This window comes from Vitis riparia, chromosome 14 (genome assembly GCF_004353265.1).
Source record: "Vitis riparia cultivar Riparia Gloire de Montpellier isolate 1030 chromosome 14, EGFV_Vit.rip_1.0, whole genome shotgun sequence".
NCBI classification, from domain to species: domain Eukaryota; kingdom Viridiplantae; phylum Streptophyta; class Magnoliopsida; order Vitales; family Vitaceae; genus Vitis; species Vitis riparia.
In genome coordinates this window covers 4471928-4576129 of record NC_048444.1, presented here as the reverse complement: position 1 = coordinate 4576129, position 104202 = coordinate 4471928, and the positions used below count along the sequence as shown (strand labels likewise).

The window sequence follows — 104202 nt, the reverse complement described above, 5'->3', positions numbered from 1 at the left end:
TAAAAGTAAATGGGTGGTCAGCAAAACAGAAGGCTTCAAAGGAATTAATTTGGTGGAAGAATTCAAATGGTTTTGTTGTAGTTGTAACTTTTTCAAAGCTACACGGATTTCATTATTCTCCATGCTCTTCAGTCATTTCATTCACACTCTGGCTTTTGGCTTTTGAAATCGCTAACCCAAAAAAAAAGGCTTTCATTTGGAACTAATTTTAGACTAACAACATGTTTCGACCCTCCTTTTCCAAAGTTTCGAGCATCATTATTTTTCATAATCTCTAATCTTTTTATTAGGCTTTTTGGTATGTGTTTTGTCATAACGAAATGATTAAATACTTGGAGCTTTTTCCAAAGTTATAAGCATCATTGTCCTTCACAAACCCCTAATCATTTCATTCAATTTTCTTGGGCTTTTCTTGGGCTTCATAGGATTAATTCTTTTACAATTCTTAATTATGGTAAAAAATAGTTTTATTTATTTATTTATTTATTTTTACAATAAGCAATGATTTTACTTTATAGATAAAAAAAAAAAAAGGGCACTTTACTCAAGCTTTCACTTTAGCTTAGAGAGATTACATTTCTTAAATGGGTTCCCAACCCAAAAAACAAATGATACTTTTATTTTTATATTACATGTCATGTGATGGTGTCCATTGAAACATATATATATTATATATATATATATATATATCATTTCTTGCCTTCCCCTAAGCCTTTTTATACTTTTTGATTGGCAAAAGTATTAAATAAATTGGGTTGAATTTCACTGGGATCTTTCCCTTTTGGACATATGGAAATCAACCAGAACCCCTAAGGCTTGATCTCTTTGCAACCCCCTAAGTGAAAGACAGATGGAAGATTAAGTGGGGAGTTGGGTCTAGCAATGGAACAAGATGAAAGTGTTGAAAACCTAACCATTAACCCAAGAAGATTTGAATCTGAATTTGTTATAGGGACCATCACATCTGTCCTATTCAGATCATACTAATCTACAATATCATAGAGCAGATAAATTAAGAAAAAAGAAAGGGGGGGTGAGGATTAGTTTAATCTGACCAATCAAAGAGAATATGCCACGCCCTAACCCTAGAAAGTGGAAGGGCATTGGATAAGGGGTTTGGTTTATGACAAATCCAAATTTAAAAAAATAAAAAATTCAAAGGTTCTGTGCTGTCTGTCCACTGATTAGTTTGGTGGATTTGCCTTTAAACTTTGTGTTTTTTAATTTTGTGGTATATAAAGTTTCACTGTCACAATCGCGTAGGTTTAGCATTTGTGTTAAAAGTATAAAGAGTATTATTATTAAGGAAGGCAGGGCAGGGCAGGGCATGGGTTGGGCATAAAAACCAAAACTAATCAGCTTTCAGCCCACAGATTGGGGAAAGAGGAGGTTAAGAAAACCTTAAAATCCTAATATAAAATCACCCCACTGATTCTTCTTTTAATTTAGTGTATAGAGAGAGAGAGAGAGAGAGAGAGAACTACACTCCTCAATGAGCATGAAGATTGAAGAGAAGGGAGGAGGGGGGTTTAATTATTAATTAAAGAATTACAGAAACCCAAAACTTTGTTACTTTATTTATTTATTTATTTATTTATTTTTTTATGGGATGCTCCAAAAATGGGGTTATAAAATAAAGAAATGGGCATGCTATTGGAAGGGCTTTTAAGTCATCTAATATCTGCATCTTTCTACATGCATTAAAGGACCACAACTTGACACTTAAGGAGCCACTTTGATGTCCCATCTCTTTGAATTTTGTTGTCAGAACTCAGGACAGTTTTAAGTACACACTCATCCATCCTCTCTCTCTCTCTCTCTCTCTCCATGCTCATTCTCCTCCTCTCATCCCCTTATAAACTGTTTTTGTTTGTTTATTGGGTTGCCATCAACTCCTCTGCAGCCTGCCCCCTTAACTTCATTTTTAGCTTTGGATTGGTCACTTCATCCACTTCTAAATTACCGGAGTTGTAAATGGAACATCACTTTTACTTATTTATTTAGACCTTTTATTTAATCTCACTTTTTGCTGACCTAGTGTTCATTTGAGACTGATTAAAAAAAAGGTCAAAAATATTTCTTAATTTTTTATTTTTAAAAAAATCTTTGATAGATTTTTAAAAACATTAAAAATTGGAGCACTTTGATGGGTAAAAATTACTTTGGTTTAAATAAAATCAAGGTTAAAAATTTTATATTTTTAAATTATTCAATTTTTATATAGGAGAGTTAAAACATATATTTTTAAAAATTTTTTTCTTTTATTTTTTTTACGGAAAGTACTCCTAATGAAAGTATTATCATAAAAGCTTTTCAATCAGAATTATTCCCAAACTGCCCCTAGCTTTATTATATTGATCAAGATAAAAAGGAATGGTATAATGCACATAAATATTTTCTTAGGGTGTAAACGTAATTGGGGGGATGGAAAGTGCTTTTAAGCCTAAATGGGGAATTAGGACTATGATCCCATTTTTGTCGACCAGCGGTGAAGTCTCCAATTACGAAAAGGAAAAGGAAAATGGTGGACCAATGGCGTTGCAGCGGCGGTGCATGCGGCGCACCTGAAGATGGATACACATCGGTAGCCCTCAAATTGTCTACCCTCAAGGGCCTCAACCCCTACGCCCCCAGTCAACTATTCCAATCTACTTACCTTAAATTAATCGATTCTTTCATTCATTATCTTACCCGCTTGTTCCTCTGGATTTTATGAGTATATTTAATGATTCAGCTATCCACTTGTTACCTCTTTAAACACCTGCATGTTTAGATTCAATCTTTAATGTATGATGTATGATGTATCTACTAGCTAAGCTTTATCTGTATCCACATTCTCATTGTATACGTGTACACTCCTCTGGGTTTTTCAACTTGGCCTTTCCTTGTGATGGGCTGGCATCAATGGGCCTGATTATGTCCTTGATCTTATAAGCCCATTGAGGGTAGTTTTCAAATTTCAAAACAGACTACTCCAAACCCAAATGCCCATTAAAGATCATAAATTTATGATTTTTCCATTAAATTATTTGAAAAGTGGTTGAGAAATGTACTAGTTTTCTTTTCAAAATGTGTTCATGTCAAAAGCATTATGGTGGGAGGATTTAATCTCTTTAGTCATAGGAGGCTATTTCAATTAGATGTGACATGGGATTCAATTGAGTTCTTTTAAGTATTAAAATGAGTTGAAAAGAAATGTATTAATTCCACCCTCTAAATTTTGGGTGTTCTTATATACATTAAACCTTTATTTATTTACTTTTATTTTAGTTTTTTTTATTAAAGCAATTAGCCACCACAAGACTAAGGAGGTACCGTTAAGATGTGTAAGTTAGTATATTTTGTTTAATTGACAATTTGTTTCCTTTTATACTAATTAGATGTGATTTACTTCTTTGATTTGATCTATCTGAAAACAACTTCATGCTTGAATTTAGGTTGTTCAAAGACATGTTTAAAGGTAAGTATATATTTATGGTTGGTAAAACTTTTGGAATGATTAATACAAGAAATTATGATGAAAATTATTTTGTGTTTTTCAATTTGATTTTTACTAATATTTTTAGAATCGAATCGATTATTGAATTGAAAGGTTACTTATTTATAATTCAATAGTTGAATAGATAGTCGAATTATAATCAAACTAATGGTTGAACTACGATCAAACTAATGATCGAATCGATGGTGTCATAAATATGCATTTCATATATTATTAAAATTTAAAATATTTATAATTTTTTTTAAATATATAAAAAATTTAAAATCAATAATATTGATTTTTTTCATTTTTAATATTATCAAGTTAATACGTAAATGTATTAATATTCTAAAATTTTGTTAAATAATATATATATATATATATATATATATATATTGAAAGCTAATATTTACATTTTTATTATTATAAAAATTTTGAAAAAATTATTGTTATATAACCTGTTGTTGTGTAAACTTGTGCATTAAACTTAAAGAGCATAATGGTGCTATCCTTTTCCCTTCGATTGGAGGTAGTCAAGTCAAATCCTATGGGTGCATTTATGCTTCATGAATTTTTTCTCATTCCCCCCTTCCATCAATGCCACATCGAAAGCACACAAGAAATACCAAGGATGCATTTATGCTTTATGAATTATTTCACATTCCCCTCTTCCATCAATGCCCACATCGAAAGCACACAAGAAATAAAATGGTTTTATATTGCCCATTAGCCCCTTGGCTTAGGCAGTCTGAAACGACTAAGTGATAGCACAACTGCACGACCATAGCCCATTTTGTCCGATAAGAAAGGGATCCTAGCCCAAACTCGCGGACCGATTCACTGAGTTAGTGATTTGATCTGGGCTGACCGGTTCACGCGCAGTTCGACAGCATTCCCAGCTCGATATACAACCTTGAACCGGATTAGGCTCTGGTCCATGGTTGGACCAATCGAACCAACCAGTCCGATCCAGTTTTTCCTCTTTCCCATCAATGCCATATCAAAAGCACACAAGAAATAAAATGGCTTTATATTACCCATTAGCTCCTTAAACCTCAAATGGCCCAAGTGATCCTAGCTGCACAACAATTCCTAAGCCTATCTTGCCCAATAAGAAAGAAAGGGATCCAAGTCTGAACCGGCAGCTTGATTCCTCGAGTCAGTAGTTTGATTGTTGGGCTGATTGGTTCATGCGTGGTTCGATAGCATCTTCAACTCGATATGTGACCCAAACCGGATCAAGCTATGGTCGAACTTAGTCTGATTTTTAAAACATTGGTTTTTACTATGTTTTAATTTCCAAAATATTTTTTCAAGGATTTTTAGAATATTTTAAAATTAGGAAGCTTTTCATAATTAAATATTGAGGTAAAAATAAAAAAATTAGATGTAAACTTTTTATAAACCCTAAGAAAGTATTGCCATTCATTAAAGATAAGCAGAGAATATTAGAGAGAGATGTAAAGAACAAACAAACATAAAAAAGAAGGTTAGAGGTCATAACTTGAAGTTTAACATAAGAATTGGAAATCATAGTTTAATGCTTTTTGATATATAACTTTGAGGTAAATTTAGGATCACTTTTGATATCATTTTAGGATAAGCCATACATTTTTCAAAGATCAAGAAGTCATAAATTTAAATGCTTCAAACGGTTTGCAAATTGGAAATAAAATGAGAAGGCGATGATTGATTGAAGTCAACTAAATAGAGTTATATTGAATTCAAATGGGAAGTAATGAATTTGAATCCAATTCAAATTTCGCACAAATTTAAATTCATCCACTACCAAAGGGAAGAAACCAACCTCCAATTTGTATTCCATTCATTTGCAGTTCAATTCAAATTGGGTCATTGCCACTTCTGTCCCAAGCCTCCTCCATGCAAGATTTGACATTTTTGACACTCCATCGACCCTTAATGGGCTCGGATTATATATATATATATATATATATATATATATATATATATATATATATATATATATATATATATATATATATATATATATATATTATTTTAGGATATTTTATGTTATTCTTAAAATAAGTGGCTAATTAGAAATTCTTAAAAAACATAGGGAAAGAGATTGATCTTTTATTCTTGAAATTCTTGAATAAAACTTTAGCTTTTCTTTCTTTTACTTTCCACTCTTTTCATTCTATTTTCTTAGCAATCAAACATGAATTGTGAGAAAAAAAAACCTTCACCATGTTTGGCTAACTTGATGGATTTGGAGATTCTAACATGAATGTGAAGAATCCAAAAGAAAAAGCACCAAGAACACGATAAAGTTGTGTGTGTGTTTTTATTTTTTTATTTTATGTTTTTGAGTTTGAATTAGTGAGATTAAATCCTTTGTATCTATATAAGTATAAATAATTTTTACCAAGATACTAGTGTTTCTTAGAAAGACCTTAATAATTTGTTAGCTAAATTTGATCTTATAATTAACAAATCTAATGGTCAAATTTATAAGATGGATGTACGGAATAGAACTAAAAACCAAAATTATGTAATTGATTTAAGAAAATCTTCTTTCAAAAATAAAAATTTAAATGGTTCTAAGATTTAATTTGATCTCGAATTAATTTTGATTCTAAACCTTAGATTTTATAATGCTATCTCTCGAAGATTCAACACAGGACTATGAAACTCTCTAGAACAATTTCCTTTGTTATATTTATTTTATTCGTATTTATTTGTTTCTCATAGTAGGTGAATTATTTAGCAGTTGAGAGATCCTCTGTGATTTTTTACACCTAGTTTGTTACTCGATGGTTTTTCCATATTATACCCTACATATGGCATGAAATTAAATTTATTTATCTATGTATGAGATTTTTGCTCTTACTAAATAATTAATGCACAAAGACAAACAAAAAGTAGTTAATAAAGAATTTAATCTAAAGATTGATTTAGGGAATACCTATTCACCCTTTTTAGATAGTTTCATTTTATCAAAGCTAAACATAAGTTTTGAATATATCTCATATGATGATATGCATATTATATAACTTTTTAATCATATTTGTTTTCATTATTTTGTTGGCAAGTGGAAATTCAAAACCAAATAAGATTTAAAAATTTTCATTTTCAAACAATTTTTAATTTTTTTAATCAAACACATTTTCAAGAATAGAAAAAATAGGAAATAAAACCTATTTTTAGAAATCTTTTTCAAACCAAATGCAACCTAAATTTTTTTTGGTTCTCTTCATAGCATGTTGAATAATTTTTCATGCTATATCATATCAAAATCAATTAATTCTCAACTAATCTTCTAAAAATTATAATTGTAAGAGTGTTTAGGTATTCTAAAAAGTTCTAAAAGTGCTTAATATTGATTTTTTTTAGGAATTTAGTGAATTATTTGAAACTCTTTGTGATTATAGAAAATCTTAGTTTTTGAGACTCTTTGAACTTCCTTACAACCGTAGGGATTTATGGTTTAATTTAAACTTCCTTATAACTAAAGAAATATATTTTAGGATGTTGGGTAGTAGAATTTAGAGTTTGGTTTTTTTTTTTTATGTGTGAGGTCCGAAAAAGAGAGCATTTTTGTTGTTATTTTGATTTTCTTTAGGAACTTTGTTTTCTTCTCCCTTTAAGAGTATTTTATCATTCTTAACTTTCTTATATTTTCCGTTTTTGTGAGGTATATGCGAATAAGAAATTAACATGACTGCATAAGAAGTAGTTTGACTAGGACTAAATTAGGTTTAGTGAGGCTTTTATGAGTTATGCGACCTCTTTGTTTTTCCTCACAAAATTATTAAAGGTCGAGATTGTTAGTGTATTTTGTTATTTTCTTATTAACTAGATGCAAATTATTTCATTGGATTTTATCTCTTTCAAGATAACTTCGAGCTTTATCGTATTCCGAGTTGTATTGCTATAAAATTAAAAATAAGTGTGTATTTATGGTTGGTAAAATTTTTGGATGACTAATACAGGAAATTAGGAGAAAAATTACTTTGCATTTCCTAATCCAATTTTTGTTATATTTTAACTCCATTTTTTTGTTAAGTTTTAAATCATGTTTATGTCTAAAATTAGTGTTTGATTTTAAAAAGCATTTTTTGAAAAGTTAAATATATTACCCAAATTTCTTCTTCTTCTTCTTCTTCTTCTTCTTATAATAATAATAATAATAATAATAATAATAATAATAATAATAATAATAATAGGGTTATAAAATATGAGATTCTGTACTACTATGGTAACTTGTGGATGATCATCTATAAATATATTTTGTAATTCCCTATAAAAGAGAGAAACCCCTAATGAAATTCCATTGAGTTTTCTTATGCATTATATTTTCTCTTTCTTACTTTCTTCTTCACTCACTTTGTTTTATAACACATTATCAGCACGAATAGTCTTTACAAAAGAAATATAAAGATTTTTCTCTATTTAAAGAAATAAGAAAGACGTTCTTATCTTTAGAAAAATAGAAAGACGTTCTTCCATTAAGAGAAATAGAAAGACTTTCTCTCTTCTTTATCATAAAAAGATATGTGATAAATTTATATTATAATTTTCTACTTTATTACCCTTTGATTTTCTATTTTTACTTATTTTATTCGAATGCATAAATATGTACAATCCTTATAACAAGAAGTTATAGAATAAAATGATAAATTATAGGATAAATTCATAACCAGAAGTTATGAAAAATATGTACAATCCCTGTAACCAGAAGTTATGGGATAAATTATAAATTATAGGGTAAACTCATAACCAAAAGTTATGAAAAATATGTGCAATCCTTATAACCAGAAGTTATGAAATATATGTGCAATCCCTAGAATCAAATGTTATGGGGAAAAAAATTATAAAATTACAAATGTATGACCAAAAGTTATGTATATGATTCCTAATTATTTAATTTTAATTATAAGCTAGATATAATTGGAAGTTATACCAAACAATATTATATAGCCAGAAGCTATAAAATAAATAAATAAATAAATAAATGTTCATAACTTGAAGTTATATACAAATTTACATAATGAAAGTTCATAACTCGAAGCTATGAAAAAGAAATATATATATATATATATATATATATATATATATATATATATATATATATATATATATATATATATAATTGATAAATTCTAGGTTATTATATTTTTTAGATATTATTTACTTGAAATATTGTTAAAGCATTTTATTAATAGTTTATTATGATAATTAAAATAATTTTTTTTATTAATATTATTCTATATATATAATTTTTAGATAATGTCAAACCTTGCAAAACTTGAATTTGTTGCTCTCGAGGGCAAAAACTACTTATCTTGTGAATCTTTGAAATACCATTAAAGAAGGAAATGACGCATCCCTACAAGATTGCGCCATAACTTTGATATTTATCCGCTATCACATTAATAAAGGATAAAAGGTGAATACCTTATAGTTAAAGATCCTTTCATCCTTTGGAATAATCTAAGGAAACGATATGACCACCAAAAGATCCTTCCAAAGGCACGCTATGATTGGATGCACTTGAGATTACAAGATTTCAAGTCTGTTAGTGACTACAACTCGACCTTATTCAAAATTAGCTCACAATTAAAATTATGTGGAGAAAAAGTCACTGAAGAAGATATTGCTGCTGCAGGAGCACATTTGAGGCATGAAAAGTCATAAATGTTTTTTTCAAGCATATCATATTTCGTGACTTTTTCTCCACATAATTTTAATTGTGAGCTAATTTTGAATAAGGCCGAGTTGTAGTCACTAACATACTTGAAATCTTGTAATCTCAAGTGCATCCAATCATAGCATGCCTTTGGAAGGATTACGATCTTTTGGTGGTCATATCATTCCCTTAGATTATTCCAAAGGATGAAAGGGTCTTTAACTGTAAAGTATTCACCTTTTAATCCTTCATCAATGTGATGACGAAGGAATATCAAAGCTTTAGCGCGATCCTACAAGGATGCGTCATTTCCTTCATCCAGAACCCAAGATAAGTAGTTTTTGTCCAAAATATCAAGAGCAACAAATTCAAGTTTTGCAAGGTTCAACATTATCTGAAAATCATATATATAGAATAATATTAGTAAAAAAAATATTTCAATTATCATAATAAACTATTAATAAAACACTTTAACAATATTTCAAGTAAATAATATCTAAAAATATAATAACCTAGAATTTATCAATTATAAATATGAAATATGAATTAAAACCTATATATATATATATATATATATATATATATATATATATATATATATTTCTTTTTCATAGCTTCGGGTTATGATTATTTTATCATAACAAAAATGTGCAAATTAATATATAGCTTCAGGCTATGAATTATTTTATGTAAATTTGTCCATAGCTATGAGTCATGAACTTTCATTATATAGATTTGTACATAATTTCAGGTTATGAACATTTATTTATTTATTTATTTTATAGCTTCTGGCTATATAATATTGTTTGGTATAACGGTATAATTAAAAATAAATAATTAGGGATCATATACATAACTTCTAGTCATGCATTTGTAATTTTATAATTTTTTCCATAACTTTTAGTTATATGGATTACACATATTTTTTATAACTTCTGGTTATGAATTTACCCTATAATTTATAATTTATTCTGGTTATAGGGATTGTACATATTTTTCATAATTTTTAGTTATGAATTTACCCAATAATTTATAATTTATCCCATATAACTTCTGGTTATAGGGATTATATATATTTATGCATTCAAAAAAAAAAAAAAAAGTGAAAATAGAGAGTCAAAGGGTAATAAAGTAGAAAATCATGATATAAGTTTATCACATACCTTTTTGTGAAAAAAAAGAGAGAAAATGGAAGAACATCTTTCTATTTCTCTAAAGAGAAGAATATCTTTATTATTTCTTTAAAAAAATAATGTCTTTCTTATTTCTTTGAATAGAGAAAAATCTTTATAATTCTTATTTTACTTTTTATTTTTATTTTTCAAAAATACAAATATCCATTTTTTTTTTCAAATTCAAATTTAAATCTTGTTACTGAAATCTATTAATGGAAAAAATAGTGACTTGATTTAGATAATGATTCTCTTGGAAAAATTCATCACAATTTTAATTTTTGTTCTTAATACATTCAATAAAAAAAATCATTGTTTTGCATTAATATGGTTTCCAAAATCTAAGTTTTAAACAAAAATTTTTCTTGAATGGGTATTCAATTCTTGTGATAATAATTTCAGTTAAAAAATTTATTATTTAGAGATGATATAAGTTTTTCTATATGAAAAAAAATGGATGATAATTTATGTTTTCATTTTTATTAATTTAATTAATAGAAGACTATTAATTCCCCACCTCCAATTTTTGTAGATAGAGATGTCCATGTCATATAAAATTAAGTACTATTTTACAATGTTTTCAGAATCGGATCGATTATTGAATCGGAAACCGTTCACGGTTCACTGGTCAAATCATGATAGAACCGGTGACGTCATAAATATACATTTTATAAATTATTAAATTTTAAAATAATTATAAAAATTAAAATAATAATTTATATATTATTTAAAAATTAAAATTTTATTTGAAAATTAGAAAATTAGTTTCAAATTAGAAATTAAAATTAAAATCATAATTTTAATTTAAAATTTAATATTTATTTTTAAATAAAAAACTTATTTTAAAATAAAAAATTTATTTAAAATTGTAATATTTTTACCATTAAATCATATTTCATACATATAAAAGCCATTTTTTTTAGTTTTTACTGTATCTCCCACCTAGAGTCCCCTTCCTTCCTTCCTCAAATACTCATTTTAAGTGTTTCCATCCTTCTTTATTTACTTCCTAATTTATTTCTCTCAATTTTTAATTTATCTCTTATTACTCATATTCAATTTTTTTTTTCTCTTTGTTTAGGTTTACTCTTTCTTTTTCTAATATCATACTTTTTCTAATTAAATAAAAATTAAGTTCTTGATATATGAATTGGTATAAATAAAACTTAATTATAGTATAGTTTAAATTACCATTATTATTAAAAACTAATTCAAGATTTTTTTAAAACTAATTCAATAAAACTTAATTATGGTATAGTTGAAATTAAAAGAGTGGTTAATTTTACAATTTGATAGAGAATTGGATGTTTAAATTTTGAACATTAGAAAATATAATGACACCACAAACGGGAATGGGTTATAGCTGGCTAGAGGGGGTTTATAGCGGCGATGGGGTGGCTTGTCGGCTTGCAACAATGCGATAGGAAAAAGGTGACTCAAGCGACGGTGTTATGGTTGGTGGAGGGAGATTTTGCATGATGAAACGACCGACGATGGGAGCGGTGTGTTGGGGGCGGGCGTCGACAACTGTGGTTTGGAGAGAGGGGGTTTGGAAGGAGGTTTTATATCCTCCAAAACGGCTTCGTTTTGATGTCAGAAGCATCAAAACAACGTCGTTTTGACGCTAAAAATAAAAAATAAAAAATTAATTAAACCATTCGATTCAACTGGTCTGATTCGGTTCAACCTGTTTTAGGTCTAATTGACCAGACCGGAACCATGACCGGTCGACGATCGGACTGACCCGCTTGGTCCGGTTTTTAAAACCATGCTATTTTATATAAATTAAATATAGATTAAAAAACATTTTGTTCTCCATTTTTAAATGGATTAATTTAAAAATAAATTATTTTTTCCCATTAATAATTAAGAAATAATTTTTTTTAATATAAAATAACTATTGTTCTATATTAAATTCAATAATGATTAAAAAATTGTTTCTTTTAATTTTGAATTTTATAATGAAAATTCATTTATATTTATTAGTTTTAAATTAAGAATTTAATTTAATTTAGGAAAAAATTAAATGTTTTCTCAAAATTTTCTAACAAGTTAAATATAATATAATTTAATTTAAGAAAAAAATTAATATGACATCTCTTCATATTTATGAAATTTGAAATCTATTATCATCTTATAAGATAAATAAAAATTTATTTATTCCCAAGATTTTAAATTGAGTGAAAATAATTATTTTTAGATTAAAAGTAATATTTTTAAAAAGATATTAAGAAGTAATGTTAGAGAGAAATGAACATTTTCCGAAAATTAAAAAATAAACTATAAAAATTAAAAAATTTAGTGTTTATTTAAAAATGAAAAAAGAATAGAAAAGTAATTTATTTTTATTTTTAAAAATTAAAAATAATTTTAAATACTAAATAAGTTATTTATAAAATAATTTAGGTCCAACGGGTCTGACTCGTCTGACTCGTCTGACTCCTCACTCTCCCCTCATAAACAAGGGATAAAGTTCAAACCCAAAAGACCACAAACCTCGTCCATGGCTGCCTCATCATCTTCTTCAATCTCCAACTTCCTCTCCTTCCTCCTTCCCTCTAAACCACCCCTCCCCAAAACCCCGCCTCCCAATTTCATCTCTCCTCCTCCCCACGCTGATCCTCTTCCCACCCTTTCCGTTTCAGCACCGCCCCCCTCCCAATTCGACGCTCGGACACCCAGAGATGGGCTGCTTCAGCGCTCTTCTTCCTCCGATTTGATGGCCGTTGTGTGCCCATCTCTTGCATACTCCAACACCCTTTTCTTCAAGTCGGCCTACAATGTTCAGGTTATTGTGGAAGACAATGAGCCGGAGGAGAAGCTCCTGAACCGGTTCAGGAGAGAGGTGATGAGGGCTGGTGTTATTCAAGAGTGCAAGCGCAGAAGGTTCTTTGAGAATAAGCAGGATGAGAAGAAGCGCAAGACCCGCGAGGCTGCTAAGCGTAATCGAAGAAGGTTTGGGTTCTCTTTCTTTTTGTCTCTCTTTTTCTTTGTTTGGTGGCTGAGAATATCGAGGAAAAGATAATAACTTTTTGAGTGTTAACATGAAACATTCACTTTAACTTAGGCGTATAGTTGTATTAAGATAAGGTTCAATTGACGCTAGGTTTTCGTTTTCTTGAATCCCTTGTAATCGAAATTTAATTGTTCTCCGGACATTATCTCAGCAACCAAATGTTAAACTAGGCCTTTAAGGAAATTGTGCTTTCTGGTTACATTTCATGTTTCTTACCATGTGCTTTCTTCTGATTCTGTATATCTGATTGCAATATCTTTTTCCATGGAAGAATTCTGTTTTTGGGGTACTCTCTTTGGTTGAAGAATTGCTTCCTATTATCACCAGTAGTTTAATCTGGTGATGTTTTGAAGAGTTTGCTTGAACATTGTGGTTTTACTGTTAGGCGATTTTGATTTCACAGCTGTTATCTCTGAAAATTCCCTTCATTTTTTTTCTGAGTATTGAAGATGATGTTGCATGTACCATGAAAATTGAATGGAGCAATTGTGTTTACATTGGGTTGGAGCTAGAATGAGGCCAGAGAGGAAAATTGTAGCAATCTGGATTTGGTGAAATTAACCATTTCAAATTTGCACCTTCACCTGCAATGGGGGCTGCCATTTTCTACCTTGACCTCAATACATTGATGGATTTGTCCATATGATTATGTGTAGGTTAAAGTTTTCCGGGTGACATACCTATATCCAGGCCTTTTAGCTTTTGCTTCCCTGGGTTGCTTGATTAAACTTTTTGTTTCCATATTGGATTCCAATGTAGGTTATTTTGCTCCAATGAGATGAAACAACTAAGTCAGCACTTGGGTTGTGTTTGGTTCCCAGAAAGTTGAGGGAAAATGCAAGAGAAAGAAAATAAAGAGGAAAAGTAGAAAGAAAGAAAAATTGAAGGAAAATAAAAAATAGATTTAAAGTTTATGAATTATTTTCATATCCTATTTCAAACTTATTCAACTTATTTAACCCTTCTATATGAAAATTTAATAATTTAAAAGCATATAAGTTTGTTACTAATTTTAATTATATTTGACTTCAATTCGTATTTTCCATAGTAAGACCAAATATGATAAAATCATTTTCCTTAATATGTTTTTTTTCTTAATATTTTTGGAGAAGCAAATATAGCCTTAGGAAATTCGTTTGTTAGATCAACATTGGCAATGATTATTTACTGCTTGTCTGTTCGACTTTGTCACCAGGCGCCCCCAATCAAGATTTTCAACACAAGATAGCAAGCAAGAAGGCTCCAAGAACAAGAAGGATGATGACGAAGAAGATAACTGGGAAGTTCCTGAAGGAGACCTTCCTTTTTGACCGCCCTTGGCTCTCCTTTTTCCCTTGTTGGTTTCCTTTTTAATTGTGGCTTTGTGACAGGCAGTTGGTTCATGAAAGTGTCATTGGAGACTCATGTTCTTTAATATGCCCAGTAAATGACTCCTTTTTTTCTTTATGCACTGCAAAGTTTGTAGCTTTCATCCAGAATTTGAATGCAAAGCACTTGTACTGCAGGGTAGTTCTGATTTATCTTCCTGAGGTAGAATAAGGCATTTGCTTTTGGAAATAGGGTTGGATGTTTGGGTGGGAGAAATAGTCAATCTCTTCTTGTCCCAATTGGCAAGGGGAACAAGATGGGAAGGCTTTTGTGAATATAAATGGGCCAATGAAGGAAACAATGGGTAACTGAGTTTACCGTTTCACATGAAATGGGATTAAGAAGGGAGCTTTCATAGCAGGTCGCACGGATAAACTGGGAATGATGCCAGGTATTTAGGCCCTATTTGATAATTGAACAATTGAACAATATTTATCATAGGAAGGGAGTGAGTCATCACAAAGAGGCTTTACTCTTATGTGCCATATTCTTGTGTTCTAATTGATGTTCTTTGCAAGCCAAATCTTCCCAGGAAAACACATATGGGTTGAGTTTGGGATAGGGAATTATTCTATTTCTCCTTACATTTGCTTGGAACCCTCCATGAAGAACCCGGAGTCGAAAGACTGGTCATCGAGTTTCTCCAATCATCAAGAACAAGCCTCAGATCATGTACCTTGCTCTCCAAATCCTCACAGCAGTTTGCATGCATGGTATGCACCTGCCTCATATCCTTGTTTGGCTGACAAAAGCCACTGAATTGAACTGTGTCCAGATATTTAATCCGCACTCTCAACCTGAATTGGACAACCTCATCCTCTTTGATCATCTCCAATACGGATTGAGCATCATGGTCGGGATGCAGAACCATTGCCACCTCCCAATATTTCAAAAACTCGACTGAAATATCAGTAGATTTCACAAAAAAGAATCCTCTATCTGCCTTGTTGCTTGTACTTTTTGGGTCACCTGTATAGACCTCACACGCAATCGTGAGGTCTTGAATAGGGTCAACGTACAGAAATGGATTCTTGAGCCACATCACATCCGCATCCTGCAGCCAAAGTTCAATGCAAAACTCACAAATCACCAGTGAGTTGAGATGAGTCCATGAGCAACAAAAGAACTTACCGTGAAAACAAAATTGTAACCCAATTCATCGACTTCACCCAATAATCTGATGGTTCTCCGACCAAACTTAGAGCGATCTGGATGCATCAATGGCTTCCTGGCAACGAAGTCTTCTGGGGTCGGAAGGGGGAAGCAATGGGGATGCATGGCCTTGCAATATTGAAAGGCTTGATCATCAGTAGTGACAATCACTAAGTGATTCAAGAGCTTCTTGGTTCCAACACCAACTTTGAAGCTCTCAAGGAAGAGTTCGAGAACAGAGCCTGGCCTCGCCCAGGCTTGGTCTAGTATGGTCAGTATGACAGTTCTGTCCGGCATTGATGCTTTCCTTAACAATTCAACCAACTTGGGAGGATCTATATTCTGGCAAAACACAATACAAACATCAGTTTTCCTCTGTTGTAAGTTCTATTCACATATTGGGCCTTTAGAATTACTTGTATACAGAGTCGAGTTGATCATCATGTACCAAACAAACAAAGAAAAAAGAGAAAGAAACCCCAAGAAAATCAATAGAAAGACGGATATCTTACAGATTGATCCTTTCCAAGCAAGGATTGCCCATTCCCTGGGGCTGAATTAAAAGAACGAAACAGAATCAGACAAGCAAAGATGACAACCGATAAGAGTAATAGAAGACGTGGGGGATTAAGTTTCTTCATCACTAGCATCTTTCTGGGTCTGTGGATGAACATTGAAAAAGTTTTCCATGGTCTTCATACAAAGATTATATATTAAAACAACATTGAAGCTGTAAATGGTGATATGGATATGGTGTGGCCTTTCTGCCAAACTAGAAATTAATGACAAGAAAGGTAATACAAATGGGAGGGATTTCTTTCGATATCATCTGATCATCATTTGCTAATATATAAAATAATAAAAATAAAATCTATATTTTCTTTTTTTAATAATTTACCAGTACTAAAAATCTTCTTTATTGATTTTAATTACAAAAAGTATAAAATAAAAATATTTTTACCAAAATAATCGAAGTGGGATTTCAAATAAATCAAATATTGAAAATTCAATCTTCAATTCTTTGGTTTTCTCACAGGCTTTAGTCTGAAAAATGTGTCAACCAACAGCTAAATGAAGAAGATCATCTGATATGTTTCTAATTCCTAAGTGATTATCTACTTGCTTTGTTATCTTTTTCCATCTTTGTTTGTTTGCCTGATGAGAAAATTAATAAAACAAACAGTTGGTTTTAAATTCTCAATCAAATGGTTTAATATTATTTGGTTTTCATTTCCAACAAATATAAATTTGGCCTTGGTGTGGCCAAATAGTTGCAACTAATAGGTTGGTGATATAGGTTGTGTTTGGTAGGGGCTTTAGGAAACACTTTTACTTGGAAAAGTGTTTTTGATAAAGAACTAGATGTGTAATAAAATTTAGAAAACATTGAAAGTTTATTTGACAATGATTTTGAGAAACATTTTTAATCTTAAAAGTGTTTTTAAAAAATAGTTAGGTGTCCGACAAAATTTAAAAACCACTTCTTAAAATATGAAAAATCACTTATAATATTTTTTTTTTAAAAATACTTGATATATGATTCTTCTGATAATATTTTTACAAAAAATACTTTGAGTGCAAACACTTCCCACGTAAATGCTTCTTGTTTAATTTTTGCAGGTATATCCATATACTTGTTATTATCCTATAAACTAAGTTTATTATAATTTATAAGAATATTTAATTGATCATAGATTATATGTATCTAATAATATATTAGATCTCTTAAAATTCCCACGTTTCTATTTTTAATATTTTTTTTTCAAATAAAAATTATATTGCTTTTCTATATTTGGTATTATACAAAAGATCTCATTTATTTATCATTATTGAAAATTTGTATGCTAGATGATTGTGATATTTCACATCTATATACTTATCTTAATTATATAAATATATTTTAAAATCATGAGAGTTCTTCGAGTTTAAAGTAGACAATACCTATACAAGTCAGAGTGGGTCAAAGGGTATTATAGTCAATCTCCAACTTCAGTATAAGAATTTGTTTGACCACATAATCCCATAAGATACGTCGATGATATTGTGTCTTTATGGAGGGTGATTGTAATATCTTAAATAGGTGTTGTACATATAGATGCGTTTTAAAGCTATGAAAATCTTTAGAGCCTAAAATGAACAATATTGCTTCCATTTTTTTGGCTCGGGGTTGTAGAAAGTTGTGAAAAGATTAAAATCTGTGGTTTCTTTTCTTGGCCTGACCATGAACAATCATTAAGAGGATTGAACGAAAACATTTAAACATTTTAATTGAAAAATATTAACTAAAAGCAATTTCTTTTAAATACACTTTTAAGTGCTTGATACCCAAAATCTATTTACAGACAATCTCTAAAAAGACCGGTCCTCGGGGGTTCATGAAAACTCTAAAATATTGTAGGCTCACCTAACCTTACTAAGCCACATACAAATATACAAAAATTCTTTACACAATTCTAACTACTCCCATCCAGATTTGGATATGTGAAGATGCATTTGGGTTTCTCGATGGAATCTCCTGTCTTGAGGGTCATTTTCTGCCAGAGTTTGAAAAAGATGAATAGCAAGTCCTTACATCTGGAATTCTTACCTTCATTTCGACAAGAGTATGACACTACACTAAAGAATTGGTTATACACTAAAGAGTTTAAGCTTGTTCCACATCTGAAATTGAGATTCCCTTAGCCTCATGGAGTTGTGGAGAGAAGTGGGGGAGCACCCCCCCACCCAAGGGGCCGATGCCTCCGGGAGGGAGGCGGTTCAGCCTTCATAGGAGAGACTTGCTATATTAAGTAGCTATTAATTTTGTTAGGTCATTTGTTGGTTGGTATTGCATTTCTGGCAGTATCAAGTAGCTAGGCTCTTTCAATTCTAAATGCTCAGCATAACCCCGAAAGCACCAGGAAGTTTCCTATGATATTAATGAAAGTAGTCTCTGTTGGAAGTTAGTGTCTACTTGTAGAATTTTTGTAATGAATCATGGAAATCATTTGTAGAGAAATAAAATGAGAAAACTATTTCTAAGATGTAAAACCTAAAAGTAAGGGCATTTTTGACATTTTTGCTTCACATAAGGCTATTGTTGCTATACTTAGGTGGTATTTGTTTTTTGACTGAATAGAAAAAATTAAAATATTTGATTTTTTCTAATGTAACCTGTTGACATAATCCAATATAATTAAACTAAACCTATTGATAACAAATTTACTTTAATTATGTTGGATGATGTCAATATGTTACTTTTACCTGAATAGAAAAAATCAAATATTTTAACTTTTTTAATTCAGTCAAAAAACAAACACTACTTAATCTTTCTAGCTATTACTTTAGGTTTTATCACTTAAACATAATTTTTCCCAATAAAATTAGAGAATGGTGGTTGAAAAAGGTTGTTGAGCTTACAACTTTTTTTGGCCTTTCACCTTTTTTTTGGTCTCATTTTCTCTTTCTCATGCTTTCAGTGAAACTCCTCATAATCCAAAAATGGAGCGTACTTAGGTTCCTTGCAGCTTTATTTTGTGGAGAGGTAGTAGGTGTCATTCCTGAATTCACTGTGTTTATCAGCTCCAGGATGATATTGGAGGCTCTTGAAAGCAATTGGAGATACTTGGGTTGCTGAGGCCTGAGCCGGTCAGCAAAGGCCAGACGCCGTCACACCAGTAGAGGTGTTCACATTTTCTACTTTCAGCAACAAGAATGTTACATTATGTTTACCTCTGAATCACCTTACGATTTATATATTCAATATTCTTGTTCTCTCTTCTTCTGAAATGGGCTGATAGCAGATTACTTAACCTGAAACAGGAACTTATGGAGAATCTGGCTGGATTGGGCACAAAGGAAATAGAGAGAGTGATGGTACTTGCAGTCACAAACAGGCCTTTTGATCTTGATGAGGCCATTATTAAAAAGTTTCCACACCGGTAAAACTTTCAAATGGCCCTGCTTGATGATATCTTTCCATGACATGAAATTCTAGCAAATACTCAGACCTTTCAGTTTAGCATATGTCTCAGCACTTTAACAATGGTTTATGTTCTGCAGATTGATGGTAGGCTTATCAACACAAAGCAGAGGTAAGACATTAAGAGGCATGCAAAGGGGGCAAAGGAATAATTGTCTCCTGAGTCTGATTTGGTAGAAACTACAAATATGATAGAAGGAGATCCTGGGAGTGATCTCAAGGTTCATATCTGGGTTTCTTATTTATTTGTCTTTTAAATTTGAAGTTTTTATGCCTTCAAATTTGGTGCAGAATCTCTGTGTGGCACTGTGGCTGCTGCTAACTGTCCACTCAGAGAGTCGTTGGAAGAGGAAAAGAAGGTTTGGTTTCCTTTCCTTACTAAAAGAGAAGGGAAAAAGAAGAAGTTCATGCATTTTTGTTTTGAATCTAAATAGACTTTGACTCAACTCAAATTTAATGAAACTTAATCTTATGAGTATTAAGTTGTTTGATTTTATTAATATTTGAATTCTATTGGATGTTAAATTATGTTTTAATGTTATTATATCTTAAATAAATATTTTTTATCCTTGAAAAATAATTATTTTTTCTTCTTATTTTACATAATTAAGATGCGGGCATTTGAAAATTAATAGTTTAAATAAATAAGTAATTTAATATACTTCTAAATATTTTAAAATATCAAAATTTATTATATTATTATTTATATAATTTAGATAAAACATTTATAAACAAAAAAAAAAGTAAGTTAACATATTTATAAATATCTCAAAATACCAAAATGAGTTACAATAACGAAAAGTAATAGAAAGATGAATAATGTAATTAATTAAGAAATTGAAAATTTTGTAGTAAATAATGTTTTGTTAAAATTAATTCATTAATTTTTTAATTTTGAATTTAGAGAATTAAGAACATTCAATTCTAACTTTTATTTTTTAAAAATCAATTAAAAATATTGATTTTAATGGATATTTGGATGAGTGAAATTTGTTTTTTTTTTTGGGGTTTTAATTGGAGAAAATTTATTTGAATTGATGAAAAGAGATGTATTTATTTTTTTTCTTATTATGTTATGATATTTCAAAAATGTAAAAAATAAAAATGATTTTAGTTCCTATCTTTACTATTTGAATGTAATTGTTTTTGTTTTTAAACGAAGAACTTACAAAAATTTATGGAATTTAATTTTATTGAGAGTTAAATTAGTTGATGAGGTAAAAATAATATTTCAAATAAATATATTTATGACTTAATTAACTTATTTATTTAAAAACAAATTTAAAATAAGTTAAATAATTTAAAAATATGATTAAGTTAATAACGAGATTATTAGATTGATGAATTTAAATCAAATTTGAGTTATGTAAGTTGACTAAAAAATTATATATTTATTAAATAATTTATATAAATGAATATGAATTTAATCCAAATCCATTTATATCGGACCTAAATTGATTAAAAGTACATTGGATTCATGTCGTGTCCACGCCACGAAAAAGAAAAGTCAACAGGTAATTGCCACTATAAAAATAGGAGAGAAGTCTTGCTTATATTTTCTTTCTTTCATTTGCTTGAAAAAAAAATGTAATTTTCTTTCACCCTACATGGTAACCGGCCTCTGCAAGCCGGTCAACTGAATCCAAAAACATGGTAAGGCTGCTGCCGTGGAATGATCAGCTCTATGGTGCAGGAGGCAGACTTTGGACTGCTTCTGTTGAAGGCCCTTTGCAATTTGCTCAAGAGGTTCTCTCTACTCTCTTCTTCCTTTCTGCAATTTTCGCTTTCACACTCATCCCACCTCACTCCGAACTCCACCGTTAACTCACTATTATGCGCTGGGGCTGAGCTCCATCCCTGAGCTTTGCCTGCATCCAGAGACAAAACTTGTATTCTTGTATAAGTTGCTTTAGGCCTGCACATTTTTCCTTTCCTTTTTTCTTTTCATAGCCGAATTCCACCTTCACCCACCAATTGTTTGATTATTAGGCAAACCAATAAAATAAAATATATGCCATACATAGCAATAATTACCATCCAATTTCAACACTTGGAAGACTAAAGATTCCAAATCTTCATTCTTTTTTCCTTCAATTTGAATGCCAAGCCCTGCACCAAATGCCCAAAAGAAGCCAACTGCAGCACAACTCATGTGATGTACGTAGCTGTCACCGATTGTATAAAGTGATTAATGACACTGCCTTTATTCTTCCTTCCTTATTATCTTTTATGTGGTGCAGTCAGACATGGTTTTAGGCTTTTAGCTACGTGTCTACAATCTTTGTCGACTGCGAGCGGCGTCTCGAGCCTGCCGGCCCTGCCCCATTATTGGCCGTTGCCTCATAACTCATCAGGACACATCACCACTGTTTAAAACATCATCCCCCTTAGACTTCATATTTTCTTCCGAATTTCGAATATATTTAGAAATATTAGTTGTAATTTTGGTTTAAAATGTTGTGGACAAGGACAGAAGAAAGTAGGAGAGTGCAGACAAATCCCAAGTGGGTAGTCTCAGACAAGCAACAATGTGGGCCGACTTTTATGCCAATCAAAACACTGAAAAATCTAAATGACATCCACATGGATCTTTTATTATAAAAGAAAATATATATAAAAAATAAAATTCAGATCGGGATAAAGTGGCCTTCCAAATGCCTCAAGGGTCATTTTTGTTTCAACCGTCCGATCTGTTCGGCTTCCCCACCCAGATCCTTACACGTATACTCTGTAAAAGGCTGCTATTAGATAGGTGCTGACCTGTGACGATATACCCGGTTATATATATCTCCTTTTCGGAATTTCCCTTATTTCAATCTCTATGATAGGAACGATAATAAATAAAATATTAAATAAATAAATAAATATTAGGTGATGGAATGTGATTGCTTCATAGCCTTCCGGATTATGGGAGATCTCTCAACTCTCCGTCACCTAGACGATACTTTTGAAAAAAAAAAAAAAAAACACAAAAAATTGGACTTTCCACATGGCAGTTTTTTACTGGCTCACCAGTCAGAGCAATGAATTATGTTGAGAAAAACGACAAGAGCAGCTTCCATGATTGTAGCTCTGAAAAGAAACGTTTTTTCCCTTCGGTTTAAAGAAAAGAAGAATCGGCACCCACAAGTAGATTACAGAAAGAAATTGATTGGAAGGTGAAATTTTCACATTTGATTTTTTGTTGTTAAAATAAGAGTTTTATAGTGTGATTTTGAGCAATTTTTTTTTTTTTTTTAATTTGTAAATAAAGGAAAAAATGTGGCCGAAGATAAGATGGTAAACAGTAGTAGTTTAAGAGAGACTAAAGATGTGTATTGTAGTAAGGGAAATGAGCTGTTTGATCCAAGACTTGAAAAAGGAAATAGTTTTGTAGATCATTTATGATCAACCTTCCAAACAGACGTATGGGTTTATTGTATAAATGGACCCCAAGTGAGGAGGACAGGGTTGAGTCTTTTTGGACTGGCTGCGAGGGATGATGCCATTTCACATTCCTTCTTATCAGCCTGCAGAAAGCCTTTCCACCATGGCTGTGTCACTACTTTCACATGCATTGTAAAGGATAGAGTTGCCTATCAATATTATATTATTAACTGAGACAAAAGGGTGCAGGTGTATATATATATGGACTGATGATTCAACTTTCTTAGTTTTTAATTCCAAGACAAGAGGAGCAGGCGGCACCAACTCTGTCACCTCCATCTCCATCTCCATCAGAGCTTCTAGGCTTCTATGTCTCTGCAATTTTCCATTGCCTTGATGGAGGAAGATCCAAGCCAGGTTGCAGAAACAACAACCACCACCACCACCACCACCACCACCACCACCTCAAGCGTGGAGGGAGTAGGAGAGGGGGAAGAGAGGGACCTGGAAAGCAATCCACTGAACCAGCCACTGCTCAAGAGAAGCCGAACACTCTCCTCCAATCCTCTGGCCATAGTTGGGGCCAAGGTCTCTCATATAGAGAGCTTGGACTATGAGTGAGAACAAAAAACCAATCTCCTCTCCTGTTTTTCAATGACAATTCAAATTGCAGGACATTAATTAATGCAGAATTGAACAACTGTGGTGGGTGCAGGATCAATGAGAATGACCTCTTCAAGCATGATTGGAGAAGCAGATCATCAGCCCAAGTGCTGCAGTATATATTCTTGAAATGGTCGCTGGCATTCCTTGTTGGGCTGCTCACTGGCCTGATTGCCACCCTCATCAATCTTGCTGTAGAGAATATCGCCGGTTACAAGCTTCTAGCTGTGTCTGGCTTAGTAGAGAAGAAAAGGTCCTGAATTCTCCCCTGTCATTCATATTACACTCTGCTTCTCAGACTATCTTACATTACAGTTTTTTTTTTTTTTTGTTTTCTGTTCCATTGTGATTGAAGAAATTCTAAAACCCATTTTGGATAGAGGTTTAGAAATGAAAGTTTGTTGTGATGGGTGCAGGTATTTGACAGGATTCATCTATTTGACAACGGCCAATTTCGTATTGACTTTGTTTGCTGCTTTCCTGTGTGTGTGCTTTGCACCTACTGCGGCTGGGCCTGGTATACCAGAGATCAAAGCTTATCTCAATGGAGTAGATACTCCCAACATGTTTGGTGCCTCCACATTGATTGTCAAGGTGAGTTGGCTTTCAAATACAATATGGGTATGCCAATTTTTCAGTCTAGAGCCGAGTTAAAGTTTAGAAACAGAGAGGATTCTCATTTCCTGGAGTTGGGGCATTGCCAAAATTCGATTTTCTTTTCATGGGTTTGGCGAGAAATTGTTGTGAAAGTTGGCTTGATGATCTCCATAATTTGAACCTAATCAGAAACCCCCTTTCCGTGACTTAGACATGTGAAAGGGAAACTTTTAGGATGAACTTTTCCAGATCTGGATATAGGTGGATGATCTAGATCCAAACAGAAGAACCTTATCATAACAAGTTCCTTTATTTTCACTCCTTTTTCAACACACATTTCATATATTCACCTTTCTTTTGTTTACTTTAGCTGAGGTACACCGTACAGGGAGTAATAAAAAGTGTACTCTAGCTGAGGTACAGGAAAAGTTAATAGAACTGGCACGGGCTGCGACTTAAAATGGTGAAACTTGATTGAAGATGAACCAAATGCCATCCACCCTGGTATTGGATTGAAGATCAAGTTGAATTAGGCCAGGGTAGTTGGATTGCTGAATTGGTTATATATATATATATATATATATATATATATATATATATAGCAACTTACATATTCTGTAGTTTTAACACCTTTGATTAATTAAACATACGCGACCATCTTCTATAAAATAATGTATATCCACTATCATGAATTGGAACAAGTTGCAAAAGCAGCATAAAAAACTTGGTGGATATCTAATGGCAATGATTAACAATTTATATGGAGAATTAGGGTTGTCTGACATGTGATGATGAGCTTGTCCTTTTGTTAGGATTTGTCATGGCTTTCTTCTTTCTGCTTTGCATTGATTGGATTGAATTAGGCCTTGTTTGGATTACTTTTTGAGTAGTTAAAAGCTGGTTTTAAGTCCAGTGAAAGTTTCTTTATCTATTTGATTACTTTTTATTGAAGAAACTTTTTGGTTTAAGGAAGAAGCTTAATAAGAAGTTATGAGAAAACTATATTGCTTCTTCATATTATGATTTTAGCTTCAATTTCTATGGCAAAAATTATACATGAAAAAAAGGTTATTCCAAACCAACCTTTAGAAAGAAAAAAAACAAGTCGGGCAATTCAAAGAAAATAACCAATCACCTTCCACAAACATCTTGAATGACATAAAACACATGCATATGGAGTGTTTGCTAAGAGGTCATGAAATCTCCCACAGATATTTGGAAGCATAGGAGCTGTCTCTGCAGGCCTAGATCTGGGGAAAGAAGGGCCTCTAGTGCATATTGGTAGCTGCATTGCTTCCCTACTAGGCCAGGGAGGACCTGAAAATTATCGTATAAAATGGCGCTGGCTCCGCTACTTTAACAATGACCGTGACAGACGTGATCTCATCACATGTGGGGCTTCTTCAGGGGTTTGTGCAGCTTTCCGGGCTCCAGTTGGTGGTGTCCTGTTTTCTCTGGAAGAAGTGGCAACATGGTGGAGGAGTGCCCTCCTCTGGAGAACTTTCTTCAGCACAGCGGTTGTGGCCGTGGTACTTAGAGCTTTCATTGAATATTGTAATTCTGGGAAATGTGGGCTTTTCGGGAGAGGAGGACTCATCATGTTTGATGTGAGCGATGTTACTGTGACATACCATGCCATGGATATCGTCCCTGTTGCATTAATTGGATTAATTGGTGGTGTGTTGGGAGGCCTTTACAATCACCTTCTCCACAAGGTCCTGAGGGTCTACAATCTCATTAATCAGTAAGCAATCTTAACCGAGCTTCATATTTCCATTCAAGCTTCAAACATGAACCAAACCAAAATCAATAAGAATCAATTGGAGACTGATCCAAGCCAAGTCTAGAATTGGTATTTTCATGTGCAAACTGATTCAAGTTGCACATGAGGTTCCATTTTTTGGGATTGTAATTTTTCAATTGTTTGCTATATATATATATATATATATATTTTTTGCAGGAAGGGAAAAATACATAAGGTTCTTCTGAGTCTGAGTGTCTCACTATTCACCTCAATTTGCTTGTATTGCTTGCCTTTCCTTGCCACTTGCTCACCTTGTGATTCCTCAATCACTGAGACCTGCCCCACCAATGGACGGACTGGCAACTTCAAGCAATTCAACTGCCCCGATGGCTACTACAATGACCTAGCCAGTCTCCTCTTCACCACCAATGATGATGCGGTTCGAAACATCTTCTCTACTAACACTGCAACAGAGTTCCACCCCCTTTCCCTCTTAATATTCTTCGGACTCTATTATATTCTGGGCCTGATTACCTTTGGTATTGCTGTACCATCTGGCCTCTTCCTCCCCATCATCTTAATGGGTTCAGCTTATGGCCGCTTGCTTGGCATTACCATGGGCTCCTACACAAAAATTGACCAAGGGCTTTATGCTGTTCTTGGTGCAGCCTCCCTGATGGCTGGTTCAATGAGGATGACGGTTTCCCTCTGTGTCATATTCCTTGAACTCACAAACAATCTGCTCTTACTACCCATAACAATGATTGTCCTCCTAATAGCCAAAAGTGTTGGTGATTGCATCAACCCAAGCATTTATGACATAATACTGCACCTCAAAGGCCTGCCTTTCTTGGATGCGAATCCTGAGCCATGGATGAGAAATATAACTGTTGGGGAGCTTGCAGATGCCAAGCCACCAGTAGTTACCCTTCGTGGAGTGGAAAAGGTAGCCCGCATTGTAGATGTCCTGAGAAATACCACGCACAATGGTTTCCCAGTGGTAGATGAAGGGGTGGTACCGCGGGTTGGCCTGGCCATAGGGGCAACTGAACTGCATGGAATTGTACTAAGAGCACACCTTGTTAAAGTGCTGAAGAAGAAGTGGTTCCTGCAAGAGAGAAGGAGAACAGAGGAGTGGGAAGTGAGAGAGAAATTCACCTGGATTGAACTGGCCGAGAGGGAGGGAAAGTTAGAGGAAGTGGCTGTGACAAATGATGAAATGGAAATGTACGTTGATTTGCATCCTCTGACCAACACAACCCCTTATACAGTGGTGGAAAGCATGTCGGTGGCAAAAGCAATGGTGCTCTTCAGGCAGGTGGGACTCCGGCATATGCTTATTGTACCCAAGTATCAAGCAGCTGGGGTGAGTTTACCACGTCCTAATTCACTTCACCTCCATGCACGCATTTGCTGGTTTATTTATTCAGAATGCTAGTCTTTCTTCCCCCACCCAACACCCTCCCCCCTCTCTCTCTCTCTCTCTTTGTGCATACAATGATAACAATGGCCATCTTGTGAGAGAAACTATTTGAGGTAAGTGTAACTAACCTGATTGTATTCTCCACTTGCAGGTGTCTCCAGTAGTTGGGATCTTGACCAGGCAGGATTTGAGAGCCTACAACATTTTGACAGCCTTTCCCCATCTAGCAAAATCCAAGGAAAGGGAAAAGGGGAACTGAGCAGCTTTTATGGAGCATTATCTTAATTTATTTTTCCATTTTTTCTTGGTTTTGCATTCTTTCACCATATTGTAGAGGCAGCAAATAAGATACCACATTTGTGTAGAATTTTGTTCATTAAAATTAATGTTATTTACAAATCATTCAGTCAGTAATAAACAACAAATTCCTTCTTTCACAACACTAGAAAACACAGAGTGATTCTTTAGTATTTCTTCAGTGGTAAAATATTGAAAGAATCCTTCATTCCTTTTGCTCTGGCACAACCTAAACTCTAGTCCCGTTGCTCATTTTGTTCAACTCCAATGCCACATCAATAACTAAAATATTCCTCACAAGGGTCTCTTCTTCCTCTTTCCTGACTTCTTTTTCTTGAGACCTGCTCCTGGGCCCCTTTTGAACACAGCCAAAACCTCGATGCTGCAATCATAGCCAAACATCATTTATAATAGTTAATAAGCAAACAAAGGAATGAATGTAATGTACATATCATGGCATACACCAGAACTAACATGTCGTATTTACTTTAAGTTGCTTAAGCCAATCAGATAGTTATTTTCCATTAAGAATCAATTATGCCTGTACTGGAACAACAAAAAGTTATGGGATAAAGTTTAAATTGCTTAATGCAATGTTATGCACCTATATGGCATAAATTCAAATTTCTAGTACATATTCCCCTTTACCCTAAATGCAGTGAAATAGATTATTTCTTCTGGAAATTGTTATATGCCAATATATGTTAGGTGACAAACCAGGAAATCATCAATTAATAAAGACATTTAGCTAATCCAAGAAGTTCCCAAGAGAAAATCTCATGGACATTCCACAACTGAAAATATGTTCAAAGCTCCCTTAGTTAAGGAGACAAGCTTGATGCCCACTCATTTGTCAGTTTACAGAAGGTTCTCACATGATCTGGAGATTATGCCCATAAGGTGCAACAGAAGCACTGTAGGTGATCATTTATATTGGTTGAACCTAATCTTTCTTCCTTCCCCACCAAATGTGAAACATATAATTGGTTCCTTAACTGCATTACAAGATACTCTTCTATTGAAGAATAAAGAAAAGCAAACAATTCTTCATTAGAAACTATGCCATAGGTTCAGTGCCTTCAAATATGCAAGGTTACATGGTACTAGATGCTCTAAATAACTACAGAATGATGCCAGTGTTCATTCAAGATGATACTACCAGCTACAAGATGCATCATATGTCTTCTAAAAAGAAAAGAAAAAAGGAAGAATGTATTACCTCTGGGTGCCGGGAAGAAATTAAAACCATGGGCTTTATCCAAATGCCATTCCTTACGGGACAACAATGACTTACAATCCTGTTAAATAGTTGCTGTATTAGAAACTTGAGACAATAATTCGTGTTTTCAAATTTGCCAAAAATCAAAGTAGAATCAGATCTTATTGCAAGGCAATTCTAAGTAGACAACATAGAAACTTAAGACCCAGAAGTACCTCTTTGAAGCTTTCCCATCCACAACTAATATAAATAAGAGTCTTAGGCAGTGATTGACCCTCTTCCGGAGATGTTTTGCTTTCAATCTGAACTGAGGCTTCCTTTGCACGTAAAATCCATGGTCTCTTTTCATTCTTGACCTTTGAAAAAGACCTGAAATAGAGGCACAAAAAATGAATTACTTAAATCTTCAAGCTTTAGAATTGCTGTTTCATACATTTCAGTCACATGGAAATTACAGAAGCACCCATACCTTTCAGTTAACATTGCTCTTTTCTCAGCTAATGATAAAGTCCGTAGAGCATCAACCAGAGATGGATCCAGCCCCTTTCTAGGAGGGTCAACAACAACTACATCTGATCCCACTAGCCAAGAAAGAGGTCCCTGTTCCAGTTTCCAATGAATGAAACTCTAATTGTAGTTTGAAATATTGAGAAGAGAGAGAAGTCAAAATTTAATTTTCAATAATATTGCCAGCTTATCTGACTTTAGTCACTGGTAATGTAAAAACTTAAAAAGTGAGATATCTATATATATGAACTTCAGAGGAAAATTCAGAGGGTTATTTGTGTTTTTGTTTGTATGTGTGTGTGCATGTGTATGTATGAGTGTAAAAGTTGGAGATGATGAACACTAACAATTGAAGTGTCTGCATGATGCCAGCTGATGGTACTATCTATAGACTTTGGTAAGCGGCCAACTGTCTTCTCAAAAGACAGCTTTGCCTCTTTGTTGATCTCAATGCATTTAACAGACCTGGAAAACAAGAATAATTAACTTGGAATTAATATATCATCTAGTTGGACATATGAATGAGACTTCTAGAGAACTTGAACCATCTGAGTTCTTGCCTGCATTTTCTAGTGGCAGCTAATGATAATCCAATTACACCAGCTCCGGCATACAAATCAGCAACTGCTGCTCCATATGGGACATACTTTTGTAACTTGTGAAGCAATGAATCAAAAGCCTGAACAGAAGCAGCAGACCAGCAACATATAAGTAGGATTTCTCTCAAGGAACATAAGATAGAATCAGACATCTTATGTTAGTGAGCTGCAGCAGTGTCCTGTGTGATGCAGGAACACAAAAAGGAACACGGAACTTGGGTGCCCAAACAAGAGGCAAATAAAACTGGAGGCTCCAGCCCCAACAATTCCAGCAATTAATTGTATCAAAAAGGGAATTGTACATTCTCAAGGATTTGACGTCCCTCAGATCCTGAAATGAATTATAATTTAATGATGATTGATAAATAATATAGAATAAAGATATTCCCAGGTAATTAATTAAGATGGTTTTTCTAGATTAGAAATTTTGTCTACCCGTGTATTTGCTTGGCCAAAACTGGATGGAGCCAATGCGATATCAATTCCTCCAACATGCTCCCAAAAGTCTATTTCTCCTAAAAGATGTCTCCACCTATTCCCAAAAATTATCTGCAACAATAGTAATAACATTATTAAGTTCCCAACCTTAATATCATATAAACCTAGATATTAAAATTACATAATGTTGTAAATAATATGAAATACATGAGCTGGTCTGGTATAAACAAGTAAACAGAAATTGATGAAGCTGAAGAAAGTGGATGTTACACCATTCAGATATGAGTTGTGCTTAGGCATACTCCTAAAAGGGTTAGTAAATTTCATTTTCTCCTAAGAAGTTTCCCTCTTAATTTTGCATGGAGCAAGATGCTTTCATTTTGTTCCCAATCCATTGGATGGAAAATCTTCTTTCCATGTGGTATGTTTTATACTTACAATTAAATCTAGAAGACAAATTTCTAATGGTATGAAACACAATGTTTGAAGTAAGAAGAGAACTGACAGAGTGAAGGCATTCCAAATATCTCATATCAGGCACAATAGAAAGTTTAGCTACATAACCTTCCTTACAAGATTTCAATTACTTGATCCTCAACAATCATCTACAATGTCAGGTAGGAATGAAGAAGAGTTCTAATGGATCAATTCAATCAAAGACACTTGTCAACCCATACACTTGCCTCAAACATGGGCCTAATAAGCTCACTCAAAGCCACTTAGGTAAACACAGAAAGCAAACCTTCATAAATAAATATTCAGCATTCGTTATTAACATTATTGCAGCTAATACCACTGTATTTTGACATTTTTTCTTTTTACAGGCAAAGTAGTAGCATATTAAGATGACTAAGAGAAAAGGGGCAAACCTAAGTACATAGGATGTATGCAAAAAATGCCTAAGGCAAACACCAAGAAGGCATTAAACCTCCTACCAAGAAAGTGCAAAAAATAAAAAAGGAAAAATCAAGAATAGAGCTAAAATCACAATTTGAGAGCAAGAGTACAAAGAATTACAAGTGTGGTGTTTTTCACTCCCAAAAGGTAAGTAACTAACCAAAGCAAGTCTCAAAAAAGAAATGCACAAACATGCACACATACACACATATGGTATATATATACACATTCGATGCTAAAAAATAAAAAAGAAATAGAACATAAACAAAATAAATCTCACTCACATTGTTGGTTGAAGTTTGGAAGTTAGCCCACACTGAGTGAATCAAATGGACATTGCTTCTTGGGCCACCATTTCTCCATAGGAACTGCAACCATAATTATCAGGCATCAGCCCAACAAAGCAAAGCAAAACAAGAGAACAAAAGAAAGAAAAGAAAAAAGAAAAGAAAAATGCAATGGGTTTACATTGGCCAAAGCTTTTAGTTTTTCTGAACTAGGTGAATTCTCATTCCTTGAATTCCAAACCAAAGTAACCTGTACTTTACCTGGAATTAAACACAATTTAGTACTGTATACTTTACACAAGCTAGTGAGAACAGTTCAAAGCCAAAAATGGAGCAAAAGCATATAAGGTAATACTAGGATAAGTTAATAACCGTTTCTATATCTTTGTGATGCAGGAAGGGACGTGTTGTTCATGGTCACAGCCATCTGCACCCACAGCATTCATTAGATTCACATAAATTACAAAGCACAACCCCTAAATTCAATTAATTATTAACCTTGACACTCATTTATTTTAAATTCAACCACATTAATCACCTGAACATATCGCAGCTCACCTGTCCCCTGATCTTCATCATAAGGTTCAACCTTCAAATGAGTAATACCTGAAAATATTTTGTAGAACAACACATATAATCAATAAGCATAAAAACAAATCAGAATAAGGACCAAATCAAGACTCAGTAACAAGAATAAACCTTGTTTTAAGAGTTCAACAGCTGCATTGATGCTTGGATGATGAGCTGAATGAAAAAAAGGAAGATCCCAAATTATAAGCATGAAAATGGATAAAAATGACAATAAACTCAAAAGCTATAATTCGCATATAACTGATTGCAATGCAAACCTTTACAGTGGGGAATATCAACTATGTTGTGTGAATTTTCCTGATAGAGCCCAATCAGAGGGCTGTTTGATGAACCCCGAACGGCGAGTTTTGCTCGGCATCTCCACCCCCACTGAGGGCGAAGCATATAATCAAGATGAATACTAGATGAATTAAAATGGAAAAAGAAAATCTGTAAAATTAATAGGGGAAAATCAGATGTACCAGTCTACAGCTATCAAAGGTGAAATCTGAAACGCCGTGGTTGTTGAAGAAGTCGGTGACGTCGTCGAGAATGATCGGACGGTGGAGATTGAGCTCTTGGGTACAACCAGAGCACCTGCAAAATCAAGCATTGTAAAGCAATTTGTACAAGCGAGTAAGTGGAGAAAGAGAGAGAAGAGGGAGTGCGTACGATTGGAAGTGTTGGCATTGGAGGGCGCAGGTTAGGGAAGGAAGTGGAGATAGGCTAAGGTTAGGGTTAGGGTTAGGGTTAGGGTTAGGGCTTGGTTGAAAGGAGGTGGGAAGTGGTGGTGCGGACGGCTGAGCAGAGAGGATCGAGAGCGTCATCATTGTCTGGGTCGATGGCCGTGGCGGGAATGGATAATCTCACAAATATCTCATATCCCTCAGCCCAAAACGCAGCGTTTTATAAGACTACAGCATTTTCATTCATTTCTATCTAAACTCCGACTCCCCAAACGCTGCGTTTTACCACAGCTTTCTTTTTTCGGATCATTAAGTATCCTTAATTTTGACAGTTTAATAAAATTTGAATTTCTATTTTTGTTCAAATCGAACACAATAATAGGAATGGGAACAATTTTCTACTCCGATTCCTGGCAAATTCAGACATTGGAATAGTAATAATTAATTCCAGAGCTATGTATTCTTGGGAAATATATTCCCACTCCTATTCTGCCAACCGAACGAGACGTAGGATTCTGCCAGTAATGAAGCTTTAACTGCGAAATAGGTTCGGCTGATTATTGCTGCTGCTAACACAATATTTAAAAGCAATCAAGATCATAAGAAATAATTCCCAAACATGAATTTATTTGTGCAAATGGCAGGTTTTCAATTTATGAGAACTGAGGGGGTGTTTGGTATGTTGTAATAGGGAATGGAAATAATATTTTATTTCCTTTCCTATTTCTTAGTGGAATGGAATGAATTTGATGATTCCATTTCTAGCATTTGGATGAACTTAGGAATGCAAGATTGGAATGATTATTTGTTTTTTTTCCAATGTTTGATAATAATAGAAATGAAAATGAAAAAAAAATAAATTTACAATAATATCCTTACATATAATTTAAAATATTTTTTTATTTTTACTTTTATTTAAAAAAAATAAAATTTGAGAGGTTTTTTGTTATTAAATAATAAGACTAAAAAATATATATATACTCAATAAATAAAAAATTAACCATAAAAATCGTATAACCCTAATGCACAAATATTCAATTATTATTTTTATTAAAAATTTGAATAATTTTTAACCCGAAAACGCAGTAGATTTTCTACGAGACGGCAGAATCCATAGCTTTAACTAGGAAAGGAAGATGCCGATAATAATAAACAAAGGGGAAAAAAAACCAAAAGTTTTGTTTTTGTTAGTTTTTTTCTTTTTATTTTTTTCCTAACCATTAAAAATTTTCAATATTGTAAACACGTGAAATCGAAAAATCTTTTTCCAACCATTTCAATTTTTCTCTCCAGTTTCTATTAATATAAGATAAAGAAACATCAAAGATTCCAAACATAAATTAATAAAAAAAAAATTAATCGATTTATAGAGAAGAAGAAACACATATAAAGAAGTAGAAGAAGAAAGAGAAAATAAGGTAAACCTGATCAAAGATGTAGAATGGAGTTTTCAGAACCTAGTTGCAGCAAACAATGACGAATCCTAGATCCAACAATCAAAATGAACATCCAAAACCCTATAAATTAGAAATTGATTTTTTTTTTTTTAAATATCATGGAAGGTTTAATTGATTCAATTTGGAAGAATCACTTGTTGCAGAGAATTGGATGATGAATGGGTCTCTAGCTTTGCAAAGAAGATAAGAAGTGGATGATGAATGGATCTCTACCTTTACAAAGAAGATAAACATCGGGTTTGAAGAACAAGATAAGAGGGTAAAATAGTAATTTATGTTATTTTATATTATCAAATAGGTTTAATGAATCAGAATACCACCTACTTTTAATGAATGCAAATCCGACTCATAAGTTGGATTTGATTTCTGCCGGAATAATTTTTTATTTCATTTCCGCCTTCTTAACATTTATCCAAACATAGGAATAAGAGAGAAAAGGAACGAGATGTCTATTCCCATTCCCTATTCCCTATTCCCTAGTACCAAACACCCCTTATGTTTTCAACAAGTATCTCTTCATCTTAAGGCATGTTCTCAGATTTTCTTCAACTGCCATAGTTTTTTTCAAACACCTACACCTTTCTTCTCAGACGGGCAACATTCAGTGCCACAGCCAGAAGGAGCCTATCTTTCATTTTCTCGTCAAAACGAAAATAAGCATACTGCCATGACGTCTTGATTATCAAAGTGCCACAAACTCCCCAGAATCCTATGATGAATCCCAGTCCTATGCTAACAAAGAACCATGGCAATTCAGAGTCATCTCCATCTTCATCATCATTGTCTTCTCCTTTCCCAGTTGGAATTGTTCCATTGTTGTCATGGCACTCTGTTATCAGAGGAAATCCACAAAGTGCGGGGTTGCCCTGGTATGTAGACGGATCAATTAAGGTTTGAAACTGGTTGCCTGTTGGGATTTTCCCTGACAAGTTATTGTGTGACAGATTCAGGTGAAACAAAAAGGTTATGGAAGCCATGCTCATTGGAATTGGACCAGAAAGTTTGTTTCTTGATAGGTCGAGGGTCTCCAACCACTGCAAGTTTCCAATTTTTCTGGTATATTTCCCCCCAAATTATTACTGGACAAATTCAGGGTTCCTAGTTTCAGAAGGCTTGTTAGTTCGATAGGAATCTCCCCTGATAAGCTATTATTGGACAGAACCAGACTATTCACAGGGTAGAGAATGTTATAGTATTCCAGTGCTCTTCCTTTAGTAACAAGTTTCAAGCATCCATCGTATTGTGCTATATCTGTATATCATCATCTGAAAGTTCAGATTTGAAGCCACTCAAGCTCCCAAAACAGGAAGGAATGAATCCTGGCACATGGTTGTGTGAGAGGTCCAGTATGTGAAGCGTGGAAAGGGCACAGATTTCTGAAGGAATATTACCGCTGAAGAAGTTGGACCACAAGGCTAAAATCAAGAGGGATGGAATGCTTTCTTCTATCCGGGATGGAATGTTTCCAGAAAATTTGTTATCACCAAGATCAAGGATTTCCAAGGCACTGCAGTTTTGCAGCTGGGAAGGAAGTTCACCAGAGTGATTGTTGTTGGATAGCACCAAGAATCTGAGTGCCGTGAGGGAAACCATTGATCTTGGTATTATACCTGAGAGGCTGTTGTTTGACATACCTGCAATATACAGGGAAGACATCTCATTCCAGATCTGAGGAATTTCTCCAGATAAATTATTTTTGGAGATAACCAAGGTGATCATCAAAGCCTTTAGATTACCTATAGACAAGGGAATGCTGCCATTCAGAGAGTTCCAAGAGATATCCAAATCTGTCAGAATGGGTATTACTTCACCAATGTTTTGAGGAATTGGTCCAGAAAACAAATTACTCCTCAAATACAGTGTACTCACATTAAAATACTGTTGATACCAAGTCAACTGATGATGGATTCCTCCCTCTGAGGTAGCAATGAAAGCTCCCGTTCAGATGCTAGAATTTGGACTTCCTGCTTCCCTACACAAAGATGTTCGGACGGGTTGTTCGGGCACACCCTCCGAAGCCCAAGTCAGATGCTAGGAAGAATGGAAACCTTTAGAGAGAGAATGGAAACCCTTAGAGAGAGAGATCATAGAACTCACAGTGTCCTCTCCTTCTGTTCTATTACAGTAGGGTTTTTATAGTGTTCAAAGGTGGAGAGGGGCTCAATAGTGCTGAGATGGTCATTGTAGTGATGATTGTGCAGTAGTGACAAGACAATCATCATATTTATAGGACGGTTGGGGCTGTGTTAGACGACGCGTCATGACATAGCTTGTAGTCTTTTCAACCTTGCTGGTGACTTGAGACTTGTTGTGCCTGTCTACTGAAGTAGACGTGAGGATGGGAAGGGTCTTATCAGTCAATCTGGTGTCAGCTAACCAGGGCTTGCATATCAGAGAAGATTTGAGGCTATCGGGGGGATGCGGGCCGCTCAGTGGCGCAAATGGTCTAGACAGAACCCGGGTGCCTTGAAGGTTGTTTGAATAGTGATGAAGAACTGTCACATGCCCTAACTGGGATAATGCCACGTGGACAGACGCATGGATGTACTCGTGGGTGGACACGTGGGATAAGGCCCCCACAAATACCAGAGTGGGAGAGGACCATCAAAGAGGTTTGAGCTCAAATCAACATTGGATAGGTAGTTGAACACTAGTGAGTTTGGAACTTTGCCTCTTAATTGATTATAAGCAATGTCGAGTTCACTGAGCTGCATTATTCAGCACCATAGTGGTCAACTCATTTTGAGTTCTGAGCCAGCTAGGAAATTTGGGACCTTGGCAAGATCTAAGGTTAATGTATGTGAGTTTGAAAGGAGAAGCCCAGTTAGAGATGTTGAAAACTAAAGAAACATTTGGAGAACTTTTAGTAATCGACAGCTGCTTTAGGTTTGAGAGGTTGGCAAAGTGAGCTTCTGTTATGACACCTTCCCATGAATTCTCATTAAGCTCCAGCATGACCAGCGATGAGAGTTGTCCAATGCTGTCTGGGATGATCCCACCCATTTGATTCTGAGAGAGGTACAATACCTGTAAAGAGGATAAGCTCCCAATTGATTCTGGAATTGAACTGCAAAATGAATTAGACAGTAATTGAAGATATCTTAAATTCTTAAGATGCCCCAATGAATCTTGCAGGTTTCCAGTCAGTTTATTGTATCCCAAATCCAGATTCTCTAAGGTGCTGTAAGAGCATGCAGATAAGCCATTGAGGAACTCAGTTATCTCACCAGAAAGTTTGTTAACAGAGAATCAATGTCCGCAAATTGCACAAATTTCCCAGTGTTCTTGGAAACTCTCCTTCAATGTTCGAATTCTTGGACAAATCAAGTAGCTGGAGAGAAGTAAAGTTCTGGAATGCATCTGGAAGTCCACCTTGGAGGTTGTTGGAGTTGAGATCAAGGTGCACAAGGCTACTGAGATTAAATAACCAGTGAGGAATGGTGGAGTCAAACCCTTGAGAGATCAAGAAGGGAAAGAGAAGTAAAATTGAGAAATGGAAGAGAAAGGGACAGGTTGGAAAGTTGACAGTTGGGCAAGTGCAACTCCAAAAGAGAAGGTAAAGTATCTGGAGCCAGTAGCCTGCAGCCTTGCTGAGATCAATACGTCCCAAGTTAAGGTACTTCAAAGAAGAAAGGCCTGACAGCCATTCCAGGCCATTCTTGTTTGGTTCGATAGTGTGTTGAGATCAAGGTAGTGCAAGTTTGAGAGGTTTGCAATAGATGGAGAGATCATACCACCAAAGGATGCTCCAGAGAGATTGAGATATCTCAACTTCCCAAGTGATCCAACGAATTTTGGAATTTCCATTCCTTCAAAATTATTCATGCTGATGTCTAGATAATTCAGATATTTCAAATGGAGCAAAGAAGGATTGATCTCACCACCCAACTCGCTAACTGTTCCATCGCCCTCCAAACTGTTTGGGAATGGGTTGCCAAGTTTGAGCTTGATGATGCTTCCAGTCCTGTTATAGCAGCTAACTCCTCTCCATTTACTATAATCTTCTCTGACCCAAGATGACATCCAACCTCAAGAATCCGTGAAGCCTTGTTTGAACTTGAGAAGTGCTTCCTTCTCAACTTCTAGGCAATCCATGTTCTGATTGGCATCACATGAGCTGAGTTTAATTGTTCCTTGGGACAAATAGTAGGAGTGAGAGAAATTGAGTAATGACATTGCACATGATTATGTTATGATCAAAGTGTAAGAGGAAGAGAGTTTCTCTTCTATCCAACAGAAGGCTGAATTAGTCTACTTACAGAACAAATTAGGTGCTTGAGGGGAAGATTTAGTTGGTTGATGTGGTTAGGACATTTGACCCCACATGATATTGAAATGCTTTGCCCTTTTTGAGACGCTAGAATGTGAACATTTTTTATAGGTTATGATGTGAACATTAGAAACTCTGTTAGGAAGTGTGACAATACCTTGTTCCAAAAGGAGGAGTAACTTTGTGATATCCTCACCAGCTACTATTCTACCGAACTTGAGAACTCTGTTCCCATTTGACATTATCCTGACTGCTATAGCCTAAATTTTTACTCAGTGATAGTGTTAGCTTCTCTATACGCATTATGAGTTGTGATCTTGTCAACTGACAAACTACGACAGCCAGACTCCTGGTGGGGGTTGTTAGAGCCACAATAGTAAAACTGAATGGAGTAGGGAATTTGAGCTGTTGAAGCGTTCCTGTCCTTAATGAAAATGTCTTGCCTTCTTTGTTTTGTAGTGTGGCCTCTTTGACACGCTAATGTAACACTTGCTTTAATAGGTCCAGATGTGGACATCAAAACTTTACTAGAACGTGTGACAATGCCAAAGCTTTGGGGTAATTGCATTTGTTCTTATGTATAGAGCTTCACGGTATACTACTTCAGCAACTCGCATAGAAACATGGCTACTACCAATGCCTGTCTTCAACTTCTTTTTCTTGTCATTATGTCCTCGGGGTTTCTTTTCCATGAAACCCTTAAACCAGGCTGCTGCCATGGTGATCACCATAGGGCAGCCTCCATTGACACTGAGAGGGTAGCTCTTCTCAAGTTCAAACAAGGCCTTACAGATCCTTCTCATCGACTCTCATCTTGGGTAGGGGAAGACTGCTGCAAGTGGAGAGGCGTCGTCTGCAACAACAGGAGTGGACATGTCATCAAACTCAATCTGCGTAGTCTTGATGATGATGGAACAGATGGCAAGTTGGGCGGTGAGATAAGTCTTTCTTTGCTTGATCTGAAATATCTGAATCACTTAGACCTGAGCATGAATAATTTTGAAGGGACTGGAATCCCAAGGTTTATTGGTTCACTGGAAAGGTTGAGATATCTCAATCTCTCCTGTGCCTCCTTCAGTGGACCAATTCCTCCACAACTTGGAAATCTTTCCAGGTTAATCTACCTTGACCTCAAGGAATACTTTGATTTCAACAGATACCCTGATGAGTCCAGCCAGAATAATCTTCAGTGGATATCTGGTCTTTCTTCTTTAAGACACGTTAATTTAGAAGGAGTCAATCTAAGTAGAGCTTCTGCTTATTGGCTTCATGCTGTTAGCAAGCTTCCTTCTCTTTCAGAGTTGCATCTATCTAGTTGTGGACTTTCTGTCCTCCCTCGTTCTCTCCCATCTTCCAATCTTACATCCCTTTCAATACTTGTTCTCTCCAACAATGGTTTCAACTCCACAATACCCCACTGGTTATTCCAGCTGAGGAATCTTGTGCACCTTGATCTCAGCTTTAACAATCTTCGAGGCTCAATTTTAGATGCATTTGCAAACAGGACTTGTCTTGAAAGTTTAAGAAAGATGGGTAGCCTCTGCAACTTGAAAACACTGATCCTTTCTGAGAACGATTTGAATGGGGAAATAACTGAAATGATAGATGTTTTATCTGGGTGCAACAAGTGTAGTTTAGAGAACCTGAATCTGGGATTGAATGAACTGGGTGGTTTTCTTCCTTATTCACTAGGAAACCTGGACAACTTGCAGTCTCTTCTGCTTTGGGAGAACTCGTTTGTAGGCTCAATTCCGAATTCAATAGGAAACTTGTCGAATTTGGAAGAGCTATACCTCTCTAATAATCAAATGAGTGGGACCATTCCAGAAACACTTGGACAACTTAATGAGTTGGCTGCGTTAGATATCTCTGAGAATCCATGGGAAGGTGTTCTAACAGAAGCCCATTTGTCAAATCTCACAAACTTAAAGGAGTTGTCCATCGCTAAATTTTCGTTACTTCCAGACCTAACATTGGTTATCAATATCAGTTCTGAGTGGATTCCCCCTTTTAAGCTCCAATACCTTAATCTGAGATCATGCCAAGTGGGTCCTAAATTTCCAGTTTGGCTCAGAAACCAAAATGAGCTTAACACTCTAATACTCAGGAATGCTCGAATTTCAGACACCATACCAGAGTGGTTTTGGAAGTTAGACTTGGAATTGGATCAACTGGACTTGGGCTATAATCAATTAAGTGGCAGAACTCCAAACTCATTAAAGTTCACTCTTCAATCCTCGGTTTGTTTGATGTGGAACCATTTCAATGGTTCTCTGCCCCTTTGGTCATCAAATGTGAGTAGCCTACTTTTGAGAAATAATTCATTTTCTGGACCAATCCCTCGGGATATCGGGGAAAGAATGCCCATGCTGACAGAGTTAGATCTCTCTCATAACTCTCTAAGTGGAACCCTTCCCGAGTCCATTGGTGAACTAATTGGTTTAGTGACTCTGGAAATCTCAAACAATAGTTTGACTGGAGAAATCCCTGCATTGTGGAATGGTGTTCCCAATTTGGTGGCGCATGTAGACCTGTCAAACAACAACTTATCTGGCGAGCTGCCAACTTCTGTGGGTTCTCTGTCCTACCTTATGTTTTTAATGCTCAGCAACAATCATCTTTCTGGGGAACTTCCTTCTGCCTTGCAGAATTGCACAAACATCCGTACTCTTGATCTCGGAGGCAACAGATTTTCAGGAAATATTCCAGCATGGATTGGACAAACAATGCCAAGTCTTTGGATTCTACGACTACGATCAAATTTGTTTGATGGGAGCATTCCGTTACAACTTTGCACTCTTTCCTCTCTTCACATATTGGATCTTGCACAAAATAATCTGTCAGGATCTATTCCCTCTTGCGTTGGGAATTTGAGTGCTATGGCATCTGAAATTGAAACATACAGATATGAGGCCGAATTGACGGTGTTGACGAAAGGAAGGGAAGATTCATATAGAAACATTCTCTATCTTGTGAATAGCATCGACCTGTCTAACAATGGCCTATCTGGAGATGTGCCCGGAGGGCTAACAAATCTTTCAAGATTAGGCACCTTGAACTTGTCTATGAACCATTTGACAGGAAAAATACCAGACAACATTGGGAACTTAGAATTGTTGGAAACTCTAGACCTCTCAAGAAACCAGCTTTCCGGTCCAATTCCACCAGGTATGGCTTCTTTGACTCTCATGAATCACTTGAACCTGTCGTATAACAACCTGTCAGGTAGAATTCCATCAGGCAACCAGCTGCAAACCCTGGATGATCCATCAATATACTGGGACAACCCTGCACTATGTGGGCGTCCAATAACCGCTAAGTGTCCTGGTGATGATGATGGAACCCCCAATCTTCCCAGTGGAGATGATGAAGATGACGATGAAGATGGAGCTGAGGCTGAAATGAAGTGGTTCTACATGAGCATGGGAACAGGATTTGTGGTGGGGTTTTGGGGAGTTTGTGGCACCTTGGTAGTGAAGGAGTCATGGAGGCATGCCTATTTTAGGCTTGTGAATGACATCAAAGAGTGGCTGCTTCTAGTTATTCAGCTGAATGTAGCCCGTCTCCAAAGGAAACTGAATTTGGGAAAAAGCCAGCATCATACTGGAACAACCTTCTGAAATTAAGTTCCTGAAATGAATGAATGCTTTGATGTAGCCTAGCAGTTCAGCTTCGTGTGCAACCTTCTGACATTATGTTCCAGAAATAAATGAATGCTTCTAGATAGTTTAGCACTTCAGCTTCATGTACAACGTTCTGAAATATGAAGTTTTCCTTCCAAGTTTTTTTAATCCGCTTTGTCTCTTATTTTTCTATCTTTTGGTCACAAATTCACACAAACACTTACATATATACTCGGAGACTTGCCAAAAATAAATAAATGTGTTAATAAACAACAAAGGCCATGTCCGATTCCCAGCATCTCCCGGCATTGCTTTGTGTCCCATCATCTTTTCAACACAACTCTTCACAGGGAAGCAGATTATATTTCATAATTAGATTAAGGATTGTGATTAACAATTTCTAATCTTCATTAAATTTTTTAAATTCAATTTAATTTGACTTTAAGTATGATTACTACTTTCAAAAAATTTAAATTTTATAACAAAAAAATCTATATTAAAAATTCTAATAATATTTTTTTTAAGTTTTTTAGAAAAAATTATCTTGAATTCCTTTAATATATTTATTTTAAAAATTTAAAATGTTTTATTATATTTTAAATAAAAGCATTAAATCATTTCTTAGATTTATATAAAATATTTTATTTAAGATTTAATTTCTAAAATTTTATTAAAAATTTGTGGTGATAATTATTTTTTAGTACAATTAATTTATCTAAATAATTAAAATTATTAAAAGTTATATTAATAATTTATCTTATCAAATTAATTTTAATTTAAAATTATATTTCATAAATATTAAAATGACATTATTTTTTTTAATGTTTGAGTAATTTTTTAAATAAATTTATATTTTTAATATTTTAAAACAAAAAATTCAAAATTAAATAAAATAAAAGGATAAATATAAAAAAAATTAAAGTGAAGTGATAATAATTTTTTAAAATAGGGTTAATGTGATAAATATGAAAAAAAATAAAAAAATAAAAAGATAATATAAATTTAAAATAAACTATAAATTAAAAAAAAAATTGCCCACTCTCTAGGCATTATTTAAATGAAGTATCCAAAATTTCAATCCATGATTTAAGCTTGGCCCTTAGATCAGACATTTAATTCAGATGAGGTTTAAAAACACACAAGCTTCATCCTGGTCATTGGATCAAAAATCTTTCATTTCAACCCTTGATTGGAGGAAAAGAAACATATAGATATGTCACAGACTTTTTGGCAAAAAAAGTCATTTTTCAAAGAATTTTTGGAGATTTTTTGCTTCATCCACTTCAGCGATTATTTCGGTCCAAGCCCATAAATTGGCGATTCAAAATTTCTCATTTCCATGCCATTTTTTGCTTTGACTGTCGTTAATATTCGATATTTTGTTGAAATATCGGCAAAATTTCAAACCTTGTTTGGGATTAAAGCTTGCATGACAAGTGGTATCAAAGCTTAGCTAAAGATACAGGGGTTTATGTTTGTAGGGCAATTTCTTTTCTGGCCCCAATTCCTCTGGAGTTTGGTGAAAGAATGCCCCCCATGCATTCTTGGTATTGCCATCGGCGTCTATACAAAAATTGACCAAGGGCTTTATGCTGTTCTTGGAGCAGCCTTCCTGATGGCTGGTTCAATGAGGATGACTGTTTCCATCTGTGTCATATGCCTTGAACTCACAAACAACCTCCTCTTACTACCCATAACAATGATTGTGCTCCTAATAGCCAAAAGTGTTGGTGATTGCATCAACCCAAGCATTTATGAGATAATACTGCATCTCAAAGGCCTGCCTTTCTTGGATGTGAATCCTGAGCCATGGATGAGAAATTTATCTGTTGGGGAGCATGCATTATGCCAAGCCACAAGTAGTTACCCCTTAGTGGAGTGGAAAAGGTAGCCCGCATTGTAGATGTCCTGAGAAACACCACGTACAATGGTTCCCAGTTGTAGATGAAGGGGTGGAACCATCTGTCGGTCTGGCCATAGGGGCAACTGAACTGCACTGCATGGAATTGTGCCAAGAGCACACCTTGTTAAAGTGCTGAAGAAGAGGTTCCTGCGAGAGAGAAGGAGAACAGAGGAGTGGGAAGTGAGAGAGAAATTTACCCAGCTAAATCTTTTCTTTCTTTTTGGTTGCATACAATGATAACAATGGCCATTCTTCATTGGAAACTATGCCATAGGTTCAGTGCCTTCAAATATGCAAGGTCATATAGTACTAGATGTTCTTGAATGATGCCATTGTTCATTCAAGATGATACTCCCAGCTACAAGATGCATCATGTCTTCTAAAAAGAAAAGAAAGAAAGAAGAATGTATTACCTCTGGGTTCCAGGAAAGAAATTAAAACCATGGGCTTTATCCAAATGCCATTCCTTACAGGACAACAATGACTTACAATCCTGTTTAATAATTTCAGTATTAGAAGATTGAGACAATAATTCGTGTTTTCTAATTTGCCAAAAATCAAAGTAGAATCAGATCTAATTGCAAGGCAATTCTAAGTAGACAACATAGAAACTTAAGATCCAGAAATACCTCTTTGAAGCTTTCCCATCCACAACTAATATAGATAAGAGTTTTAGGCAGTGACGACCCTCTTCTGGAGATGTTTTGCTTTCAATCTGAACTGAGGCTTCCTTTGCACGTAAAATCCATGGTTCGTTTTCGTTCTTGACCTTTGAAAAAGACCTGAAATAGAGGCACAAAGAATGAATTACTTAAATCTTAAAGCTTTAGAGTTGCTGTTTCATACATTTCAGTCACATGGAAATTACAGAAGCACCCATACCTTTCAGTTGATATAGCTCCTTTCTCAGCTAATGATATAGTCCGTAGTGCATCAACCAGAGATGGATCCAGCCCCTTTCTAGGAGGCTCAACAACAACTACACCTGATCCCACTAGCCAAGAAAGAGGTCTCTGTTCCAGTTCAATGAATGAAACTCTTATTATAGGCTGAAATATTTACAAGAGTGAGAAGTCAAAATTTAATTTTCAATAATATTGCCAGCTTATCTGACTTTAGTCACTAGTAATGTAAAAGAATAAAAAAGTAGGAGATATCCGTATGTATGAGCTCCAGAGGAAAATTCAGAGGGTTATTTGTGTTTTTGTTTGTATGTGTGTGGGGGCATGTGTATGTATGAGTGTAAATGTTTGAGGTTTTGAACACTAACAATTGAAGTGTCTGCATGATGCCATCTGATGGTACCATCTATAGACTTTGGTAAGCGGCCAACTGTCTTCTCAAAAGATAGCTTTGCCTCTTTGTCAATCTCAATGCATTTAACAGACCTGGAAAACAAGGATAATTAACTTGGAATTAATATATCTTCTAGTTGGATATCTTCCAGAGAACTTGAACCATCTGAGTTCTTGCCTGCATTTTCTGGTGGAAGCTAATGATAATCCAATGACACCAGCTCTGGTACACAAATCAGCAACTCTGCCCCATTTGGGACATACTTTTGTAACTTACGAAGCAATGAATCAAAAGCCTGAACAGAAGCAGCAGAGCAGCAGCATACAAGCAGGATTTCTCTCAAGGAACATAAGATAGAATCAGACATCTTATGTTAGTGAGCCGCAGCTGTGTCCTATGTGATGCAGGAACACAAAAAGGAACACGGAACTTGGGTGCCCAAACAAGAGACAGATAAAACCGGAGGCTCCAGGCCCAGCAATTCCATCAATTAATTGTATCAAAAAGGGAATTGTACATTCTCAAGGACTTGATGTCCCTCAGATCCTGAAATGAATTATAATTTAATGATGATTGATAAATAAGATGGAATAAAGACGTTCCTATCAAAGGTGTACCAGTCTACCGCTATCAAAGGTGAAATCTGAAATGCCGTGGTTGTGGAAGAAGTCGTGACGCCGTCAAGAATGATCGGACGGTGGAGGTTGACCTCTTGAGTACAACCAGAGCACCTGCAAAAACAAGCATTGGAAAGCAATTTGTACAAGTAAATGGAGAAAGAGAGAGAAGGGTGTTTTGTTGACCAATATGAATCTTCTTGTTGATCAATACGAATCTTCTAGTTTATTGTTCGTTGAACGGGTTACATTCGTCTCTATGCATTAATTTGGAATATGCTGGCTAAACCTGATCGCCATTCCAAATGATTGAAGTTTCTCTCAGCCTTTTATATTTCTGCCTGCCTTGGGTTATGCGGCCTTTTTATCAGCCATCATATCCTTATATTATATGTCACTATGAATAGAATTCAGGTTCTGCTGCAAGGTGACGCTTCTGGAGATTGCGACTCATGTCCACCAAGCGTGTTCAAACATCAAATATAGCTGTGGAGGCAGGGTGGAGATCGAGTCTCTGCTTGGAATTGAAATAATTTTTTTCGGAGTTATATATTCTTGGGAGATATATTCCTATTCCTTCTCTTCTGACAAGTAAACAAGGCCTAGGACTCTGCCAGTATTGGAGCTTTAACTGTAAAATAGGTTTGGCTGATTATTCGTGCTACTAACACAATATTTAAAAGCAATCAAGATCATAAGAAATAATTCCCAAACATAAATTTGTTTGTGTAAATGGCAGGTTTACAATTGATGAGAACTGATGTTTTCAACAAGTATCTTTTCATCTTAAAGCATGTTCCCAGATTTTCTTCAGCTGCCACAGTTTTTTTCAAACACCTACACCTTTCTTGTCAGACGGGCAACATTCAGTGCCACAGCCAGAAGGAGCCTATCTTTCATTTTCTCGACAAAACGAAAAAAAGCATACCGCCATGACGTCTTGATTATCAAAGTGCCACAAACTCCCCAGAATCCTATGATGAATCCTAGTCCCATGCTAACAAAGAACCATGGCAATTCAGAGTCATCTCCATCTTCATCATCATTGTCTTCTCCTTTCCCAGTTGGAATTGTTCCATTGTTGTCATGGCACTCTGTCGTTAGAGGAAATCCACAAAGTGCGAGGTTGCCCTGGTAAATAGACGGATCAATCAAGGTTTGAAACTGGTTGCCTGTTGGGATTTTCCCTGACAAGTTATTGTGTGCCAGATTCAGGTGAACCAAAAAGGTTATGGAAGCCATGCTCATTGGAATTGGACCAGAAAGTTTGTTTCTTGATAGGTCGAGAGTCTCCAACCACTGCAAGTTTTCAATCTTTTCTAGTATATTTCCCCCCAAATTATTGCTGGACAAATTCAAGGTTCCCAGTTTCAGAAGGCTTGTTAGTTCTATTGGAATCTCTCCTGATAAGCTATTATTGGACAGATCCAGACTATTCACAAGGTAGAGAGTGCTATAGTATTCCAGTGCTCTTCCTTTTGCAATGAGTTTCAAGCGTCCCTCATACCGTTCTAGATCATCATCGGAAAGTTCAGATTTGAAGCCACTCAAGTTCCCAAAACAGGGAGGAATGAATCCTGACACATGGTTGTGTGAGAGGTCCAGTATGTGAAGAGCGGAAAGGGCACAGATTTCTGAAGGAATATTACCGCTGAAGAAGTTGGACCGCAAGGCTAAGATCAACAGGGATGGCATGCTTTCTCCTATCCAGGCTGGAATGTTTCCAGAAAATTTGTTATCACCAAGATCAAGGCTTTCCAAGGCACTGCAGTTTTGCAGCTGGGAAGGAAGTTCACCAGAGAGATTGTTGTTGGATAGCACCAAGAATCTGAGTGCAGTGAGGGAACCCAGTGATCTTGGTATTGTACCTGAGAGGCTGTTGTTTGACATATCTACAATATACAGGGAAGGCATCTTGTTCTAGAACTGAGGAATTTCTCCAGATAAATTATTATTGGAGATAACCAAGGTGATCAAAGCCTGTAGATCACCCATAGACAAGGGAATGCTGCCATTTAGAGAGTTCCAAGAGATATCTAAATCTGTCAAAATGGGCATTACTTGACCGATGTTCTGAGGAATTGGTCCAGAAAATAGATTTCCCCTCAGATACAGTGTACTTACATTAGACGACCAGAGTGGGAGAGGACCATCGAAGAGGTTTGAACTCAAATCAACATTGGCTAGGTAGCTGAACACTAATGAGTTTGGAACTCTGCCACTTAATTGATTATAAGCAATGTCTAGTTCACTGAGCTGCAAATCTAATTTCCATAACCAATCTGGTATAGTACCTGAAATTCCAGCATTATTCAGCACTACGGTGGTCAACTCATTTTGAGTTCTGAGCCAGGTAGGAAATTTGGGACCCAATTGGCAAGATCTAAGGTTGATGTATGTGAGTTTGAAAGGAGGAGCCCAGTCAGAGGAGATGTTGAAAACCAAAGAAACATTTGGAGAACTTTTAGTAATAGACAACTGCTTTAAGCTTGAGAGGTTGGCAAAATGAGCTTCTGTTATGACACCTTCCCATGAGTTCTCATTGAGCTCTAGCACGACCAGTGATGAGAGTTGTCCAAGGCTGTCTGGGATGATCCCACCCATTTGATTCTGCGAGAGGTACAATTCCTGTAAAGAGGATAAGCTCCCAATTGATTCTGGAATTGAACCGCCAAATGAATTAGACCATAACCGAAGATATCTTAAATTCTTAAGATGCCCCAATGAATCTGGCAGGTTTCCAGTCAGTTTATTGAATCCCAAATCCAGATTCTCTAAGGTGCTGTAAGAGCATGCAGATAAGCCATCGAGGAACTCAGCTATCTCACCAGAAAGTTTGTTAACAGAAAGAATCAATGTCCGTAAATAGCACAAATTTCCCAGTATTCTCGGTAACTCACCTTCAATGTTCGAATTCTTGGACAAATCAAGTAGCTGGAGAGAAGTGAAGTTCTGGAATGCATCTGGTAGTCCACCTTGGAGGTTGTTGGAGTTGAGATCAAGGTACACAAGGCTACTGAGATTAAATAACCAGTGAGGAATGGTGGAGTCAAACCCACTGTTTGAGAGATCAAGAATGGAAAGAGAGGTAAAATTGAGAAATGGAAGAGAAAGAGAAAGGTTGGAAAGTTGACAGTTGGGCATGTGCAACTCCAAAAGAGACGGTAAAGTATTAACGGTCTGGAGCCAGTAGGCTGCAGCCTTGCTGAGATCAATACCTCCCAAGTTAAGGTACTTCAAAGAAGAAAGGCCTGACAGCCATTCCAGGCCATTCTTGTTTGGTTCGATAGAGTATGTGTTGAGATCAAGGTAGCGCAAGTTTGAGAGGTTTGCAATATTTGGAGGGATGATACCACCAAAGGATGCTCCAGAGAGATTGAGATATCTCAACTTCCCAAGCGATCCAATGAATTTTGGAATTTCCATTCCTTCAAAATTATTCTTGCTGAGGTCTAGATAATTCAGATATTTCAAGCTGAGCAAAGAAGGATTGATCTCACCGCCCAACTCGCTAGCTGTTCTATCGCCCTCCAAACTGTTTGGGAATGGGTTGCCAAGTTTGAGCTTGATGACGCGTCCAGTCCTGTTATAGCAGCTAACTCCTCTCCATTTACAACAATCTTCTCCGACCCAAGATGACAGCCGACCTGAAGGATCTGTGAGGCCTTGTTTGAACTTAAGAAGTGCTTCCTTCTCAACTTCTAGGCAATTCATGTTCTGATTGGCATCACATGAGCTGAGTTTAATTGTTCCTTGGGACAAAAACCCAGATAGTAGAAGGAGTGAAAGAAATTGAGTAATGACATCGCACATGATTATGTTATGATCAAAGTGTAAGAGGGAGAGTTTCTCTTCCATCCAACAGAATGCTGAATTAGTCCACTTATAGAACAAATTAGGTGCCTGAGGGGAAGATTTAGTTGGTTGATGTGGTTAGGACTTTTGACAACCACATGGTGGCTGCTAGAAGTCAATATGGAAATGCTTTGCCCTTTTTGAGATGCTAGAATGTGAACATTTTTTTTATAGGTTAAGATGTGAACATTAGAAACTGTACGAGGAAGTGTGATACGCAATACCTTTTTCCAAAAGGAGGAAGAACTTTCTGATATCCTCACCAGCTACTATTCTGACGAACTTGAGAACTCCATTCCTATTTGACATTATCCTGACTGCTATAGCCTAAATTTGTTACTCAGTGGTAATGTTAGCTTCTCTATACACATGATCTTGTCAAATGACAAACTACGACAGCCGACGGGGGTTGTTAGCTGCCACAATAGTAAAATTGAATGGAGTAGGGAATTTGGGCTGTTGAAGCGTTCCTGTCCTTAATGAAAATGTCTGTCTTCTTTGTTTTGTTGTGTGACCTCTTTGACACGCTAAAGTCTGAACACATGTGCTTTAATAGGTCCAGATGTGGACATCAAAACTTTAATAGAAGGGAAAGTTGTGTTTTCATGGGCCAATATGGTAATAATATTGTTTTTGGAACCCAGGTTTATGAAATGGGAAAAACATTTGTTAATGTGGAAACTTATATCAGTTTCATGCACTCTGAGCCGGTTGTTTTTTTTCTACCGAAATTGCCCCTCCAGGTATCCAGGTCAGCAGCCCATCTCAACACGTGAAGGTAGTACTTGAGGTGCGTTAAGGTAGTACCTGAGGTACATTAAGGTAGTACCTGAAGACCATTAAGGTAGTACCTTATGTGCATTAAGGTAGTACCTTATGTGCATTAAGGTAGTACATGAAATTTGTTATGATTACATACGCCACCGATGGAGTAACCTATGAGAACATAACAATGTCATACTGCAATGTGTAATGAAATGAACTAATTGTGTCTTAAGTCACACAACAACAACATTTCTCAAATATGCACTAAGATAGTACCTGATGTACATTAATGTAGTACCTCAAGCCCATTAAGGTAGTACATGTTTTGCATTAAGGTAGTACCTGATGCGATGAAACAATTCTGTCTTCGTTGACAAAAGATGTACACTACAAATTCCAACAAACATTACAAATTCACAAACACTACCAACAATTTCTACTAACCAACACATAATTTATGCATTTTAATCGCCAATATATGATATTGCCTAATTATATTCATCAATTATTACCATCAGTCTAAAAATTTGAATAAATACACAAGTTTTCCACCCAATTTCTAAATATGTCCACAACATTTTTCCATTTCATGAGTCTCCAATACACAAAAATATTGAGATCGAACAGCCGCTCATACGATCCAAAATCGACATTCGCCTCAACCTATGCCCTCACCAATGGAGGAAAAATTGCAAATACAACAACCACTCGAAAATCACTCTTTTGCTCCAGTTTAAACAAAAAAAATATTAAAAAAACAACCCTAAATACAAATTAATTACCTTCACATTTGATGTGAAGGTTACAGAAAAATGTGATCCAATGAGAAGAACACGAGATTCTTCTTCATGAACCCAATATATCAGAGTTGTCGCTTCCATTCCGGTTCACTTTCCTAAACCAGATTTTCAGTCAACACGTACCCTCATCAAGCCGTCTTCTTAACTCGACCTTGTTTCAATGAAGTGCTCCATTTGGTTCTTCACAATTACCACAAGCAACAAAAATTTCGATTCAGGTTTTCAAGTAAAGGTTTATACTTTCAAATGTGTGAAATTTTGCAAATTTTCACACCCTCTTCGATCCGAAGGGGTGACGAAATTGGGATGATCGGGTTCAAATGGTTAGGACTTTGAGAGGAGAAGGGGTTGAAGATAGAAAACTAGATTGGAGTTTGGGATTAAAGGCTTCAGAAATTAAATGAGAGAAATTGTTGAAAAATATATAAGATTCTCTGCTTCGCCTCGGTGACGGAGTGAAGACAGATGAGAGGAATGACTGCAAAAATGAGAGAGAGGGAAGAAAGAACGGCTGAACGCTAGGGTTTTCTTGTGGGAACCTCTGCTTCGCCTCCGTGACAGTGTGTAGAAAGATGAGAGGAATGGGTACCTGGAGGGGCAAGCTCGGTAGAAAAAACACAGCCAGCTCAGAGTGCATGAAACTGATATAAGTTTCCACATTAACAGATGTTTTTCCCATTTCACAAACCTGGGTTCCAAAAACAATATTATTACCATATTGGCCCATGAAAACACAACTTCCCCTTAATAGAATGTGTAACAATGTCATGTTTTAAGAGGAAGAAAGTTTTAGACTTTAGGCATCTGGAGCTGCCGGCCTTGGTTTAGGAACATTTGCTGAAGTCTTGCTCCTATTTTGGTTTAGGAAAAGACACATAAGTTTAATAATTCAAATAAAATTAAATACGTCGAGATAAAAACATCCCTTTCATATCTTCATTTGCTATTCTAACTTATTTTACTCCATATTCCCATTTAACACAATTTTTACAATTATAGCCAAAATTTGCTATAGAATCAAAGAGAAATGTGCTTGTCAAAGAGTTATTAATTTCATAAATATTTTGCATGTCATTAGAATTATTTAGAGGACCCTATATTTTCATTAGTAGGAACATTTTTAAATCACTTTCAATCTCCATTTGCCTGATATTGCCTTCTCTTGATGGTCAGAGACCATCTCTCAAATTGATACTCTTTGTAGATGCATTACCCATTTGTCTTAAACTAGCTATGCCCTCGAAATCATAACTAGTATAACTCAAAAAAAAAAAAAAAAAAAATTGTATAAAGCGTATAATGACACTTAAACACATGTTGCATTTGGATAGTACATGGAAAAATCAAATGGATATTTTCAAATTGATCCACAGATATGAATTCACAAAGCCATGTACAAAATGAACAATAGACAAATGCATTAGTATTATTCATAAAAAAAATAGTAGAGATGAACATGTACAATAACAAGAATTAGTGTGTAGTTGTTTTGACTACACCATTCTTGGAGATTGTCTTGCGTTTATGTACCATAGATAGAGCAAAAAAGCATAGGAGTCCATCGAAGAAGAGAATAACAAGTTGGAAAAAGTGTTTGGGGTGGCTGAGACATAAAAGGCAAAGAGGGTAATTTGTGAAGAGGAAATATGACCACCCAAATGAGGGAAATGTAGATATTGAAAATAAGGTTGGGGTTTTAGTATTAGAGATAAAGACTAGAGAAGTGGTCGGACAACAACAGTTCTAGACTTGTGATATTACTAGAGTATGAAACCCACGAGTGGATAAACGTGCTGCCAAGTTGTTCGAGTGATGGTGAACTTAGTGAGTGGTGGTGTTTCGACGGAGAAGGGGTGGAAGAGGTGAACCTACCATATGTCACATGAGCTGAAATATATACTAATAAAAATCCTAGACTATGTTACTAATGTGATATGAGTTCAATCATTATTTTTAGCTTAGATTTGTGTTAGTGCCAAGTTTGAGAATTAATGCACTATTTTTTTTAATACAAAGGTAGACAAGGAAGAAAATGTGATAATTTATTAATAATGAGGATGAAAATAGAAAAAGAAATAAATTAACAATAATATCAATACACATAGAATAAAGCCTCTATAAAATAATATGCTTAGGAGTTAGAGAAATCATCATCTTAACGGGATTATTAATTTATCCATAAATAAATAATTGATTAATTTATCTTTAGATAAAATATTATATTTCAGTGGTATAGTATTTGTATATATATGACTTATATAGAAAAAAATAATAGATATAATCAAAAGTTAAAATACAAAAGTCTAAAATACTTTAAAAATGAAGAGATGATTATTAAATATATGAAATTAAAAAACTCTTAAAAAAAGAGACATAGTGTTAAAATTTAATGCCTTAAAAGATAAAAGAAGTTTGAAGTATATAATGGTTTCAAGATATAGCGGAATTGAGAAAAATAGGAGTTATAAAAAGTTATTTAACATTGTATTATGAATTTTGTTTGTTATTTTTTAATGTACTTTGTTGATTATTAATTTAAAATTTCTTAGATATTTAAGAATTTCCTAAAAGGGAGAATTGTGTTTTGGGCCCAGCTGGGCCCAAAAATTAACAAAAGGTCCATATAACTCTTCAAATTGAGTTGAATGATATGAAATAATAACGGACAAATATACCCTTTAAGAACACATATAAAATATTTTATAAAATTAAGTTAAATAATTTTTTTTCAATAATTTTTTTTTCAAAAATACTAAATTAAATAAAAGTGGTTTTCAAAAATATTAAATTAAATAATTTTTTTTCAAAAATATTAAATTAAATAAAACTATTTAAAAAAATATTAAATTAAATAATTTTTTTAAATATTAAAATAAATAAATTTATTTTAAAAAAATATTAAATTAAATAAAAGTATTTTAAAAAAATATTAAATTACATAAAAGTATTTTTTTAAAATATTAAATTAAATCAAAAATATTTTTAAAAAATATCAAATTAAATAAAAGTATTTTTAAAAAATATTAAATTACACAAAAGTATTTTTTAAAAATATTAAATTAAATCAAAAATATTAAATTAAATAAAAGTATTTTTCAAAAATATTAATTTTTTTCTCAAAATCAACAAAGGGCATTTTTGAAAATACTGAAGGATAATATCCTTCAATTCAATTTCCATACTTTCATTGAGTCTTGGGTTCAATTTAAAGAGTTACACGGACCTTTTATTAATTTGGGGGCCCATCTACCCCTAAAACATAATTCTCCCTTTACTTTTACTTTATACATTTAGTGAGGTTATTAATTTAGTATCCTGATTTGAGACCAGAAGATCTTATCATTTAAATAAGGTTATTAATTTATCAAATATTTATTTATTGAGATATTACTATAAATTAAAATAGGTTTTTTCTAATTTTAAAAAAACCATAATTGAGGGTTTTTTTAAAAATAAATAATAAAAGTCGGTTGACCAAATAATTTAAAAATGATGTTCTATTTTTAAAAACAAAATTTTTTTTTTAGTTATTTTTAATAAAATAAAACAATTATACTCTTATAAGGATTTTAATATCCAAATTTTATTAAAATTATTTAATTTTTTATTTAAAAAATATTTTTATTTGAATTAAGTTCATTTTATACTATATAAGTTTATTTTACATTTTTTTTTCTTTTTATGGAATCAAAATAAAATTTTTTTTTGACTTTAATTACAAAATCCAACGGAGGAGGTGCTGAGATCAAGGTAGCGCAAGTTTGAAAGGTTTGCAATATTTGGAGGGATCATACCACAAAAGCATACTCCAGAGAGATTGAGTTGATTCAATGAATTTTGGAATTCCCACTCCGAAATTATTCATGCAGAGATCTAGATGATTCAGATATTTCAAATAGGGGAGTTGTAATAGGCTTTTTGGCATTGTGGGGATTGAGGATAAGATGGACCGGAGCCATTTCCATGAGCGTACAGTTGAAATTCCTGTGGCTGTCCTGACTGGAAAGTTTGTGCGCTCTTCCACATCCTAAGGCATACACGTGACAAGTTTAGTCATGTAGGGATTGTGTCATCAAATTTTCTCCTCTTCCACAAGACAATATGAACCAACTAGAGAAGCCTACTAGAACGTACGTGGACCCAAAAAGAGGTCATGTCTGGTATTAAAAGTAAATTAGACTTGTTAGGTAAAGCTTCTAGCGTACCAAACACCGGTAGATCCATTCATTGACCTCAAGTCTTCCATCCACACTTATTAAGAACCTGAATTTCTACGCATTGCCTCGGATCGCCAACGGCTTAGGCCTAAGATGGGTAGCTTCTGTCAGCCTATGTCCAAGTTGGTTTTCAGAGTCCGAGTCCTCATTTGGGTGCTGAAAAGAGATGCTCTTGTGGACATCATTTCAAGCTCAGTTAGAAGAGAGGGTTGCTTGATGAAGTGTAATCTTCAAATCTATATGTTATTTTGAAAAGTAATTATCTAATTTAATTGGTGGTTTGTTGATAATACAAAATTTTATCACATTTTTTTAGGCGTATGTCAATATTAATATTCTAAGTGATGAGTAAATGTCAAATAATTAGAATATTTATTCTCATTTTCCGTTTCCAAGTGATCTCTTCTTGGTGAGGATCTTTGAAAAAGGATATTTAAAAAAATTAGTTTAAAATCTATGAAAACTTGTGAAGGGTCAAGTTGGCACAAGGCTTAAGTCTCCTTTGTCCACTGCAAAGAGTAGCTGGCTTTCCCTAACCCTTTTCCAATACAATATCATAGGTATGCTTCCATGAAACTGTGTCCCGGACCTCTTTAACTTCTCTTCAAAAATGGAGGCTCTTCACTTGAAGTTGGTTATATCATATATGGAAAGTTGAAAATTATATCCCACTTGCAAAAAAAAAAAAAAAAAGGCAAAAAGAACGCTTAAGTCTAAAGGGGATTTCTGAGAATTTTGGTAGCAGCCCATACTGAGATGAGAGGTACTACTTGTCAGTTGTCGCTACTTCAACATTATATAATAATATGGCCACTTGGGCTTTATGTTGGAATACTGGATCAAAATCTTAGTAGTGACTGAGCAATTGATTTTTACCATTTTTCTATTGAAGTCCATTTCCTGAAGAACTTTCAGTGATTTGCTAAAAGAAAAAAGGGAAAAGACTTCAAGAAAAAGTAGGCTTAGCTTTGAATAAATAAATAAATAAAAAACACCAAATAAGTTATGATTTTGATAGTGGAGTTTCCAACTGTTTAGTTGTTGGCATTCCAGATTCCAATCCTTGAAGACTTAGTCTTTGTTGAAGATTAGCTCAAGTTTGTTATGACTCTGTTTGTTTTAAATTTCAAAAATAGGTGTAACAACCTAAATAAATATGCAGGAAAGATAGGAAGATTTTGTTATTTTTCTTGTATAAATATCTCATCTCAAATGGAATAAAATTATCAGCTTCTCTCTATCATATCTGTAGCCTTTTCTTCATTAAATTGCAGCTTTATACCTGTAATTTCTCCAACAAGTGGTATCAGAGCCACAGTTGGTCTTCATAACCCATTTGAAACCACACTAGAAAATGGCAACCAGTAGCATCTCTTTGTTAGCTCCTCAAATCTTTGTGGGAGAAAACTACCAAATTTGGTCCGTAAAGATGCAAACGTACTTGGAAGCATTTGATCTTTGGGAAGTTGTAGCTGAAGAAGAACCAATAGCTCCACTTCCGGCGAATCCTACCTTAGCACAAATCAGAGCTCATATTGACGTAAAGACCAAAAAGTTTAAAGCTAAGACTTTAATCCAAAATTCAGTTGCTGACTCAATATTTCATAGAATTATGAATTGCAGGACAACCAAAGAAGCCTGGGACAAACTTAAATTGGAGTATCAAGGAAGTGATAGAACCAAACAAATGCAAGTGCTGAATCTGAAAAGGGACTTCGAGTCTCTAACCATGCAAGAAGATGAAACTATCACCAAGTATTCTGACATAATTGCTTTGATTGTTAACAAAATCAGGTCGCTTGGTGAAGAATTTCCTGATGCAAGGATTGTGGAAAAGGTTCTTGTGACACTTCCTGAGAGGTTTGAGTCCAAGATTTCATCTCTTGAAGAATCTAGGGACCTTTCACAAATTTCACTTGCTGAACTAATGAATGCACTCCAAGCACAAGAGCAAAGAAGAGCTTTGAGGCAAGAGAACGTCACAGAAGGTGCTTTTCAAATGCAGACCCTACAATCTAATAAAGACAAAAACCAGTTTAGCAAGAAGAAAAGTAAAAGCAGAGAGAATAGCAGCAAAGAAGGGGCCCAACAAAAGAAATATCCAACCTGCTCACATTGCAAGAAGACTACGCATCTAGAGAAATACTGTTGGTGGAGGCCAAATGCAATATGCGGCAATTGCAAACAGCTTGAGCATATTACCAAAGTTTGCAAATATAAAAATAAAGGTCCTCAATTTCAGCAAGCACAAGTTGTTGATGCAGATTCGCAGGAGGAGAAACTCTTTGTAGCATCATGTTTCTCAAGTCAAGACTCTTATAATGCTTGGCTCATTGATAGTGGATGCACACGCCACATGTGTCACAATGCTACAATATTCAAGGACCTTGACAAAACCTACAACTCTATGGTGAGAGTAGGCAATGGTGGAAACGTGGATGTTAAGGGAAGGGGCACAGTTGCTGTCAAAACAAATTCAGGTATCAAGCTCATCTCTGATGTGTTATTTGTACCTGATATTAGTCAAAATCTATTGAGTGTAGGTCAAATGCTTGAAAAGCAATATTCCTTACTGTGGACCCGCATTTTTAATGATGCGTTCCCACTCGATCGGCGAGACTCGCTTTTTGTTTATTTGGGTGAAAAATATGATTTTTACAAAAGACTTAGAGTCGCCACTTACTTTTATTTATTTTTAAAGGGGAAACAAGTAAGAATAAAACCCCTAAATGGACTCCTGACGTTTTTGGAAAAGCTGTCTGCGAAAAACCTGAGTCTGGATTCGGGGATCAGGTTATTTATTGGGAAGGTACGGTAAAGACCATAGCACCCTTCTAAGCCCCTAAAAAAATGGGTCTCTACTAAATAAGGTGAACCAGACTTGACAATTAACTAGAAGATCAATGGATACCAAAACGATCATAGTTCAAAAATAAGTCATGATGACGAAATGATAAACGAAGTGAGAGTGAGAGTGTACCTTAGTAGTAGGTAATAAAGCGTTGTCATGAAAATAAGGTTAGTGTACAATGACAAGTGTAAAAAAAACTCATACAAAACCAAATCAAAATCAAACAAAATGGAGAGCACAACTTACTTGAATTATTTTCGAAAAAAAAAAAAATGTTATGAATGTCGGGCCCCCACCACAGCCCAATTAATTTTTGCTATGAATTAATTCTCATAAATTCCATCATTTTTGGAATTATGAAAACTTAATTCATTTTTATAAAAAAAAAAAAAATTTGAAAAGAGGAATTTTACAAATTAAATTTGAAATTTCGGAAGTGTGGATTTTTTTAAATAAAAATAAAAATAAGTTTGAAAATTTTGGAAATTTCTTTGAGAATGGTATTTCAAAATAAATAAATAAAAAATAAAATTAAATAAAAAATGAATAAATAAATAAATTTTGAATTTTGGAAAATGGGAATTTCGAGAATGGAAATTTGAAAAATTAAATTAAAAAAAAATGAAAATTTGGAAGGATTATTTTGATAAATGGAATTTCGAAAAATTAAATTTTAAAAATTGGAAATTTGGAAAATTAGGACTTCGAGAATGGAATTTCGAAAAATTAAACTTAAAAAATAAAATTTTGGAAGATTATTTTGAAAATAGAAATTTTTGGAAAATTGGAATTTTGGAAAATTATTTTTGAAAGTCGAAACGTGAAGATCGGAGTTTTGAAAATTATATTTTGATGCGCGAGAATAAAAAAAAAATTAAAAAAAAATAAATAAAAAGGATGGTAGCAAATAATAAATTTTGAAAAAGATTTTCTTATGTAGGGGTTTCACCAATTCCCCAATTGATATACACGAATTTAGCCTAGAATTATCCCATTTATTTGGGACCACAAGCTTTGATTCATGTTTTATTCAAAACTGTAATTTTATTTGAAAGATGTGAACCGATCAAAACATGGTTGCACATTATTTTAAAAAAATGAGATTTTGAGTCTAAGAACTCTAAATGAATTTTTGAAATGGATTGTTAAGGGGATCTTTTGACTCTAAGAAACTCTAAATGAATTTTTGAAATGGATTTTTAAGGAAAATGAGATTTTGAGAATAGTTTTATATTTTAAAAATAAAGTAATTAATTTGAAAGCAATAAAGTGTATGAATCAAAATACCAAGCAAAACAAAAGAGAACAAAATCACAAAGTAGAATTTTTGACAACCAAGAAAATTGAAGGTGAGAATGGAGGCTAATCTTCACTATTTTCCGATAGCCTCTAAAAATTGATTTTGACAAAGGATGACCAAAGTGATAAACCAAAACCTTAGATCTTACAAGCACTGAAACTTTAAAAACATTTAATCTTAAGATAAACTTAATCAAGCACTAAATATTATGTGACTTTTAAAACAGTACAAGCGATATGTATTAACTAATATTGACAATTTTGAGTCATAAATCTAATCGGCTAACTAAACAATTGAATAAAAGAAAAACAAACACATAAACTAAATAAAATTAGTCAAAAACTAAAATGAACTATTTTTAAACACAAAATGATAACATGGGGATAGATTAAATTAATTGCCTGCAATTTGAAAGCATAGAATTAATAGAAAAATGAAATTAACAATCTTAAAACATAAACTAAATAGTATGAAACCAATCAAGCTAATGAAAATTCTAAAAAACAAATCAACTAAAACAGGATCAATCAAAACTAAAATGTTTTTTTTTTTACTTTCTATTTATTTATTTATTTATTTTAAAATGTGAATATATCAACGCGGAATGAAATAAATTAACTAACTTAAATTCTAAAACTAATAAACTAAAAGAATGAATCATGAATTAAATTTAACAACCTTTAGATATGAAAAGATGTGACATGGAATCAATTGAACTAATAAACTGAATTTTAATAACATCTAAACTAAAAGATAAATTAAAACTAAACTAAAAGAAATTATGAATTTCCTAATTGAGAACCAAAATAATGCTAATCAAAATTCTAAATTTTTAACTATCATAACAAATTATCTAAAATCTAAAAAATCTTAACTTTTCCATTATTAACAAAAATTGCCCAAACCAATACTAAAAAACTAATTTGTCAAACTAAGAAAATAAATTGTAACTACATTGAACAAAAACATAATTTTCAAGCTAGAATAATAAATCAAAAATAATTTATTTATAATTGGATAAATATATATATATGATCAATTATTTTAATGAACTAAAATGTTATAAGAGTGCTTAAATCTAAGGTAAAATTAAAAACTAACAAAAATGATTTTTAAAACCAAATCTCTAACCTATAGAATCAATTTTAATTATAATTAAATAAATTACAAAGCATTAAATTGGTAACAAATGAATAAATAAACAATCAATAATTAAATGAATCAAAACCACATCAAATAAAGATTAAAATATGTATTTATTTTTTTTCAAGTAAAGCTACCTAAAATCATATTTTATGAATTTAATATAATACATTAAAACTAACCTTTAATGTGATGAATAAAAAAAATTAAACAAATGTGAGATTGTATTGCCATATTAAAACAAACACGTGTTGAAGCTAATAAACATATCAACCCATTCACCCAATATAATAATCCAAATTGAAAATGGTACACCAAATATAATAACTAAAACAATTAAACCAAAAAGTAGTATTCTTGCTGCCATATTAAAGAAAACGTACTCGACCAATAAAGCATTCAACCCAATATAATAATCTAAATAGGAATCAAACCAGACTTATATATATATATATATATATATATATATATATATATATATTAAAGCAACACAACATAAAAACCAAACTCACCCAGCGGCTAAGTGCGTGGACTGTTCTTCCCAAAGTGGCAGCCGTGTAAGTGGATCTCCTTCAGGTGGAGGTGCGTGTTGAAGGTGCTTCTGGAGATGTGCGGCTGGTATGGCGCAGGGTGCAGCCGTGACACTTACAGTGTAAGATCACGCTCCGGAACCTGATATGGAGCCGTTTGGATGAAGAATCTCTCCTTAAAATTCTGGTGCGACTATGGTGTCTCCGATGAGAGGGGCTGGACCCAAGATTGTCTCCGGAACTCAGCTTTCTTTCCTTCCTTCACCGGTACGGCTATTCTGGAAATTCCCTCAAGGGTGCGGCTTTACCTTGCACCTCCAATGGTGCGGTTGTACTGGAAAAATCTCTCAATGGTGCGACTGCACCCTCTCACATTGCAGAAAAAAATCTTGCTCCTTTCACCCGAATTCTCCCTAGTCCGGCTGCTCCCTCCCCCCTGTTTGGTGTCCCCCTTTCTTATCTAACCTCCCTCTCTGTTTTGCTTCTTCCTTGTTTTACTTCTCAAAACCCACTTTACCGGAACCTCTATTTCTACCCAAAAAGATCAGAAAATCTCTTCCCCATGTTAGTCATTTCTTCCTTCCTGTGTTGTCTCTCCTTGCCTTTCTCCCACTCTCGTCTCTATATTTTTCTCCTCCTCCAATCTCCTCTTCTTTCTTCTTTTCTTTCTTTCTTTTCTCTCTGCTTTTTTTTTTTTTCTTTAAATCTGAATGCTTTTTGTTCCAAACCCCTTCCTCTCCCTTTCCAGACTTCACCCTTAAGACTTCCCTTACAGTTTCCCATGTAGCTCCAATTTCCCACAGCATCTTCGGGAAATACCCCCCACTTTTTCTTTCTCTCCAAGAAAAATCCTTTTTTCTACTCTTCCTTTCTTTGTTTTAAAAATAACAACTTTTAATCCCCATGCTTCTTGTTGGCTTTTGACTTTTAATTTTTTCCATAAAATCTCTTTTCTTCTTCTTCTTCTTCTTATGTAGTCCACCGAATCTCATTTTCTATTATTTATTTATTTTTTTATATAATAAAAACAAAGTAAATAAGGCAATAAAAAAAACATAATACAATAAAAAAATGAAAATAAAATGACATAGTAAAAGCATAATATAACTAAATAATAATGGTACTAAGAATAAAAAAGGTAATGATAAAAAAATAATAATGATTATAATAATAATAAGGATAATAATGATTATAATAATAATAATAATAATAATAATAATAATAATAATAATAATAATAATAATAATAATAATAATAATAATAATAATAATAATAATAATAATAATGATAATAATAAAAACAACTAATAATACTGGTACTAATAATAATAATATAAGATCCCTAGTCACTTGCAATTTTCTGAAAATAAATAAGTGGATCAATGAACAAATAAAGCAGGAAAAATAAATAAATACCACATGCACATAACAATAATCTAAATATTAAACTAAAACACAAATGAAAAAAATAAGATGAAATGAAAATAAAAATAGAACATCAAGTTGATACAATTAAACATCGAAAAACTCATATTAGGCAATCCAAATAAAATAATAAAGAATTATCAAGCTAAATACTCACCTAGTCTCAAAAATTCATCAACCAAGAAACTAATCTTAGAGAATTAAGTTTACAAAAAATAATAATTATAATAATAATAAAATAAAATAAAATAAAATAAAATAAATCTAAGTGACCTGGGTGACCTAAGTGGAAAGTGCCCAGGTGAATTAGGTGGAAACTAAACCAAGGAGGTGTCCAAGTGAAAAAGAAAACGTGCTAAGTGACTTAGGAGTGTACCTACCGGGCCAGGTGTATCTAAATGGGCCTAGGGTGTAAAAGTGGGGCCTAAGGTGGTGCCCAATGGGTCATCAGAGAATTATTATAAAGTATCAAACGGACACGTAATAGAACATGTGCTAGTAGGACAAAATAGAGGGTCTACACCTACAATTCAAAGACAACCAATGCATCATCTTTGATCCATATGGAGAGAAATTGCTTTGTATGAAGATGAAAAGCAAGAGCTTTGCCATCAATTGGGAGAATGCTGCTGAATATGCATATGTTGGAGTTACTCAAAGTGTTTCAGACCTATGGCATAAACAGTTTGGACACTATAACCAAAGGAGCTTAGTAGAGCTAAAAAAACTTGAGCTGGTGGAAGACATGCCAAACGTATCTGATGAAGCTCAAATATGTGAGATTTGTCAACAGGCAAACAAGCTAGGTTGCCATTAAAAAATAATCAAGCATGGAGAGCCACTGAAAAGCTTCAACTCATACACACCGATGTTTGTGGTCCCATGAAAACAACTTCTTTGAGTGGTAACAAATACTTCATTCTCTCTATAGATGACTATACCATAATGTGTTGGGTATATTTTATCAAACTAAAGAATGAAGTTTTCTTTGTTTTCAAACAATTCAAAGCCCTTGTAGAAAATCAAAGCAACTTGAGCATTAAAATCTTAAGGTTCGACAATGGTACGGAATATACCTCCAATCAATTTGTTGAGTTTTGTAGCACTGCAGGCATCGAACGTCAGCTAACAACTCCATACACTCCACAACAAAATGGTGTCTCGGAGAGGAAGAATCGAACTGTAATGGAGATGGCTAGGTGTCTTTTATTTGAGAAAAAAATGCCAAGTAATTTTTGGGCAGAGGCAGTTAACACCTCTGTATATTTGCTGAACAGATTGCCTACAAAATCCTTGAAGAACAAAACACCATATGAAGCATGGTATGGTGTCAAGCCCTTTGTTAATCATCTTAAAATATTTGGAAGCATATGCTATTATCATGTACCAGAACCTAAAAGAAGCAAGCTGGATAGCAGAGCTCAGAAGGGCATTCTCATTGGCTATGGGACATCAACTAAGGGCTATAGAATATTCTGTTTGCAAACTAACAAAGTTGTCTTGAGCAGGAATGTAAAAGTTGATGAAATGACAACTTGGGATTGGAAAAATAAAAAAGATGTGCAATCTGATGCCGACTTTGATAATCATGAAGATTTTCAAACTTCTAAATCCGTAGATGATTTTCCAGTGATGGGCACAAGAAGCTTGGAGGACATCTATCAAAGGTGCAGTTTAGCAATAACTGAACCAACAAGTTATGTAGAAGCCAAAGATTCTGAAGCATGGAGGAGAGCAACACAAGAAGAATTGAAGATGATTAACAAGAATGAAACCTGGCAGCTTGTAGAGACCCAAAAATCACAAGGTGATTGGAGTGAAATGGGTTTTCAAAACAAAACTCAATTCTGATGGTTCGATATGCAAGCACAAAGCTAGGCTAGTGGTGAAGAGATATGCTCAACAGTATGGTGTTGATTATCAGGAGACTTTTGCTCTTGTGGCAAGGTATGACACTATCAGGCTACTTTTTGTACTTGCTGCTCAAAATTCTTGGCATATTCATCAGTTAGATGTTAAATCTGCCTTCTTAAATGGATTTGTTGATGAAGAGATATATGTAGAGCAACCAGATGGGGTTGTGGCTCCAGGCAAAGAGGACTATGTGTACCTTCTAAGGAAGGCATTGTATGGCTTGAAACAAGCCCCCAGGGCTTGGTATGAAACCATGGACAAACATCTGACTAAACTTGGTTTTGTTAGAAGTCAGAGTGAAGCAACCTTATATGTAAAAACTGATGATGTCCAGCTTTTAATAATCTCTCTTTATGTAGACGACATGCTTGTAATAGGAAATCAGCCCAAGTTAATTCAAAGCTTCAAGGATGAGATGAACAAAGTCTTTGAAATGACCGATCTTGGAGTCATGAAGTATTTTTTGGGAATGGAAGTGATGCAGTCATGTTCAAGAATTTTCATATGCCAACAGAAGTATGCTATGGATATGCTGAAAAAATTTAAAATGCAAGATTGCAAGCCTGTGTCTACTCCTATGACAACCAGTGAGAAGTTAAGCAAGGATGACGGCTCCGAGAAAATAAATGAAGGCTTATATAGAAGCTTAATTGGTAGCCTTTTATACTTAACGGTTAGCAGACCTGACATACAATTTGCTGTTAGTGTGCTTTCCAGGTTCATGCACTCACCAAGTGAGAAATATTTTTCAACAGCTAAAAGAGTATTAAGGTACATCAAAGGAACAATTGATCTTGGAGTTCAATTATCAAAATCTGCAGAAGGTGGTTTGAAGCTGGCTACTCTGACAGCGATTGGGGAGGTTGTGTTGATGATTCAAGAAGTACTTCAGGGTCCTTATTCTCCCTAGGCTTAGGTTGTTTCACTTGGAGCTCAAAGAAACAAGAAACCACTTGGTGATTCCTACAGTCAAAGTGTGGTGGCAACACCATGGGATAGAAGAAGCCACTTGGGAACCTGAGGAAGAAATAAGACGACACTATTCGCAACTCTTCTACGAATTTTAAGGTAACTTAGTTTAAATTTCAGGACGAAATTTCTTTTAGGGGGGTAGGATGTAATGACCGGGTATTTTATGACACGTTAGCATTTTTAGTTTGAAAAGTCTTATTTTGTGTGATGGTTGAAAAGTCAAAAAGAAAAGTGTTTGGAGAACACGTGTCAATTTCAGATTGGTGAATTTCATTTTATTGTGTCGGTCAATTAGACGAGTTGAAATTTTATGCTATGTCAGCCTTAGGGTAGAAAATTTCTTAAGATTTTAGAAATTGAAAACTTTCGGAAACGAAAAACGAAAACGAAAAAAAAAGAATTAATTAAAAAATTAATTAAGAAAAAATCAAATTAAATTGATGAATAATAAAATTGAGAAAATTAGTTTTGGATTGGTGTTAATAAATAAATTTGTGTGTTAAAAAAAGTGAATTGGAAATCATTTAAAACAAATAGAATAAACAAAAGAAAAGTAAAATAAAAGAAAAAAAATGAAAATATTCAATGGGCTATTAAACTTAGGCTATGTAAAGGTAGTATGGATTGTTAAAATGAAATGAAATAGAATTGGGCCTTTGGTTTTGGGCTTAAGTGGCTGGTGAAATTTTAGTAAGAAAAAAAAAAAAAAAAGGAAAAGGGGGAGAATTAGAAACTGGCAGCACGTGGGGAAAGAGAGAGAGAAGGGCACTGTGTAGAAATTTGGTCACTCGTCGGATCTTTGACCGGCCATTTGGACAGCCAAACGACCTCCGCTTCAGCCCAAATTCGAAGAAAGTGCTCTATTCGACTAGATGAACAAGTCTATGGTGGCTGATTTCATTTTTAATGGTCAACTTCTCAGATTTGTGGTAGGGGAAAACTAACCCTAAAACTCAAATTTAATGTATTTTTCATTGGATAAAAATTTATAAATTTGATAATTATGAGTTAAGTAGATAATTTTGATGTTGTGTGAATTTTCTAGAATGATTTGGGATTTTTCTGGATTTTTTTGTAATTTCTGGAATTCTTTGTAATTGATAATTAATCGTTTTAGGTTGTTAAAAATTATTAGAAATATAGGAAAATTCCGGAATTAGGGCAATAATTCAAATCTAGTGATTTATGAATTTTTGAAAATTGATTGGAATATTTGCGGTAATTTTATTGTGGAAAATTAGTTATTTTCAAATATTGGGAATTATTAAAATTATTGAAAAATTCTGAAATTGTGATATAAATTCAAGTATATTGATGTGTGAATTTCTGAAAATTTGTTGGTGTATTTTCGGGAATTTTAAGGTGAAAATTTTATTTTATTGGGTTATTGAGAATGTTGGAATTATTGGAATTGTAGAAATTATTGAGGAATTTTAGAGTTTGTGGCATTCACTTGCATCATGGTTGTATGAAAAAAAAAAAAAAAATTTGTGAAAAGTGTATGAAATGGAAAAAAATAAAATAGGGATGAAAAGTGAAAGCCCGTGTGAGGCGAATTAAGAAGGGAGAGAGATCCCTAGGGTGAAAGACCCAAAAGTTTACCTCGGGAAGACTCCAAATGGGGAGTATATTTGGGTGCGGACGCGTATCATTCGATGAAAGCCTGAGAACGATAATGCATTGTATGACTGTGTGTCACACATTCATATGCATTTATTTAATGATTGGATGTTGTGGGATTGAGTATAATGTTATATGTTAAATTGTGTGACTTGATTTATATCGGTAAACTATTGTGTTTGGGTTATTGAAATATAGTAATCCCCCATTAACCCTTTGGGTGTTAGGCACCCTACTGAGCAATGTGGAAATGCTCACCCCTTCCTTTTTATATCTTTTTAGATGCAGATATCACTCCTGAGGATCCACAAGTGGGATAGGGAGGACTTCAGGATGCCCCTGGAGTGGTTTAGTGGAATGTGTTTTATTTTTATTTTTATTGTGTTTGTGGTATTGAGACCTTGTAATAAGTGAATTATGGATAATGTAATAAGACCTTAATTTGATTAAGGGGATTTTTATGAAATTTTATTTTGGAATGCAATGATGTTTATTAAATCTTGATGTGTTTGAATAAGGTTTGAAATATTATTAGTTGGTGAGAACCTAGTGGGACTTATATGCGAAAAAAAAATAAAAAATTTCAGAGTGTTTTAGTTGATTGCCAACGTGGAATAAGAGAAACCCTTAGGGTCAAACCTTTGACCTGGGGTCACGGGCTAAATTTTGGGTTGCCCGAAATTTGGGTCGTGACAATTACTGCTAAATCATACTTAACCCTGATGATATCATACTTATGTGATGGACTATGTATGTATTTTTCTGGTGGTGAGCTGCCATTCTGATTTGTCGAACAAGATTCAGAGGTTATGTAAAATCTGAAGTTTCACAAGGCTCATGTAAAACTCTTTTTTATTTTTATTTTTGCATTAAATAAATGGACGGACAAATATTTGGAAAATCTTTTAAAATAAAAAAGGAGATAAATTCATGGTTAAAATCACATTTCAAATTAGATAAATAATTTTTATATATTACTTTTAATTTATTTCACTTATATCAACCCTTTTATACAAAAAGTAAATAATTTAAAAATATATAAATTTCTAATTAGTTGTAATTATGTTTGATTTTTTTTTTTAATTTTTATAATAAAATATTTTTTAAAAATATTTTTTCTTTCAAATATAGCTCAAGGAATATGGGTTTCTTCCCTTAATACTTTTTGAAATGTACTTACCCAACCTTCAAGTTGCTCTTAATGTGTATAAGTCTTGAAGGAAATTAAGTTGTTCAGGTTAAGTGATTTTTGGAATAAAATTATCAACTTAGCTACTGCATTAACAATTTCCCAACACAATGTCGTTGTGCAATAGAAACTTTAATACAAACAATGCTAGTTTAAGAACAAAAAGATATATCATGGTTACATTCACAGATGAGAGAGAACCGTTTAACTCCTTATATTTATACACTAAACCACTAATCATTTTGCTCTACACACACATTTGAGACAACCAACAAATATCACATGCTCATCGATTTATATTTCAACCTCATGCTAGGACTTACTGATCACCTTATCATCTATCCCATCAGCCCAAGCATCGATTTATATTTCAACCTCTTTCAAAATTTCCTCATGTAAAACTCTTTTTTAATTAAATAAATGGGTTGTAAAATATTAACTTGAAAAAGATAAATATGGCAAAGTCATACTGGACATGTTAAATTACTAACTTAAAAATTTCAAAGCATTTTAATATTTTTATCAAAAATCCTGCATTTTTCACTCATCTCTTTCTTGTTTTATTTTACTTTTATTTTTGCACTTTGTAAGCAAAATTATGTACAAAAATTAATAAATCTATACTATTGAAAAAAAAAATGTTGCAACTTGTGATTCTGAGAACAACATTTCATATGCTACTTTAATATTGAATTTTCCTCCTACAAACAAAAATTTACTCTATTGTAAAATAAGGACAAATATAATGCAAATCAAAGTAGTAGAGATAAAATATATCTTACTTTGATATATAATATGAAAGAAGGAATCAAAGAAGAGAATTGAGAAAGTGAAAGAAAGAGAGAGAGAGAGAGAATGAGAAGAAGAACTTCTCTTTCTTTTCTCGGGATGTCTATTACAGGAGACGGGAAGTCCTTTTATAGGCTTTCCAAATGGCTTCCATCAATATCCCCATTAATGAATATTAATGAAAATCATAAATAACATTAATGGTGTCCATTAATGAGTATTAATGGAAATCATAAATAATACTTAATTAACATTAATGTGGTGGCATTCATTACTACAATTATAACACCCCCCCTTGGATGTCCACCACATTGAAAGAATATGCCTCATTAAAACCTTGCTAGCAAAAAACCCTATAGGAAAAACCTAGCAAAGGAAAAAAAGTACAATATTCTTTTCTTGGTATATTAGGACTGCCTCGTTAAAAACCTTGCAAGTAAAACCTAGTAAGACAAAACTTGGACGAAGGAAAAAACAGTACAGTACACTAACACCCTTTTACAAGCATACTCCCCTTCATGTCGATATCCTTGAGTTGACGCATTCCAATTATGTGTATTAACTTCTTGAATGTTGAGGTTGTCAATGATTTTGTGAATAAATATGCTAGATTATCACTTGAGCGTATTTGTTGCACATCAATTTCACCACTCTTCTAGAGTTCATGTGTATAAAAGAATTTTGGTGAAATGTGTTTAGTTCTATCTTCTTTAATATAACCCCCTATTATTTGTGCAATGCATGCAACATTATCTTCAAATAATATTGTCGGGTTACCTTTGATAGAGGAGAGTCCACATGATTCCCGAATATGCTGGATCATAGATCTTTGCCATATACATTCACAACTTGCTTCATGAATTGCCAGTATTTCTGAATGATTTGATGATATGACCACCATTGTTTGTTTGACAGATCTCCATGAAATAGCAGTACCATTGCAATTAAACACATACCCTATTTGTGACCTGCCTTTATGTAGATCTAAAAGATATCTTGCATCTGCATATCCAAGCAATTGTTGCTTTGATTCCCTTGAGTAAAATAAATTCATATCAGTAGTTCCACGAAGATAATGCAATATATGTTTGATACCATTCCAATGTCTTCGAGTTGGAGCGGAACTGTATCTTGCCAATAAATTAACAGAAAAAGCAATGTCTGGATGTGTACAATTGGCAAGATACATAAGTGCACCAATAGCACTAAGATATGGTACTTCAGGACCAAGTAACTCTTCATCCTTTTCGCAAGGACGAAATGGGTCATTTTTCACATCAAGTGATCGGACAACCATTGGAGAACTTAAAGGATGCGCTTTATCCATATAAAAACGCTTCAAAACTTTCTTAATGTATGTTGATTGATGTCTAAAACTCCATTTGGAAAATGCTCGATCTGCAGGCCGAGACAAAATTTTGTTTTTCCAAGATCTTTCATCTCAAATTCCTTTTTCAAGTAATTTGTTGTTCTTGTGAGCTCTTCAGGAGTTCCAACAAGATTTAAGTCATCAACATACACTGCAATAATTGCAAATCCGGTTTTTGATTTCTTAATGAAGATGCATGGGCATATAGAGTTATTCACATACCCTTCTTTTAGCAAGTATTCGTTAAGGCGATTGTACCACATGTGTCTAGATTGCTTTAATCCATACAAGGATCGTTGTAACTTGATTGAGTACATGCTACGAGGCTTTGTATTACTTGCTTCAGGCAATTTAAATCCTTCAAGGATTTTCATGTATATATCATTATCCATGGATCCGTATAAATATGCTGTAATAACATCCATGAGACGCATATCCAGTCATTTTGAGATTGCCAAACTAATTAAGAAACGAAATGTGATTGCATCCATGACAGGAGAATATGTTTCCTCGTAATCAATACTAGGTCTCTGCGAGAAACCTTGTGCTACTAATCGCGCTTTATATCTTATGATCTCATTATTTTCATTGCGCTTTCGTACAAATACCCATTTGTACCCAACAGGGTTTACATTTTCAAGTGTTTGGACTACAGGTCCAAAAACTTCTCGTTTTGTTAATGAGTTTAACTCTGTCTGTATAGCTTCTTTCCATTTTGGCCAATCATTTCTATGTCGACATTCTTCCACATTTCGTGGTTCGGGATCTTCATCATTTCTTATGACTTCAGAGGCCACTTGGAAAGCAAAAATATTGTTAATAATATTATTATTTCGATCCCATTTTTCTCCCGTGTGTACATAACTTACTGAGATCTCACAATTTTCAGGAACCTGTGCCTTTTCAGGGGCTTTTTGTTCAATATGTGCCTCTTCGGGGGCTTCTTGTTCAATATGTGCCTCTTCAGGGGCTTTCTACATTATTTGTGCCTTTTCTAGGGCTATAGATTTATCGATTTTAAACTGATCAGTCATTTTGATGGCCTCTTCTAGAGTACCAAGTTTTTCTTAGGTTCTCCTCTTCCGGGGAGTTACATCCTTTGAGCCGATAGGTCTACCACGCTTTAGGCGTATATTTGTTAACTGCCCTACAGGGACATCAATCCGTGTTGGAGTATTTGTAGCCGGGATATGTGACTTTATCATTTTCTTTGTATCAATGAATGCATCTGGTAATTGATTTGCAAGATTTTGCAAATGAATGTTCCTTTGAACTTCTAGTTCACATTGATTTGTACGAGGATCAAGATGAGTCATAGTAGATGTTTTCCAACTAATTTCTCGTTGTTATTTAGGAATCGACTTTTCTCCCCCTAATGATGGGAAAACACTCTCATTAAAATGACAATCCGCAAAGCGGGCTGTAAAAACAACGCTTGTCAAAGGTTCAAGATATCTTATGATAGATGGAGAATCAAAACCTACATAAACCCCAAGTCTTTGTTGGGGACCCATTTTAGTGCGTTGTGTAGGTGCAATTGGTACATATACTGCACAACCAAAGATTCATAAGTGAGAGATATTTGGTTGTTTTCCAAGCACAAGTTGTGAAGGGGAGTATTCATGGTAAGTTGTAGGTCGAATACGGACTAAAGCTGCAGCATGCATAATAGCATGTCCCCAGGCGGAAGTAGGTAATTTGGTTTTCATTAGTAATGGTTGAGCTATTAATTGGAGACGTTTGGTGAAGGATTCTGCTAAACCATTTTGGGTATGAGTATGAGCAACAGGATGCTCAATATTTATCCCTACTGACATGCAATAGTCAATGAATGTTTGAGAAGTAAATTCGCCAGCATTATCAAGATGTATTGTCTTAATTGGATAATCTGGAAATTGTGCTCGTAATATGATTATTTGTGCAAGGAGTCTAGCAAAGGCTACGTTACGTGTAGAAAGGAGACAAACATGTGACCACCTAGTAGAAGCATCTATTAAGATCATAAAATAATGGAATGGTCCACATGGTGGATGGATAGGCCCACATATGTCCCCATGTATTCTTTCTAAAAAGATTGGTGACTCAGATATGACTTTAGTAAAAGATGGTCTGATTATCAATTTACCTTGTGAGCAGGTAGCACATGAGTATTCATTGGGCGAAAGAATCTTCTGGTTCTTTAGTGGATGCCCATATGAGTGTTGGATTATTCGACGCATCATTGAAGACCCTGGGTGACCTAGCCTGTCATGCCAAAGGACAAAAACTTTTGGGTCGTTGAACTCTGGTTCACGACAACATATAATTCAATAGGCTTTATAGTTGTATGATACAACCCAAAGGAGAAAGCCGAGAGTTTTTCCATTATAAGCTTCTGGCTAGATATAATGGAAGTAATGTAAAGATATTCTACATTATCTTCATTCATAGTTTCAATATGATATCCATTTCTGCGGATATCTTTAAAACTGAGCAAATTTCTTCTGGATTTGCTAGAACATAACGCGTCATTTATATGGAATCTAGTTCCATTTGGCAACGTTATGTTTGCTCTTCCAGAGCCTTCAACTAAGTTTGTAGTACCAGATATGGTACTTACATTAGCTTTTATTAATGTCAATTCGAGGAAATATCTTTTATCTTGAAGAATTGTGTGCGTGGTCGCACAGTCTGCGAGACATACATCATCCTCATTCATCTTGAGACCAAATAACACATGGATTTCAGATATAACAAAAAAAAAAAAAAAACAAGGCATAATGTAAATAACAAAGTAAATAAGATGTAAATATAAGACATAATAATATATTATTTCATATATAAAGTAACATCAATCAATGTTAATTTTCTCATCATTTATCAAATGGTATGTTTTTTTCATTGGGACCTCCAAAGAAATCAATGTCATAGTAGGTTAGGTCCAATCCATCACCATCGGTAAAGTTCATCTCTATCTCTTTTCCTTTTGTTTTTATTGATGCCTGGTAGAGGTCGACCAAATGTTTGGGCGTAAGACAGGTACGCGACCAATGCCCCTTCATACCACATCTATAACAATTATTCTCATGGTTCTTAAGAGGTTTATCTTGTAAACGATTCCCAGTTTCTTGTTTTGCCTTAGTATTGTTCCATTTATGGTGGTGCAATGAGGCTTTCATTTTATGAGAGTTATTACTATAAGAAACATGGTATTAGGGATTTCTATCACGACCATGTCTTCATCCTTGTCCATGTCCACGAATTTGGGACGATATTGCATTCACTTCAGGGAATGATTCAAATCCAATTGGACGAGACTGGTGATTTCTTATCAAAAACTCATATTTTTTTTCAAACCTTCATGGAGATGATGACAAAGGAAAATCAATGTTTTTGCGCGATCCTACAGGGATGCTTGATTTCCTTATTTGATCATAGCTCTAATATTCATTGCATTAAGATGTATTTTAGCATCAAAGATCCAAGATAGATAGTTCTTTCCCGAAATGTTAAGTGCCACAAATTCGAGTTTTGTGATATTCGACATTGTCAAATAACTTCATATATATGACAAAACAATATTATTACAATCAATTATAAGAAATTGATAGCATTGGTATAACTTTGATTATAAACAAAATCAAATAATTTGTTTATAACTTTTAACAATATGCAACAAAACAAATCAACAATAATATAAACATGCAAAATTTTATTCTATATAAATAACTTCAAGTTTAAGATACGAGAATTACCTTCAGAGCAATTCGTGCTGATAACGTGTTGTAAAATAAGGACAAATATAATGCAAATCAAAGTAGTAGAGATGAAATATATCTTACTTTGATATATAATATGAAAGAAGGAATCAAAGAAGAGAATTGAGAAATTGAAAGAAAGAGAGAGAGAGAGAGAGAATGAGAAGAACTTTTCTTTCTTTTCTCGGGATGTCTATTATAGGAGACGGGAAGTCCTTTTATAGGCTTTCCAAATGGCTTCCATTAATATCCCCATTAATGAATATTAATGAAACTCATAAATAACATTAATGGTTTCCATTAATGAGTATTAATGGAAATCATGAATAATACTTAATTAACATTAATGTGGTGACATTCATTACTACAATTATAACATACTCAATTTTTTAGTAATATCTTTGTCGACCTTCAAATTAAATTCAGTCTCGATTGCCGTAATTTACTCAATAAATCTATAGTGAAATTTTCTATTTTCTATTTTCTATTTTTTTTAAAATTACTTTTAAGTTATATCATTAGATATTATAAATTGCGATATAAGTTAATTAAATAATTAATAGTCAGCATAGTCTTCTTCATCCTCTAGAATGTGTCCACTGACAAAGACTACGGGAATATGCACAGTGACAAAGACTGTGGGGTGTGTATATAATATATATATAGCTTCACCACAGGTGGCCTCTGATAGCACAACATCTCCCAGTGGCGGGCCAACAGCATGGCTAATAACAACGTCTTCATTCAACTTCTTTTTCTTATCATCACCTCCTCAGGGCTTCTTTTCCATTAAACCGTTAAGGTTGGCTCCTGCCAGGGTGATCATCAAAGGGGTTGCATTGAACCTGAGAAGGTGGCTCTTCTCGAGTTCAAACAAGGCCTTACAGATCCTTCGCGTAGGTTCTCATCTTGGGTCGGGGAAGACTGCTGCAAATGGAGAGGCGTGGTCTGTAGCAACAGGAGCGGTCATGTCATCAAACTCACACTGCGTTATCTTGATGGTGATGGAACGGAAGGAAAGTTGGGTGGTAAGATCAGTCTTGCTTTGCATGAATTGAAATATTTGAATTACTTAGACTTGAGCATGAACAATTTTGGAGGGATTCCAATCCCCGAGTTCATTGGTTCGTTGGAGAAGTTGAGATATCTCAATCTCTCTGGTGCATCCTTCGGTGGACCTATTCCTCCACTACTTGGAATCTTTCTAGCCTGCGTTACCTTGATCTCAAGGAATACTTCAATGAGTCAAACCAGAATGATCTTCATTGGTTATCGGGTCTGTCTTCTTTAAGACACCTTAATTTAGGAGGTGTAGATCTATGCCAGGCTGCAGCTTATTGGCTTCAAGCTGTTAGCAAGCTTCCTTCTCTTTCGGAGTTGCACCTACCTGCTTGTGCACTTGAAGACCTTCCTCTCTCTCTTCCATTTCAAATCTAATCACATCTCTTTCAGTCATCGATCTTTCCCACAATGGTTTCAACTCCACAATACCCCACTGGTTATTCTAGATGAGGAATCTTGTGTATCTAGATCTCAGTTCCAACAATCTACGAGGCTCAATTCTAGAAGCTTTTGCAAACGGGACGTATATTGAAAGATTAAGAAACATGGATAGTCTTTGCAATTTAAAAACATTGATCCTCAGAACGTTTTGAATGGGGAAATAACTGAACTGATTGATGTATTATCTGGGTGCAACAACAGTTGGTTAGAGACGCTGGATCTGGGCTTCAATGATCTGGGTGGTTTTCTTCCTAATTCCCTAGGAAAACTCTATAACTTGAAGTTTCTTTGGCTTTGGGATAACTCCTTTGTAGGCTCAATTCCGAGTTCAATTGGAAACTTATCGTATTTGGAAGAACTGTATCTCTCAGATAATGCAATGAATGGGACCATCCCTGAAGCTCTTGGACGACTTTCCAAGTTGGTTGCGATAGAGATATCTGAGAATCCACTGACGGGAGTTGCAACAGAGGCTCAATTTTCAAATCTTACGAGTTTAATGGAGTTTTCAAACTATAGAGTGATTCCAAGAGTTTCCCTGGTTTTTAATATCAGTCCTGAGTGGATTCCTCCTTCTAAACTCAGCCTCCTCAGAATGAGATCATGCCAAATGGGTCCCAAGTTTCCCGCATGGCTTAGAAATCAAACTGAGCTCACTGATGTAGTGCTCAATAATGCTGGGATCTCACACACCATACCAGAGTGGTTTTGGAAGTTGGATTTGCGTCTTGATGAGCTCGACATTGGTTCCAATAACCTGGGTGGCAGGGTGCCAAACTCAATGAAGTTTCTTCCTGGATACACCGTTGATTTGAGTGAAAACAACTTTCAGGTGCCTTTGCCACTATGGTCATCCAATGTGATGAAACTGTATTTATATGACAATTTCTTTTCTGGCCCAATTCCTCTGGAGTTTGGTGAAAGAATGCCCATGCTGACAGATCTAGATCTCTACAGTAATGCTCTAAATGGCACCATTCCCCTCTCCTTCGGGAAATTAAATAACTTATTGACCCTTGTCATCTCCAACAATCATTTGTCTGGAGGAATTCCAGAGTTTTGGAATGGTTTACCTTACCTCTATGCCCTAGACATGAACAACAACAATTTATCTGGTGAGCTGCCAAGTTCTATGGGTTCTCTAAGATTCCTTAGATTCCTGATGATAAGCAACAATCATCTTTCTGGCCAACTTCCTTCAGCTTTGCAGAATTGCACAGGCATTCATACTCTTGATCTTGGAGGCAACAGATTTTCAGGAAATGTTCCAGCATGGATAGGAGAAAGGATGCCTAACTTGCTTATTCTATGCTTACGATCAAATTTGTTCCATGGGAGTATTCCATCACAATTGTGCACTCTTTCTTCTCTCCACATACTGGATCTTGGACAAAATAATTTGTCGGGATTCATTCCTTCTTGTGTGGGGAATTTGAGTGGCATGGCCTCTGTAATCGACTCTCAACGATATGAGGGCGAGTTGATGGTGTTGAGGAAAGGAAGAGAAGACTTATACAAAAGTATTCTTTATCTGGTTAATAGTATGGACTTGTCAGACAATAACCTATGTGGAGAGGTGCCTGAAGGAGTAACAAATCTTTCAAGACTTGGCACCTTGAACTTGTCCATAAACCATTTGACGGGAAAAATACCAGACAATATTGGGAGCTTACAGGGGTTAGAAACTCTTGACCTCTCAAGGAACCATCTTTCAGGCGTAATCCCCCCAGGTATGGCTTCTTTGACTTCCTTGAATCACTTGAACCTGTCGTATAACAACCTGTCGGGTAGAATTCCAACAGGCAACCAGTTGCAAACCTTGGACGATCCATCCATATATGAGAACAACCCTGCACTCTGTGGGCCTCCAACAACAGCCAAGTGCCCTGGTGATGATCAGCGACCTAAAACGCGCAGTGGGGACAATGTAGAGGATGAGAATGAGAACGGGGATGGCTTTGAAATGAAGTGGTTCTACGTGAGCATGGGGCCAGGATTTGCGGTGGGATTTTGGGGAGTTTGTGTCACCTTAATAGTCAAGAATTCGTGGAGGCATGCTTATTTTAGGCTTGTGTATGACGTGAAAGAATGGCTGCTCATGGTTATCTCACTGAATGTAGCTCGTCTGCGGAGGAAACTGAATTTGGGTAGTATTTGAATAACTTTCAACAGTTTCTTGAAAGAAATGAAGGCTTGTATGCAATGGTGTTTGGTTTCGTTTACGTTCTTGTAATATAATAAAGTATTGAGTCCAAGCTTTTCCAATAATGTCCATCTATGTGTCTGGTTTTCTCATTTGACTCCGTCTCAGGGACACTGCCAAGAGACATAAAACAAAGAATAAAGAAAAAATTTAGGCCTTGCTTGATAACTGGTTTTGAAAACAGTTCTAAAAAAATAATTTTTAAGAACCGTTTTTGAAAACTGTTCTATGATATTCTGTAAAACAAAAGTTTGTTTGAGAACCTAAATTTTTTTTAACCTGTTTTTAATATTTTAAAATATGTTTTAAAAATAATTTTTATGTCCATAACTTTATTTTTAATCATTATATATGTTTGTATAATTATTCTTTAAAACAACTCTAAAAAAATGACTGAAAACAACTGAAAATAACTAAAAGAAGTTATCTGAAAACATCCTATTTTCTGTTTTCTGATAATAGAAAAAAAAAATAGAAACAGTTTTTAACTGTCAAATATGTTTTTTAGTTTTTTTTTGTTTTAAAAAATAGAAAACTGTTATTGAAAATTGTTACCGAAGGCCTTAAGTTCTGTCTTTTGAGCTTTCATTTCCTTCATTTTGCTTGTGTTCCAATCATATTTGTAACACAACTAGAGGGGAGAAGATCACGTCTGCATGATATTTGTCTTTTGGCCTTCTAGACTTGTTATTCAACCCTTTTTCGCCTATATATGAAGATGAAAAAGAAATGGTCCAATTACTAGTCAAAGAGGTTATTAATTATAGTCAAATTACAAGTATTTCAGGTAATTATTTAACAATTGACTAGCCAGAAAAATTTGTATTTCAAGTAATTATTTGACTAGACTATTTTGCCATTTGAATCAATAGATTCAATAGCCAAGGTTCCAATATGTGAAATCATGCTCTGTCTGCAACTTCATCATCTTCCAGCGTACGTCCAATATTGGCAAGCTTTGGGGAAATTGCGTTTGTTCTTATATGCTGCTTCAGCAACTCGCAGACAAACATGGCCACTAGCAATGCCTCTCTTCAACTTCTTTTTCTTGTCATTATGTCCTCAGGGTTTCTTTTCCATGAAACCCTTAAACCAGGCTGCTGCCGTGGTGATCACCATAGGGCAGCCTCCTTTGAAACTGAGAGGGTAGTTCTTCTCAAGTTCAAACAAGGCCTTACAGATTCTTCTCATCGACTCTCATCTTGGGTAGGGGAAGACTGCTGCAAATGGAGAGGCGTCGTCTGCAACCATAGGAGTGGACATGTCATCAAACTCAATCTGCGTAGTCTTGATGATGATGGAACACATGGCAAGTTGGGCGGTGAGATCAGTCATTCTTTGAAATATTTGAATCAGTTAGACCTGAGCATGAATAATTTTGAAGGGACTCGAATCCCCAAGCTCATTGGTTCACTGGAAAAGTTGAGATATCTCAATCTCTCCGGTGCCTCCTTCAGTGGACCGATTCCTCCACAACTTGGAAATCTTTCCAGGTTGATCTACCTTGACCTCAAGGAATACTTTGATTTCAATACATACCCTGATGAGTCAAGCCAGAATGATCTTCAGTGGATATCGGGTCTTTCTTCTTTAAGACACCTTAATTTAGGAGGAGTCAATCTAAGTAGAGCTTCTGCTTATTGGCTTCATGCTGTTAGCAAGCTTCCTCTTTCCGAGTTGCATCTACCTAGTTGTGGACTTTCTGTCCTCCCTCGTTCTCTCCTATCTTCCAATCTTACATCCCTTTCAATGCTTGTTCTCTCCAACAATGGTTTCAACTCCACAATACCCCACTGGCTATTCCAGCTGGGAATCTTGTGTACCTTGATCTCAGCTTTAACAATCTTCGAGGCTCAATTTTAGATGCATTTGCAAACAGGACTTGTCTTGAAAGTTTAAGAAAGATGGGTAGCCTCTGCAATTTGAAAACACTGATCCTTTCTGAGAACGATTTGAATGGGGAAATAACTGAAATGATAGATGTTTTATCTGGGTGCAACAAGTGTAGTTTAGAGAACCTGAATCTGGGATTGAATGAACTGGGTGTTTTCTTCCTAATTCACTAGGAAACCTGTGCAACTTGCAGTCTCTTCTGCTTTGGGAGAACTCCTTTGTAGGCTCGATTCCGAATTCAATAGGAAACTTGTCGCATATGAAAGAGCTATACCTATCTAATAATCAAATGAATGGGACCATTCCAGAAACACTTGGACAACTTCATGAGTTGGCTGCCTTAGATGTCTCTGAGAATTCATGGGAAGGTGTTCTAACGGAAGCCCATTTGTCAAATCTCACAAACCTAAAGGAGTTGTCCATTGCTAAATTTGCATCTCGGTCCAGACATCAAATTGGTCATCCATATCAGTACTGAGTGGATTCCTTCTTTCAAGCTCCAATACCTGAAGCTGAGATTGCCAAGCAGGCCCTAAATTTCCAGTTTGGCTTAGAAACCAAAATGAGCTTAACACTATAATACTCAGGAATGCTCGAATATCAGACACCATACCAGACTGGTTTTGGAAGTTAGACTTGGAGTTGGATCAACTGGACCTGGGCTATAATCAATTAAGTGGCACAATTCCAAACTCATTAAAGTTTGGTCCTCAATCCTCAGTTTATTTGAATGTGAACCATTTCAATGGTTCTCTGCCACTTTGGTCATCAAATGTGAGTAGCCTATTTTTGAGAAATAATTCCTTTTCTGGGCCAATTCCTCAGGATATCGGGGAGAGTATGCCCATGCTGACAGAGTTAGATCTCTCTCATAACTCTCTAACTGGAACCCTTCCCGTGTCCATTGGTAAACTACATGGTTTAATGATTCTGTATATCATTTGTCTGGAGAAATTCCTGCATTGTGGAATGGTGTTCCTAATCTGGTGGTGCATGTTGACCTGTCGAACAACTGATCTGGTGAGCTGCAGCTTCAGTGGGTTCTCTGACCTACCTCATATTTTTAACGCTTAGCAACAATCATCTTTCTGGGGAACTTCCTTCTGCCTTGCAGAATTACACAAACATCCGTACTCTTGATCTTGGAGGCAACAGATTTTCAGGAAATATTCCGGCATGGATTGGACAAACAATGCCAAGTCTTTGGATTCTATGACTAGGATCAATTTGTTTAATGGGAGCATTCCATTACAACTTTGCACTCTTTCCTCTCTTCACATATTGGATCTTGCCCAAAACAATCTGTCAGGATCTATTCCCTCTTGCGTGGGGAATTTAAGTGCTATGGCATCCGAAATTGGATCATATAGATATGAGGCTGATTTGATGGTGTTGACGAAAGGAAGGGAAGATTCATATAGAAACATTCTCTATCTTGTGAATAGCATAGACCTGTCCAACAAGCCTATCTGGAGATGTGCCTGGAGGGCTAACAAATCTTTCAAGATTAGGCACCTTGAACTTGTCTATGAACCATTTAACAGGAAAAATACCAGACAACATTGGGAGCTTACAACGCTTGGAAACTCTAGACCTCTCAAGAAACCAGCTTTCTGGTCCAATTCCACCAGGTATGGCTTCTTTGACTCTCTTTAATCACTTGAACCTGTCCTATAACAACCTGTCAGATAGAATTTCAACAAGCAACCAGCTGCAAACCCTGGACGATCCATCAATATACAGGCACAACCTGCACTATGTGGGCGTCCAATAACAGCTAAGTGTCCTGGTGATGATGGAACCCCCAATCCTCCTGGTGGAGATGATGAAGGAGACGATGAACATGGAGCTGAGGTTGAAATCAAGTGGTTCTACATGAGCATGGGAACAGGATTTGTGGTGGGGTTTTGGGGAGTTTGTGGCACCTTAGTAGTTAAGGAGTCATGGAGCCTATTTTAGGCTTGTCTATGACATCAAAGAGTGGCTGCTTCTAGTTATTCAGCTGAATGTTACCCATCTGCAAAGGAAACTGAATTTGGGAAGAAGCCAGCATCATACTTGAACAACCTTCTGAAATTAAGTTCCCGAAATAAATGAATGCTTCTATGTAGTTCAGCACTTCAGCTTCATGTACAACCTTCTGAAATATGAAGTTTTGATTCCAAGTTTTTTCAAACGCTTGGTCTTTTATTTTTCTATCTTTTAGTCACAAGTATATTTACTCACATATCGGAGACTTGCCCAAAATAAATAAATGAGCTAATAAACAACGAAGGCGATGTCGGATTCCCAGCATTGCTTTGTTTCCTATCATCTTTTCAACACAACTCTTGACAGGGAAGCAGATTATGATGAAAAATTTAATTAGAAGAAAAAAAAAGGTGCAAATATAGAATCATGGGCACAATTGTTCAAGATGATCACCCACACTCCTGAGCCATGATTTAGCCTTTCTCTTTTTTTTTTTTTTTTCTTTTTGGTGGCTGAATCATCGTACTGCTCCAGTCTGCATCCCTTAAAATTTTCAAACAATTTGCACAGGTCAAACAAAAGGAATCATTTCGTCCAACACTGAATGGGTGGAAGCTTGCTTCATAATGAGAAATAGAAATCCACGAGATTGCCAAGCACATTATGACACATTCTATACTCCAACTACTATGCAAAATAATGAAGTTTTGCACAAGTATCCCAAGACTAGACCTTTGTAGAGCTCCTTGGAAAATGACTTTGAAACATGTTAAAAGCACCTCTTAACACAACCTTTTTTTTTTCCACACGCTTTTTCTCCTCTTGTCCTCTAAGATAGCTAAATGGAAGAGGGTCAATGTCCACTACTGACTTGGGGGTCAATGCTAAGGACAACAGCTTAAGATAATTAATCTTGAATTGTTCAAACTTGTAGTCAACTTTTACCTAACTTACCAACTGGTTTTAGGGTCTAAAATTCCAATATATATGAACAAAGGTACCACAAAGGTTTCTTTTCATTGTAGGAGGAGAAAACAAAGTCTAATAATTTATGATGACATTCCATTTCCTGTCAAGACTATAAGTACCCTTGTGGACTAAATTAGAGGATATGGAAAAAACTAGGTCTGGCTGCAATTTAGGTCTTCACTTAAAAGGCTTAAAAGTAAGTCCTATATATTGACTTCCATAGCCCTTGTACTCAAGTTAAAATAAGCACTTAGATACTGGACCCATTTTAAGGGTATTGTGGAACTTTGCTCATCTAAAGTGAGTACCCTATATTTGACTAATTCCTCGCATGGAGGCAAAGAATGCTCATCCTAGCTAGCAGACTTAAATCTCTCTTATAAAACTCTCAAAATGACACTATTCCCTTGTCCATGAGTAAATTAAATGCTCCAATAACTATCTCAAACAATTATTTATAAGAAGGAGATCTTTACTAAAGAGTGCCTTAAATTTTTAATTGGTATATAATCCATGCTGTAAAGAACATTATGTATAAACTATATCATTATAATAATAGATTTCTTTATAAAGTAAGAAAAATCATTATAATTATCTCTATAAATATTTTAAGTCACGAGGGAAAACATTATCATGAGATGGAGATGAGTTTGTAATAACTATACATTGTAGATGGAGATAAGGGAAAAAGTTGGAGACACTCGGTGAATCAAGGACTTGCAGTTCAAGGTATACATATAAGGAACGGGAAAACATGGGAAGTTTCAAGGTTTAATAATATCTGTTTGTTTGTTTTTTTTTCTATTCTCTAAAATATTTTTTGTGATATACTGTAATGATTTTCTTTCATCCATTGATGTAAGAATGATTGATTGTACTACTTAAAAATATGACATACCTTTATGTATTGATTATTTTATCCTTCTGTCACTAATATATATTAGTATTAAAGTATAATCACGAACGTTAAAACCTCATGTACTTTTATATCTAAATTGTTTTATTTTTGTGTTATTATACTAATGTGTTGGGATCATGGATGGAAATATTGTTTTTCACGAATATATCAATAACTTTATTTTACATATATATTAAGATATATTGGAAATATTAGTGGATTTATTAATACAAAATATTGATGAGACAAATTTAATAAAAACTAAAAAAAAGAAGAAGAAAAGTTTTAAAAAAAATTGTAGAAAAAGAAATAATACATATGTTTAAGTTATTTTATTGAACAATATAATTGCTATATGTACATCAATATTTAAAAATTAAAATACATTATATTTATATTTTTGAAATAATTTTGTTGGAAGATATTGATAATATTTTTCTAAAATAAGAATTTATTACAATCTAATTTTTCAAAGTAAAAAAAAATCTATATTTAAATTTTTATCCAAAACAAATCTATATTAAAAATTCTAATAATATTTATAAAAATTTTTAGAAAAATTTATCTTAAATTCATTTAATATATTTAGATTCATTCATTTTAAAAATTAAAAATTATGAGAAATTTATGAGATAATACTGCAGCTCAAAGGCCTGCCTTTCTTGGATGCGAATCCTGAGCCATGGATGAGAAATTTAACTGTTGGGGAGCATGCAGATGCCAAGCCACAAGTTGTTACCCTTGGTGAAGTGGAAAAGGTAGCCCGCCTTGTAGATGTCCTGCGAAACACCACGCACAATGGTTTCCCAGTTGTAGATGAAGGGCTGGAGCCACCGGTTGGTCTGGTCATAGGAGCAACTGAACTGCATGGAATTGTGCTAAGAGCACACCTTGTTAAAGTGCTGAAGAAGAAGTGGTTCCTGCCAGAGAGAAGGAGAACAGAGTGGGAAGTGACAGAGAAATTTACCCAGCTAAATCATTTTTTTTTCTTTTCTTTTTTTGTGCATACAATGATAACAATGGCCATCTTGTGAGAGAAACTACAGTTTTGAGGTAAATATGACTAACCTGATTGTTTCCTTCACTTGCAGGTGTCTCCAGTAGTTGGGATCTTGACCAGGCAGGATTTGAGAACCTACAACAAGTTGACAGCCTTTCCTCATCTAGCGAAATCCAAGGAAAGGGATAAGGGAAACTGAGCAGCTTTTACGGAGCATTATCTTAATTTTTTTCAACATTTTTGTAGAATTTTGTTCATTCACATTATTGTTATTTACAAGTCATTCGGTCAGTAATAAACAACAAGTTCCTTTTTCACAACACTAGAAAAACAGAAATTGATTCTTGGTATTTCTTCTGTAGTAAAATATTGAAAGAATCCTTCATTTGGTGGTTTGTTGATAATACAAAATTTTTTCACATTTTTTTAGGCGTATGTCAATATTAATATTCTAAGTGATGAGTAAATGTCAAATAATTAGAATATTTATTCTCATTTTCCGTTTCCAAGTGATCTCTTCTTGGTGAGGATTCAAATATAAAATATTTTTTAATCTTTGAAAAAGGATATTTAAAAAAATTAGTTTAAAATCTATGGCAACTTGTGAAGGATCAAGTTGGCACAAGGCTTAAGTCTCCTTTGTCCACTGCAAAGAGTAGCTGGCTTTCCCTAACCCTTTTCCAATACAATATCATAGGTATGCTTCCATGAAACTGCGTCTCGGACCTCTTTAACTTCTCTTAAAAAATGGAGGCTCTTCACTTGAAGTTGGTTATATCATATATGGAAAGTTGAAAATTATATCCCACTTGCAGAAAAAAAAAAAAAAAAAAAGGCAAAAAGAACGCTCAAGTCTAAAGGGGATTTCTGAGAATTTTGGTAGCAGCCCATATTGAATGATGAGAGGTACTACTTGTCAGTTGTCGTTACTTCATCATTATATAATAATAGGGAGAATTGTGTTTTGCGTCTAATTAGGCCCAAAAATTAACATTTGATCCATATATCATACATATTTAAGCTCAAGACCCAAACAAAGTATGAAAATTAAGATAAAGGATATTGTCTTTCATTAATCCCTAAAATACCCTTAACCATTATATAGGTACAAGTGAGTGTGAAATTTCAATTTTTGTGTGTTTTTTTTTCCTTTCTATTCCCTATTAAGTATTACTCATTTCTAACTTTTTTTTTTCTTTTTCTTTCAATCTATATTTCTATTTTATGTCAAATAAAAAACAATAATGTTTTTTTTTGTTTTTCATTTTTAAAGATATTGAATCTTTTTGCTCTTATTATAAGCATATATATATATAATATTAATCAAGAAGACAATATTTTTAATACTAATTTACCAACCTTCCAATAATTTTGAAAGTGTAAATAAGGTAATTGGCCGAATTAAAGTTTTCAAAATATTCAAAATTTCTTCATTCCAAAATTATCTAATTGCTCTCCACACTAATCCTAAATATTTTTTAATAAAGATTTAAATATTTAAAATCATTAAAATAAATATTTTCTTATTAAATCAATTTTTTCAAAGTAATAAGATAAAAATCATGAAATCTTCAAAACTATAATTACAACAAATATTTTTAATTTTAAAACTAATTTCATAATTTAAATTAATGATTTTAAAAAATAAAAATGTTATAAAAATAATTTTTGGTTATTTTTAATTCCATTCAAATATGATTTTTTTAATCTCTATTGATAACAATGAAATTATGTTTATAATATATAAAGGCAAAATATTAAAAATATATATTTCATTTAGTTTACTTATAATGAACAATTCAAACATGATTGATTTAAATTTTATTTCCTATGTGTTACTTTTTGTAGGGAATGTCTTAATGACATAGTTTGGTAAAAAAAGAAAAAAAAACTATCAATAATCGTCTTAATGTCAAATTCAAATTGTTTAAAAATTGTACAAAACCTATTAGGAGCCTTGTACACCCTTGTATACTTAGCACATTTCCCTTGTACAGTTAGTGTAATACCCTTGTACAGTGACACAAATTTCATATTTCTCATAAGTTATATGTTCATATAGGTGTATTAATCATATTTTCAATAGTTTGGTTAAGAAAATGGTGGATGACTTAGGATAAATTTTTTTTTCCCCAAATATCATTATTGGGGAAAATATTAGAATTTTCATGTGAGAGTTAAATAAAATGCACGATATAGGCGTACAATCCTTGGGTGACAAGGAAAATAAAAAAGTGGTTTAGAATTGATCAAAATAATTCACAAAGGGTAATCTTGTACACTTTTGTACAATTAGTACATTTCCCTTGTATAGTTAGTGTAATACCCTTATACAATGACACAAATTTTATATCCTTCCTAAGTTATGTGTCCATGTCCACGTAGGAGTGATTAACCATATTTCCAATGGTTCAGTTGAGAAGATGGTGGATGACTTAATGTCAAAATTTTTTCCCCAAATATAATTATTGGAGAGAGTATTGGAATTTCCATATGGGAATTAAATAAAGTGCACGACATATATGCACAATTCGTGAGTGATAAGAAAAATAAAGGAATGACTCATAATTTATTATAATATTTCACAAATGGTAGTCTTGTACGCCTTAGTACATTTATACAATTATACAGTGGCGCAATAAATGAATAAATAATTTTTTTTTCATACAAAAAAATAGTACTAAACAAGGTTTTCAATTTTCATTTTTAAAAATAGTTTTCATTTTTTAATTAAATGTATTTTCAAAAAGAGACAATATAGAAAATAAAAATTATTTTTTTATAAAAAAATATAAAATAAAAACTAGAAAATATTTTAAAACCAAACTCAAATATAATATATATAATTTTTAGTTACTTGTTTTCATCTAAAATAAGTAAATATACATTTCAACCCTTTTATGTAAGAAAAATGCAATCTCTACTGTGTATTGATATAATCCACTTTTAAAATTAAGTCATATGAAAACATTTTAATTGAGTACTTAAAATAAAAATTCTCCATCCATCCCTTTTATTTATTTTTATTTTTCTTATTTTAATAGATTTTCAATTAATTCAAGTTATTAAAAAAAATCCTTAATAAACAAATTTGTAATATTTCATATAACTTATTACTAAAAGTCATGTTCAAAAAGTTATTAAAATAAGGAAGGAAAAATATTAAAAAAAAAAAATTAAACTTTTTATTTTATAATTGTAACAAAAAAACTTTAAAATACTTTTTAGTATAAAAAAAAAATTAAAATAGTGAATATATTTATTTTAAAGGGTATTTTAATTATTAAATTATTTACTTCTAAAATGTAAAAGATAATTTTTATTTATTTAAATTAATATTTTTTTTAGAAAGTATTTTCCAAAATAGCCTTTGAATCATTAATATAATTTTTATTTATTTATAATTTAAAAATAAAAAATAATGTTAAATTTTCAATTATTTATAAAAAAAGAGTTTAAAAAAATAATGAAAAATCCAAAAATGGTTAATAAAAAAGAATAGTGGCAAGTAGTAGAATATAGACAAAAATGAGTCAAATGAGTATTTTTGTCGATTATTGTCTCATATCCTTATCATCAATTATAGATGGTTGGAAGACCTTATCTTAATTATGAACTCTATATGGGTTGAAAACATAATTGTCCATAGTAATATGCCCACTTGGGCTTTATGTTGGAATACTATATTAAAATCTCAGTAGTGACTGAGCAATTGATTTTTACCCAAGTCCATTTCCCGAAGAACTTTCAGTGATTTGCTAAAAGAAAAAAGGAAAAAGACTTCAAGAAAAAGTAGGCTTAGCTTTGAATAAATAAATAAATAAAAAAACACAAGATAAGTTATGATTTTGATAGTGGAGTTTCCAACTTGTAAGAAGCACTTTCTTTGTCATTGCTATCCTAAACCTCCACACATGGATCTCAATTGACTTATAAAAAGCATTTGTATCAGTATTTTGTGCATTCCATACATACAACTTCTGGCTGCAGTTCTACTTTCATGGCTAATATCAATGCCTCCATTCATTTCCTTCTGCTTATTTTCCTCTCCTCCACTTTTCTCTATCTTGAAACTGTTAAACTTGGTTCCTGCAATGGCGTTCTCAATGTCAGCTGCACTGAAATTGAGAGAAAAGCCCTTGTTGACTTCAAACAAGGTCTTACTGATCCTTCCGGCAGGCTCTCTTCTTGGGTTGGCCTGGATTGCTGTAGATGGAGTGGTGTGGTGTGCAGCCAGAGGGTACCTCGAGTCATCAAGCTCAAACTCCGCAATCAGTATGCTAGAAGTCCGGACGCCAACGATGAAGATACCGGTGCTTTTGAGGATGACTATGGAGCAGCTCATGCATTTGGCGGCGAGATAAGTCATTCTTTACTTGATTTGAAAGATTTGAGGTACTTGGACTTGAGCATGAACAATTTTGAAGGACTCCAAATCCCCAAGTTCATTGGATCATTCAAGAGGTTGAGATATCTCAATCTCTCAGGTGCATCCTTCGGTGGAACCATCCCACCCCACCTAGGGAACCTTTCGAGCTTGCTCTATCTTGATCTCTACTCATATTCTCTTGAATCAGTTGAGGATGACCTGCACTGGCTATCAGGTCTTTCTTCTCTGAGACACCTTAATTTGGGAAATATAGATCTTAGCAAGGCTGCAGCTTATTGGCATCGAGCTGTTAACTCCCTTTCTTCACTCTTGGAGCTACGCTTACCTAGATGTGGGCTTTCTTCCCTTCCTGATCTCCCTCTTCCATTTTTTAATGTCACATCCCTTTTGGTGCTTGATCTTTCGAACAATGACTTCAACTCGTTGATACCTCACTGGTTGTTCAACTTTAGTAGTCTTGCATACCTTGATCTCAACTCCAACAATCTTCAAGGCAGTGTTCCTGAAGGATTTGGTTACTTGATTTCCCTTAAATACATTGATTTTTCTTCTAATTTATTTATTGGAGGTCACTTACCAAGAGACTTAGGAAAGCTTTGCAACTTGCGAACTCTCAAACTATCTTTCAACAGCATTAGTGGAGAGATAACTGAATTCATGGATGGGTTGTCCGAGTGTGTAAACAGTAGTAGCTTAGAGTCTCTGGATTTGGGGTTCAATTATAAACTGGGTGGGTTTCTTCCTAATTCTTTGGGACACCTAAAGAACTTGAAGTCTCTTCATCTGTGGAGCAACTCATTTGTGGGGTCAATTCCAAACTCCATTGGAAATTTGTCGTCCTTGCAAGGATTCTACATCTCTGAAAATCAAATGAATGGAATAATCCCAGAGAGTGTTGGCCAACTCTCAGCATTGGTTGCACTGGATCTCTCAGAGAATCCATGGGTTGGTGTTGTGACTGAGTCTCATTTCTCCAATCTCACAAGCTTAACTGAGTTGGCAATCAAGAAGTCATCTCCAAATATCACCTTGGTCTTCAATGTGAATTCTAAATGGATTCCTCCTTTTAAACTCAATTACCTGGAACTCAGAACGTGCCAACTAGGTCCCAAATTTCCTGCATGGCTGAGAACCCAAAACCAGCTGAAGACGATAGTGCTCAACAATGCTAGGATTTCAGACACGATACCTGATTGGTTTTGGAAGTTAGACTTGCAGCTCGAGCTACTGGATGTTGCTAATAATCAATTGAGTGGGAGGGTCCCAAATTCATTGAAATTTCCCGAAAATGCTGTTGTGGATTTGAGCTCCAACCGCTTTCACGGTCCTTTCCCACACTTTTCTTCTAACCTGAGTTCATTGTATTTGAGAGACAATTTATTTTCTGGACCAATACCTCGGGATGTTGGCAAAACCATGCCGTGGTTGACAAATTTTGATGTCTCTTGGAACTCTCTAAATGGTACCATTCCCTTGTCTATAGGTAAGATTACGGGTTTGGCAAGTCTGGTTCTCTCAAATAATCATTTATCTGGTGAAATTCCTTTGATTTGGAATGATAAACCAGATTTGTACATCGTAGATATGGAAAATAACAGCCTATCTGGTGAGATCCCTAGCTCAATGGGCACCCTGAATTCACTTATGTTCTTGATACTGAGTGGCAACAAACTTTCAGGGGAAATTCCTTCTTCACTGCAGAATTGCAAGGACATGGATAGTTTTGACCTTGGCGATAATAGATTATCAGGAAACCTTCCATCATGGATAGGAGAGATGCAATCGTTGTTGATTCTACGCCTGCGATCAAACTTGTTTGATGGAAACATTCCCTCCCAAGTGTGCAGTCTTTCCCATCTTCATATATTGGACCTCGCACATAATAATCTGTCAGGATCCGTTCCTTCTTGTTTGGGAAATTTGAGTGGCATGGCTACTGAAATCAGCAGTGAGCGATACGAGGGCCAATTGTCAGTTGTGATGAAAGGAAGAGAACTCATATATCAGAATACTCTGTATCTCGTGAATAGCATTGATCTTTCAGACAATAATATATCGGGGAAGTTGCCTGAACTAAGAAATCTTTCAAGACTTGGCACCTTGAACTTGTCCATAAACCATTTGACAGGAAATATACCAGAGGACGTTGGGAGCTTAAGTCAATTAGAAACTCTGGACCTCTCAAGAAACCAGCTCTCTGGCCTGATTCCACCAAGCATGGTTTCTATGACTTCCTTGAATCACTTGAATCTATCTTACAACAGACTATCTGGTAAAATTCCAACAAGCAACCAGTTCCAAACCTTCAATGACCCGTCCATATACAGGAATAACCTTGCACTCTGTGGGGAGCCTCTGGCAATGAAGTGCCCAGGCGATGATGAGGCTACTACTGATTCTTCAGGTGTGGATAATGAAGATCATGACGATGAACATGAAGATGCGTTTGAAATGAAGTGGTTCTACGTGAGCATGGGGCCTGGATTTGTAGTGGGATTTTGGGGAGTTTTTGGCCCTTTGATAATAAATAGGTCTTGGAGGCGAGCCTACTTCCGGTTCCTGGATGAGATGAAAGATAGAGTTATGGTGGTTATCACAGAGAGTGTAGCATGGCTGCAAAAGAAATGCAAATAGGAAAGAAAACATCATCGAACTTGAACAGATATCCATCAACAAGCTTTCTAGCTAAAATAACAGTCTCTATGTGTCAGTGGTTTGCTTCATGTACTTCCTCCTAACACAATAAAACATTGGTTAATTAGGAGCTTTTCTTCCAACCTTGATAGACTGGTATATCTGCTTGCATCTGTGGTATTCTTCTTCTTCTACAGGTTTTTCTTCCTTTTGATTTAGTGAAGTAGCAGAACCTTAGCCCCCTGCTAGGCAATCTGATAACTTTGCTGACCAGTGGGAGAAGTGGATTACTACCTCGCATCAATATACGATCTCAACCCCAGATGAAAGATGAAATGTAAGGTGTCAACCTCCAGTTGCATTTTGGGATACAAACACCTTACATGCTTCGTAATTTTGTGGCTAAACTGTAATGTATGCTATCAACTATGTATGTGATGGACTCTGTATGTATTTTTCTGGTGGTGAGCTGCCATTCTGATTTGTCGGACAAGATTCAGAGGTTCTGTAAAATCTGAAGTTTCACCAGGCTCATGTAAAACTCCTTTTTATTTTTATTTTTGCATTAAATAAATGGACGGACAAATATTGGGAAAATCTTTTAAAATAAATAAATAAAAGATAAATTCATGGTTAAAATCACATTTCAAATTAGATGATTTATATAAAATTTTTCTTTTCAATTGTCATCCACCGTGTTTTAGACTATGTTTAATTACTAAAAAATTTGAATAAAAATGTAAGGGAAAGAAAATAAAGGAAAAACAATAAAAGAGAAAGAAAAAGTAAAGGAATTACGGTACAAATTTAAAGTAAATAAATTATTTTTATATATTACTTTTAATTAATTTCACTTATATCAACCCTTTTATACAAAAAGTAAATAATTTAAAAATATATAAATTTCTAATTAATTGTAATTATGTTTAATTTTTTTTTTAATTTTTATAATAAAATATTTTTTAAAAATATTTTTTCTTTCAAATATAGCTCAAGGAATATAGTTTTCTTCCCTTAATACTTTTTGAAATGTACTTACCCAACCTTCAAGTTGCTCTTAATGTGTATAAGTCTTGAAGGAAATTAAGCTGTTCAGGTTAAGTGATTTTTGGAATAAAATTATCAACTTAGCTACTACATTAACAATTTCCTAACACAATGTCGTTGTGCAATAGAAACTTTAATACAAACAATGCTAGTTTAAGAACAAAAGGATATATCATGGTTACATTCACGGATGAGAGAGAACTGTTTAACTCCTTATATTTATACACTAAACCACTAATCATTTTGCTCTACACACATTTGAGACAACCAACAAATATTACATGCTCATCGATTTATATTTCAACCTCATGCTAGGACTTACCGATCACCTTATCATCTATCCCATCAGCCCAAGCATCGATTTATATTTCAACCTCTTTCAAAATTTCCTCATGTAAAACTCTTTTTTAATTAAATAAATGGGTTATAAAATATTAACTTGAAAAAGATAAATTCATGGTTAACATTGCATTTTAAATTAGATGAATTACATAACCTTTTCCTTTTATTTGTCATCCATGATGTTTTAGGCTAGGTTTGGTTCTAAAAATTTTGAGGGAAAATGTAAGGAAAAGAAAAAGGAGAAGAAAAGTTGAAGGGAAGAATATATATATATTTAAAGTTAATAAATTATTTTTATATGCTACAAACTTATTTCACTTATATTAACTCTTATATATAAAAATTAAATAATTAAAAATATATAAATTTCTTACTAATTTTAATTATATTTAATTTTTTATGTTTTATATATTAAAATAAAATATAATAAAATAAAATTTCTTAATTTGCTCTTTCTTTAATACTTATTGGAACCAAATATAGTTGGAGGGAAATGATTTTCTTTCTTTAGTTATTTCCAAATTCCTTACCTAAGCCTTTAACTGAGTGTAGTTCAGCACTTCAGCTTCATGTACAACCTTCTGAAATATGAAGTTTTGATTCCAAGTTTTTTCAAACGCTTGGTCTTTTATTTGTCTATCTTTTGGTCACAAGTATATTTACTCACATATCGGAGACTTGCCAAAAATAAATAAATGAGCTAATAAACAACGAAGGCGATGTCGGATTCCCAGGATTGCTTTGTTTCCTATCATCTTTTCAACACAGCTCTTGACAGGGAAGCAGATTATGATGAAAAATTTAATTAGAAGAAAAAAAAAAGGGTGCAAATATAGAATCATGGGCACAATTGTTCAAGCTGATCACCCACACTCCTGAGCCATGATTTAGCCTTTCTCTTTTTTTTTTTTTTTCTTTTTGGTGGCTGAATCATCGTACTACTCCAGTCTGCATCCCTTAAAATTTTCAAACAATTTGCACAGGTCAAACAAAAGGAATCATTTCGTCCAACACTGAATGGGTGGAAGCTTGCTTCATAATGAGAAATAGAAATCCACGAGATTGCCAGGCACATTATGACGCATTCTATACTCCAACTACTATGCAAAATAATGAAGTTTTGCACAAGTATCCCAAGACTAGACCTTTGTAGAGCTCCTTAGAAAATGATTTTGAAACATGTTAAAAGCACCTCTTAACACAACCTTTTTTTCTAGTATTTTTCCCCTTTTATTTTCCACATGCTTTTTTCTCCTCTTGTCCTCTAAGATAGCTAAATGGAAGAGGGTCAATGTCCACTACTGACTTGGGGGTCAATGCTAAGGACAACAGCTTAAGATAATTAATCTTGAATTGTTCAAACTTGTAGTCAACTTTTACCTAACTTACCAACTGGTTTTAGGGTCTAAAATTCCAATATGAACAAAGGTACCACAAAGGTTTCTTTTCATTGTAGGAGGAGAAAACAAAGTCTAATAATTTATGATGACATTCCATTTCCTGTCTAGACTATAAGTACCCTTGTGGACTAAATTAGAGGATATGGAAAAAAACTAGGTCTTGCTGCAATTTAGGTCTTCACTTAAAAGGCTTAAAAGTAAGTCCTATATATTGACTTCCATAGCCCTTGTACTCAAGTTAAAATAAGCACTTAGATACTGGACCCATTTTAAGGGTATTGTGGAACTTTGCTCATCTAAAGTGAGTACCCTATATTTGACTAATTCCTCGCATGGAGGCAAAGAATGCTCATCCTAGCAGACTTAAATCTCTCTTATAAAACTCTCAAAATGACACTATTCCCTTGTCCATGAGTAAATTAAATGCTCCAATAATTATCTCAAACAATTATTTATAAGAAGGAGATCTTTACTAAAGAGTGCCTTAAATATTTAATTGGTATATAATCCATGCTGTAAAGAACATTATGTAAAAAATATATCATTATAATAATAGACTTCTTTATAAAGTAAGAAAAATCACTATAATTATCTCTATAAATATTTTAAGTCACAAGGGAAAAGATTATCATGAGATGAAGATGAGTTTGTAATAACTATACATAGTAGATGGAGATATGGGAAAAAGTTGGAGACACTCGGTGAATCAAGGACTTGCAGTTCAAGGTATACATATAAGGAACGGGAAAACATGGGAAGTTTCAAGGTTTAATAATATCTGTTTGTTTGTTTTTTTTTTTCTATTCTCTAAAATATTTTTTGTGATATATTGTAATGATTTTCTTTCATCCATTGATGTAAGAATGATTGATTATACTATGTAAAAATATGACATACCTTTATGTATTGATTATTTTATCCTTCTGTCACTAATATATATTAGTATTAAAGTATAATCATGTTAAAACCTTATATACTTTTATATGTAAAATGTTTTATTTTTGTGTTATTATACTAATGTGTTGGGATCATGGATGGAAATATTAGTTTTTATGAATATATTAATAATTTTATTTTACAAATATATTAAGATATATTGGAAATATTAGTGGATTTATTAATACAAAATATTGATGAGACAAATTTAATAAAAACTAAAAAGAAGAAGAAGAAAAAAAGTTTCAAAAAAAATTGTAGAAAAAGAAATAATACATATGTTTAAGTTATTTTATTGAACAATATAATTGCTATATATGTACATCAATATTTAAAAGTTAAAATACATTATATTTATATATTTGAAATAATTTTGTTGGAAGATATTGATAATATTTTTCTAAAATAAGAATTTATTACAATCTAATTTTTTCAACGTAAAAAAAAAAATCTATATTTGTAATAAATTAATCATTGCATTGAATTCTATTTCATAATTAGATTAAAAGTCAATTTCTAATAGTGATCAAAATTTTAAAATTCTTCTTATTTGACTTTAAGTCCATTACTACTTGCAAAAAATTTAAATTTTTATCCAAAAAAAATCTATATTAAAAATTCTAATAATATTTATAAAATTTTTTAGAAAAATTTATCTTAAATTCTTTTAATATATTTAGATTCATTCATTTTAAAAATTAAAATTTATGAGAAATTTATGAGATAATAGTGCAGCTCAAAGGCCTGCCTTTCTTGGATGCGAATCCTGAGCCATGGATGAGAAATTTAACTGTTGGGGAGCATGCAGATGCCAAGCCACAAGTTGTTACCCTTGGTGAAGTGGAAAAGGTAGCCCGCCTTGTAGATGTCCTGAGAAACACCACGCACAATGGTTTCCAGTTGTAGATGAAGGGCTGGAGCCACCGGTTGGTCTGGTCATAGGAGCAACTGAACTGCATGGAATTGTGCTAAGAGCACACCTTGTTAAAGTGCTGAAGAAGAAGTGGTTCCTGCCAGAGAGAAGGAGAACAGAGTGGGAAGTGACAGAGAAATTTTTGTGCATACAATGATAACAATGGCCTTCTTGTGAGAGAAACTACAGTTTTGAGATAAATATGACTAACCTGATTGTTTCCTTCACTTGCAGGTGTCTCCAGTAGTTGGGATCTTGACCAGGCAGGATTTGAGAACCTACAACAAGTTGACAGCCTTTCCTCATCTAGCGAAATCCAAGGAAAGGGATAAGGGAAACTGAGCAGCTTTTAAGGAGCATTATCTTAATTTATTTTTCAACATTTTTGTAGAATTTTGTTCATTCAAATTATTGTTATTTACAAGTCATTCGGTCAGTAATAAACAACAAGTTCCTTTTTCACAACACTAGAAAAACAGAAATTGATTCTTGGTATTTCTTCTGTAGTAAAATATTGAAAGAATCCTTCATTCCTTTTGCTCTGCCACAACCTAACCTCTAGTCCCGTTGATCGTTTTTCAGCTCCAACGCCACATCAGTAACTAAAATATTCCTCACAAGGGTTTCTTCTTCCTCTTTCCTGACTTCTTTTTCGTGAGACCTACTCCTGGGCCCCTTTTGAACACAGCCAAAACCTCGCTCGATGCTGCAATCATAGCCAAACATCATTTATAATAGTTAATAAGCAAACAAAGGAATGAATGTAATGTGCATATCATGGCATACATCAGAACTAACATGTATTCACTTTAAGTTGCTCAAGTCAATCAGGTAGTTATTTTCCATTAAGAACCAAGTATGCCTGTACTGGAACAACAAAAAGTTAAGGGATAAAGTTTAAATTGCTTAATGCAATTTTATGCACCTGTATCATGTATGGCAAAAATTCAAATTTCTAGTACATATTCCCCTTTACCTGAAACACAGTGAAATAGATTCTTTCTTCTGGAAATTGCTATATGCCTATGTAATTAGGATGACAAATCAGTAAATCATCAAATAATAAAGGCATTTAGTTAATCCAAGAAGTTCCCAAGAGAAAATTTCATGGACAGTCTACAACTGAAAATATGTTCAAAGCCACCTTAGTTTAGGAGACAAGCTTGATGCCCACTCATATGTCAGTTTACAAATAAACAAGGCCTAGGACTCTGCCAGTAATGAAGCTTTAACTGTAAAATAGGTTTGGCTGATTATTGCTGCTGCTAACACAATATTTAAAAGCAATCAAGATCATAAGAAACAATTCCCAAACAGAAATTTATTTGTGTAAATGGCAGGTTTACAATTTATGAGAAATGATGTTTTCATGAAGTATCTCTCCATCTTAAAGCATGTTCCCAGATTTTCTTCACCTGCGACAGTTTATTTCCAACACCTACACCTTTCTTGTCAGACGGGCTACATTCAGTGCCACAGCCAGAAGGAGCCTATCTTTCATTTTGTCGACAAAGCGAAAATAAGCATATCTCCATGACTTCTTGATCACTAATGTGCCACAAACTCCCCAGTGTCCTATGATGAAACCCAGTCCCATGCTAACAAAGAACCATGGCAACTCAGAGTCATCTCCATCTTCATCATCTTTGTCTTCTCCTTTCCCAGTTGGATTTGTTCCATTGTTGTCATGACACTCGTTTGTAAGAGGAAATCCACAAAGTGCGAGGTTTCCCTGGTAAATAGACGAATCAATCAAGGTTTGAAGCTGGTTGCCTGTTGGGATTTTCCCTGACAAGTTATTGTGTGACAGATTCAGGTGAACCAAAAAGGTTATGGAAGCCATGCTCATTGGAATTGGACCAGAAAGTTTGTTTCTTGATAGGTCGAGAGTCTCCAACCACTGCAAGTTTCCAATCTTTTCTGGTATAGTTCCCCCCAAATTATTGCTGGACAAATTCAAGGTTCCCAGTTTCAGAAGGCTTGTTAGTTCTATAGGAATCTCTCCTGATAAGTTATTACAGGACAGGTCTAGACTATTCACTAGGTAGAGACTGTGATAGTATTCAATTGCTCTTCCTTTTGAATAAAGGTTCAAGCGTCCCTCATACCGTGCTATATCATCATCCGAAAGTTCAGATTTGAAGCCGCTCAAGTTCCTGAAACAGGGAGGAATAAATCCTGACACATTGTTGTGTGAGAGGTCCAGAATGTGTAGTGCGGAAAGGGCACAGATTTCTGAAGGAATATTACCGCTGAAGAAGTTGGACCGCAAGGCTAAAATCAACAGGGATGGCATGGTTTCTCCTATCCAGGATGGAATGTTTCCAGAAAATTTGTTATCACCAAGATCAAGGCTTTCCAAGGCACTGCAGTTTTGCAGATGGGAAGGAAGTTCACCAGAGAGATTGTTGTTGGATAGCACCAAGAATCTGAGTGTTGTGAGGGAACCCAGTGATCTTGGTATTGTACCTGAAAGGCTGTTGTTTGACATATCTACAATATACAGGGAAGGCATCTTATTCCAGAACTGAGGAATTTCTCCAGATAAATGATTGTTGGAGATGATCAAGGTCATCAAAGCCTGTAGATTACCCATGGACAAGGGAATGCTACCATTCAGAGAGTTCCAAGAGATATCTAAATCTGTCAGAATGGGCATTGCTTCAGCAATGTTCTGAGGAATCGGTCCAGAAAAAAAATTATCCCTCAGATACAGTGTACTTACATTAGACGACCAGAGTGGGAGAGGACCATCAAAGAGGTTTGAACTCAAATCAACATTGGCTAGGTAGCTGAACACTAATGAGTTTGGAACTCTGCCACTTAATTGATTATAAGCAATGTCTAGTTCACTGAGCTGCAAATCTAATTTCCATAACCAATCTGGTATAGTACCTGAAATTCCAGCATTATTCAGCACTACGGTGGTCAACTCATTTTGAGTTCTGAGCCAGGTAGGAAATTTGGGACCCAATTGGCAAGATCTAAGGTTGATGTATGTGAGTTTGAAAGGAGGAGCCCAGTCAGAGGAGATGTTGAAAACCAAAGAAACATTTGGAGAACTTTTAGTAATAGACAACTGCTTTAAGCTTGAGAGGTTGGCAAAATGAGCTTCTGTTATGACACCTTCCCACGAGTTCTCATTGAGCTCTTGCACGACCAGTGATGAGAGTTGTCCAAGGCTGTCTGGGATGATCCCACCCATTTGATTCTGCGAGAGGTACAATTCCTGTAAAGAGGATAAGCTCCCAATTGTTTCTGGAATTGGACCGCGAAATGAATTAGACCGTAATTGAAGATATATTAAATTCTTAAGATGCCCCAGTGAATCTGGTAGGTTTCCAGTCAGTTTATTGAATCCCAAATCCAGATTCTCTAAGGTACTGTAAGAGCATGCTGATAAGCCATCGAGGAACTCAGTTATCTCACCAGAAAGTTTGTTAACAGAAAGAATCAATACCCGCAAATAGCACAAATTTCCCAGTGTTCTCGGAAACTCTCCTTCGATGTTCGAATTCTTGGACAAATCAAGTAGCTGGAGAGAAGTGAAGTTTTGGAATGCATCTGGGAGTCCACCTTGGAGGTTGTTGGAGTTGAGATCAAGGTACACAAGGCTACTGAGATTAAATAACCAGTTAGGAATGGTGGAGTCAAACCCATTGTTTGAGAGATCAAGAACGGAAAGAGAGGTAAAATTGAGAAATGGAAGAGAAAGAGGAAGGTTGGAAAGTTGACAGTTGGGCATGTGCAACTCCAAAAGAGACGGTAAAGTATTAATGGTCTGGAGCCAGTAGGCTGCAGCCTTGCTGAGATCAATACCTCCCAAGTTAAGGTACTTCAAAGAAGAAAGGCCTGACAGCCATTCTAGGCCATTCTTGTTTGGTTCGATAGAGTATGTGTTGAGATCAAGGTAGCGCAAGTTTGAGAGGTTTGCAATATTTGGAGGGACTATACCATCAAAGGATGCTCCAGAGAGATTGAGATATCTCAACTTCCCAAGTGATCCAATGAATTTTGGGATTTCCATTCCTTCAAAATTATTCATGCTGAGGTCTAGATAATTCAGATATTTCAAATTGAGCAAAGAAGGATTGATCTCACCGCCCAACTCGCTAACTGTTCCATCGCCCTCCAAACTGTTTGGGAATGGGTTGCCAAGTTTGAGCTTGATGACGCGTCCAGTCCTGTTATAGCAGCTAACTCCTCTCCATTTACAACAATCTTCTCCGACCCAAGATGACAGCCGACCTGAAGGATCTGTGAGGCCTTGTTTGAACTTGAGAAGGGCTTCCTTCTCTACTTCTAGGCAATCCATGTTCTGATTGGCAATACATGAGCTGAGTTGAATTGTTCCTTGGGACAAAAACCCAGATAGTAGAAGGAGGGAAAGAAATTGAGTAATGACATTGCACATGATTATGTTATGATCAATGTGTAAGAGGGAGAGTTTCTCTTCTATCCAACAGAATGCTGAATTAGTCTACTTATAGAACAAATTAGGTGCCTGGGGGGAAGATTTAGTTGGTTGATGTGGTTAGGACATTTGACACCTACATGGTGGTTGCTAGAAGTCAATATGGAAATTCTTTGCCCTTTTTGAGACGCTAGAATGTGAACATTTTTTTATAGGTTACGATGTGAACATTAGAAACTGTACGAGGAAGTGTGACATGCAATACTTTGTTCCGAAAGGAGGAAGAACTTTCTGATATCCTCACCAGCTACTAACTTGAGAACTCTATTCCCATTTGACATTATCCTGACTGTCATACAATATATTGCCAAAAACACGGTTAAAAGAAATTTTTTAATTTATATCTAAACATCACGTGACTATTCTCTTTAAAAACATTTATAATAATAAAACTATTAATGAATAAAAACATTATAAGTAAAATCGGTTTAATTTTCAATTTTTTTCCTACACGCTCTTTCTCCTCTTTGTCCACTAAGATAGCTGAATGGAAGAGGGTCAATGTCCACTACTGACTTGGGGTGAATGCTAAGGACCGCAGCTTAAGATAATTAATCTTTAATTGTTCAAACTTATGTTCAACTTTTACGTAACTTACCAACTGGTTTTAGGGTCTAAAATTCCAATATGAACGAAGGTACCACAAAGGTTTCTTTTCATTCTTGGAGGAGAAAACAAAGTCTAGTAATTTATCATGACATTCCATGTCCTGTCTAGACTATAAGTACCCTTGTGGACTAAATCATAGGATATGGAAAAAACTAGGTCTTGCAGCAATTTAAGTCTTTGACTTTAAAGGCTTAAAAAATAATGCTCATCCCAGCATACTTATATCTCTCTGATAAAACTGTTGAAATGATACTATTCCCTTGTCCATGAGTAAATTAAATGGTCCAATTAGTATCTCAAACAATTATTTATACCAAAGAACTCTTTTTTGAAGAGTGCCTTAAATTTTCAATTGATACATAATATTATCCATGTTGTAACCAACATTATGGATAAAAAATATCAATATAATAATAAAGTTCTTTATAAAGTAAGAAAAACTACAATTATTTTTATAAATATTTTAGGTCAAGAGGAAAAAGATTGTGATAAGATGGAGATGAGTTTGTAACAACTATATATGGTAGATCGAGGTATGGGAAAGAGTAGGAGACACTTGGTGGATTGAGGGCTTGCAATTCAAAGTATAAATAAAAGAAATAGGAAAACATAAGATGTTTCAAAACGCAATAGTATTTGTTTTTTGTTTTCTCTATTCTCTAAAATATTCTTTATGATATACTCCAATGATTTTCTATCATCCATTGATGTAAGAATGATTAGTTAAATTACATAAAAATATGGCATTCCTTTGTGTGTAGATTATTTTATCATTCTAGTTTTACACTAACATACTAGCGTTAAAGTAGAATCACATTAAAACCTCATGTATTTTTATATGTTATTTTATTTTTGTGTTATTATATTAATATGTTGAGATCAATGATGAAAATATCAGTTTTTGTAGATATATCAATAACTTGATTTTATAAATATATTGGGATATATAAAAATATCAGTCATATTATATTGAGATCGGTGGATATTTTAATACAAAATATAGGTGAGATAAAATTAACAAAAACTAAAAAAGAAATATATAGGAAAAATTTTGAAAAAAAAATTATAGAAAAATAAATAATACACATGTTCAGATTGTTATATTTAACAATTTGATATATGCATATCAATATTTAAAAATTAAAATGCTTTATTTTTATACTTTTTGAAATAATTTTGTTGGAAGATATTAACAATATTTTTTTAAAATAAGATTTTATTACAATCTAATTTTTTTCAAATGCAATAACAAATCTATATTTATAATAAATTAATCATTGCATTGAATTCTATTTCATAAGAGTCTTGATTAACAATTTCTAATGTTTATCAAAATTTAAAAAGGGTTTAATACACTTTACTCCCCTAACCTATAACGTGTTCTGTACATTGCCCCTTTAAGTTCAAAATCGAGTAATGTATCCCCCAACCTTTATAATTACATGCAATATACATTTTTTGAGAGACGACATTAATTTTTTTAACAAAAGGACATGTGCTCTCCACGTGATCGAGGGCAAAATGATCAATTTTTTGGATTTATTATAATTTAACCCCCAACATATAATGTGTTTTACACATTGCCTCATTGAGTTTCAAAATCGATGAATGTGTAGTCCATATTTTATAATTATATGTAATGTGCATTTTTTGAGAGACGACGTTATTTTTTTTTATTATAAAGAGGCATGTGTTCTCCATGTGATCAAGCACAAAATAGTCAATTTCAATCCTCATATTATAATTTTTGAGAGACGATGTTATTTTTTTTATTATTTTATAAAAATAAAAAGGCATGTGCTCTCCACGTGACTAAGTGCAAAATGGTCAATTTCAATCCTTATATTATAATTTGTTTAAAATTACTCATTTACCCCCCTCTGTGCGTTACTCTACTAGACAATAATTTTACACACTTAATCCAAACTACTCAAAGATCTCATTTTCTTAAAATAAACTTCAAAATCCATATTACTACTCTAACATTAGTATAGTCACTGCTCCTTTTTGTCCTATTCCTTCACCTTCATGCTACATCTTCATAAGAAAGGATCTTAGCCTCTCGCGGTTTTTTATTCCACTCACAAATTCCATAAGAGAATAGGAAATCTATGCATTATTGAAAAGAAAAGAGCAAAAAGTTGATAATGTATGCATGTGTAACAAAGAGTATCAATTTGAGAGATGGCCTCTGATGGCCAAGAGAAGATCATGATATCAAGTAGTTGGAGATTGAAAGTGATTCAAAGAGTTTCATACTAGTGAAAATAAAGAGTCCTAAATAAA

General features: G+C 34.2%; 11 protein-coding genes, 1 long non-coding RNA gene and 2 pseudogenes across 15 annotated transcripts; 6 read left to right on the top strand and 8 right to left on the bottom strand.

Moving 5' to 3' along the window:
• The first annotated feature begins 12755 nt into the window (after positions 1 to 12755).
• Positions 12756 to 14839, top strand: LOC117929572 (30S ribosomal protein S21, chloroplastic). Its single transcript, XM_034849887.1, has 2 exons — positions 12756 to 13258; positions 14515 to 14839. The coding sequence occupies exons 1-2, from the start codon at positions 12807 to 12809 to the stop codon at positions 14627 to 14629; spliced, it is 567 nt and encodes a 188-aa protein (XP_034705778.1). The 5' UTR covers positions 12756 to 12806; the 3' UTR covers positions 14630 to 14839.
• A 117-nt stretch (positions 14840 to 14956) lies between these two features.
• LOC117929571 (uncharacterized protein At4g15970-like) lies at positions 14957 to 16427 on the bottom strand. The gene is made up of 3 exons (XM_034849886.1): positions 16352 to 16427; positions 15819 to 16181; positions 14957 to 15741 (listed from the first exon to the last, which is right to left on the bottom strand). The coding sequence occupies exons 2-3, from the start codon at positions 16134 to 16136 to the stop codon at positions 15259 to 15261; spliced, it is 801 nt and encodes a 266-aa protein (XP_034705777.1). The 5' UTR covers positions 16137 to 16181; positions 16352 to 16427; the 3' UTR covers positions 14957 to 15258.
• A 2896-nt stretch (positions 16428 to 19323) lies between these two features.
• LOC117931321 (probable spastin homolog Bm1_53365) lies at positions 19324 to 20300 on the top strand. 2 transcript variants are annotated; one of them, XM_034852270.1, is made up of 4 exons: positions 19324 to 19501; positions 19641 to 19759; positions 19881 to 19912; positions 20092 to 20300. In XM_034852270.1, exons 2-4 carry the CDS (start codon positions 19647 to 19649, stop codon positions 20232 to 20234), a joined length of 288 nt encoding a protein of 95 aa, XP_034708161.1. In that variant the 5' UTR covers positions 19324 to 19501; positions 19641 to 19646; the 3' UTR covers positions 20235 to 20300. The 2 variants fall into 2 exon arrangements, with proteins under 2 accessions (XP_034708161.1, XP_034708162.1); XM_034852271.1 differs by lacking the exon at positions 19324 to 19501 and having other exon boundaries at positions 19612 to 19759.
• A 954-nt stretch (positions 20301 to 21254) lies between these two features.
• LOC117930092 lies at positions 21255 to 22125 on the bottom strand. Its single transcript, XR_004653841.1, has 2 exons — positions 21835 to 22125; positions 21255 to 21668 (listed from the first exon to the last, which is right to left on the bottom strand). It is a non-coding gene; the product is annotated as an uncharacterized LOC117930092 (long non-coding RNA).
• LOC117930090 (chloride channel protein CLC-b) lies at positions 21349 to 28003 on the top strand. 2 transcript variants are annotated; one of them, XM_034850543.1, is made up of 7 exons: positions 21349 to 21546; positions 23454 to 23783; positions 23882 to 24082; positions 24246 to 24423; positions 25638 to 26170; positions 26387 to 27536; positions 27745 to 28003. In XM_034850543.1, exons 2-7 carry the CDS (start codon positions 23536 to 23538, stop codon positions 27850 to 27852), a joined length of 2418 nt encoding a protein of 805 aa, XP_034706434.1. In that variant the 5' UTR covers positions 21349 to 21546; positions 23454 to 23535; the 3' UTR covers positions 27853 to 28003. The 2 variants fall into 2 exon arrangements, with proteins under 2 accessions (XP_034706434.1, XP_034706433.1); XM_034850542.1 differs by lacking the exon at positions 21349 to 21546 and having other exon boundaries at positions 23046 to 23783.
• Positions 27950 to 33272, bottom strand: LOC117930091 (uncharacterized RNA methyltransferase pc1998). 2 transcript variants are annotated; one of them, XM_034850545.1, is made up of 16 exons: positions 33080 to 33272; positions 32890 to 33004; positions 32686 to 32797; positions 32537 to 32581; positions 32376 to 32443; positions 32210 to 32264; positions 32019 to 32098; positions 31835 to 31918; positions 30651 to 30764; positions 30177 to 30295; positions 29964 to 30081; positions 29579 to 29709; positions 29325 to 29478; positions 29110 to 29188; positions 28766 to 28905; positions 28219 to 28272 (listed from the first exon to the last, which is right to left on the bottom strand). In XM_034850545.1, the coding sequence occupies exons 1-15, from the start codon at positions 33235 to 33237 to the stop codon at positions 28778 to 28780; spliced, it is 1560 nt and encodes a 519-aa protein (XP_034706436.1). In that variant the 5' UTR covers positions 33238 to 33272; the 3' UTR covers positions 28219 to 28272; positions 28766 to 28777. The 2 variants fall into 2 exon arrangements, with proteins under 2 accessions (XP_034706435.1, XP_034706436.1); XM_034850544.1 differs by lacking the exon at positions 28766 to 28905 and having other exon boundaries at positions 27950 to 28272; positions 29579 to 29736; positions 33080 to 33271.
• A 1850-nt stretch (positions 33273 to 35122) lies between these two features.
• Positions 35123 to 37264, bottom strand: LOC117930046 (annotated as a pseudogene).
• LOC117929850 (receptor-like protein EIX1) lies at positions 35345 to 42611 on the top strand. Its single transcript, XM_034850272.1, has 2 exons — positions 35345 to 35419; positions 35495 to 42611. The coding sequence occupies exon 2, from the start codon at positions 39444 to 39446 to the stop codon at positions 42438 to 42440; it is 2997 nt and encodes a 998-aa protein (XP_034706163.1). The 5' UTR covers positions 35345 to 35419; positions 35495 to 39443; the 3' UTR covers positions 42441 to 42611.
• Positions 42612 to 43733: 1122 nt separating this feature from the next.
• LOC117930044 lies at positions 43734 to 46559 on the bottom strand. Its single transcript, XM_034850492.1, has 9 exons — positions 46549 to 46559; positions 46260 to 46373; positions 46008 to 46108; positions 45820 to 45913; positions 45617 to 45734; positions 45229 to 45395; positions 44976 to 45128; positions 44760 to 44839; positions 43734 to 44493 (listed from the first exon to the last, which is right to left on the bottom strand). Exons 1-9 carry the CDS (start codon positions 46557 to 46559, stop codon positions 44471 to 44473), a joined length of 861 nt encoding a protein of 286 aa, XP_034706383.1. The 3' UTR covers positions 43734 to 44470.
• A 355-nt stretch (positions 46560 to 46914) lies between these two features.
• Positions 46915 to 48941, bottom strand: LOC117929861 (receptor-like protein EIX2). Its single transcript, XM_034850280.1, has one exon. It carries the CDS (start codon positions 48171 to 48173, stop codon positions 47097 to 47099), a length of 1077 nt encoding a protein of 358 aa, XP_034706171.1. The 5' UTR covers positions 48174 to 48941; the 3' UTR covers positions 46915 to 47096.
• Positions 46915 to 50611, bottom strand: LOC117929860 (receptor-like protein EIX1). The gene has a single exon (XM_034850279.1). The coding sequence runs from the start codon at positions 50115 to 50117 to the stop codon at positions 48180 to 48182; it is 1938 nt and encodes a 645-aa protein (XP_034706170.1). The 5' UTR covers positions 50118 to 50611; the 3' UTR covers positions 46915 to 48179.
• A 6714-nt stretch (positions 50612 to 57325) lies between these two features.
• Positions 57326 to 78395, top strand: LOC117930043 (annotated as a pseudogene).
• A 10732-nt stretch (positions 78396 to 89127) lies between these two features.
• Positions 89128 to 92745, top strand: LOC117929676 (receptor-like protein EIX2). Its single transcript, XM_034850042.1, has one exon. It carries the CDS (start codon positions 89172 to 89174, stop codon positions 92193 to 92195), a length of 3024 nt encoding a protein of 1007 aa, XP_034705933.1. The 5' UTR covers positions 89128 to 89171; the 3' UTR covers positions 92196 to 92745.
• A 5394-nt stretch (positions 92746 to 98139) lies between these two features.
• Positions 98140 to 101148, bottom strand: LOC117930041 (receptor-like protein EIX2). The gene has a single exon (XM_034850490.1). It carries the CDS (start codon positions 101146 to 101148, stop codon positions 98272 to 98274), a length of 2877 nt encoding a protein of 958 aa, XP_034706381.1. The 3' UTR covers positions 98140 to 98271.
• Between the last annotated feature and the right edge of the window lie 3054 nt (positions 101149 to 104202).

Bases quoted from the DNA above. Each gene is read 5' to 3' on its own strand.
- LOC117929850 (XM_034850272.1), top strand. From the start codon at position 39,444: ATGGCTACTACCAATGCCTGTCTTCAACTTCTTTTTCTTGTCATTATG.
- LOC117929571 (XM_034849886.1), bottom strand. From the start codon at position 16,136: ATGCCGGACAGAACTGTCATACTGACCATACTAGACCAAGCCTGGGCG. The intron at 15,742-15,818 runs GTAAGTTCTTTT...CTTTGGCTGCAG, and splicing joins GTTACAATTTTGTTTTCACG to GATGCGGATGTGATGTGGCT.
- LOC117931321 (XM_034852270.1), top strand. From the start codon at position 19,647: ATGGAGAATCTGGCTGGATTGGGCACAAAGGAAATAGAGAGAGTGATG. The intron at 19,760-19,880 runs GTAAAACTTTCA...TATGTTCTGCAG, and splicing joins ATTAAAAAGTTTCCACACCG to ATTGATGGTAGGCTTATCAA. The intron at 19,913-20,091 runs GTAAGACATTAA...AATTTGGTGCAG, and splicing joins CTTATCAACACAAAGCAGAG to AATCTCTGTGTGGCACTGTG.
- LOC117930044 (XM_034850492.1), bottom strand. The intron at 45,735-45,819 runs GCAAGAACTCAG...CTTGTTTTCCAG, and splicing joins GCTTCCACCAGAAAATGCAG to GTCTGTTAAATGCATTGAGA. The intron at 45,396-45,616 runs GTTAGTGTTCAA...TAAATATTTCAG, and splicing joins ATCATGCAGACACTTCAATT to CCTATAATAAGAGTTTCATT.
- LOC117930090 (XM_034850543.1), top strand. From the start codon at position 23,536: ATGTCTCTGCAATTTTCCATTGCCTTGATGGAGGAAGATCCAAGCCAG. The intron at 23,784-23,881 runs GTGAGAACAAAA...TGGTGGGTGCAG, and splicing joins ATAGAGAGCTTGGACTATGA to GATCAATGAGAATGACCTCT. The intron at 27,537-27,744 runs GTGAGTTTACCA...CTCCACTTGCAG, and splicing joins CCAAGTATCAAGCAGCTGGG to GTGTCTCCAGTAGTTGGGAT.
- LOC117929861 (XM_034850280.1), bottom strand. From the start codon at position 48,173: ATGCCTTCCCTGTATATTGTAGATATGTCAAACAACAGCCTCTCAGGT.
- LOC117929860 (XM_034850279.1), bottom strand. From the start codon at position 50,117: ATGGAAGAGAAACTCTCCCTCTTACACTTTGATCATAACATAATCATG.
- LOC117930041 (XM_034850490.1), bottom strand. From the start codon at position 101,148: ATGGATTGCCTAGAAGTAGAGAAGGAAGCCCTTCTCAAGTTCAAACAA.
- LOC117929572 (XM_034849887.1), top strand. From the start codon at position 12,807: ATGGCTGCCTCATCATCTTCTTCAATCTCCAACTTCCTCTCCTTCCTC. The intron at 13,259-14,514 runs GTTTGGGTTCTC...CTTTGTCACCAG, and splicing joins GCTAAGCGTAATCGAAGAAG to GCGCCCCCAATCAAGATTTT.
- LOC117930091 (XM_034850544.1), bottom strand. From the start codon at position 33,237: ATGATGACGCTCTCGATCCTCTCTGCTCAGCCGTCCGCACCACCACTT. The intron at 29,189-29,324 runs GTACTTCTGGGT...ACTATTTAACAG, and splicing joins GATGGGAAAGCTTCAAAGAG to GATTGTAAGTCATTGTTGTC. The intron at 28,273-29,109 runs GTAATACATTCT...CTATGATTGCAG, and splicing joins TTTCTTCCCGGCACCCAGAG to CATCGAGGTTTTGGCTGTGT.
- LOC117929676 (XM_034850042.1), top strand. From the start codon at position 89,172: ATGGCTAATATCAATGCCTCCATTCATTTCCTTCTGCTTATTTTCCTC.